This window comes from Triturus cristatus, chromosome 6, assembly GCF_964204655.1.
Source record: "Triturus cristatus chromosome 6, aTriCri1.1, whole genome shotgun sequence".
Taxonomy (NCBI): Eukaryota; Metazoa; Chordata; class Amphibia; order Caudata; family Salamandridae; genus Triturus; species Triturus cristatus.
The window spans coordinates 309,937,060-310,081,238 of NC_140589.1; the positions used below are offsets into that span (position 1 = coordinate 309,937,060).

A 144,179-nucleotide genomic window follows, 5' to 3' on the forward strand; every position below is an offset into this window, starting at 1 on the left:
TAAAGTACCCTGGAGTGTCCCTAGGTGGGATGGGAACAGCTTCTTCGAGTACACCTTTTCTAGTTTTGATCTGTCTTAGTTTCGAAAAGAGCGGCATTTTTTAGACCTTATTACTAGAACACACTTTATACAAGGAACACAATAATGAACAGTCATTCACACCACAATGTATAGAACGTATTTAAAACATTTAACACTTAACAGTTTTACGAACAATGATAACTAATAGAAAACTAGTTACTGACATAATACTGACACTAGATAATACTTATTTATACTTATTTATATGCAAAACATACTATATATACTGCTAAACAGTACAGATACACTGCTAAAACAGTGCAGACCGGATTTGTGTACCCAAACCCGTCTTGACCGGCACAGACTATGTGCACGTTAAATGCCTCCCCGGTAATGGTACTCACCGGGTAGCTCGGAACGGAAGGCCTCGGAACGGAACTGAAACTGGACCGGACTGGACTCGACTCGACTGGACTCGGAACTTCGGAACCTGGTGGGACTCTGTATACCTCGGATCTTGCTCTCTCAGCTAGGCTCTGGTCGGGATACTTCGCACTTCTCACCGCCTCGTCTGGGTGTTGATCGCAGCCTCAGTCGTCCCCGCTTGGCCGGAGGGAGATACAGGAAATCCTGCAGGTACGCGTTTTTGTCCGTTCAGCTGTGGCAGGAGACCGGGCCTGCAACGCACCGCCGGCGCGTGAGATGAGAAAGTGTCCCTGTTCGGGTGCCAATTTATGTGGTAAATATTTCGTTACCGGTACTATTTTTTATGCGGTAAAGTCTATTAAGAATAACTCAGTAAATATAAGAGGCAGAATCCGTGGTATTAGAGGTTTTAAAAGGCTTTATTCCTATACAAAGGAATACAATTCGAATTGTAGGCATTCTATTCCATCACCACGAAAGTTCAGGAAGGAAGGGCATACATTATTGACAGATAGGCAGTTTTATAGAAAATACATTACAGTGAAACAGATGCAAGAGGCGTAACAGCTGATAGTATAGATAAAAGGTGCATACGTAACTAATAGAGGCGGTGTATGGGCGTGATTTAATAAACGTCATCATACATGATGTCACAAGTGGGTGGATCCATAAGAGAATCCTGCAATGTCAGCAGAAATAGTTGGCAGAGATGCGCGCGCAGCCGCATGACGTGTGATTGACGTGCAACTAGAGGGTGAAGGGGACTTGACATTTAGCTCTACATGTGGAGACAGAAGTCTGGGGGTCATGTCAACCTAATCCCAAATCATATCTAATATCCTATGTTTAAAGAACTGTGTTATCCAAAAGGAGAGGTCTCTAGGATAGAATCTATTCTATACTGACTGTTAGTGCGTGTACAAGCGTCTAAGTGTCTACACTAGATGCGAGGGGGTAGGAATATTCCATGGTAACGGGGCTATGAATTACTTGCATGAGGACAGCGAGGCCTGGCCCTTTGCACGGTAGCTGGAGGAATGTTTACCTAAACTGCTAGACAGGAATGCATCGGATGAGGAGCGGAGGAGATAATCTTGAAGGTGAAATACAGTTTTTGGCAGGCGACGGGCTGGATCAGGCACCGTTAGCCGCGCAGGGAGTAGGACAAAGTTCATGGATACAGATGCAGGCTCAGACTGGAGCTTTCAGAGGCAGAAGGCAGGAAAAGGCTTGATGACAGAATTCGGGCCTACTCGCCTGAGTCTGTAAAATGTGGAAAGTGAATCACATAAAGTCGGTGGCCTTTCATACTTAGGAAAGGAATATCTGACCCATTCATGGCGGATCTGAAAGAGGACATGTTGACGGTGGACGCACATATATTTGTGTCTTCAAAACTGGAGCAGGAGGGAACTTACATGTACTTATAGCATGCACATGGAGCCGTTGGGGTCTACGATAGGGGACATAACTGATCACAAAATTCCGATTTCCTCACCAGTCCTGTATTATTGGTTTGTTGCCCCTGCCCCCCTTTCCACTGCCCTCCATAGTCTGTTGTGCTGCCACTGCCCTTCCTGCCTGCCTAGTGTGGTCAAATTGTTGCCTCTGCATTCTCCTACCTGCCTTCAATTTTCAGAGTCCGTGCCCCTGGCCTCTGCCTCTCAACAGTATCCCAATGAACAACTAGATTGCTAACATTCTATATGTATTTCAAAAGTGTGGAATGCCTGACGTCATCTTGATGTAATCAAAACTGTAATGCCTAGAGCATTTCCTTTAGAAATTACATATATGAGAGGGTCTTATTTGCATCAAAATTATGGTTAGTGCTCTAAAAAACTAAAATGAGGACATATTTTCTGAGTTTTCAAATAGCGACAAAGAACTTTTAAATTATTTGTAATCTTAGTTTTTTTATCCAGTTGACCACTTGATTAAATGTTGCATCCAAGGGGAGAGGGTGTGGTGTTACTTCCAGAGCTGCAGACTTTGCAACTGGGGAACGAGGTTGGAGTTTCTGCTTCAGCTCAACATTCTGTGATTCTGGTCAAATCACTTAATCTCCCCATGTCTACAACCAAAATGAATTTGATCTTGTGTGATGTAACCAATGTTCATGTAAAGCACTCCAATACCTGACAAGTCTGTACTATATAAAACTGCAAATACACAAAAAATAAGTGTTTTGTACACTTCTGTCATTGGGCTACATTTGGGCTACATCTGTGTGATATTTGGGCTACATTTGGGCTCTTTTGTCTCTGGTGGCCATTTTAGGAGATTTATTTGTTATGAAGTTTCCTAATTTCCTCATTTACTGCAGTCTCCTCAGTAGGAAATGCTTTCAGTTTTTTACTTTGATTCCATCAAGAAGGCATTCAGATGTGTCACACATTATCCATAAATTCTGAATGTTAGCACTCTAGTTGCTCATTAGATCACTGTAGTAAAGCTACTGCTCACCAGGCAAGTCTGCTGCTGGTATTCAAAGTGCATGTTTCAGTCTGCATGTCAGAATGTTTTTATAAAATAAAAGAGGATTTCAGAAGTCAAAATGTGCCCTAGTTTTTCTTTCTGCAGCACTAATCATAATTTATATGGCAAAATGAACCCCCTCATTTTGTTCCTTTGTAAATTAAATGTTTTAAGTGTTACCACTTTATTCCAATCAAGATGGCTTCAGGTGTGCCATACTTTTGTCATAAGTAAGACTGTTAGCGCTCTAGTTGTTCTTTAGAGCACTCTGGGAAGCTGCAGTAGAACACAAAAGAATCAACTGGCAGTCTCTGCCCTTGTTGGATGTACAAGTTTTACTGAGAATGGCAAACTTCATTCTTACATGACTGAGAAAGATAATGTGAATTTACAGAAAATATGCTCTCGGTTTAGCTTATAGATCACCTTCCAAACCTCTGTGGGAAAAGTATGAGAAAATAGTTTTCTCTCAAACATGGTTTGTGATATCACAGCAGAAGGCTTTTTCACATGGTAAAATCACCTTAGAACACACCACAATTCCTAAAATGAGTATGGTACCATCAACAAATGATTTATAATGTAACTAAAGTCTTAAAACCTTCTTTTAACTGCAATGCTTTTTAATGAGGTGCTATCATGTATATTGGTCCCAAGATGGCTGCCAACACTTCTTGGATGAAGTACTGACAGCCAATCAGATCTCACGATGAGATGTGTGGCTAGGATCCGCCCAGATATTAATTTTGATTTTCTCAGGAACTACTGAACAGATTGACACCATATATGCAAAAGGCACATGCCTGACCTGAGGACTACCTCTTTGCCAAATTTCAAGTAATTCTGTTCAGCCGTTCGGGCTGTACCTTGGACCAAAGGTCCCTATGGAAAATTGCATTGGAAAAATGCATTTTGGTACACCCCTTTTTTCTCAGCCCCCGCTTGACGAATCCCCCCGAGACTTTCAGAGTAGGAGCGGAGCGTAGCGCTCCACCTATTTTGAAAATTTCGGGAGGATTCGTCAACCGGCGCCAAAGATATTCCAAATAGAATGTTGCGGATTTCCTATGGAAACACGGTCCTAACTATAACTATCTACTGGCGACCGCCAGTAGATAATACATATATATATATATATATATATATATATATCCAAATCACAAAAAGCACCCCATTTTAAAGAGCCAACTTGCAGGTAGAAAATCTTCGTATTTATTATGCAGAAAACAGCACAATGCCATGAAACAAAGTCCAAATTAAATTCTGTGCCTGACGCGTTTCATGCTCCACGAGCATTTCTTCAGAGGCTTCATTACACACTGCATGGAGCACCGACTTCTTTTAAATCAATAATTCCTGCCCCAGTGGGCGTTGGCTCACCAAGAGCCTGCTGGTATTAGTAGTGCCAAATAACGCTGAGTGCGCAGCTCCTGTGCAATGTCAGTTTAGAAAAATAAAATACCACAGTGGGTCTGGAAACTGTCACAAAGCCTTTGCGCTGCATGATTCAAACCCGCATTACGATCTTCCTGCCCATTTTGCTGCTTCTCCAGTGACAACAGCTCGGTCCACTTTTCTGTGGCAGCACTCTTCAACGACCGGGATTCAGCCGTTTTAATTTCCAAATCACAAAAAGCACCCCATTTTAAAGAGCCAACTTGCAGGTAGAAAATCTTCGTATTTATTATGCAGAAAACAGCACAATGCCATGAAACAAAGTCCAAATTAAATTCTGTGCCTGACGCGTTTCATGCTCCACGAGCATTTCTTCAGAGGCTTCATTACACACTGCATGGAGCACCGACTTCTTTTAAATCAATAACACCTGCCCCAGTGGGCGTTGGCTCACCAAGAGCCTGCTGGTATTAGTAGTGCCAAATAACGCTGAGTGCGCAGCTCCTGTGCAATGTCAGTTTAGAAAAATAAAATACCACAGTGGGTCTGGAAACTGTCACAAAGCCTTTGCGCTGCATGATTCAAACCTGCATTACGATCTTCCTGCCCATTTTGCTGCTTCTCCAGTGACAACAGCTCGGTCCACTTTTCTGTGGCAGGGCTCTTCAACGACCGGGATTCAGCCGTTTTAATTTCCAAATCACAAAAAGCACCCCATTTTAAAGAGCCAACTTGCAGGTAGAAAATCTTCGTATTTATTATGCAGAAAACAGCACAATGCCATGAAACAAAGTCCAAATTAAATTCTGTGCCTGACGCGTTTCATGCTCCACGAGCATTTCTTCAGAGGCTTCATTACACACTGCATGGAGCACCGACTTCTTTTAAATCAATAACACCTGCCCCAGTGGGCGTTGGCTCACCAAGAGCCTGCTGGTATTAGTAGTGCCAAATACCGCTGAGTGCGCAGCTCCTGTGCAATGTCAGTTTAGAAAAATAAAATACCACTGTGGGTCTGGAAACTGTCACAAAGCCTTTGCGCTGCATGATTCAAACCTGCATTACGATCTTCCTGCCCATTTTGCTGCTTCTCAAGTGACAACAGCTCGGTCCACTGAATCCCGGTCGTTGAAGAGCCCTGCCACAGAAAAGTGGACCGAGCTGTTGTCACTGGAGAAGCAGCAAAATGGGCAGGAAGATCGTAATGCAGGTTTGAATCATGCAGCGCAAAGGCTTTGTGACAGTTTCCAGACCCACTGTGGTATTTTATTTTTCTAAACTGACATTGCACAGGAGCTGCGCACTCAGCGTTATTTGGCACTACTAATACCAGCAGGCTCTTGGTGAGCCAACGCCCACTGGGGCAGGTGTTATTGATTTAAAAGAAGTCGGTGCTCCATGCAGTGTGTAATGAAGCCTCTGAAGAAATGCTCGTGGAGCATGAAACGCGTCAGGCACAGAATTCAATTTGGACTTTGTTTCATGGCATTGTGCTGTTTTCTGCATAATAAATACGAAGATTTTCTACCTGCAAGTTGGCTCTTTAAAATGGGGTGCTTTTTGTGACTTGGATATATATATATATATATATATATATATATATATATATATATATATACACACTAGAAAACTCGTCCAGTATTCCTTTTTTGAAGAAAAACCTAGAGTAGACCCAGTTCTGTGCTGATGCAGTGTTTAATTAGTACAACACCATGCCGCCATGGCGCGTTTCGGTCAACCAACGGCCTTGATCACATCATAAATATTCACTAGAAAAAACAAAGTTTACAGGGATGGTACAGTAAGGTTCACATTTCACTCGTACATAACCAGAGAATTTCAGCAGTTATAGTTAAGTGAGCTAACTATAACTTACGCCCCGCAATGCACTGCTTATCACCTCACATAATACATCACTCATGACATGGTCCCACAAAGCATAGCCCCTGCCAAGCCTGCTGCCAACAGGTAGGGGAGGTGGCATTGCACCCACAAAAAGAGTACAGCCACGTCGGCCTCTCCAATGATAGGGTGGGCTACTCCCCCGTCCCTTGCCCACCCTGGGTGCAGGCAGTAAGCAAGTGGGACACTAGCAGCAGCAGTAGCACTGGTGTTGCCTGCTTAATCCATAGCAGCGAGGGACTGGGATGGGAAGAGAATTAGGGAAAAAAGAAAGTAACTAAAAACCTACAAACAAACGTAAAATATTAAACACAAAGGGAAAGTCAGAAAGTAATAAGTAAACAAGAGGTGGGATTGGGAGGGATCAGGACAGGAAATATTTGGTTGAATTAAGGACTAGGAGGATCCAGAGAAACAGGAAGGACAACTAGGCAGGAGCAGGATGGATAAAATATAATGATATCGTGCTCATGAGCCCCGTGATGACTCTGCACTGAGGGCCTCATTTATAAGAAAGTGCTGCCACACGGCATTGCAAGCCCTTTGGCACTGCCACGCTGTTGCAATTTCAAAGCACAGGGATGCCTGCATCACAGGGATGATTGTTAATGTGCAGGAAGGTGTTTATTCCTGCACATAAACAATCTGAAATGGCGTTTGCCAGCTTCTATGTGTGCTGCATTAGCACACATTTAATTTACAAAACAGCATTTTTTTCAATGATTGTTTATGGGAAAGAAGGGACACATTTCTGCACATAAACAATCACAAGTGGTGATTTCCTCATGCTATGTCTACTGCAGAATGCAGCACGCAAAGAAAGATGAAAAACACCAAGTAGAAATGAATTCGTTTCTCCTCATTCTGCCTTCCTACGCCTCCACTGGGGTGTAGCATTTCCAGGTTAGCGATTTCTCGTAAATCTGGAAATGTGTCACGTTCCATGAGTGTTGCGTGGGAACACCCACAGCAACACCCAAGCAAAGTGCTGTGTCTAGAGGCACCTTATTTTCATGAACAGGAAAAGCCCTGCTGGGTGGCTTTTCCTGTCCTAGTATATATAGAGAAGGAAAATGCGCTGCTGATGTGTCACAACAAGTGACGCACCGGCAGTGCAATGGGCTTGTAAATATACCCCTAAGTTTTCAGTGCAGAATATGCTACTGGTGCTAAATTGCAGTGCAAACAAGCATTTACCCTCAATTGGCAGAACTCTGCAGAATCTAAATGAGTTTTATGCAACTTCATGAAGTTCTGAAAGGTCCATCAAGGCCTACACATAATGCCCTGAAAGGGCTTTTTACTGATAACCTTTGAAACCTGTTGGTGCCCTTAGACATAGGGAGTTGCACCACCAACCATTTTTTAATGTTCAAGTGCTGCTGGGTGTACAGCAGCTGTAGGTTTTCTGGGTCATTGAAACCATGACCCTAGGAGAGTTTGCCATCTTTTTTTAAGGCCTCCTAGCTGCAGCTGTATGCTCTTTCTTGAGCTGAAGTGCAGGGACACCTTGTGGTGGGTTCTCTGGCTGAACATTTTTATAAATAATCTATGAGAATCTTGGCATGTGTGAATTTCTAAAATATACATTTGATTCCAATTATTAGTGACTTTTTGACAAAAACAATAGGTCTCCTTTATATATGTTGATGTACTGACCAATAAGCTCACCTTACACATTTTGGTCTTATGACCCTTAGATAAAGTCAGTAGGTCTACCTTAATTGAAATTACACCTTTTGTATTGTTACATCACATAGTCAGCCATGCAGAACACATGCCAGGCCCTCCACCCAACCCCATGCAGAGCATAGCCAAAGGTTGTGCACAGCAGGAGTTTGAGGACCAGTGGAGGATTGGGTGCCGTGCCTGACCACAGGGCAGGCCCTGTGCCCAGCCTAATGCAACACACAGTGATGTACATCTTACTTTATGTTTAAAAAAACATAGACATTCACTGAAAATATAAGGATTAAAGTGACGATATAGATAGGTGAAAATGTCAGTTAAAACATATCATTTGAGATTAACAAAACTACTGAATTTCAACAGGTATAATTATCTCAAGTAAGTATAACTCATGTCCTCAAGAAACTATAATGTGGGCCCTTGCCATGCTCTGCTAATTACCTCACATAATGCATCACTCATTACATGTTCTATGACATCATTGATAGCATCACTGCAACATCTGAAATAACATTTTCTTCTTGTTCCCTCCACCAACAAACACCTGCTGCGTTGCAGAGATAAGATTTCTTATATAAATAACCTGTGTCTGGACCCATCAATAAGCCTTTACAACACCAGTAAAGCAGTAAAGTAAAACCTCAACCAAGGTAAAAGATAATACCAGTATAGTAACATGGAAACTGATACAAATTGTTCAATATATGCTTTAGAAAGTCTCAAACGCAAACATCCGTAGGCGACAATTATCCCAGTAAAAGGTAAGGAAATGCACGTTTATCACAGAGACATAAAATGGTGGGCAGCCACATGTGGAAAAGGGTGGCTGAGAATGAGGGAAAAGGTCCGGCTATATGGGTCTGACTTCCTCGTGCCATCCCACTACTCCAGCTTGCAATGGGTATGAATAGTTAAGAATTGCCTAAAGTGGCATCAATTCAAAGGCATCTGTGAGTCCCTAAAATACTAAATAATATATTTCTAGCACAGCAGCATTGTGAACGTGAGAAATGTAGTTTGGAAAACATCACCAATGTCCTACAGCAGATTAGTCTCCAAACAGTATAATTACATAGTATGATCACAAAACTATACAAATACACATGGAAAAAGAGGAAAAAATAAATATATATATACACTCACATAACGTGTATTAGAAAAGTGTGTGTTCACCCAGGAGTATCTTGGTGCTGAATAACAGTTGTTTAATGTTACCAAAGTATGGTACTCATTCTTTTGACCTCAGTAGGATAAAAGGCTGAGTGGACCCACCAGGATTTGAACCTGCAACCTTGAGCACAAACACAGGTTCCCACAGTAGACGAAGTAGTCCACTATGCCACCAGACAGACAGACATACACACACACACAGAGACACAAATGCACATACACTAATCATTCATTATCATCACATCACTATCAACTAATAAGACATGAGTTTGATCTGCACCCTGTAGTATAAATACCAGGCCATCCAACAACAAATATATATAATTATGATATAGCGTTATTTTTCTTCCCTAAGACATCACACATTTTGCAAAGTACTGCAATAAACCTACTTGATTTACCCAAAATAATCCAAAACCTTTAAATTTGGATTGTGATTATTTTGCTACAGAATCCAAATTCAAAATGACCAAGGGTTTCCCAAAGAGGAAGGAGTCTTCAGGACCTCAAGTTAAAGCTAATACTGTATGTTTAGTACTCTCACTTTCTATTGCATTTGTCTCTTGTTTTGTGGCTCTTACTCTGGACTTCTAATAGAAAAAATGTGCTAGCAAAACAAACCATTTCTTGATGAGAGATTTTATCAGCTGAAAAAAACTATTTAATCTCTATCTATTTACAGGTCTCTCTACCATGATAATAAAATTGAGAGTGGAAGCCAGAAGAACACCATTCATAAATTGCACTTATTTTGGTGTACAGTACATTAAATGAGTGGTGAGAGTATTGCTTGCTTTTAAAAATTAAATCAATTCTAGCATGGCAACTATGAAGAGGGAGAAAGTAATAGTCTCAGCAATAAGAATCTAAAGTTTGACAGGATTTTATGGCAGATATTGGACCCCTGATAGCTTTATGGATTATTTTAGGCTTATATTTGTATTAAAGAACTTCTTGCCAATTAAGGGATCCATTTTCTGGCTGCAGCCACCAACTGCAATCAAACTAAAATCATAGAGGATGGAAAAAAGTAAACAAATATAGGTGTACTGCAATAGTAAGTCACACCTACTCATATGTACCTTTATATAAAACCTACAGAATTATAGATGAATAACAGTGAATAGCAGGATTTTTTTCACCAAGAGGGTTCGGTATGAAATCAATTAGACAATGAGAGCAAAGCTTGAGTTGGTGCCACTCAAAATTCCAAGGTGAAGACATCCCTTTTGTGAGAAATTCATTCTCTTTGCCCTTATCACCCCCAGTTTTTTTACTGATCCTGGTGGCAACTGACTGACCATGCACCTTGGGCTCTGCTAACCAGGCACCAGGCTAATGCTCTGATTAAAAAGGTACATGGTAATTAGGTGAAATTACCATTGGCACTGACAACCTATATGTAAGACCCACAGACCCTGCACTTCATTCTTCACTACCATTGCTGACCTCACCGTGCCCCACGCCATCGTCTTCATGGACTACATACTCATCGGAGGCCTGAACTTCCACATCGACTACCTCAGCGACCCCAACTCCACTGCCCTCCTGGACAACCTCACCAACATCAGACTGAAACAGCTCAGCACCACCCCTACCCACAAGGCAGGACATACCCTCGACCTCATCTTCACAGGTGGGAACAACATCCGCTTCAGCCACACCACACAGCCCCTCTGGACAGACCACCACTGTGTACACTTCTCTTTCAACACTGCCAAAGCTCTCAAACCCACTCCTCACCCTCCACAGAGGAACTGGAGCAAGGTTACAGATTGTGGAAATGTAGCTCGTAACTGAACATTATCTGCGCCATCTTGTCTCTCCCCAGCACCACACACAGAAAAACGTATGGCAGCCATTTTAGGCACCCTGGTCTCTCTCCCCGCTCATTGCCGACCGCCAGCGTGTCCCTCTGGCGCTGCGAACATCCCCCCGCGCGCCGGCCACCCCCGCTCTCTCATACATGGGCCATAAACCCTCTCCTTCTGCGCGACCCTGCCATGGAACCACATCCCACACCTGACCGACACCTTCTTTTCATCCCATACATGATCATACATCCCTTTGATAACCCCCTTCCTCTGCGCCCGATTGTCCGAACCGATCCCAGGCCATCACCTAGCCCTGCGGATGCAGTTTATTGCCCCTACTGTAAGGGAAACACCCCACATCAAAGGGATTACAGTAGATCAAGGCCCCCCCACCCCTGAGACCCTGACATTGGCGGAATGTCCAGCTGTGTGATAGCCATCTCCTACTGTGGGTGGGGTGGGGACTTCCACTGTAGATATGTGTGGGAACGAGCTTGAAGTGGGGATTCCAAGGATGTCTTTTCATACACCAAAGGCTCAACAAGAATGTGTAACATGTAATAAAGCAATAAACCTGTGTATAAGAGGCCAGGCCTCAGAGATGTGGTTAGAGCACCTCGTGACGATACCTTGCTGTATGATCTGATGTGTTCTGCTCCGACGGAATAAAACTTTGTTTCCTGCCTTCCAGTCTCCGGCGCCTGCCTCTTTTGTTGGTTAAATTATCGAATGGTATAAGAGGCGATTACCGCCGGGCAATACTTGAAGGTTATCAACTGTAGGTGCCGCTACCATTTAACAATTGGCGTCCCAAACGTGGGGCCCATCAGCGACACGTGGATCCAATGAGAGAGGTCCCAACGACAGAGTGAACGACTGCAACGATCGGGAAGAGCTCCTGCCCGATAGACCCTCGTCTGGCAGCCGATCATCCGAACTTCACTGGTTCCGAGCAGACCTCTCTCGAGTGATCTACGGTCCTGACTGGGAACCATCAGGAGTGCCGCGGCAAATACGGAGAGTAGAGGATGATCGGGCGCTGGAGGCGGAAGACGAGAAACTGTCCATGCGGTCCGGGTAAGGTCGTGTAACACGACAAATTGCGAAACGATTGATTGATTGATTGAAAATACTAGTATTGCTTATTGGTTGTTCTTTTTGAGGTATTCGCTGCCTACAAACGGGGAAGAGTAGAAATACTCTCTCTCCCTTTGCAGATAGTGAAGGGTAGGTAACGCGGACTTTTGTCCCCCATTGTAATCTGTCGTGCCTATTTTCCTCCCCACTGATTGATTGTCCGAATATTGATTGTTTTGAAGAATAGTACTTCTTGAGATATTCTCTGTTTGCAAATAACGTAGAATAGAGATATTCTGTCTAATCTTTGCAGATAGTGAAGGATAGGTAATGCGGACTTTTGTCCCCCGTTGTAACCCGTCGTGCCTATCTCTTTCTCACCATTGATTGATTGATTGTCCGAACACTAGTTGTTCGATATTGGTTCTTTGGAGGTATTCTCTGCTTGCAAATAACGTGGAATAGAGATATTCTGTCTAGTCTTTGCAAGCAGTGAAAAGATAGGCAGTGCAGACTTTTGTCCGCGTTGTAACCCGTCATGCCTATCTTCTCCCCACTGATTGGTAGTTGGTTCTGCCCGGACCGCTTATTAGAGGTGAACCATCCGGCTCCACTGGAAGGCACCCCTAATAAGGACATGTTCACTAAATATGGACTAGTCGCGGTAGCTTATAGCAAGCTATGGCATAAATATACAAAGAAGGACCCCGAGAGTCAGTGGCCACTGATGGGATCCTTTGATGATCATAAAATAGAAACGCTAGAAATAGCTCTACGTAGTAATAAAACAACGCCTACTATGCTCGACAGTTTCAGCATGTGGCGCAAAGAAACAACACAACGAAAAAAGAGAGAAGAAGTAAAAGCAGAAAAGGAGTTACGAAAGGCAGCTCACCTTGCCGCTAGAAAGTTAGAGGAAGAGATAAAGGAGAGAAAGGAAGCTAAACTAAAACCAGAGTCTGAAACATCAGGCCAGTGCCCTGTTAGGACCCCCTCTACGCTCTACCCTGAGTTACCTTCCAAGCAACGAGCAAATGACGAATTGCTATTAGGTCCCCCGATCATCTACATGACCCCTCCATATGCTCCCTCCCAACCTATAGTACAGCACCCACAACCCCCAAACGCAAGTGAAAGCAGTACCAGGGCCTCGGTCCTCACGGCCTCCGTGCCGACCGAGCCTCTTGTACTGAACACAACGTTAGCAATAACGTTAGATGACCCTGAGATGAGAAAGAAAGATTCTGCCAGAATGAATCGACTAACAAAGGATGAACGAGCCGGAATCGATAAGGTAGTAAGGACACTAGTAGAACGAAAAGAAAGTGAGGAATACGTAACAGACCTGTATAACTCGCATGCCGACAACCACAGACGACACTTTATCGTACGACTTTGTTACCACACCCTGAATGCCTATGAGGATAGGTACCAAGATAGAGGTCCCGAAGGCTTAACGACCTTGTATAGGAAGGTAGACATTGGGGAGGGAGGAGAGGGCGATGTGACGAACCTCTTCACTCGTACACTCGAAGTCTTCCGGCATCTTAAAGAACACCGACAGACAACCAAAACAGAGACCCCCATAGCGACTGAACCCCAGGCAGGAAAGGCTGATACCATGATGCCCATCAAGGAGGCCGCCCCCTACTGGGTCCCCCCACGAGGTCAGGGAACACACGATGACATCAACCACCAAGATGCGAAGGGAAGGGTTGTATATAACTGGGTCTATCAGCCATGGGACCGACAAGACATCTTGACCTTTAGAAAAACCCTACCCGGCTTACGAAAGAACCCGACTGCCTTCTACACCGAACTAGGTACGGCCTTGGGTTCAACTATAATGACCTTGGCGGATATCGACTTGTTCTTCGGGCTATGTCTGCCGGCTGATGTGTGGAAGCAAATCCGGAAAGTCGGCCACGCTGAGCCGTTCGGATATACCTGGGTACAACTCGATACCATAGATAAGCAGCGAGAGCCTGGACAAAAAACCCTAAAAGCCATATTGGAACTCCCAGACAAAATTGTACAGAAATTGAAGACTCTAATCCCAGAAAGAAAGGTAGACTGGTCGATAGTGACGGCTTGCCGCCAGAAGCCCCGGGAGGATGTGTCCGAATACTTCTCCCGATTCGAGACAGTGTTTTCCGATTATAGTGGCCAGGACATGACCACTGCAACCGGACATCACCTCTTTGTCCAGAATTATGTGAAGGGTCTGTCCCAGGAAGTCTCCCAGAAGCTGCAGACCAGCGAGAGTAGTTGGGCAGCCTCCAAACCCGCGGCTATCCTCCAGATGGCCCAATACTACGAACACCAAAAGAATGAGAATGATAGGGCGTCCGAGAGAAAGAAAAAGGAACTGAAGGAAAGGGTAATGATCGCACAGTTGCAGGGGGTGACCATAGGAAGGGAACCTCCCAAGGGAAATTATCAACCTGCTGTCCCTAGAAAACCACCCCCTAGAGACCATGCACCCTCACCCTACGCTGGACGCAGGGACTTAGACGAGAATCAGTGTGCGTTCTGTAGAGGGTTCGGACACTGGAAATCCCAGTGCCCGGTCCTTCTGGAAATGAACAAAAATAGAGACACGAGGGACGTAGCATATGGCCCCAGAAGTAGAGGACAGGGACGAGGGTACACGAACGACGCCACCAACGACAGGCCAAGCAGACCAAACGCCTTTGACCGCCCCCGACAGAACCAGTGCCAGCAGTCCGACTATGAAGATACCCATAACTTTGCATAGGACCGCCAGGGGCAAGGGAGGGATCCAGTCGAACTCCGTGTTGACCAGCAAGGTCCTTACGTCACGGCTAAGGGCTTGGGCACAAAGTCTCCATTTTTGGTAGATACTGGGGCGACACGTAGTGCGCTATCTAACGACTGATTCCAAGGGCACCCTTGTCTGGCTCACACGTAACCTCAATAGGCTTTGATGGAACGCCCTCCACTAACCCCTTGTCCGCACCAATCTCCTTTGACCTAGAAGATAACACCACTGACACGACCTTTTTGCTCTCCTCCAACACCCCTGATGCCATTATGGGTCTCGATTTGCTAAAACATTTCCGAGCCACCATCAGATGTTCCCCAAACGGTGTTCGAGTCATATTGCACGATAATCCAGATCTGTTCAAGCCTTGTCTCACACGACGTATGTTCTCTATAACCGATGCTGACTTGTCTCTACTCGACACGTTGCCCTCACACCTATGGGCTAAAACCGACTCAGACGTAGGACGCATGGTGATCGACCCTGTACACATAACTGTCCGACCAGACGCGCTGCTCCCAAAGCTTCCACAGTATCGGATATCGCCCGAAGGCGAGAAGGCATTGGTGGAAATCATCCAGTCCCTAGTCGATGCAGGAGTGGTAGAAGAAGTAGTTAGTAATGTTTGCAACAGCCCTATCCTACCCATTGTAAAGAAGCAAGGCGAGGGAGATGAGAAAGCATACCGCTTCATTGTTGACTTACGAGAGGTTAACAAGGTAGTCGTACCTCAGTACCCCGTGGTCTCAGACATCACCACCATCCTCACCCTGATTCCGTCCACTGCCACTACCTTCACTGTTATTGATCTAAAGAACGCATTCTTTTCTATCCCCATCCACCCATTAGCCGCTACCTCTTTGGCTTCACCTTAAAAGCCCGTTCGTATAGATTTTGCAGGGCACCCCAAGGCTACACTGAGAGCCCCAGCATTTATAGCCAAGCCCTCAAAAGACAACTGGATGCGGTCCAACTGCCAGATGGAGTGGTGTTAATACAGTACGTCGACGACATTCTTTTGGCGGCCAACACCACTCCACTTGCAGTCACGGCCACCATCCACCTCCTCCACTTCCTCGCGGAGAACGGTCACAAGGTCTACAGGAAGAAGTTGCAATTCTGCCAACCCCAAGTGACATATCTAGGCCACCTGCTATCCAAAGATGGGAGGAAGCTTACACCTGACCGAATTCAGACCATCCTAGAAACCCCTGTTCCCAAAACTCAGAAGCAAGTGCGGTCTCTGGTAGGCCTCACCTCCTTCTGTCGACAGTGGTTGCCAAACTTCAGTCTTATTATAAAACCTCTACTTTCCCTGCTAGCTAAAGACGTCACCATCCCCCTCCCCTGGACACCCGAATGCCAGTCCTCCTTCAAAGAATTGCGAGATGCCCTTTGCTCAGCACCAGTTCTAGGAACCCCAGACTACACCAAACCTTTCTCCCTCTTCACCCACGAAAGGGAGGGATGTGCGTTGTCTGTTCTAACCCAGCCCATAGGTCCCAAACAACGCCCTTGTGCCTACTTCTCTGCCACTCTTGACCCTGTAGCCAGAGCTTTGCCCGCCTGCCTTCGAGCAGTAGCTGCCGCTGCTGTCTCTATCCGACAAAGCGAGGGGATCGTGCTCTCGAACCCCCTCACTGTGCTAGTGCCCCATTCCGTTGACACTCTCCTGAACCAGACCAAGACTCAACACCTGACTAGTGCACGACTGACGGGTTATGAACTGACTCTGCTTGCGCCCCATATCACGTTGAAACGATGCACCACTCTGAATCCAGCCACACTGCTACCTCTCCCTGACACAGACCCCAATGCGTCCCCTATACATGACTGTGTGACCCTCACTGACGAACAAACCAAGAGTAGGGTCGACCTCCGAGATACTGCCTTTCCTGACCCTGACGGAGAACTGTGGGTAGATGGCTCATGCATCAAGCTTCCCGATGGCACCACTTCAGCTGCCTATGCAGTCACCACGGCCCGAACAGTTGTTGAAACAGCCCGCATCACACAGCGATCCGCACAGGCGGCTGAGCTGATCGCCCTTACACGAGCATGCATCCTAGCAGCAGGGACAACCGCAAACATTTACACAGACAGCCAGTACGCCTTCGGGGTAGTCCACCACTTTGGACTCCTATGGAAGGAGAGGGGATTTCTGACTTCCCATGGCACACCCATCCTACATGGAGATCTAGTCTCCGCTCTGACCGAAGCAGTCCTCCTCCCCACACGGCTGGCTGTGATCAAATGCCAGGCACACAAGAAGGTGACAGACATTATAGGACAGGGAAATGCACTGGCTGACATCACAGCCCGAACCACGGCCGAAAATAGGTCCACGACACGCATGTACGTGACCAGGTCACAAACCGAGAAATGGAGGGATGCTAGGGAAACGGTTAGGGACATCCAGTTAGCCAGCTCACCACACGAATTGACTGAATGGGCACGGGTGGGATTGAAAGACGATGAAGGCTGCTGGCGAACTAAAGACACGAACAAATGGTTGCTACCTGACTCATACCTGATCCCCATGCTGACCACGACACACTCCCCCGCACACATAGGGTCTGCCCCCATGATCGAGCTCATCTCCAAAGTCTGGCACAACGACAAGATCCCAGACTCGGCTAGACGCCTAGTCCAACAATGCCTGGTATGCCTTCAACACAACCCTGGGAAAGGAACTGCTGTACCCCTGGGAGGATTTGGGGTTCCTAATCATCCCTTTGAGGTCCTACAAATGGACTACATCCAATTAGAAAGGTGCCAAGGCCTGAAATACGTACTTGTCGTTGTGTGTGCCTTCAGCAAGTGGGTGGAAGCCTACCCAACCCGCGACAACACTGCTATGACTACCGCCAAGGTACTACTAAAGGAATTCTTTCCCCGTTACGGCCTTTGTCGAATTCTGTGGAGCGACAACGGCCCCCACTTCGTAGCCGAAGTTATCCAACTCATCTTGAAGGGGTTGGGTGTAAAACAAAAATTCCACGCAGTCTTCCACCCCCAATCCGCAGGCTTGGTTGAGCGACATAATGCCACATTGAAGCTCAAAATAGCCAAAATAGTTGCCACCACAGGACTAAAATGGCCAGACGCCCTCCCGCTAGCATTGCTATCAATGCGTTCCACTCCCACCAAACACCACTTAACCCCCTACGAGGTCGTCTTCGGACGACCCATGAACCTCTGGACTGCACCGAAACCGACGTCCATCCACGACGTCCCGGACGTCCTCATGTCTGATTATTTGTACAACCTAACTAAAACGTTGTCTGTTATCCATCAGCAGGTGCTGCAAGCCATTCCCGATGCTTCCAGGGGCCCCGGACACGATATCCAACCCGGAGATTACGTCCTAGTGCGCAATTTCCAGCGTGCAAGGAGTCTGGAGCCCCGGTGGACGGGCCCCCTGCAAGTCCTGATCACCACCCGAACAGCTCTTCGAGTGGAGGGGAAGCACAACTGGCTGCATGCACATCACTGCAAAAAGGTATCACTGACCCTGACGACAACCGACAACATCACCGGCCAAGAAGAACTCCCGGACAAAAGCCGACCACCCCTGAACTGCTACCCGAATACAGAGACACTTGAGTTAACGAAATATCCGGATCCCACTGTGCCATCCAAAGAAGGGTATAATCTGCGATGAAAGGAGGGAACTTCGGCTAAGCAGACCACGAACTGAGTTGAAATCTCAGATCGGTAGCCTAATCACCTCAAGGCCTCCAGGAGAGAAACTAAACAAAGTCTGTGGTTCTGCCCGCTACCGAGTCCCTTGAAGGTGATGGAAGCAACCGGACGTCCGAAGATCCACTATCAAAACCCAAAGACTGACAAGATGCACAGCTCAAAGACTATCGCACTTTTTATTACCCTTCTCTTTTGCCTTCTCCTCATGATCACCTTCTGGATCGTGGAAGAGAGTGCACCCGCTCATGAGACATTGTTGACCACTGTCCAACCTACCACCATGAAAGAACACCATCTGATCTCACTTTCACCCCAACTCCGAGAAAGGCGTAAGGAGTTCTGGAATAACTCTTTTGTGCAGTTGCTCCACCAACACAATCTTGCCGCCAATGCCACTAACTGCTGGATCTGTGGATTGCTGCCACATGCCACTGGACATTCTATCCCTTTCATCCCTTCGCCCTTCTCTGTCCATGGCTCCTGCCTCGCTTGGCTAATCCTCCTGCAAGAAAGCTACAAGGACAATGCCACTTCCGGCAAAACTGTGTCACACTTCTACCATGGGTTCTGGCTGAACAAAACTGGAAAAACTTCTGCTCCCTTCTCTCCTCTGAGATCAAACACTTCCTTTCATATGGACATCCCTGCCAAAGAGCGAGTTGAAATGCAGGTGTTCAACAACCCAGCCAGACCCACCTTCTCTTACCTCTGGAAACGAACGGCCGCCACCCTAACAGTGGCCCTATCCGTCATCAACATCACAGGTCTTGTGTGCCTCGAAGGTCTGGGAACGCAGCTGGTGGGCCACAGTTCCTGTCTCATCACCCGAACATTGGACTCAGTTAACCCACCCTCCTTTGTTACCTCCCCAAATATGTACTTCGTCTGTGGTACTAAGGCCTACACCTGGCTTCCAAAAGGCTGGGGAGGCACCTGTTACATCGCTTTTATCCTTCCTCCAACATATGTGGCTCCAGCAAACCATCCCCGGCAGAAACGTGCCAAGGACATTGTGCAAGCCGACTCCACCGGAGCACAGTTCATGGACGCAGTTAAAGGACTTGTTCCACTTTGGGGTCCGATGGCAAACAGCCGTGCCATCCGGCACTTAACCCAGGCAGTCGAAACAACAATGAACATTACGGCTGGCATCCTCACCAACAACACCGCCGAGCTTCAGGCCGTCCGCCTGGTAGCTCTTCAGAACCGCCTCGTTCTAGATGTGGTTCTGGCTGATCGTGGAGGAGCATGCCGCATCATTGGGTCCAGCTGTTGTACCTACGTACCGGACAACTCACCCTCAGTCTACAAGGCGATCGAACACCTCCACAGACTTTCCTCAGAGGTTCATCAGGAACAAGAAGGGTGGTCGCTTGGGAATTGGTTCTGGGACTCGATAAAGAACTGGGGGTGGAGGTTGTTTACGTTTATCCTAATACCGATTGTGATCCTATGTGGATGTTGCCTGGGGATTCAGTGTTTGCCACCCTTATGTTCACTTTTCATAAACTGCATCTGCCCTAAGACTCTGAACTTCGAAGCAGAAAGAATGAAAGCTCTGTACGAGGTAGAGGTACGTGGCATTATGGGGATAGATCCGAACTAAACAAGCTGGCGAGATATGTTAAAAGGGAGGACTGTGGGAATGTAGCTCGTAACTGAACATTATCTGCGCCATCTTGTCTCTCCCCAGCGCCACACACAGAAAAACGCATGGCAGCCATTTTAGGCACCCTGGTCTCTCTCCCCGTTCATTGCCGACCGCCAGCGCGTCCCTCTGGCACTGCGAACATCCCCCCCGCGCGCCGGCCACCACCCGCTCTCTCATACATGGGCCATAAACCCTCTCCTTCTGCGCGACCCTGCCATGGAACCACATCCCACGCCTGACCGACACCTTCTTTTCATCCCATACATGGTCATACATCCCTTTGATAACCCCCTTCCTCTGCGCCCGATTGTCCGAACCGATCCCAGGCCATCACCTAGCCCTGCGGATGCAGTTTATTGCCCCTACTGTAAGGGAAACACCCCACATCAAAGGGATTACAGTAGATCAAGGCCCCCCCACCCCCTGAGACCCTGCCAGTCGCACACACCCCCGGGAATTGGCGGAATGCCCAGCTGTGTGATAGCCATCTCCTACTGTGGGTGGGGTGGGGACTTCCACTGTAGATATGTGTGGGAATGAGCTTGAAGTGGGGATTCCAAGGATGTCTTTCCGTACACCAAAGGCTCAACAAGAATGTGTAACATGTAATAAAGCCATAAACCTGTGTATAAGAGGCCAGGCCTCAGAGATGTGGTTAGAGCACCTCGTGACGATACCTTGCTGTCTGATCTGATGTGTTCTGCTCCGACGGAATAAAACTTTGTTTCCTGCCTTCCAGTCTCCGGCGCCTGCCTCTTTTGTTGGTTAAATTATTGAATGGTGTAAGAGGCGATTACCGCCGGGTAATACTTGAAGGTTATCAACTGAAGGTGCCGCTACCATTTAACAAGATGAGCATCTCAACTCCACCCGCATTCTCAATCCCCCCGCCTAGACTGACGCCAACTCTGCAGCCAAGGAACTACACTGCTGGATCACCAACAGACAATGCCCCCTGAAGGTCACCTGGTTCACCCCCGACCTCCAAGAAGCCATACATTCCTGCAGATATCTTGAAAATGATGGAGAAACAGCAAAACCACGGAAGACCTGACCACCTACAAAAACACCATGACAGAGTAACACCAATGCATAAGATCCACAAAAAAGACCTTCATCCGGAATAAAATCCTCACCAACTCCAGAAACTCAAAGGATCTCTTCAACATCATCCAGCAACTCACCAAACCCCCCAGCAAAGCCACGGACATCACTCCCTCCCAAGACCTCTGCAACAAGCTCGGCTCTTACTTCCACCTGATAATCAAGGCCCTTTATGGCAACTTCAGGGCGCAGACTCCAGAAACCACCCTTCCCTCCAGCGACGACAGCCAGACCACCATCAACACCTGGACCCCGGTCTCCACTGAAGTTAATACCACGACCATAAAGAGCTCTCACTCTGGAGCCCCCACAGACCCCTGCCCTCTGCACATCTTCCACAGAGCCGTCGCCAAAGCACCCCTGCTACGAAGCACCATCAACACCACCTTCAAATCTGGCACTTTCCCCAACGACTGGAAATGTGCAGAAGTCGAGCCCCTCCTCAAGAAACCATCAGCAGACCCTAAGGACCTGAAGAACTACCAACCCATCTCTCTCTTTCCTTTCGCAGCCAAAGTCTCCAAAAAGATCGTTAACTCCCAGCTGACAAACTTCTTTGAAGGGAACTCAATCCTCGACCCCTCCCAATCTGGATTCTGCAGCAACCACAGCACGAAGACCGCCCACCTCGCCGCCACAGATGAGATCCACATGCTCCTTGCCTAAGGCCACACCAGGGTGCTCATCTTACTCGACCTCTCTGCAACCTTCAACACCATCTCCCACCACACCCTCGCAGCCAGGCTCCACTATGCTGGAATACAGGGAACCGCCCTCACCTGGCTCCGCTCCATCCTTGCAAGAAGATCCCAAAGGATCAGACTCCGGCCTTTCCTCACAGAACCCACAGAGATCAACCGCAGAGTACCGCAAGGATCATAACTCAGTCCCACACTCTTCAACATCTACATGGCCCCTCTTGCCACCATCGTCAGACAACATGGACTCAGCATTGTATCCTATGCAGACGACACCCAGCTCATCCTCTCCATCACAAAGGACCCCGAAACCACCAGACTCAGCTTCCAAGAAGGAATGAAAGATGTTGCAGCTTGGATGAGCAGCAGCTGTCTGAAACTCAAATCGGAGAAGACAGATGTCCTAGTCCTTGGACCCTCCCCCTCTGCATGGGACAACTCAACACCCCACCCACCCCCATGGACCACGGCCAGAACCTCGGCATCATACTCGACTCTTCCCTCACCATGACCCGACAGATCATTGCCGTCACCTCCACCTGCTTCAACACCCTTTGCATCCTCTGCAAGACCTTCAAGTGTATCCCCCTGGAAGCCAGAAAGACTGTCATCCACGCACTCATAACTAGCAGACTGGACTATGGAAACACCCTCTACGCTAAAATAATATGTGAAAGACTTTAAAGATTGGTAACGATAAATTCAACAACGTACCACTGTTGAATTTATCATTCCTAAAACAGAAAATAAGTTATAGAGCTTTCTTTTCTGTGAGCCCAAATACAGCCTTCTAGCAGCCTCTCCTGATTGGTCAGCCCTTAAAAGGCTTAGTCAAAATCCTTTGATGAGGTGATAAGTGTCAGTACTCTACGTCGTCTCTTACCTTGGGTGTTTTCAGAGACGCAGTAAGATTTCGCAGGGACGCAAGGGACCAACTTCCCTAATAACTAATTCTGAACTTGTACGACTTATACATACTACAAGGTTTAGAATAGAAATTTAGGAGGAGGGCCGGATACTGGACGTGATGACGTGTTCAGTTGTCGAACTGCAAAAACAATTAAAAGAGATTCTAAATCTAACATGTGAGTTTCTTATTCCTGAATTGTCATCTAATTTTTGGGGCAGGAGCAGATTTATATATATATATATAACTACCTGCGAACAACTCTTGCCGGGCCTACGTCCTAGTATTTTCTTTTGGAGTAGTAGATAGGGTTGGGCTTTTTCTTTTGATGTTATCCAACTTTAGCGCCTTGATTGCGTCTTGCTGGCACTAGAAGAAACAAGCATCTTATTAACTTTAAATCACAATAATTAGGCCTGGGATTCAGGTTTACTCTTCTCTGTCTATGTACTCACTGTTGTTATCTGGCGTTGTTAGGTGTATTGTTCTCTAATCACTTATACGCCTGAATGTTCCCCTTTTGTTGAAATCGCCAAATTATTCTCTCTCCTTTTGTAAAACAGTTATAGTCTCATACATTTATATTCTCATAACATTATAATCACCTATTCCTTGGTAGAATTCTCCTTTAACACAAACTATATAACATATTTATAATGTCTATCAAGAACTATGAATTTGTCCACATTTGTATTTCTTTTCTTGAATAGAAAAGACTCCAAAAATGTTTTTTAGCAGTCTATTTCAAAAGGCCTTTCTTGTGTAGGGCGCCTTAAAAATATGAAAGTTCACTTATCTCCTTTTCATGTTTTTTCTTGCAGATCCTGTCGTCGAGAAGAAAGAAGATTCTTCAACAGAGGACCAGAGCTGTAAATCCGCATGGGGAGAAGTCCAGGTAAGTGTTCGTTGCAAGCAGAGGATTCTCCGACGCGATCCTTCGCGGGAGACGGCGGAAGGCAAAGCGCCTTCCAGCATGCTGGGTTTGGTTTAAATAGACAACCTCACCCAAGCGCTCCTACGCATCACGAGCTCAGCATGCTCCGTTACGTTTTACCGGAGATGCGAGCTCACAGAACCGGAGATGCGAGCTCACACATCTCTCGTTCTGTGAACAGGACATATATGTATATGTATAGGTATTTATATAGCGCCAATCACCATTACGGGTATCTCAGTGCTGTACTCATACCGCTGAAGGAACCCTTCCTGGCTTTCCGTGTGGAGTGTCCACTCCTGGGCACCCCCATGGTGAAGCCAGGCATCCCAGCGCTGTTAGGGGCCGTTGTGGAGATTAAGCAAGCTATTGCCCAGAGTTGCAGCGTGGGACCCATGATTAGAATAGGCACTGAGGCGAGAATATCCAGTCCGAGGAATTCATAGCCCGAGACCCTGCCGCGGCGGAAATCGAACCCTGGTCCCGGACCAGTGCTCTGCATCGAGGTCTGCCGCTCTAACCATTGAGCCACACTTCTCCACATGACCTGAGCCTTAATCAACAAGGGTTACAAAATACTGTAAACCATGTACTTGAATACCTTACCTCCTACAAATAGCAAGAAAATATATAAAGAATGAATCGGCATGATTATCGGTATAAATCATAAGTCATAAATCAGATACACCTCATTAGTAACATACACTATACACTATAACAAGGTGCTGGAGCATGGGTAAGGGGTGGGTTTTTTATAGATGAAAAATTAAGTGGCATAAGCTCCCTGGGAGTACATATGAGGAGTTGTGAGAACTGCGTTACTACTTCAGTTGACTTTCTTGACAATAAGTGACCTGCACAGAGACAGAGATTATCTGATGGGGTGGAGCTCTTCACCTTCAGAGACCAGATGGAGGCTGGGTAAATCAAACTGAGATTTAAAGAGTGGAGGACAGTAAGGAAAGCCAGTCAGGCCTACCCCCTCTTCCTGTACCCCCAAGCCTGATGGCATCCCCAGGAATGGAATGTGTAGAAGGTGTGGAAAGGAAGTGTTAAGGGAAATGAGCCACACCAGAGGGTTGGGTTATCCAGCTCTTACTCCCAAGGAAAAAAAATCTCAATGTTGAATTTTAAAGTTCAGTAGATTGTGGGACAGGAATATTCCACTTTTTTGAGGAAGCAGTCATGCTTTTGGCAGGCACCCTGCAACCCACTGGTTAGGGGTGCCCCCTGCTTGTCACCATAGGAAACTAAATAAGGAGAGCTGCATAGCAACTCAGATGTGCTGCAAATCTGGTCTGCTGGAGAGGCCTGCTTGACGTTGAGAGAAAATCCTCCAGAAAAGTGCGGAGGTAAAAATTTGACCCAGGCCTCCCAATTAGTGTGTAAGACCAGGGCTCCTTTGCAGTAACCTTCAAACCTTGATTTGATCCCAGTCACGTGTGATCAGATGTTCCAAGACGGCGTTATATGTTTTTAGGGTCTAGAAAGTGTTTATTCTTTAAAAATTCACAACTCTGGCTCCCTATATTGGTTGTGTGTCATTTTAACCATAAAAAGATTTCCTATATTTATAAAGTGTTTGCTGATTTTTATTGTGTGTTGTTTCTTACTCAGTTAATGTATTTGTGTTTATTAGACCTAACAGCCTTAGGGTGGTCTCCTCTGAGCTTTTTGACTGCCTCCCTCCATGTTTCTGTACTCCCTTTTGCTTGCTTTAGGACTCTGAACACGTTAATATTGTTAATCATTGCTAAAACGAGTGTGCTCTCTCCCCTAAACATGGTAACATTGGATCATACCCAACTGGCATATTCAATTTGCATATAATACCCTAATAAAGTGCGCTACATGTGTCCACAGCCTGTAAATTAAATGCTACTAGAGGGCCTACAGCACATATGTAGCCCTTTTACCATGTCTCAGGTCTGCCACTGCAGTGCCTGTGTGAGTGCATGTTACTGCCACTTTATATTGGCTTTTCCAAGCCTTAAACTCCACAATTATAACATATAAATAATCTCCAAGAAAGGCCCATGGTAATCCAAAGGGTAGGGCCCTATGTAACTAAAAGGCAGGACATGTACTTCTGTGTTTTACCTGTTCTGGTAGTGACAAACAGCTGAATTTGTTTTTCACTGCTATGAGGCCTATTCCTCTCATAAGCTAGAATTGGGAATTCCTTCAAATATCTTTACGTGTAATTCCTGATCAGAAAGTGTTAGCCTTTTCATGTTTCCTATCTTTCAAATGGTAATGCTAAATCCTCTTTACTGCTAAGGTCAGATTTAACATTACTATTTCAGAAATACAATACTGCTCTCTATGCCTTACAGCCTCTCTCTTATACACATCTGGGCTAGGTGACAGATCCCTTTGTGCAGTCCTTATACACAGGTAGAGACAAAGACAAGGGCTGGGTGTGATTTAGCACCCATCTACATTCCAATTTCTGGGCAGATGGGAGGGTTGTGTTGTGACCTGACTCCCATTAAAAAGGCTAATAACCCCCCCCCACTGGTAGTCTGGATAGAAGGCTGGGATTGTAAGGGATACTGGTGCACTTCAAAACACTTTGAAGTTCCCTCACATCAAAGGCACATTTGGGTATAACTACTGGTTCTCTGGCCCCAATAATTCAGACACTTCTGGACCTACACAGAATCTCTGTCAGAAGAACTGTGGAGCTGTGCAAAGGACTGAACTGGATGTTTTTTCTGGAAGAACTGTGTTTCTGCTTGCTGCCCTGTGGCCTGCAGCTCTCTGACTCTGCTGGCAGGAGAGTTGGACTCTGCCTTCCCTTCAAAGGGATCTCCTAGGACTTGCTTGCTTGCCTTCTTTTTCCAAAGTCTCAGGGAAACAAAATACTTTCTGCAGTTCTGCTGGACTCTGCCTTCTGCCAGTCTGCAGCTGAGCTTCTGCTAAATCTCATACCAAGCAAAGTGAAGCCCTGAAAAGCCTTGCTGCAGAGCTAACAGCTCTGGGAACCAACGTAGGATGCCGCAAAGCCTCGCCTCACAGCCTCTCAGAACTGATGACGGAAGTAGCAAAGCATCACTGTGCAGACTGCACCCCAGGGTTCAGCAGGTCTAAGTGGGTTCCTGTAGACAGTCTATACTCTATTGCAGTTGGCCTGAACTTTGAATTTTCACCGGTCACCCCAAACTGAAGTTTTTCAGCACTACCTGCTTCTTAGCGCTTTATTATATTAATTTCTTCAACATTCGATAACCCAACTTCTACTTGATGGATTTTGATAGTTTTGGACTTGTTTTACTCAGATAAATATTCTCAATTTTCCAAACTGTTGTGGAGTCTTTTTGTGGTGTATTTACTGTGTTGTTGTATATGGTATTGCGCAAATAGTTTACACATTGCCTCTAAGTTATGCCTGCCGGCTCTGTGCCAAGCTACCAAGAGCACAGGTTATTTAGGATTGTGTTGTGACCAACCCTGTGGTCATTACTTGGACAGGGTGCATACATCTGCCACTGGAGACCTGATTTTTAAGAGTGTTTTTAAATGCTTCACACACCTATCTTTTAAGTTAAGCCTGCCTGCTTGTCACTAGCTGCCAAGGGTTGAGCAGGGGAATAATTTATTGACCCCTTGTCTGGACCTTACATTGTGTCGGGGGCCTTGCTGTTAGTGGAAGGTGCATACTTACCCCTACTAATAATCCACCTTCCAACAACTGTTCATTATTTCTTATCCATCTACCATTTTATGTAATGTATTGCCTCCCAAATAAAATATCACTGCTTTCAACATTTACACAGAGGCAGGGGAGTAAGGGGGAGACATAGATTTCACAGCTTCTCCTCTACCTCTCGAATATGGAAAAAGTTGCTTCTTACCCCTTCCTCCACTACTTCTGGTATTGCCCTTCCCTGCTCAAATATAAAACAAATACCTGGCCTCCTGCCATCCACCATCCCCCACTGCTCCAACCTTTCCTTGCCCTACCCAAAGCAACACTCTCCACTCTCACATTAGGAACAGAGAGCCAGAACAGCACTAACAGTGCTTCTCTAGGAGACACTAGTCTGCACACATTTTTCCCTGTAATCATGAATCTGCAGAGACCCAGAGAAGTTCAGAACACGTCAGAAATGCATGATTCCCTGATTACATCACAACAGTCGGAAATAACGTTGGTTTCCAACTTTTATTATTTCACAGCAGTGAACCATCAGATTTAAAACCGGCTATTCTTAATAATGCCACCAAAGACAGCCATTTAAAATAGTAGCCTTTTAACCCCAATGATGCATTCTTTTGAGTCTCTAATGCTTTCAAGGCCAAGAACAGGAATGTGGTTCCAGTATTTTCTTGACATCTTGTTACTGACCCGATGGAAGACTTTACAACCTTAAATGAGTTCAACAGTTTCTGCATCAGTCTCCCTGTTTGCATTTTTAGCAGGGATACATCAGTTTAATTACAATCCATCAGTTGTCATACAGAATATAGCAGATGGGATAATATGCATTGTTAATATTGTTGTCAAAATATCGAGGACACAAATATCGAAAGGTTAGTGTGCTGAGGCAGATATAGATTTGTTATTGTGAACAAAGAATGGCAGCTAGGCACACACAACTGCACCACCCAGTATAGTCACATACAAATCACCACAAAATATATATTTCTCACCTCAAATGGCCAGCTGCCACAAGGCCAAAAATTAAATACAAAGTTAACAACAGTATGAGAGGCAATACAGTACATTCAAATTTAAGGAATTTCAAATTTCAAAAATTCCAATTTCCAAGGGTCCTAATTTAAGCAGAAAATTATTCATTCATTTTCTTCTTGATTAGATAAACAGGTTCAGCCAACATGTTTCGCCCATCAGAAAGGGCTTCTTCAGGGCTTCAAATACATATAAAAATACATATAATATATACATAATTTTAAGACTGTTTTAAAAATACCACATATAGCCACAGAACAAGTCCCTGATTTTCATTTAGGAAGCATGAAATGATGTGTACAGTACAATTTAACACCAAGAGTCATTCCATACCCAACAGTGAGAAACATCTCAGAGTACAATAAAAAACCTTAATTGGTATATATTTCCAATGGGATAGGCTCCCACCCTTTTGTGATTTACATCGTTGTTATTAGTCATCACAAAAATAGGAAAAGATTTTTCTCTTTCAGTTTCTTCTTGCATTCCTGTGCTATAAGAATATATCATCCAGATGCCCTACTCATGCTCAGAAAATCAATGTGAATAAAGAACAGAAAAAGCTCCCAGCCCATAATGTGGTTATTGGTGAAGTGTAACAATACATCATATACCCTGAGTAGTGACCTAAATCCAAGCCAACTACACATGCATCAATAGACTTACAACTTTAAATGGTGTCTAATGAAAACTATTAAAAATGAAACATGCCATGTTCCTGGTACCAATTCAAAGATCCTTTTAGTGTCTTCACCTCAATCATGTATCAAAAGCTAAAATAGTAAGGATGTAATGTATATATACCCATACAAAATACATTGTATCCACCAGTCCAACATGTCACAGACACCAGAGATGGTAAATTAACTACACGCATATAAAATAATCTGTAATGTTCAAATAATGTGCCAAACAGCTTATCACATGACCCCTTTATATGAGGATCTATTATTTACTGTTCAAATATGTAACCTGTGACCAGGCAACTCCCTGAGGTGACTTGATCATGTCTCGTTGCACTTAATTGGGGCCCATAAGCTCATATATTGTCATCTACAAATTCCACGTTTCAAACCTTGTGTTTTTTCAAAAGTACTTAGGTGTCCATTGAGTAATAATGCCTGCAGATGCATTTGTGAAATCATCACAATTTATTTCCATTTGATATTGAAAGTTAATCAGGAGGCCTCCAACTACCGGAAGTTAACAGCCAAAAAGCACGTAACGTCCGTAGTGCTAGACCACTAACCTCCAAGTTCTTGCACCGTTCACTGCTCTTGAGTAATTACATTTTGGATAGTGTTAAGGCCATGAAAGCGGCCTGATCCTATTGGAAAGAAAAACACCCAGACTTAAGCCTCCCCATTACCAATTGGATGGCCATTTTCAAATATACTTCCTGAGCAACTTCGAAATCGCAGTGCCGCAGCACATCAATGTTTTGATGTAATGCTTGACAAATAAGTTCTTGAAATAAAGTCACAGATGTAACAGACTACAATCACATGCTGATATTTGAATTCCATTTTAAATCATATTAAGGCATTGCATACCATTTGCGTGAAATCCCAAATGTCCTGGCCACACAAAATGGTCATCAGACCTAGCACTCAGTGAAGCTAACCAAATGTGCGAAATCCAATATATCTAATAGTACAACTATCTCATTATCCTCCGAATATAAGGAGCCTATTGCAAATAGTTTCCAAATCATCCATGAGTGTATTCAGGATGTAAACAAGATGAAAAATTCCCCAATGACAAGTGAAGTGTACATAAAATTTATAAAAGACCAAGATTTGTGCTCCCTATTGCAGTGTGTACCCATACGTGAAAATATTGCAGGGTGTGAAGAGAGTAATTTAAAACTAAAGTCCATACCAATTTCAGAAAAGCAACACATATAGGTAACACATTCCCAAATAATTCAAACGTTGGAAGATAGTCTGGTGGACAACAAATAGTCAAGATTGGTATTCCTCCATTATAGTGGGTAATAATAAATATTAACATCACAAAATATAGGAGGAATTGCCTTTAAGTCAAGAATCATATCAATTTAAGAATAGTAACACATGTAGATAGCGCATCTTCAAATAGTCCAACTGTTTTTGATACAGCAAGCAAGAGGAAGAAAGAAAAAAAATCCCTAATGTAGGAGAAACATCAGGCAAGAGAAAGAGAGAGAATATCTCCTAGTGAAGGAGAAACAAATCTAAGTTGCTCCATTTGGAACCCAGCTGATGTAACCCTGGTTAGCGTTATTTTTGTAATAGATAGATATAGATATTATCATTGTGAGGACACAATCAAATACAATTAAACAGTTCGATACAAACAGCAATGCAATCAGAAATCTTGTATCAGACAAATATAGATATTATCATTTTGATGACTCAATCAAATCCAGTTATACAGTTCGATATAAACACCACTGGAATCAGAAATCTTGAATCAGACAATACTGACCCTAAAGGGCAATGTCCTCCTATAGAAAATGGTGCAGCTCATCATCTGTATTCAATCTCAAATTTATAGATCCCAGATAACAAATCCACCTAGCCTCCAAATGTCTAAGACACAATTTTCTATCACCACCCCTTTGTTTGGCAGAACCACATCAACACCATGAAACTTGAATTTCGATCTATCACGTCCACTGTGCACTCATGGGACACCAAAGCATATGTGATGTCATTGTTTAAACAAAACCTCCTGTGTTCATGAATTCGCACCTTAAATTGACATGTGGTGCTACCCACATGGATCTTATTACATGTATATGTCAATACATATACAACAAATCTGGTCAGGCAATTAATGAAGTGTTGAATCGTGTGTTTTTTAGTTGTGTTATAACTGAAGGTCTGCGTCTTATTGTGTCCCAGGTGGCAAATGTTGCAATCCACACAAGTATAGTAACCCTTTGGTCTTCTCAGCCACATCTGTGTGTTGGGAGTTTTGGATTGTGTATAGCTCGGGTGCAGGGTTTCCTTGATGGTCTTAGTTCTCTTATAAGTTATGGAAGGCTTGACGGAAATAAATCCTCTGACTCCTGGTACTGTTGCAGGGATTCTGCTCATGCACAGAACTATACACAGAAAACCAGGACCTCAGTGAATTGTGGTGTACCACAAACTCACCACAGTACCCAGAACCCCTATTCGACCAGCATCAGTGTCCCATTCGTTATACGTATTTTCTTGGAGGTCCCAATGTATAGACAACCCAGAACAAGCGACTTAGAGTACTCTCAGGAATGGTGGGAATCAGCATTGTTACAATACCATATAAAATGAAGGGAGAAATCAGATTACAAATGACAGTGGAATACAGCCACCTTCCCTTAGCTAGTAGGCTAGTATTATCATACTAATAGAAGGTCTCTAGGCTTGAATGGGGAACCCCATACCGTAAAGATCAGCTTAGGTGAATCACATCACAGGATCAGCTTTGCTCTGCGCCTGGAAATGTTCTTCTCCGGAATGTGTTTCTAACGCATGAAAACAGTAATATTAAAGGCTCTCGACATTCAGGTATTTGCAGCTGTGTGCGTATTATGGCTAGAGAGTGGGACGATCAACCTAAACTCAAAAACATACATTGTCTGGCAGCTCAGAGTGTTTTGCACACAATGTTCAGACCAAGGTCGCAGTGCACGTCTTGGGATGTGAACAACAGACAGTTCTCATGTGAAGAAAAGGCAAGCAAGCAGTTTTCAATTAATAACATGTCTCTGCAGTGTCGTGTGCAATAGCAGCAAAAGAGTCAAGATGGCTTTTCTAACATCTAACGCGCTTATGCTAACATAGCAATGTATGTATCTAAATCGCTGCCTTCACTACACCCCCCCTTGATCGGACCACAAACAAATAGGGATACAAAAAGGAAAGCATAGTTCAAGTTCGACAGAGCGGAACCAAGTGCATGTATTGGAAATCCAAATAAAGAGGAGTGAAAGTTCGAAAAAAACATTAAAAAAAACCAAAATGAAGGGAAAAAAAGAAAATGGTAAGTCAACACATCATGCAAAGGCTCAACGAGCCCAGATGTAGGAACACACACAAACAATGTGTGGTTTGTGCAAGGGAAGCTGGACGATAATCAAGGTAATCCATCAATGTGTAAGCACAGTACGTAGCAACAGCTTCCAAAAAGAAGTCATTGGAACGAGTTGCAAAAGTGTCCACCATCCAGTCTAATAAGGTAAATGAACATACATGTTCTTCGACCACTGGAGCCTCTAGCACTTGCAGAGGAAAACTTGCATGTTCTTCCAGATAACTACTTGCCAAGAAGTCATACGCTGCCGTTCCGATGTCCCAATTCCCTAGGACTCCATGTGCCGCACCACAGGCCATAATACTAACACCAGAACAGTCCAACTCATGAGCCACTAGTGGACTCATCAGACGATCATAATCCGGGGCAGGAGACACCGAGTTTGACAAGCACAAATCCAGAGCCTATTCGAAAGGACAATCTAGGCAATGAAAAACAGGTTGTACGCATGTAAAGTAGGCAAACCAGAAGGATAATCCATAGGCTATGCTCAGGATAGCCCGTGGTAAACTTCCATAGTATTACGGTATCCGGTTACGAATATGGAGCAGCCGGGACAGGCTGTCGCGTGACACAAAGTGTGCAGCCATTGCGTAGTACGCAGACCAACAGCAGCACGCCAGCCGTGAGGGCGAGAATCAACGGGAGCCCTCCAAAGATGCTCGAAAAAATAGAATGAAAAAAGGCCGGTATCACACCAAAAAGAGTATGGAAGGAGGTCATGAGGCCGGAGCCCACAATTTTGAAAAAATGCACCAAGCCAGTCGTTGACGAGGCGTTAAATATAGTTTGAATCAGGGCACCAAAATGAAGTGGGAGATCAGTATTTAAAAGCGCCTGCACCTCGGTACGGGTGTTGGCTACGTGAAGGACAAATGTTTCACGGGACGAAGTCAGAGCGACTTCCTTTTGAGACAATAGAGCCCTTATTCTGCTCATCTTGTTGAGCTCTGCTTTCAAGGTTGGAATGGAAGGCCAGATGGATACATCCAGCCGCCCATGCGGGGGTGGGAAAAGGAAATTTTGTACAGCAGACTACTCTCTGCGATACAGTCACAATGTAAGGAATTCCCACTAGCATCCCACTGCAAGCCTCATTATTTAAAAGCAAATAACTACCATTAGCTAATAGCGTGAAAGAGGGTGTAATAGCTGGCACTGGAGTCCCTTTCAGGACGCATGCTAAATTAGGCGCAATTGGATGTGCCTACAGACTACAGTGTGATCAGGTGTGGAAGAGCATTCCTCACCCTTCAAATAAACGTCTTTACCTTCTCTCATGCACCTGTATGTAAATGGGAGTGACCATACTTCATGCAGGAAAGCAGTACCCAACGGTTCATATCTGCCTAGGGCATACTTTTTAATGCACAAACTGAATTTAAACAAAGGAAATGGCAATGTGATTAACCCATGGATAAGCCACACAGCTGAGTTTAATTCGGCCACTGAGAAGGGCAAATGTTCTAACTTTTCAATATGCAGTAATGAGTATGTTGCATCTTTCATGGACATGAATTGTTGTTTCACAGTTAGATTAAAACGAACGAATAATGATGAAGTATTCATGTAGTCCCAGGGGACTTTCCCAGCTTTTAACATTTGAAAAGTCCATGCAAACTGCATTTTAGAACGCAATTGATTCTGACCATGATACAAAACAGACACATCATCCTGCACAATATCAACAACAAATGAACCAATATTATCTAATGTGTAAATTCTGGAAGAAAGGGTGTAAATGCTATTATCTATAACCGCTAGCACTTTTTCCATATTAGCTTGATCAATAGCTCTCAATCTGGAAGCAGCTTCAATTTGTGATAACTTCCAAACTTCGTTATAAATAGCATACACCCATCTTTTGAACCTGCCACCCACAGGACCATTAAAAAAATCATTCAAATCTATTTTGTCATGTAATTTAACAGATGCCAAGGTGGAATGTTGCAGCCAAAACTGGCATAACTTCCCAACTGAGTAGGTAGTAACAGAATGAGAAGATTCAAAGCAGGGTCTAAATGAACCTGCGTATCCCCAGGTTGTAGACCCAAAAAACGATGTTGACAGGAATCTGAGCTCGTCTGCCAAGTCAACCATCCTTCCGAATTTAATTTGGCAATATTGAATGATGTGTTAGTAATGTATGACTGCAATGCATCAAGTGACAGATCTGTATGATTATCCCAATGTGGATAAGCACCCAGATCTGGAATAGAGGGGGAATTCAGCGTTTTAGAAGTAGCCAATCCAAAACAGGTGGTCTGAAAAATAGTCAAATTCAAAAACAATATAGGGTTCGGGATGAGGCAGGCACGATGCAAAGCTTCTGTTCCTTGTACCTGACATGGTTTAGAACCTCAAACAGATTTAAGATCAATAGTAGCTTTCCACAGATCATAACCCCTGACCGCTAAATCATCCATAAAGGATTTGGAATACAATAATTTAGTGTGTGTCAGCCTAACCTTCGAGGCAGACTCCACTGCTATTTTAAAATAAAAGGTGGCAGGTTTTTAAACACTGAAATCAGTAAAATAGGCAAATTTGTTCACCAATGTACTGGAGCTGCCTAACATTGGCGTTGGACAATGTTCCCATTTTGTATAATTCACAAAATTAAGACACGTATTGGCTTTATGTAGGAAATGATTGCCATAATGTTGATAGCAAAACAACTCTCCGTATTTAGCAGTGTCTAAATACAAATCTTCGGCATCAAAAGCGGCATAATATTTCAAATCAGAAAACAGTTCTTCTATGGCCTGAACGTCCCAATCATCAGAGCGGAAGTTTTGTTTAACCACATCACCCATAGAAACACAAAATACATTCGGAACATTAATATGCTCAGTGGGTCCATGAATTTGAAATTTAACAGCATCCCACGCAATCCCATCTAACACAGGCCAGGCAGTAATATTCACAAAAGTCTGGTCTCTCTTCTTGATGTGTGATGAGGAGTGGGGGGCCAAAGTTGCATCAATTAATCTAATTGTTGACCTTTCTTTTAGGTAGTGTCCGTTCACAAGACGAAAAAAAAACACCACAAATTCTACGGACATAAATAAAAAAATACATATGAGCATTAGCCAAATGTAAGTCCAAGGGGGAATCAAAAAATGTCTTTTAAACCAAACAGCAAAAATAGAAACTTTTGATGGGGCCCTGGAAGTCATAGAGTTAGAATCAAAGGAGAAACGTGACTGGGTAACTGTGGTTGATTGGAAAACAGGCAATGTTACATCTGCAGGATAAGCATACTCAGTATCTTCAGGTAGACTACCAGCCGGTGGTAGCAACAAAGGAGCAGTAACTGTATGCATTTCAATGGCAACATCAGGCATGGTGGTAGGAGCCGGAGCCAAAACAGAATTTCTCAGCATCGCAGGGCAAGAGACTGCTGGAGTCATACTAAGAAAAATCGGCCACTCGCTGTAGTTTGACATTGTCAATGGAGATGTACCTGTTATTCTTGCGACCAGGAAGTGGACGTAAAATGACTGTTCTTGTACCCTGCATGCCAAGCACTGGAACCGGGGCACGATAAGAGGGGCCAAACTCCTTCTTGTTCTCCACCTTCTCATGGACCAGGTCACCAACTCGAGGTAGCCAGCCGACTACCGGAATCTGAAGTGCAGCATCAGATGTGGAGGGCATGTGTTCCTTCGCAAGACTATCTCTGGTCTCTTGTAGACTCTGTAACACAGCACAGTAATCATCTACGTCAATGGGTGAGGCAGACGCCGCCAAGTCTAGACCATCAAGGTCCGGGACAAACATTTTTATGCCAAAGAGCATCATGTATGGGGTCCGCCCACCCAGAGACCTTCTAGGGAGATTATTAAGTGCACGTTGAACGTTATACAGATGGGCAAACCAGTTCCAGCCAGTGCCTAAAACCCTAGCTGTCAAGGATTGCTTTAAGTCACGGTTCATTTGCTCCACTACACTATTACCCTCGGTCGGTATGGAGACGAAAATTTGACTTGGACCCCCAAGGATTTCATGGCTTCTTTGTACGCCTTAGAGGCGAACGCAGGGCCCTGATCAGAATGAAAGGTACCACACGCACAACTTCCCACAAAGACACGCAAATCCCTTATGACAGTGCGAGCATCAGCACTCCTTTGTGGCCATACCCAAAGAAAACGTGTGCACGAATCCACTGCAACTAAGATATACTTTTAGAAGAAGGGACGGTGCACCAGAGAATAAATGTCTCTCCCAACGATCCAAATTTCGTCTTTTATTCTTTATTTAAGTTCTAAGATTCAGACTCAGCCAACGCGTTTCGTTCTTTACGAACTTCGTCAGGGCTGAAATGAATACAGATACAAACATATATATAAAATCCATATATATATCACAAAATGCAAACATGACAAAACTTAAAATTGATAAAACATAAACAATTACAACACATTTATATATAAATGACTAAAAACTCCATGTAAGACAATATACATATCCACATACATTCCTAACAACATTAAAAAATTATTATAGTACATAGATCGAGACAACAAGAGTTAAGTAATTTAGAACCATGCCTTAAATATCTGACTTGAGTGTGCGTCAATCCTGACACGTAATCCTCATCACATTCATTCATAACGATATGGACATAATATCCTTATGTATGTAAGGTGACACAAGACCGATCTAAGAAAGTAAGAGCAAGGTATGCCCATATTAAATGCTGAAGGGGTCCCAGTAAGACCAAAACCCCAGAGATTACAAGTAAAAAAGAGAAGAGAAAGAAAGAAGACAATGACCGGAGGAAACGAAGAAAAAGAAAAAGAAAAAAGAAAGGAGACCAAAAGACTAGAAAACAAAAAAGAGGGGGGGGGGGGAAACAATAAGATGGAAGGAAAAAAGGGGGGCAATAAGAAAAAGGGGAAACCTGACAATAATCATCTCCAGTATTGTTAGTTAAAATTGTAACTATAATGGCGCATCCGATAATCATCAAAACAGTTATTGAAAAGTACAATATAAGCATGGGCCATAAATAACAATATTTACCCAAAGTATCACATATGAACACGCTCCAAAACGTCACCAAGTAATCAATTCCAGATTGGTATTTATTTCGAAGTCGAAAAGAATGAGTGGCCTAATTAAAGCAATATAACACAATTAAAAACTAGGCAAGTTATCACAGAACCCTATCCTTAATATGAAGCGAAGGGGAGAAGAAAAGTGTTTTTGAAAGGAAAAAAAAACAATCTTACCTTTTCAATAATCAACACGGTATAAGTACCCCTGAGTCATATATACGTCACAAAACAATCAAACTGTAGTAGGGATTCCAGACCACCTCAAAAGGAAACTTTGCAAATATTTAATCAACAATGTTGTTGTATATTTTGATGCCAATCTGTAGGCTCCAATCACTAAAAGAAAAACGGAAATCACCATAAGCGCGCGTTCATCAAAATCACGCCTAAACAAACTTTCAACAATAGATTGATGATTATTACAAGTGGATAATCCCGTATCCATAATCCGCTCCTAAAATCTCATTATAATCCTTGAAGCGACTACCAAAGGGGTTGTGCGCCAAGTCCTTAGATAAGCAGACAACCAGTGAAACCTGCTAGCTTGCAATCCTGCGCCTTATAGATCATAACGATACTATTCCTTCAACAAGATCCACTAATTATGGTCCAGAACTCCCCTTGAAGTTCAAAATAGACAGTACTAATAGAAGACAAACGTTTATTCTGTTGAGAGCTTGACAGAAACATCAGCGTTCTCGTCTTACCTGACTCCAAGTCTGCTTCTTCTGAATCAACGACGAAACCGTGTATGGGATAGACGGCGTCTTAAATGAGATCTGCCAATCATGTCACGTGTTCAAGTAAACACCTGATCACCCGAGCCCTCCTCATAGTGTGTAGTCAGTGATCTCTGCTTTTTTAGCGCCATATTAGAATGGTATACGGTCCCTAAGGTTAATTAGATCTGTGAGACTGCATCTGCACTGCAGTCAAAACTTTCTCGACTGAGGAAAAGCGCAGTTCAGCCGAAGTGTACAAGTGTGATTTGTAAACAATGGGGACTGTGTCGCCCTGAAATGAATGAAATGAAATGAAATGAAAAGACAATTTATGGAGCGCGATAGCTACCCTGAGGCGTCCTAGCGCTACGGACAGAGCAGGTAGGTGTGGAACTGGGTACTATGCTGGTCTATTAAAAAGCAGGGTTTTCAGTTTCTTACGGAACCGAAGAAGGTTGGGCTCAGAACGAAGGGAGAGGGGAATGGAGTTCCAAATGATGGCCGCATTGCAGGAGAAAGAGTGGCCTTCACTCCTGGTTCTTTTTATCGTAGGTACTGGTGCGAGGAAGGAGGAGGATGATCTGAGCGGTCTGGAGGGTTTGTAGGGGTTGATCAGAGAGTGGTTGATGGACACACCGGTTTTCCAGAAGGCTCGATGGGCAATACATAGGGCCTTGAAATCGATCCTTTCCTTGACTGGGAGCCAATGGAGGTTCCTTAGGCCGGGTTTAGCGGAAGTCCGCCGGGGTATCATGAGTAGGGTTTGGGCGGCGCAATTTTGAAGAGCCCTAATTGAACCATAAGTATGTGAAACCCACTGCGCCTGGCACAATTCTTATCACCAGGTTAGTGTGGTTATCACGTGTCAGTAAGTATTTTGAAGCAAGAAGATCAGCCTGCAAAGATTGCAAACTAGCTGAATGCTCTGGCAGCCAGCTGGATTTGGAAAAAGTAGGTTGTACCAAGGCATATAGTGGCTTGATACGCTGGGCATAATCGGGAATGTACATACGACCGAAGTTCAGAAAGTCCAGCAAAGACTGTAATTTTTTCAATGTTGTAGGAGCACGCAGACATACGCACTTCTCCAGAAAGTGAGGAGCTAATCCTCGACCTTCATTGTTGAGCTCGTAGCCCAAAAACAACACTGTATACTCTGCAATGTGAGACTTTAATTTGTAACCGAAGTCTGCAAACATAACAATAATGCGATCAACGCGACACAGATGCGGCCACAACTCGTCGTCCGTGAGATAGATATCATCAACATACGAGTACGCATCTGGGTCAATGCTCTCTAACAGAGAGACTACACGTGCGGCAAAGACGCCAGGGCTGTTTTTATAGCCCATGGCCAATCTTTTAAATTGTTTTTGCTTGCCGCCAGAAGTAAACGCTGTCCACTGACTACTAATAGGGGACAGGCTATGGCTGTAAAAGCCATTGGATATGTCAAGTGTGGTTTTAAACCTTTTACGCACAAGACTATCAACGAGGGCAGAACTGTGGGTATTCTGTACCGTGCATGTCCGGCAATGAGAGTTTAAATGCCGGTAATCCAAAAAAGGCGGTACGACCCATCAGGCTTCATTACAGTGAATAATGGATTATTCATTGGTGACACACATGTTTCAATAACTCCCTGATATTCCAATTGCTCAAGGATGTCCGCGACGTGAGATCTAGCTTTGTGACGCATGGGATATTGGGGTTGTGGTTGAGGCATAGACCGCAAGGGAATCTCATGGCTGGGAGACAATTTATCCCAGCCCACCTGAGTACGATACAAAGCCGGTGAAAGCACCTGAGCCCACTCTTCAGCAAACATTTCAGCGTGCTCCCTTGGGACTGTGTGCGCAAAGGACGGGAGGATTACCTCCTCCCCTCTAGGAGCATCTAAAATGAAAGCCGGGGCCAGTCTGCCTCTGCCAAGAGAATGTCATAGGAAGAGGTCAGATTATCCCCAAAAATCCCTTGTATTGTGCTTTGTATGTCACCTTTAATTAAGAGCACTATGTCATATAGTCTGTCAGGGGGAGCCACTCTAGTGTCAGCAGTTTCTACAGTAATGAACGTGTCAGTTGCTGTCGCCTCCAGAAATAGACGCAGTGCTTGCCGCACTACTGTAACCTCCGCTGCGCTGTTGAGCAGCGTTAGTGCCCATGTCAGGTTCCGAAGCTGCATCCGCACTATCTGTGGCAAACCTCGCTGTTAGCGCAGCAACCTTCTTCTTCTGAAACGGGGGACGTTGACGTGTAATTTTAGGCAACTCTTTGGGTTTATCGAGCTCATCGACGCGGGCTAAGCCATTAGCCACTTGGAACTGTACCGCATCTCCCTTGAGGTTACCAAGGACGAGAGAGGCAACTACGTTGAACACCCCAACAAGCTGCATTCCCAACTCAACAGCCGCCTCCGGACCGTGGTTATCTTGAACACGTTTAATGACGGAGGGAAGCACAGACATAGACGGAGTGCCAAAGCACTTTGAGTAGACCGCGGCAAAAACCTTACCCTAGTTGTCACAATCGGACACTTCTGGGATCAAATCTTTTGGCAAACTAATGGTGAGGATCCTGTGTTTCTCAAGAGGAGTAGAGTGCGGAAATACTGCTTCCAGTTGGTCAAATTTCTCGGCAAGCCAATAAGGCAAATCGTCCTTATTCTGGGGGCGCTTGCCCATCACCGAATTAACAATGACGGGGCTAATATCAACCGCGGGATGACCAGCCAGTAGCCCCGCAACAGCAGGTGCCCCCACCTGCACGTTGCGTGAAACGTATTGCACTAAAGCCCTATATACTGCAATAAGGACTGTATGGAGTGTACGCAATTCATCCACCGCAACAGTCAAATAGCGGGGGTGAGGCGTAAATCCGGCCAGCACCGGCCATGTGGCCCCTGGAGGCCCATTCTAGCCGGTGCAACCGCATGGGGAAGGGCGCCATTAAACCAAATGCTATGCTGCCAGGCTGAAAGGGGAATCTCTTGCGTCCTATATGGGTTATAATTTGCTGGGACCCGCGTGTGAGTATACGAGTGAAAAGATTTATCATCCGCATTCACAGCCCGGCAGTGTCACCTAAGATGCAGTACTTTGGCTAACAAAGCAGACAAATGATTATAATTAAAACTATCAGCATTGTTACAATACCATAGAAAATGAAGGGAGAAATCATACTACAAATGACAGTGGAATACAGCCACCTTCCCTTAGCTAGTAGGCTAGTATTATTATACTAATAGAAGGTCTCTAGGCTTGAATGGGGAACCCCGTACCGTAAAGATCAGCTTAGGTGAATCACATCACAGGATCAGCTTTGCTCTGTGCCTGGAAATGTTCTTCTCCAGAATGTGTTTCTAACACATGCAAACAGTAATATTAAAGGCACTGGATATTCAGGTATTTGCAGCTGTGTGCGTATCATGGCTAGAGAGTGGGCCGATCAACCTGAACTCAAAAACATACATTGTCTGGCAGCTCAGAGTGTTTTGCACACAATGTTCAGACCAAGGTCGCAGTGCACATCTAGGGATGTGAACAACAGACAGTTCTCATGTGAAGAAAAGGCAAGCAAGCAGTTTTCAAATAATAACATGTCTCTGCAGTGTTGTGTGCAAAAGCAGCAAAAGTGGCAAGATGGCTTTTCTAACATCTAACGCGCTTATGCTAACATAGCAATGTATGCATCTAAATCGCTGCCTTCACTACAGTACCCCTTTTAACCCCTTTGATGCACATGACGGAGCGGTTCCGTCATGCCTTCGGTTGCGCTGTGTGGATGACGGAACCGCTCCGTCATGGCCCCACCCGCGCACGATACCTTCAGCACAGCGCGGTAATCCGCGCCGCACTGAAGGGGTTAAGATGGCACAGTCATTATTCAAAACCCTGTAAATATCCCCATTGGAGGATGAGTAGGTGGTACTGAATGACAATCTTTCTGCCACTGCTTCTTTTTTAGCCTTGTTAGTCATAATTTCCTTACGACACCCCCCTCTAGCTCGCAATTCAGCCTGTCGTTTGTATCCCCTCTTACTCAGCCTAGCAGTCATCAGTTTTGCATGGACGTTGAAGCTAGAATCCTCACTACAATTTCTGCAAATTCTTAGTAGTTCACCAAATTGAATAGATCTTTTGGTACAGTGTGGTTGGGAACTGTCATGCGTGCTACTCAAGATTCTAATCATTTCAAGAAGCAGCTCAAAACTCTCCTGTTTTAATTCCCTTTTGCTCTGCTGACCTCAAAGCCCGCGCCGGGACACTCCTAGGAGTAGCTGTGCGCGCTATAAAATACAATAACATAACATAACATAACATGTAATATGCTATTGACGGCTGTTTCCTTCCTGTACAATGTACTGTGTATATTTTGATTGATAACAAAGAACTCTACATCTAGAAACTATATTCTGGTTTGGGACATATCTAACATGAAGTTGACATTCAGTTCATTATTATCAAGGAAGCCAAAATATTCACTCATCTGGACATCTGTTCCAGTCCAGATGATGATAATATCATCTATATATCTGCCCAAGAACTGTATATGCTTGGTCCATTCAGCAGCCGCCGTTGGCCACGCATGGATGTGTTCCACCCCATGAAGAGGTTGGCATATGATGGCACAAATTTCAAACCCTTCCTCCTTCTACAAATCTGCCCTCCGAGTGGATAAAAGGAAATCCACTGCCATCTTCTCCAAATCCTCCTGATGCAGGTGTAGAGGGATTCAAAATCCAATGTGACAAACCACATTGAGTCCTCTCATGGGAGATCTTAAAATTTACTGAGTATGTTCATAGTATCCCTAATATAAGAAGGGAGATTTCTAACCAATGGCTGCAGCGATGAGTCCACGAACTGTGAGAGGTGTTGATTCATGGACCCAATTCCAGAGATGATAGGGCGGCCTGGCGGGAAACGTCCCTTCTTATGTATTTTTGGAAGTAAATATAATCATGGAAATCTAGGGTTACTGATTGGGAGAAAGTTAAACTCATTGTCTGAAAAAAGACATATCTTTCCAGTGCAACAATTCCTGATTTATACGAACCGTGGCCAATGTACAGGGGTTAACATGTAACTTTGTGTAGTGTGTTATATTGTTCAACTGTCAATACACCTCATAATCCCTTCTGTTCATTAGAACCACATTTCCACCTTAATTTACCTCCCTTATCCCTAAAGAGCCATTCACTTGAAGGTCATGTAAGGCTATCCTCTCTTCTATTGATAGATTATCCTTATGATATGTTCTATGTGATTTGAGCTTTTTATTCTCCAAACGATATAAATCATTTGTCACCAGATTATAAAAGACCTCTATGCTGTTAAGATGTGACCCCTTAGGTGAGAATTTACTACGGGTATGTAGGCCACTATCACAGGTATGATCTTGAGTTACATTCAAACTCTCAAGTATATGATCCAATGAAGACTCATTGTCAGTGTCTAAAGTAAGAAGGGTGGAGATGTCCTTGATGTGTGCCACTGTAAATTCTGACCCTTATATTCATTGATCGCAAAATGGCATTTTAGTTTTAGCTTCCTAATTAATTTGTATAGGTACGCATGTAACTCTGAAAAGATACCATGGGATACCGGACAGAATCCAAGGCCTTTATTAAGCACCGCATTCTCATATATAGTCAACTGATGGTCTGTAAGATTTACTACAAGATCCTCTTTTATAAAGCCTCCAAAGTGCATATCTGTTCCATCAATCTGGGTTGCTTCCGTTATTTGCTCAACTGTTTCTTTAGATTCCTGGTTAGGACTCTGTTTTTGTCTTCTATCTTTCCTCCTCTCCCCTAACCTTGCTTTACAACTTGTCTTTGCTTTTTGTTCCCAATACCGAATCTTAGTACATCCTCTAAAAAAGCAGGCCCCTTGTACTTCAATATCATTATTTCTACCCAAGCCTTGTTCTTCCAAGGACAATGCATCCGAACTGCTGTTAATGCTCAACACACTGCCTGAATCAGACAAGGGTGGTAGGTTGCCTTTCTGGACCTTTACATCATCAAAGCATTGAGCAATTGTAAAGACATGTCCCTTCTCATAGTCCCTATCGTCCCTCATTATTTTGCTTATCTTCCTTTTATTTACCATCGCTTGATGAGCAATAATTTGCTCTTTCAAAATGGAGTAATTCTTATCGGTTGCTTCTTTTATATTTAAAGACTTGATCTCTTCCTTCAAGTTCTTAATTTCATCTCTGAGTGTGGCGCATTTCCTTTCTGCATGCTGAAGTACTATTTTCATCAGCGTAAACTCTTGGTGTTAAATTATAATGTATATATTGTTTCATGCTTCCTAAATGAAAATCAAGGACTTATTCTGTGGATATATGTGGTGTTTTTAGTATAGACTTAAATTATTTTTATTCTATATGTATTTGCAGCCCTAAAGTAGCCCTTTGTGATGGGCGAAATGCTTTCGTGGCTCCTGCTTATCTAATAAAGAAGAAAATGAATAAATAATTTTCTACTGACATTGGGTACCTTGGAAATTAGAATTTTTGAATTTTGAAATTCCTTAAATTTTAGTGTTACTGTATTGCCTCTCATCCTATTGTTAACATAGGTTTATTATTCTTAACTTGGTAATCTTCTCCATTTCAGTCAACCTATTCACTAGGGCAACACTTCTGCAATCTCTATTTTGCTAATTCTTATTAGTGGTATTCATAAAATATTGCAAAACCATTACGTCATTTAATATTTTGTTCATATTGTGTTTCTTAAAGATCCAATGGGGAATGGAGGACCATTCTTTTGAGTTTGCCCTACTATAATTAGTAATGTGTTCAGAGATATGGTTACTGTCTGCTAGAAAACTAGGGTTACTTTTCCCTCCCTTCGGTGACTTCTGATAAGTCTTCCATAAGTGGAGTATTAGTTAGGCTACTTGCTTGCAGTTAAGAGGAAGGTTCTGTAACGCCCTGAACATCTCAGGATCGTTTAACAGACACGATAATGAGAACGCAACCACTTGTGAAGGTTTAGTTATTTTAATGAAGGCAAAAATAATACAAGGAATAAACAAAGGTTATAGGCACTGGAATCCTCCAGGCTAAGTACGTTACCAGCCCACAGCACGGATGGTCCTAACCGTCCTCTGCATATACGCCGATCCCGGCGTATGCCAACAGAGGGCAGAAATGAAATGGCCGACAATGCCAATCGGTAGGCTGTGAGGGGCACGAAGAGTGTTGGGGAGAATCGAGGAGTCAGGGAAACACCCAGCCGGGGTCTCTACCTGAAGGGAGCAGCCGCTCAACCTCTTCCTCAGACTGCACCGGGACGCGGAGTCACCTCCTGGTGATGCGTCACCGATACCCCAATCACAAGCAAAGAAGACTGAACCGAGAGCAGCCGCTCGATCGATAGATCCCGTGGACTTCCGAGTCTGTAACGCGGCAAACACCTCCTGGTGTGCGTTACAGCTGGCAGTCCCTGTATCTCTGGTCGGGCTGGGAGTTACGACTCCAACCAGCAAAAGCGCCACTGCGCTTTGACTCAGCCGAGTCAAAAAGCGAAGCTCAATGGTTATCCGGTAGAGCTTCCGGGTCCTTCACAGGTGACGATGGGGCAAGACACGGCCCAGGGAGTAACGACTCGACCTACCTCCGTTCTTGCCTTACTGGAGCACCACTCCGGAACACTGCTCTTCACTAAGCAGGTACGTCGGTGTAAACACAATATCCGACAGCGTTGTACCTCCCGGTTCCTCCCTTTATAGGGCATGTTTTCCTTGAGTTATGTAACAGCTCTCCTGTTTACATAAGGGCGTGTTTTCCTTGAGTTATGTAACAGCTCTCCTGTTTACATAAGGGCGTGTTTTCCTTGAGTTATGTAACAGCTCTCCTGTTTACATAAGGGCGTGTTTTCCTTGAGTTATGTAACAGCTCTCCTGTTTACATAACCTCTCAACCGCTAAGCATCCTGGGAGATGTAGTCCGTTTTCGCTGGTTACCGTTTTCCTCCCCTCGCATGACAGGAATTCTTGACAGGTTCTCATACATTTGAGGCTGATGATGATCAGTGGCTGCTCCTCCACTAAGGCGGAGGAGTGTCACTCCACTGCTTTTAGCAGTGGAAATTAATGAAAAATCAAATACTAAAACCTTGATGGTATCATCATTTCATTTGTTTCTGCTGTGGCTTCTTTGTGGGGCAGGGAGAGGCTGCTCTGCTCTCAGAACAGGGAGGAGGAGTGGTGGGCACACTGTAAGTGTACAATGACTGATTGACCAGCACTTTCAGGATCGGCCAGTCATGTGTACTTTGCATGTTCTCCTCTCAGGTTGCAATACAGCCTGGGTAGAGAACATGCCCAGTCCCCCATTCCCTGGCTGGGAGACGAACCACAGTGCTCAGGCCAATCACAATGCTGCATGCATTGCAGTGTTGTGATTGGTCAGGGAAGCCTGGATGTGCTTCCAGTTCCTGGCTGTTAAGATGAGGCAAGAAGATGGAGGAGAGACGCGGCAGTTACGGAGGAGAGACGCAGCAAAGAGGTATGTTTTTTTGTTTTTGTTACAACCCCTCCCTCCACCCCGATCATTGCCGGCCACCACTGATGATGATAATGGTAAGAGCCTTTAGCCAATAATGGAAAAAAATGAATCCACATAAAAAAAACCTAAGGAAATGCTAAGACATGAGTGCCTAAAAGCTGGCTTTTAATTATTTGATAGAAGTAATGTTAACTTAGCAGTGTGTGTGATAGGTCAACCAGGAGTATGACAGGGTTTAATGCCTAATAACATTGGTAGAAATATATGCCAAGTAAAGATCAAACCAAAACATAGAGTTTTTTTTAATGCAGGTGAGTCACTACTAATATGCAGCAACCCCAAAAGTGAAAGTATAAAAGTAAAGATTAATAAAAGCAAAAGGGAGTTAAACAGAATCTGTCTTGCATAGCAAGCATTCATTTGCTGATGAAGGGAGTCTCAAATATCTGTAGAATATGTAAATCATAAAAGATCTCTAATGTGACCATAGGAGGAGTCATATGTTGCTGAGTGAGTTCATAAACCACTAGTACAGTGTTTCTACCCCAAATTGAGATAAAGTTTTAATTACGACAGAAAATACAACTGAAGTGAGACATGAAAAAAAACAAAGGTGCAGCAGCAGAAATTCATGCAAAGTTAAACATGTAACTCATAAAAACAACTGGCTAATAGTTATGTTCATCATAACAACATTATGAAGTGGGCTCAGTGGTAGCGTAATGAAACTTGAGGGGGCCCTCCTGCAAAGTACATGGAGGGGGATCCCCTCCCTGGCCAACCGCCAAGCTCTTTTGCTGAGGGGCCCCCGTGAAACTTGCCCCCTATACTGCAGGGGCTGCGGGGCTTATGTTACACCAGTGGGGCTCAGAAAAAACAGAAACGCTGGACCAAATCACTAATACATCCGATAATCTTGAGGCAAAAAAACACATGATGGCTACTACATTGAGAAAAAGACCCACTGTAATTGGAAAAACCCTTAAAGCAGGGTTGGTGCTAGACATGGGCAGTGTGGGCAGCTGCACAGGCCTTGCTCTCAGGTCAAATATATGGGTCCCTGCTTCTGAATGAAAGGCCACACTATCAATCAGTCCACCTGTTCCTCCAATTCCCCCTCTCCCATCTGTTCACATTTAGAAATTTATTTTTTAAGTGAGGTATCTTGACCTCACTGGTCCTAGGGAATTGTAAAAATGCTTTGGGTGCAGGCGTTCGGGAAAGGAAACAGTGGTGGAGAAGTGAGCAGCAGCAAAGCCAGCAATTGCGTTGGCTCACAAAGTCAGGAGCAGGACAGTGCCTCTCCTAAAAATCTTTTCCTTAAGTCTTGTCTGCTCTTTCTGTTTTTGGTTGCCAGGCAACAGAAGGCCCCTTTGTTTCAGGGACCAGCTGGATATTATCAGGTGAGGAGAAGTGAGGGGAAGGGCGAGGGAGAAGCCAGATCAAACTGGCATGGCAGTAGCATTTAGCACAGCACACTTCCTCGGGCCTTGAAGCCCTGGATCAGTCTGCAAGGGCCTTACATGAGGCCCTCTTCCCTAGGACCGGCAGCCATTATCCAGTGCTGTGAGCCCCGTGGAAGGGGGCCCTATCTTCTGGGACTCGCAACGCTATACTATGGCTGTGACGCCCAGGGGATGAAATTCCCTCCCCTGGGCCTCGCATCACATTGAGTAGTTTAATGGAATTGGGAAACCAGATACAAGACTTGGTGTCAGCTCTAAATCCTATGATTCTGAGCAAATCACTTAAATCTTCTCATCCCTTAATTTAAAAAAATGGACCTTTTATAATGTAATTTGTACTTTTGTACTTGTCTAAAGCACTTCAAAGACCTGGAGCCAAGTTAGCATTATATAATACTGCAAACAAAGGAAACAGATCATGTTACAGTCACCTCACGTCCTGGCACTGTGCATCATGCATGACTTTCAGGTTTTCAGATGGCCTATGTGCAGGGGCATCGAGCGAGGCTGAAGTTCTTAATGGGCCTCTTCTTTCTGCAAGTTCACAGACAAAGACTCATAATTAACCTGGATGGATGGGTGGGTGAGTGAGTGCATGAATGGATCAATGGATGAGTGAGTGAGTGGAAACATGGATGGATGAGTAAGGGTGGATGACAGATGAGGGAAAAGGATGGATGCGTAAATGGATTGAATAAAAGGGTGGATGGATGGACAGAGTGAAAGGCTGCATGGATGGGTGAAATGATGGATACGGGAATGGATGGATGAATGGATGAGTGAAAGGAAGAATGAATGGCTGAGTGAAAAGGTAGGTGCGCATTATCAAATCAATTAACATAATATGTAAGGATGGATGAGTGAAACGGAGTATGGATGGACGTGAGGATGATTGGATGAGTGAAAGGGTGGATGTATTAATGATGAGAAAAGGGATGAATGAGTGAAAGGGTCAATGGATGCATGAGAGGATGAATGGGTGGGTGGAAGGGTAAATGGGTTAGTGAAAGGATGCATGGCTGAGTGAAATGGTGGACAGATACGTGAAAAGGAAGACATATGGATTAATGATTGACAGGATGGATGAGTGGATGGATGAATAAAAGGATGGATGTAAGGTTGGGTGAGCAAAAGAATGGATAGATGAATAAAAGGGAGGGTAGAGAGAGGGAGGAAAGGGTGATGGCTAAGTGAATGGGTAGACAGATGAGTGAATGGGTGGATGGATGGATGGATGAGTAAGTGAAAGGATAGCTAAATGATGCAAGGGTAAATGGGTGGATGGATGAGTGAAAGGAAGGATGGATGATGGAGTGAAAAACTGGATCGATGGATGAGCAAAAGGATGGATGATTGAAAGGATGGATGGCTGATTGGATGAGCGAAATGGTGGATGAAGGGATGGATAAGTGAGATGATGGAAAGGTTTGGAGATGAATGGATAGGTTTGGAGATGTATGGGAAAACGGATGAACAGTCAGACTGAATAGTGGAAGATTACATGATGGATGAAAGAATGAATGGTTGACAAAATGGAAAGGTGAAATGGAGATATCATTAAGGATGGGAAGGATGAATGGCTAGATACTTGGATGGAAAAGACAAGGGAGCTCTTCTGGGGAGGGTCACGATTAATTGCCTCACTTGCTTAGTGCCATGTGAGCTTTGGTTCAAAGAGGGGGTATTTTAACTTTCTGGCTACTCCCTTGTTTATGTGTGACATTTCTGCATTTGCTGTGTTTCTCGCCCTAAGTGTGTTTATGTGTGGCATCTCTAAATCATAGATATGGCAAAGTGCTACTTTAATGTTTAATGTTACCCTACAAATTGTACATTTTAGCATGTTTTGCTTTAAGTGTAGGGTTCCAGAGCGAGCCTAAAAGTGCCATGAGCTCTGCTTGAGATGTATATTGTGTTTGTTGCAATAGGCCGGGTGTCTAAAATAAACTGTTATATTCCTGGGTTAGGCCCATGTGGCAACGCAGCTTATTCTTACATTGTCCCCACAATAAAATTTTGGCTATGAACTTTTGCACCCATTTGCATGCACAACAATGTTGGATTTGTTTCTCTGAAACTACTTTGTCTACACATCTAGCTTTGCACAATATTATCACAATGCCTCGAACATCATGTACTAGGCCTCTTTACGCACTATATACAAATGTCATCCTTTCTTCATTCACAGGGCGACAGGAGTATCTGTATGTCCATAACATAGCTAATAAATGAGTACATCGCAAGTCTGCTTTCTATTATAAATAATGAGCATCCAATAGATGAGGAGAGGAGGCCCTTCAGCTGAGAGTGTCCCTGCATGCTGAGATTTAACTACGCGGCAAACCAACATCTCCATGAGGGGTGTCCAGTTTGTGACCAAGATGGGCTCCTACATTCTCTTCCACCAGTTAATGGAGCTTGATCATAAGTAGGGGAAATTCTTGCCTCTACACCTACACACACTCTAGGTACACTCAGAGTAGGGTTTGCATAGTAGGAGTAGGCTTGATTACTACCTTGTTTTATATGCCTGCATATATACACTGTTTTAGCACCATGATAGAACTTATATCTACTATTCCCGCTTTTGGTGCTTGTAATCACTTTCATCTGCTTCTGTCTAATAATCATTGCAGACCATGTATTTTATGCAAGAATAACCTTGGTTCAATGAACATATTGAAAATATCCCACAGTAAATTATTTGTATACTTCCCAAACAATAAGTAAGTAAGAGTGACTGAGGGAAAGGTTCTGTACTGTTTCCTCAATCCCTGAGGGGTCAGGGTTGTCATGTTCAGTGGTTGCCAGAAACCATTCGCTCCCTGGTAAGGTTAGGGGGGCTTACGGTGGCACTGTGAGTTATTGGCCAACATATCCTGCAGAGGTGTCCGGAATCAGTCTAGGCACCAAACCCCTAGTTTATGTTGTTCAAACAAATGAGCTGATCCTATGGATTAGTAGGAACTACACAACAACACTGTGTACAAGTGCATCCTCATTGCCTTTTTATGGAAGCTGCAAGGAAAAGCACCTTCGTGACATCTGTTAGACATTTCTAGCATCATGGTATAGGAAACTTATTGCAGCTCTCTGCAAAGCCCTGCTAAACAAAGTCTGCCTCCCTATTTTAAGTCCCACTTGCTGACTCACCCATAATAAGTTCCCTATCGTGAGTCTTTCACAGTAATCCTACCCTGAGTTTACCACCAAAGAAAAACCTCTTTAGTAACCTCTCACAGCATTATGACGCAGGAACTTCTTAATGACTCCAAAAGCTCAAAATCAATTCTCTGGAGATGAGTGAGGGGTCAGCTTCCAGTTTCTAACTAAGAAACTGAGCTGTTCCCCAGTAGTCTTGAGGCAAGACCTAATTGCTGATATTGTTCCTCTGTCCAGATGATACAAGGACATACACTCTCATCTCAAAGCAGCAACAGGAATAAACAGCACTGGTATACTACTACAACAAACACACACACACGCGTGAACACACTCACACCAAGGATTTCAACTGTCTTATTCTCACATCTGGCTCCACTAATGTTTCCAAAACAAGTTCCTCATCAAACTTTGTCTTCCGTCACAGTAAATGCGATTTATCTGAAAACTGTAACTTTTACCAGCACAGACTTCCACCATAGGAGATCTAAAATTGCTTCTTCATACTGCATGTAAGTAGTTAATCCTGCTGTTATTTCCTTGTATTCTGGAGTGTGCCTTTTCATTTTTTAATCATAAATGCAGAACGATCCAAATGAAAGAATTAGGTCATTTCAGTGATGCCAAAGAAGCGCTATTTCACTTTATTTCACTTCACTTCTTGTGATGTCCTATGCACTTTAGAGGGGCCTCAGATTTTCCCTTTCACCCAGGGCCCCAAAAGTCCTAGGACCGTCCCTGACTTAAAGCATATTTCTTCAAATACATAAGTTTCTGTTGCTAAAGTAGAAGGAGGGCATAAATGCCTTAAAGTCAGCACAATATCAGCAGCTGCCAGCCATTTTTCTTTGGCGCCATGCATGCCAAGCCTCTCAACTCCCTTTCTCCCCATCAAATATTCCTCTAAATAAGCATTTTCAAGTGATACACTAGGGGCACAGACCAAGAGACCACGTTGCTTCGTTTGTATTTAAACCCTTCCTCTGTGATCCAAGAAAGTTGGGGGCAGATTTACAATAAACTAACGTTAGTTGCGAAGCACAGGGATGCGACATATTGACAAAAATATCACATCTCTGCACTTCCTTCTGCACTGCCGCACGCACTGCTGCCATGTGCAGGATGCCTGTGTTGTGGGGAAATTGTTTTTGTGCAATTTCCTCCTCCAATGCGTGCAGCACACATTGAAAGAGGAAAAAAACGAGCAGAAATGAAAAATTTCTCCTTGTTGCATCTTGATACGCCACCCCTAGGGTGGTGTAGCATTCTGACGCATTTGCATAAGTTGAAATGGGCATTAAGTGGGAACACCCACAGCAACACCCATCTCTTGCCCCTAACCCGTTGCGTGAAAAGGGGTGATATTTACAAGCACAGGTAAAGTCATGCAGGGTGGCTTTGCCTATGCTTGTAAATATCACTCAGCATGTTGCGCCTGTGCATCACCCGGCGCAAGGGGCTTGTAAATCTGCCCCTTGGTGTTTGTAAATGCATGGGATAGCTCTCAGATTTCTCCAGTCTGCTTCTCAGTTTCCACTTAATGTTCCAGCTCTGCTTAACCGCCCATAGAGCCTTCTCTTCTGTCTTTTTTTTATACTGATGAATAGCTCAACAAACCCTTAAGACTACCTGCCTCTGATCTATGCAACGCAGGGTCTGGCGGTCTTTCCACTGTCTTTATTGAAAGCCTTCGTTGTTCGTATTTCCACTATCTTTATTTAGTGTATTCGGGCACTCAGGTGTCTTTAACTCTAGAGCTTTATTGGTAATGTATTTTTTCAGTTGTAGATTTATAATTAATTTGTAAATTAGTTATGTTATTAGCTCATGGTCTGCCTTTCCTTCCGTAGAACTTTGGAGCAAATTTTCCAAGTTGATATTTTCATAATTATAGTGGTAACCGGAGTTGAGGAAGAGACACAACTTTTAGGAATACCTGCTAATACCCTAAGAAAAAATACACCCAATTCATATCTCATTAAAGTTAAGCTCTATTTACAGAAGACAGGACATGGCTTTTGTTCAAGCACACGTACCATCTCTAAAATGCATTACATGCACGCATTTCTATCAGCAATTATAATGAAAACATACATTGCTAAATTTTTCATCATTAATTATTTAATACTATGAATAATGCATTGTCTACAATATCGCCAGTTGAGCATGTTGTTGTTAATTGAGTAATTTTGTAAATGTTGGATAATTTCAAAGCAGTTGATGGAATTTTAAGTGTTGCTGTAATGCATAAATTAATGTTTAACAACAAAGACTATTCTCTAAATTTAATAAACAGCGTTGCAGCCATAGAAATTTCTTTTATCTCTGCATTTGAGAGCTGCTTTTAATGTCTGGTTCCCTGTGAATTTGCATATATTATCCAGCACGCATATGAGCTGAATCAACTGGGGAAATGCCAGGATTTACTTTATAATAGCTAATTGGCTCTGTCAAACTTCAAAACGCGAAAGTCCGTTTTCTCATCAAATAAAATCCATGGTTTTAATGCAGTTTAGGTTTTAGACCGCATTCTGTAAACTTAAAAAAAACACGGACTGCCCACAATGGTCAAACATACATTTGCTCATTATCACCTAAAAAATGTGCTCAACAGATTAGTGTTCTACTCATCTGGTGTGTAAATTTATTAGGTAAAATGCCATGCAAACATTTTTGATCACCTCATACAATTTACAGTTTTATGCTAATGTATATTTATTTTTCACAGGCGTATGCTGGCTTTGCCTGTGACGCAGACGAAGATTTTATCAGCAGGATTCAGAAAATAAAAATGCCCCAGTTACTTACCAGTATTTTTCATTACCCTCAGTCCATCTTGTCCTCATCAAAGTCATTACAAATGAGGTAGCTGTAACCTCACGACAGGAATCAGGGTAGGAGGATCCAAAAGAAGTTATCCTCGCCCACCGACCTGGGTGCAATAATGGGGGCTGGCCCTCTTAGCTCTTCCTGTATCTATGAAAAGGATGGTGGGTGCATTTTCAATTAATCTGGATTGATATAGTGATGCTAATCACCTATAGGGTATCCAGGAGCTTTCAGGTCCCAGGAGGATCATTTGAAAAGCCAGGTCATGAGTGTTCTTTGGAAATCTGAGTGAGACGAGATAGTCTAGAGCTGCGAGGGAGGCTAATCCAATTCTTTACTGCAACGTACGAGGAAGAGCGTCCTTCGCTTCTGCTTTGATGGATGCAAGGAGTGTGGGCAAGTGCAAGGGAGTCGGATCATACATTTCTTGATGGCTGGTTGAAGTTCAGGCACTGGTTGATGTAGGTGGGTCCTTGGTTGTCTAGAGCCTTGTGTGTGTGTGGGCAGCATCTTGAAGTGGCATCTCTTCTGTACATGGAGCCAGTGGAGTTGCCTGAGATGGGGTGTGATGTGGGTTTGTAGTGGGAGCCATAGCCATAGTCCAGTCGGCTGGTGATGAGGGCCTGTGTCATGGTGTGTCTGGTGTGCAGGGGTAGCCACTTGAAGATCTTACGTAGAATGAGCAGAGTGAGGAAACAGGCGGAGGAGATTGCTTTAATCTATGATTTAATTGTGAGCTTGTTATCTATGATGATTCTGAAGTTTCTGGCATGGACTGTGGGTGTATGTGTGAGAACCATGTCTGAGGGCCACTAGGTGCCACTCCATGGGCTCTTGTTGTTGCCAAAGAACAGCACTTCCATCTTGTCTTCATTCAGCTGCAGGCAGTTGTTCCTCAACTAGTTGGTGACTGTTATGCATCTGTGGAAGTTGGTCCTGGTGGTAGTAGAGTCTTCAGACAGTGAGAGGATGAGTTGGGTTTCACCTGCATTGAACCTTATGTTGAGTCCCTGAGATCTGAAGATGTTGGCGAGTGAGGCAATACAGGCATTGCAGAGCGTGGGTCTGAGGGATGAGCCCTGTAGGGCACCACTGATGATATCCTTGGGTTCCGAGGTGAAGTGTGGTAGGTGGACACCTCTAAGTTCTTCCAGTGAGGAAAAAGGTGATCCATTTGAGTGTGTCTCCTTGGATGCCGATGTGGTAGAGTCTTTTGATCAAAGTGTGGCGTGATACGGTTGAAGGCAGCTGAGAGATTAAGGAGTTTTAGAGCTGCTGCATCTCATTGTTTGAGGAGGGTTCGGATGCTGTCGTTGCTGCTATCACTTCAATCTTAGTGCTGTGATTGCTGTGGTAGCCGGATTGGGAAGTGTTGAGTAGCTGGTTCTGCTTGAGGTGTGACATGAGTTGCATATTGATTGCTTTCTCCAGTAACTTGGCCGGGAATTAGAGCAGGGAGATTGGCTGGTACTTTTTTAGTTCACTGTTGTTGGCAGGAGGGTTTTTTGAGAAGTTGTCTGACTTTGACATGTTTCCAGCTGTCTGGAAATGTTGCAGTGGTCATTGAGGTATTGAGCAGCATGGTGAGTTCTTAGCCTATCCTTTGGCTTCCGAGGTTGAAGATGTGGTGTGGGCAAGGATTTGTGGGAGCTCCTGAGTCGATGAACTTCATGATGGAGGTGGTGTTCTGGGTGGAGAGGTGGTTCCAGGTGGTCAGTGTGTGGTGTGTGTCAGTTGCAATGGGTGCAAATCAGTCAAGGAAGTGCATGTGTGAGGGCTGGTGTTCAAAGTTTCTGCAACTGGTTGCGATCATGTCATGGGCGATCATGTCATGGAAGAAGTCAGTGAGGTTGTTGCACAGCTCTTGTGAGGGTGTGATGTTGTTTTCATTGGCAGCTGGGTTGGAGAATTCCTTAATGATGTTGAAAAGCTCCCTGCTCTTGTTGGTGCTGGTTTTGATGTATGCAGATAGGACTGTCCTCAGCTGGTGGTGGTAGAAGTTGAGGGAGGTTTTGAAGGCTGCTATGTCAGAGGTGGTGTTGCTGGCATACCATCTCCTCCCCAGCTTTTACCCGTTATGCTTCACTGTTCTGAGTTCTTGGGTGTACCAGTTGGCTATTTTGGTGGATCTTCTCTGCTTGTTTCTGTTGATGGGGCGATGCAGTCGGCTCAGTTGGTGATCCAGGCATTTAAATTATTAATTACCTGTTCCAGATTGTTGGTGATGGCTGGTTTGGAGGTGTTGAGGGTGTCCATCCAGCTGGTCTCAGAATGTTGTCCCCCACTGCTGTGGGGCCCTGGCCATTTTGGGGCTGGCAGTGTGGTGACTGGAGATATTAAAGCGTAAAATGCAGTGATCAGTCCATCTGAGTTCTGTGACATGGCTGTATATGATGCGAGGACTGCAGTGATGATGTCAGGGTTGGAGGCTGATCAAGGTGGGGATGAGGTCCCATAATTCAGTGGAGTGTGTGCCCATAGAGGGTGTGTTGAATGGCAGGCCATGTAGTCGATGGCTTGCTTCTTGAGTGGGGTCTCTGGGGGGTGGTGTGGTGCTTTGGGGTACAATGGTGGTCGTGCTGATGCAGGAGAAGGCGCATCTGGGGCAGGGAACTGGTCCTAGATTAAAGATCATGGTGGTGTTGCAGAAGTGTTTGCTGGGGTGACCGTTGTTCAGTGCACATAGGAAGGCAGTGCTATAGGTCTGGGAGGGCTGGGGACCTGGGGACCTGGACAGGTGCAGATAGGTTTCCCTTTGGCATACCTAAAGCACGTCAGCGGCATCACTGTGCTGCAGCCTCCATTAAATAGGTCCTGGGAGGAGCGCGGTGTGCTGGGATTTGGCAGGCAGGGCTTAGCGGAAGGCAAAAAATAGGAGGCGAGAAACAGGCAGTGAAGGCAAACAGATGAATAGGATACTAAGAAGGAAAAACAAGGCAATCATAAGTAAAAGGCAATAGAACAAGGAAGACAGTGGCAAAACAGATATTAAGAAGGAAACAATGAAGGCAATCAGCAGCAAAAAGGCAATAGAATGAGACAGACAGTGGCAAAACAGATAAAAGGCAAGGAAAGGGAATGAGGCAATGGAGCAATAATGCATCGGGAGCTGGAGCGCACTGCAGCAGCAGCACAAGCAAGAGCAGGGTCTGATCTCGTAATGACTGTGACGAGGATGAGATGGACTGAGGGTCATGAAAATTACTGGTAAGTAATTGGGGCATTACCCTAACCAATTTCATCCTTTTCCCATCTGCTACTAATGAGGTATACCAAAACTGAAATTGTTTGACTCATTCATTAAACATCCTCAACCAAATTTACACATCACAATGAATCAAATTTGCTACAGCCAAATGTAATTGTTCAAATTAGAGAAAAAAGACACAACCCCAGACTACAACCACTGACACATTCGCACATACACTGATTACACAACTCATGCACCTAGTCACTCATCCATTCAGTCACTCACTAACCCACTAACTCATTGACACAGTTAGTAATCCACCGTCTCACTTACAAATAGATCTAGTACTACATAATCTTACTTACCCATACAGATATTCACACACTTAGTTATCTACTAATACAGGCACAAAAATGTGCACTCAGTCACGTACACCGTACCTTATACAACCAGTCAACCATACATACAATCATTAACATCCCTTTCCCATATACGTACTGAGACACCCATTAACTTACCCATACAGCTAGAAACACATTCACTAACTCATTTAAACAGTGACATACTCACTTATGAAAACAGCTACTAACTCAGTCAGTCAGTTACTTATGCAGCTATTACTAATCATATTCAATATTACATACAGACATTGACTAAGTCAGTTCTTCACCTGTACAGGCACTTACACAGCCAGTTCATCATTGATTCATATACACACATGTGTATTCATCTATAGAGATGCTCACACACCCATTTACACACTGATTCAGACTGTAACACACCTAGTCACACAACAGGGTATACAGTACTATGCATGGACAGACAATGATGCAGACACTAACACACCCAGGCACACTTATGCATCGAGTGACACACCCTGGGACATAGTGATTCATACACTAATACATCCATGTACGCATGATACATAGAGTAACATACCAAGGTATTCACTGACACACCCAGACACACTGTTGTGTATACACTGATATACCCAGGAGCACACTTTTCTATACACTATTATACCCATACACACAATAATACGGCCACTGACACAACCAGACACACACTGATGCAAAGACTGCCACTGACTCACTCATAGAGGTACTTCCACACATATTCACCACCAATATAGCTACTCAGACAGTTAGTTATTCACTCACACAACTGCTCACACTATCAGTCACCGGATCATACAGTCTCTTACACCCCCCAGTCAGTAAAATCTACTGCTGTTTACATATCCAGTGACTAACCTATACACACCCACCTACCCACTCATCCCTACAGACAGTAACACACCCAATCACTCACTTATACACACACTCACACACCAAATCACAACCTAATGCAGGCACTAACACACAGTGTCTCACCCATGCAGCCAGTCACACAACTACTCACTCAATCATACAGGCATTCCCAGAAGCATTCAAACAGCCATACGGCCACTCACACAGCCTGTTACACACTCATACTGGTACTCAGTCACCCATATAGACACTCGCACACCCAGTTACTCACCCATATAGCCACTCAGACAATCACACACTCAATTACAAAACCACTGACAAACCCATTCATTCAAATATATAGCCACTCAGACAATCACTCACTCTATTACACAACCACTGACACACCTACTCACTCTCCCATATAGACACTCACACACACAGTCACTCAGTCATACAGGCAATCATGCACCTAGTCACTTACAGATACAGCCACCCACACAGAAAGTAGTTTGCTCATACAGACACTCACATACCTACTATTTCACTCTTACAGTAGGTCACCACCCACTTGTTGACTCAAATAGCAACTGAGACAGTCACTCAATCATGCAGCCACTCCCACATATGGACAGTCACTCATACCCAGTCACTCAGTCCTAGAACCACAAACATACCCAGTCACTCACTTATACAGACACTGACCCACCTAATCACTCACTCATGCAAACACTCAGATACATATATGCATTCATGAAAAAAACAAAGGTTAAAGTGAAGTTTTAGTTAGGTGAATTTGTGAGTGACAACATTATTAATGTTTTGAATTATAAAATGTTTGCTTTATAGTTTACATAGTGGCTGGTAACTACCATATTACTTTTCTACTTAATTTTGTTCTTATGGGTGTAAGTGTTAACAAAATGTATGTGCTCCTAATGCATCAAAAGTGTGTAGAGGTATTGAACATTGTTGGAAATGTGGCTTCTGGTTGTCAGAGTATGCACCCTGTACAAGCAGGAACCACCACTCTTAACTAGGTTAGCTAGATACACACTAAAAGAAAACCTATGTTCACCTTCCGGTAGCTTGGCACAGGGTAGTCAGGCTTATCTAAAGAGGAAATATGAGAAGTGTTGTGCAACTTACAAAACAACAGTAACACAAAGAAAATGCCCCAGAAACACACCACACAGTGTTAGACAAATAGGTTATATTTTTATGAGTAAAACAAGACCAAAATGACAACAATCCAATTACTAGAACCAGAGTTATGGATTTTTAAAGAATAAAAAAAAGTAGTGCTTAGAAGCAAACAGTGCTTTGCCAATGGTGGAGCCTCGCCAATTGTTTAGGGAACTGTAATTGCTACTTCAAGAACTGTTTGGGGAACAAGTTGGCATAGAGCAGTACTAACAAAACTCCAGCACCCTGTAACAGAGGGAGGGTTACATGCTCAGGATCCGAATCCTAGTATTTAAGCCTGAGCAGTGCACTCTGCTCCGTTCACAGAGTTTGTTAAGTTTTCCGCACTCCGTGCTCTGCAAAGCACGCAGAGTTCCGAAAAACCCAGCTCCGTATAGCAGAGCGGATATCTTTACCTGACTTGCTCTCCCCAACATCAAGTTGGCTAACAAGAGTGAGGAAAATCCACCTCCTAGCGAGACTTGTCCTTGCTCACCCTCCCCAACACTAAGTTGGTGAGTGCTAGTGAGAAAAATCCACCCCCCGGGGAGATTCTTATATGCGGGCAGTCGATTTCTCAGTGTGGGCGGTCGTGGGTGGCAGCGACCGCTCGCATTGAGAAACCATCTGTTTGCATTGAAAAAGTTGCAGCTTGAGTACAAAATCTACTCAAGTGGCAGAAAAGAAGGCCTCTTGCCCTGGCTTGGTGCCCTTAGAGTTGATTTTCGAGTACAGGACAAACACCGGGCACTGAAAATCAATGCGAACAGGCATGACCATGCGCACTCCACCGCTTAGAGAACTCTGCATTGCGCAGAAGAATTTTTTGGTCACTTTCCAGAGTTCCGTGCAGCTGAACTTCATGAACTCCTCCCAGGCTGGTGGCTCCAATACAATGGTTCAACAAGTGGGTTTACTGTCAAATGAACCCTGAAGAGAGTGTTATTGGCTCGCTGCCTGATTTGCAGGATGTATTGAAAGTCTTCTTGCTTCCTCGGTGTAGACTGCCTGCAATTTCTCAGGAGCTCCTAGTAATAAAGCAGTGCTGGTGACATTGCCTGCAGCGAACCCAGATTCAGGTACCTTATTTGCCTGATATGCCATTAAAATGGATGAAAATAGTGTCTCAGATAAGAGCGTTAGCATGGATTGAAAGGTGAACTACCTTTTGGGTTAACCGTGTTGGGAATTTATATTGGGATGGATTATTGCTTAGGTTTCAAGACCTGACTGAAGAATTTGATATGCCTAGAGGCAATGTGTAGTACCCATGGGATTGTTTGCAACAATAAGGACTTATTGGAGAAATGTACATGCTTAGCCTGCCATGTATCAGGTGTATCAACCGGTCTGTACAACAACAGGGTGTATAACAGCGGTCACATATCTATATTGTGTAATTCATGCAAATATTCTTTCTCCTCTTGCTGAGTTGAAAATAAAATGGGAGAGAGACTTAGAGCTCCAAGTTAATGAGGTGGACTGGTATAAGATTGTAGCACATACACCAGCTGTCTCTAATAATGCTAGGTTCAAATTAATCAATTTCTATATCATGCATAGAGCTTATCTAACACCTGGCAGGGTTAACAAGTTCCATGTGACTACTGCCGCAAAATGCCCTAGACGTGGAAAGTTTGGGGCAGAAATGTTCCACATGGTATTGTCCTGTCCTTCATTAGCAGTGTTCTAGAAGGAAGTAATAGAATATATTAATGAAATAACCTTATGTGATATCCCTTGTACACCCTTGGCCTGCCTCCTAGGGGGGTATCCTCACCCCAAAAATAAGAAAACAACTACTAGATTTACTGACTTAGGTTTGATTCTAGCAAAACGAGAATTGACAATGCACTGGAAATGGGTGCTTGATTCTGATCTGCAGAGTGGACAGGACTTATTCTGCACAGCTTCAACAAAATATTTTTCAAATGCTACTGACCTGTAATCTGGTACTGTAAGGTACACAAATTGCTCTGAATTAATGTTTGTTCTGCCTAAATAGGACCAATAAATACACTTGTGAGTCTATGAATAGTTTTCTAAATACATCATTAATTGCAATTCCCCCATTTTTTAGTACTTGATCCCTGCTATTAGAAATTCCTGCGCATCAAGTTGCACAATCAAAGCAAATTGAGAACCACCATTACAGTGATCAACAATGCAGTTGAAGAGCACACCTGCTTTTCAGTCTGCACTAAACTGAAACGAGTTGTGAAAACTTGGCTTAAAGGTTTGTCTTGGTTTTGCTGAATGTTTTTAACCATCAATTCTAGGAGGAATAAAAAATTCCCTAATACATAACAGTAACTGTCCTTTGCAACCTCTATGGCAATTGTTTCATCTTATTGAATTTCATAATTTAGCATTTTAGATACAAGGGAAGTACTGCATATTGAATATTATCTTTACATGCATTAAAATTATCTTTATAGCAGTCATAATCACCTAGCAAACTAGCATTCTCAGACACCAAAGATTAAAAAGTTGTAAACGAGCCAAGTAAAAGAATTCTCCTTTCTCAACTGTTTGACAGTTCAGTTTACAATTATTAATCACCTTTGGGTTTCTGGCTAAGCATCCATTACAGCCAGACACTCCAATTAGGATCATACTGGTTTTAAGTATGTCAGTGTTCTATGGACAAAAATGAGTAGGTACTAAATTTCAGGAAAAAATGTCAACACATTTTCGTGTTGATGCCAGACCTAAACTTACTCAAATGATTGATTTGGATTTTCAGTACACGCTACTAGAACTGAGCTTGTCGCAGGCTCCATAAAATCCAATTACCTGTGTGAGAAAGCATATTTAAATTAAAATTGTAAAGATTTTAACTTAAAGACTTCTCTGCTTCTAACTCTTCTCATACGTCCTTCATTTCTGTCTTTTCTGACTTTTTTATATATAAAGTGATGTATCGAGCAACGGCAATAGAATTGTCTGTGACAAACTGAATATCCATGTTAGCATTCCACACGGACAAAATTACAGGATTGTAATCATTGATAGTTTTGATGCCTCACTTCTCTTCATGTTATATGTGTTTTGGGCGATTTTTCAGTAACAGTGTATCTGACTGCCGACATAAAATTGTTCACTCTTCCTTTGAATATTACAGGCCTAGGCAATCCAAAACAAAGTATAGGGGCCATTTAGGATGTCGGTCAGAGTTGCTGACCGACATCTCTGCGGTTTCAGAAGTGAGCGACGTCGGGTCGGTGGCAATTACGATGTGACCGCACATGGTGTGGTCGCAAACACCCATTTCCCTATCATAGCTTGTGGTGCAGGATTAAACCGCCCGCAGCACAAACTCCCACATAGAAATTAGAATTTTTGTAAATCCCTGCACCGCGTGGCAGGCACCAGGCCATCAACCAGAGGCCGCAGAGGGAAGGAGGCCCAGCTAGGGGCCCTCACAGTCGCTTTCCGACAGGCTTTCCATGTCGGAAAGCTCGCAATGGAAAGCCTGTCTGAAACCGGCATCATAATCCCGATGGCGGAAAAGCCATCCATTAGGGATTATGTGCGGTTTACGACTGGTCGACTGAAGGCAGTTGGTTTGATCGGCCGTTTTAAACTCCAACTGCCTTATTTGTAATAAGGCGGTGGGAGTTTAAAGCAAGGATGTCGGTCGGAAAGCCTCTGATCTGTGGTTGGAGGCTTTTCGAGCGACATCCTAATCGTCCCCTTAGTGCAGTATTTCCCTTTTGCTCTGTCAACAATATATTCAAAATTTATGGGACTGGATCCGTAAGACTTTTTGCCTAAGAATCTGTTGTAAGAATCCTCTGGATTCTCAAAAGTTCCATACTGCTTAATGAATGATAACACTAATTTATCAGTATCTTGTCCTTGGTGTATTTATCCCCCCTAAATAACATAAGTATATGTGGTACACTTCTAGCTTAATATTCTTTTCTCCTGAAAAAGTTCACAACCTCAACTAGTGGTGGATTCATTTTGTTTCAGATAAAATAGAGCATGGCTTCAAATCTGTGCTTAAAATATCCACAGACATTTTCAGTGGAACACAATTGACATGGCGTTTTTAAATTAATGCCCGCAAAGTTTGCATTATCTTGCCAGAGAAAGTTATGATGATTATCTTAACCATACCCTGCACAGCTCAAAGTGAAAACCAGATAGGGGCACGTAGATTGTGTTATATACACTTTAGCTCAGTATGGCGAATGAACTAATATTTATTGGTAGCGCATTGGCAAGCCATGATTTTCATCAGATTACTCTAGAACATCATCTTTTCTTTGAAATCTTCCCACAAAGCATCTGGAAGTGATATCATTGAACCACATCCCTGTTATCATAACATGGCATACAGCATAAGAGAGCACTTACAGATCACTTTCAAAGAAAAGGTGGAAAATGGATGGAATGTTTTGCCTAAACTGGGGATCTTCAGAATGTAATCTACTTGATCTATATTCTGATGAGCGCGGTGTACAAAGGCCTTTGATTGATGGATTTATGCAGCAATCTGTAGTGGATATTCATCATAACGACCACCTTCTCCTGTTCAGAACAATATTGCAAAACACTGTGCTTCTAAGATTTTTTCTCAGACACTTACTGGTTCTTCTTTTGCTTACTTCAGTATGTACAACTCTAAAGCATCACCCATCGAGTCTCTTGAATGTAGAGAATGAATGCTGTACTGTACATATATTTCTTCAGCTTTAGCTAAGTCAACTTTTTCAAACTGACCTAAGGAGCTGAGGAGGAAGGGCCTGTTCTGACACAGCCTACATGTCTCTCTGCATCAACATTTTTGTAAATCACATAACTCTGTCAATGTTTATGAGTTCTTGCAAAATGTGTTATCATTCATAGGCACTCCATTTACTAGAACCATTTTTGGTTCTTCTTCTCGATCTACACCTATGGTTTCAATATTCTCCATCATTTTCAAATTCAAACACACAACTGTACCTTTCAGACCATTTAATAAATCAGAAGGAGGTAGTATCTTATTTTTAGTATACATTCTCACAATTGTTTTGCATACTCTCATACACATTGAGGTATTGAAGCTCAGGAGGAATTAAAAAAGCTTACAATTTATTATGAACATGTCTTGCAGGCATTTTATTATCAACCAGTTTGACAATACAATATTTACAGACAATCTGGCTCATGCACAAGTCAAACTGATCTTTAGCTATTAACTGAAGAACCAGTTTAAACCACTGATCGCTCTTTATTTTTTCACAAAAACCTTGTTTTTTGCTTTGTGATCTATTGTTTGTTCGCCTACAATTACCACATACTTTGTCAGACATGTCTTCAATTGTTTTAAATGTTCTTTTTAATATTTTCTCAAACTATATTTGAATTAAAAATGTCACTGTTCGTCTCCATAATCATCTTGTTCTTTTCAGTATGTCATCTTAATTTCATATGTAACAGAAGAACTCGACTTTTGACAAAATAGAATCTTTTTACTACATTTTGCATTTCAGTGTGGTGCACAGACAGCATCCGTATGTGGTGGAAAGTACTGCCACAAATCTGATTTGATCAGCAAGCCAACAAATGTCGTTGAAAGTTTGTCTTTCTCCTCGACAAGAATCAAGGCATTACAGTAGTTAGATATTTTTTTCACAGTTCCTCTGCTATACTTGTCTAAGATTAGTCTAAGTTTTTCAATAGGCTGTTGTCTTATGTTGCACATTTTTCTACACTTCCCCTCAAAAACTTGTTGTCAGGTAAGTTGACCTAACAGTTCATTGGTTAGTTTTTATTCTACGTTTCCTTATTACTACTTACACCTGCACAAAAAAATGCACATATTTGTTTTTTAATAAAATCTGGGTGTGCTCACTTCATTTCAATTTGTTTTACTATATTTACTTCCTGTGGCTGTGCTCCACGTTTGGAGACTTGTTTGTAGTACGTTTGGTTTTTCATCTTTTTCTGCAATTTTGTTGGCATCAGTAATTGACTCCAACCCTACACAGAAAATAAATGACACATGATATTCACTTCTGCTTCTCACAGAGTTATCAGAAAAAATCAGATAATTCCACGGTTTGGTTTACTAAGAACAGCCTTTTAATGGAACCTATAAACACAGTGAAGGGTTTGTGTAGAATGATCATGGCAAACATTGGGCCCTGTTCCACCATAATTTAAAAGGGAGCAGATTAATTATGTTAAACCTTGCTATAGAAGTGACCTTTCTAATACCATTCTATACAGAGTGAATGACTCACATTTATAACAACATACTCTCTCGACTGACACCTCTGTACAGGATACAGGTTAGTTGTAAAAGACTTTAGTGGGTATTTCACCCCTCTACAAAGGCGTTTTCTCTAGTAGTTGCTACTAGTTTTTTCACATAGTACATCAATGGGTTTACAGACAGCAAGCACCCTACTGATTCCTCTGAACATAGTAAAAGGTTAGTGTATAAGATTTTAGCGAAGCACTAGACCCTCTACTAATACATTTAAACTCACACAAGTCCATACAGAGTAAATGGTTCAGATTTATGACAACATCCCATCTCAGTTGTCACCTCTCTACAGGGTAAAATGTGGGTGTGAAAGGCTTTAGTAATGAACCCAACTCTCTCTGCAAACCATTTCTGAGAGTGAACAGGGTGTTTGACTCAGGTTACATAGAGCTAGCTCTCCAGTGACACCTCTGAAAAAGGTAAATGATCTATGTAGAAGGGTCCGTGGAAACACTAGGCCTTCTATTATCACATTTTAGGGAGGTGAAGGTTCTGTATGGTACAATTTGATGAAAGTGGGGCTTCTTTTCTAATATCAGTATGCAGTGAAAATGCTTAATTTATATGACAACATGGCCACGCTGGTGAGGCCTGTCTTCAAGTTGAAGACTGGGTGTGAATGGCTTTTTTTAACAAGGTACACTCCTCTGTTAAGATCTTTTCAATTGTGTCAATAGCATGTATGGTTCCATTTATGAAGAACACTCTTTTTAGTGACAGTGCTGAACAGAGTGAAGGGTGTGTGTAGCATATTTCAGAGAAGCACTACGCTCTGCACTTCCACTTTTTTACAGAGTGCAGATTGAGTATTGTAATGTTTGATGTAACAATAAACTTTTGTAATACAATTTTATGCAGAGTGAACTCTTCAGTTTCATAGTGGCATATCCTCGCAACTGACTACTCTGTACAGAGTAAAAACTGGGTATAAAGGTTTCAGACAGTAACTCACCCCTCTATAATGACCTTTTCTCTCAGTGAACAAGGTGTATCAATGGGTTTACAAATAGTAGGCTTCTAGACCTTGTCCTAACACATTTTAACTAAGTCCGGATTATATAAGGTACAATTTGATCAAAGACTGAGTGCATCTCAAACAATTCCATACATCATGAATGCTTTGGTTTAATGCCAACATGCTCTCTCTACCAACACCTCGCTACAGGGTAACACTTGAGTGTTAAAGAGTTTAGTGAGGAATTCATTCCTGTGCAAATGTATTTTTGTTCAATGAACTGCATTTATAATTGGATTCATTAAGAGCAGCCTCTCTAGTGTCAAAAGACTCATGGACGGGTGTAGAAAGCTCTTAGTGAGGATGTAAGCTCTCTGTAGACACCTTTCTTTCAGTTAACAGGGTTAATACAGTACACTTCACTAGTAAAGAATCTATAGTGATGGTATAACAGGCTCACTTTGCCTTCCTCTTTCACATAATAACAGGGACTACATTCTATACAGTACACTTTCATATATTGGCTCTTTTTCTTAGTACTTAGAATATCTTTTATATTTGTGAGCAGGCTTTATGACTGTGTTTGCTACATCCACTCTCCAATATCATACGAAAATATCTCAGTAGCCACCTTTGAATTCAACAATATATCATAGATAGTATCAGCTAAGGTAGAAGAGGAAGCACTGTTTATTTAATATGGCAGTTAATTTCATAAAAGTATGACATTTCAACAGCAACAAACACTTTAAAATAAATTAAAAAAACAAAGACAAAAGTTGGATTACCACAAATCATCAACATTTCTCTATGCTTTTAAATATTAATTTCTTATCATTTGAAAAATAATCATTACTAAAGACTTAGAAAATCACAGTTTAACTATTCAAATTATCAGTACTCTCATAATAGGCAAACATTTTCATACTGTATTAAAAAGAACTATTAGATTATTTAAACATTTGGCTGCTCCTCAAAGTAATTCTTTTACTCTAGAAGATTTTTTACTCAAGAAGCAGCTAAATCAACTTGAAAATACCTTTTTGAATGAATATTCTTCGTGAATGGATGGTTTAAATAGTTTTTTAGTGTGATTTCTTTTTAATATTTTTACTTTTTTCAACAGTAAGGAAGGGCCACAGAGACTCCAACTTTCTCTTCCTGTCCAGAAGGCTCCTACCAATGCTTTGCCCATCTCCTGGTCACTTTTTACTTGGATTGTGTGGTGAAAGGATCACTCGCTTTGCCCGTATTCCTGCTGCATGTACCATTGGATTTTAAGGTCTTTATTTTTGTGACATCTCTACAAGTTTGTTAAAAACATTTGGATAAAGGAGTTGTTCGATAGAGGGCATGCACCATGTTATACGTTTGTACCTTTTATTACATTTTTTAATTTGATTGTGATTGTGGTGGGTGCCCTGGAGTTGCGGTAGGGGCCTATTTTTTCGCATTAACTTATTTAGCTAAGAAAAAGGTTGTCCAATTAAGTAACTTTTCTCCATGTTTCTGGAATGTGCACTATTAATTTATTTTACCATGTGGCCTAGTCTGCCCATAGGCTATCTAGCCAGTACCAGAAGCCACTGGATAATGAAACATCCAGTGGTATATGCTATTTTACAACTAAGCCTGGGCAAAGCACAACGCTACGCTCGCGTAGTTTGCGAAGTTCGCGCTACTTCGCACTACGCGAACTGGACGTAGCACAGTGCGAACACGCGTAGCGTAGTGTTGCGTAGTGCTGCGGTCATTTTTTGCTTGCTCGCGGTCCTCAACGTCAAGTTGGCAACCGCGAGCAAGCAAAATGACATCCCGGCGAGACTTTTTCCTTGTTCGCGATCAGCAACATCAAGTTGGCGATCACGAGCATGGAAAATAAACCTCCCGGCGAGATTCCCAACGCGAGGAGGTCAGGTTTCTCATTGCGAGTGGTCGCGTATGCTCGCGACCGCTCGCGATGAGAAACTACCAGTTCGCTTTGAGAAAGCTGCCGCTCGTAAAAATCTACTCGAGCAGCAGAAAACTACAGCTCGCACTGTGCAAGATGCCATTTTCAATGATTGCACAGTGCCGGTTGCTTGTCCGCACTGTGCAATCATTGAAACGCCATGGGTTATTTACAACATCTATGTTTTATAGATAGCATTGAAATGTAAAATCAGTTTTTTGGGTATCAGTTTTTTTTCTGCAAAAACGTATTTTGGTGGGATAATATATTTACGCCTTTGGAGGATGTTTCTTGTTGAATTTATTTGATAGCTGACCTAATTTTCGTTTATGGCATTGATGAACTAATGGTAGTGATTTTTTTTGTTTACCGCGCCTCATTTGTTTGCTGGTCAAGTGGCCATTTTTTGTCTGCTCAGTGTGTGTGTTTGCAAAAGACCACAATTTTGTCTTTGTTTTCTATGCCGTGTGGCTGGTGGTCATTTTGTGTAGTTAGTGTCCATAGACCTACATGCTTTCTTCTTTGTTGTCTATGTCTTCTTGCTTATTTTATGAACATGTGGCCGGAGGCCAATTTGTGTAGCCAGGCAGTGTGCCTTTGCCAATGGCCTGCATGTGTTCTTTGTTATCTATGCCTTCCTGCTTCTAATTGTTTAAACATGTGTCCGGTGGCACTTTTGTCGAGCCAGCCACTGTGCTTTTGCCATAGGTCTGCATGGGTTCTTTGTTGTCCATGCCTACTTCTTATTGTTGTTTGAACTTGTGGCCAGCAGCCATTTTGTGTAGCCAGCCAGTCCGCTTTTGCCATAGACCTGCATGTGTTCTTTTTGCCCATGCCTTCTTGCTTGTTGTAGTTTGAACATGTGGCAGGCTGCCATTTTGTGTAGCAAGCCAGTGTGTTAAATCCTTTTTTTCCAGTTTTTCAAAGACATGTTCTGGGAACATTGATAGAGGAAGGCTATGCATGTTTTCTTGTTTCACTTTGTTCCCTGATATTAGTTTAACATGCTTGAGGATGATTGTAGTATGCATGTACAGTGTGTAAGTATTATTATGTGCATGTTTTCCATTTTCCCCTGCACCTCCTTACCTCTCAAAGGATTTCTCGTTGTCACCAATTTTTTTAAATTATTTTATTTTTCACTTCACCCCCTGCCAGCCACAGCCTTTTAGCCTATATATTCACATCAGCATTATTTTTTTAAGGATTATACCATTTTCTTCTGCAGACCCTGACTGCCATAGGCGCACATCAGCATGCATTTTGAGGATTATTCTATTTTTTCCTGCAACCGCTGACTGCCATTGGTCTCTTAGGCCATAGGTGCATACCAGCATTATTTTTTTAAGGATTATTCCATTTTCCCTGGCATCCCATGCCTGCCACAGGCACACAACATCAGCATTTATTTTTTTAAGGATTATAATATTGCCCCTGCACCCCCTGCCTGCCACAGGCACACACCAGCAATATTTATTTTTAGGATGATTTAATTTTTCTCTGCAGCACTGCCTGCCATAGGTCTCTTAGGCAATGTGCGCAAACCAACATTCTTTTTATAAGGATTATTCAATTTTCCTCTACATCCTCTGCCTGTCACACGTGTCTCTCAGGTTTTATAGGAACATAAAGTAAACATTTAAATCTGTATGTTGTTATTGAAATATTGTGTTATGGTTTGGTTTGGAATGGATACGGTATTATTCATTAGTTGTGATAACCTCACTAAATTATATTGTCTGTATGAATAATTCAAACTGCAAACATTCCACGCTTCAGTGAATGTTTTTCTTGTTTGTTTGCTTTTAGATGCACAAGCGACATCAACCACACTACTGCCAGACAGAAGGCCGGCTCAAAGCAACACCCCACCACACCACACCACACCATCTGAGTCCTCCTCTGCTTCCGCAACAAAGTGCTAACTGACAGAGCTTGAAGATGGCCCGAATGAAAGGTGATTCTGCCAAGAAAGTGGCCAGTGATGAGGAAAAGAAGCAGATTGCCACCAGTGGTTGCCGCCCTCCACCTTTTTCAGGAAATGTGTTGCGCTTGCCACACTGTCCTCAGGGCATCAAGCTGGGGGCAGCACTCCCTCCTCAACAACGGCAAAAGCCCAAACCCATGTCTCTCAGCGAGGCATCTACTGCAGTCATGGTGATGAACACTGAGTCTGATTTGGATTTGTCTCAGCCACAAAGTACCCACTTGTCACAGGAAACTGATCAAAGGGGACAACATGAGCCGCCGCCAGCCATAGTTCTTCCAGAAGTTGGTGAAAAACAGGAGGTTGAGCTTCCTGCTTGAGCTCTTCAACCATTGGCTTCACAAACTCCAGCAAGAAAAAAAGGTTATACTACCATCTTTTCCAACACCCCTTCAAATGATATGGACATGGATTGGACCCCAGTTGGGTCTCAGACCCACTATGAGAGAGAAGCAAAAAGGAAAGCTCCTGAAATCCTTAAAATCATGGAAAGTGATGAGGACAAGCCAGTGATTGCCAGTATGGAGGGAAGTTCAGAGGACACCGAGATGACCCATCCACCACCAGCTTCCATATTTGTAAGCTCCCGTTGAGATCTGCTGCCACCACTACCCCATTCAATGTATGCCCTGCAGTGAGGCAAGCAACACATCCACCTACCTCAAGGTCTGCAGGCTTTGGCAGAGGCACACTAAAAAAGTTCTCCTCCCAGCTTGGGACTTCTTTACAATTAGGAAGCAGGAGGGTAGCACTACAATATACTACATTTGAGATGAGAGTATTCATTAAGGTAAGGCAGGTCTACACTATGGTTTTGGAGGCCAAGTGTCCCAAATGGAGAAAAAAAACATCACACAATCCAGTGGCAGTAGTACCTTAAACGGTTGGCTGGTGTAGGTGATGAGAGAGGAGAAGCAGTGATAAAAGGATATGAAGAGGAAGAAGAGAATGATAGCTTTATACAAAGTAGCCCTGTCCCCTGCAGTATGTAAGCCTCACCCGTATCAGCAAACTCCATATGGCACAAGACTTAGATGCAGACACCAACGCATACAGTGATTCACCCCAGATGCACATTGATTCTACCACCTCTTGGTTCTTTCCGGATTCCGTCTGTGTCAGTGGCACTGCAAAAGACATAAATCCAAGCTACTATCAAGGACATGTTTAGGAAGGAGGGGCCCTATGAATGCAACCACCCAATGGCATGTTTATACAATGGGAAGCTGGCTAAAATGTTAGAGCTGGACCTCCTTCCTTTTTCTGTTGTAGAAGTAGTGGGATTTTCAGAATGTGTGGAGGCCATCCCCCCAAAAGGGAAGTTTCCCAGCCGGTCCCATTTTCCCAGGGCTCCATCATGATGTTCTGCATTTGGTTGGCCAAGCTATGCAGCAATATGGTGTTTAGACTATCCACCTGATGACAGACATGTGGACCAGTTGTAACACAACAGATTACATGTCTATCACTGCACATTGGATTGCTTTTGTGGGGGTTTGGCACTAGCTATCTGCAGGTCTTAACACTGAAGAAAGTTTGAAGGGTGTTCTGCGATACAACGGTACTAATGTTCGCCATGGAGAAATCCCATGCAGCTGCAGACATCTTGAAAACACTTTAACAGCAAGGCGTTTGAATGGCTTTGACCCAGAGGTCTCAGGATTGGATTTGTTGCCACTGACAATGGCAGTAATATAGTCAAGGCCATGGCAGATCACACACATTTCAGGATCTTGTGTTTGGCACATTGCATCGACCTGATTGTGCAGATCTTTCTCAAAAAGGAAGACATATTCATCAACATACTGGCCATGAGAATCTGCTCTCATTTCAGTCATCCTTTTAAAGTCCAGAAGCAGTTGAGGATCATTCAGCGTACTAATAGTGTACTTGTTAAAGCCCTCATGCATGAGGTACCAACTCATTAGAACATTACCTACTAAATGTTGCTGCATCCCTTTGAGCAGTACAGACCAGTCACTAACTATGTCCTTCAAAAAGGAGGGGATGCAACTGGGAAAATCATGACCATGGAGATGGACAATTGGGGGCTAGTCAAATGCCTGATACAAACACTCCTTCCTTTTGGGATTTGCACACAGAAAGTCAGCAAGAAGGACAGTATTATGAGCCAATCAATCCTGTTGTTGCATCTGCTATCAGACAGTTAAGAAAGGTATTGCTGAGGTTCGCTGGTGGTAATGAAGAAGCATATGAGTTGGTTAAGAGCTTAATCCTTCACTTGGCTATTATTACAAGGCTGCAAAGATAGATTGTGTCCTCCAATCAGTACATCTGTGCCCCAATGCTTGATCCACAGTACAAATAAATACTTGCCACTTTAATTTCTTTTTCAGAAAGGGAAATTTTATAGTACAAGACTTGAATTGTTGACCAAGCGATTGCAGGAAAAATAACATCTGGAATTTAGAGGCCCGGCAAAAGTTCTGGCGTGCAGCCTTCAACCTCCAGAGAGGGTAATGCTGTTGTAAATTGGCAGCGATTGGATTAGCATTAGCAGAATCCATCTTGTATTTAGAGGCTATCTTATCCATTTTGTGGAATCCATTTTGTATTTCTGGCAGCCATTTTGTTTGCCATGTGCTGCCACGTGCTCACCATGTGCTCTGTCCTCCCTCAGTGTTGACTGCTCTTGTAATCTGCCTAGAAACAAACTTTATTTAGCATCTTCCACCTTCGCACATGCCCAGTTGAGTTTTCAGCTGTCCTTGCAGCTGTTAGTAGTATGTAACTGTCAGGATGTGTTTACCAGCATTGGCAAACTGTTAACTCCTCCTACTTGTTGACTGTGCATTTCTTTATGACCTTATATGGGCAGAAAACCTTCTTCTGAACTTGCACTGCCTTCTTTTTGAGCCACTGTGTGGGTATAAAAGGACCATGCTCCTTCTGTTCGGTGTGCTACTTCATTCAATACCGAAGGGTGCTGTGTGAATGTAGTTCCACCTCATGAGGTTTATTAAACTTTGTATTTTCTATTCCAGTTTCTGTGCCAACTTCTTCCTATTGGTCTGAGGACTCTGTGCAGAGAAGGGCGAACCCCTTGCACTGGTAGGCCTAGCTGAGGTCCACTTCTACAAATTGGTGCCCGACACGTGGGGCTCATCGGCAACTCAGATGCCCGAAGGATTGGTCGCGACGAAGGATTGGAATCTCGCTCTGGACGCGATCACTGCCCGATGAGACCCGAGTCTTGGCAATCACGGCGTGTTTCCTTTCTATCTGATCTGACCATCCAGGTTTGCCGCGCAGTGCAGTGCAGTGACCATTTGGTTGATTTTTATAACTTGTCAGTTGGAACCTGGACAACAAGTGATTGGTAAGAGGCGTTCTGCGGCGTAGGTAGTTTAGTAACACTTACTGCAGCTTTTGTATTTTGGAACTTGTGTTGGCCAACTTGGATTTCTATGAGATTCATATATAAATTGCAATTTATATAGGCAGGTAATGAGTAGAATTTTCTCTATCTGAATTGATTTGAACGGCACATCGTACTAAAGGTACCTTAAGTGCTACTTTGATTATAATACTGCATATTCTGCACTATTTTTGGCATGCCTGTTTTTAGCACACTTCGTAGGATGGTTTGCTTTTGTAGTGGTACCAATTTGAAACTCGATGAAGCACAACCGGCCCCCCCGGAGGGGATGCCTAATAGGGATATGTATATTAAGTATGGTCTTTCTTCTATAATGTACAGCACACTATGGAATAAATACACTCGTAAGGATTCTGAGTTGCGTTGGCCTATGCATGGGTCATTTGATTTACAAAAGATTGAGTATGTGGAACAATGTATGTTTAAGCGAAAGACTAGGCAAGATATGTTTGACTGTGTACAAATGTGGGAGAAAGAAGTGCGTGAACGAATGAAGCGTGAGCAAGCCTTGATTGAAAAAGAAAAGCGAAAGAACATTTATGCGAAAGCATTAGAGTTGAAAAACAAAGAAATATAGGAGTTAAAAGAGAGAGAAGATAGGGAGCGCAATTTACAGGTTACTGGCCAATATGCTGTTCGGCGGCCCCTTTATCCTATACTTAATAAAGCACAAGATGATTTCTTATTATTAGATCGTCCTCCACCTCTGTATACTGTTCCTTCTGCCCCTCATGAGTCAGATGAGGACTCTGGTTCGGAGGAGCACAAGGCACAAGTAACTCGTTCTATGTTGACCGCTGAGCTTGCGTCCCAGCTTAGATCTGCTGCTCGTAAAGCAGTTCGTAGCACTGCCCCCGCCTCTGAACTTCTAGATAGTATGAAAGGGTGGCAGGAAAGGGAGCAGCTGTATTTTACTGAGGTATTTGCCACAGAGGTCCTTGAGCTGTTTAGGAAATATTCTGAGGAGTTAGAGCCCGACGATGTAGCAGATAATTGTAAGCAAATGCGTGATGGACTTTTTGTTTTCTCCTAGGTGACGGATACAATCAGGCATTTGGTTAAACTGCGTGTTGATGCAGTCCGTTTGCGAGAGGAGAAAAAGGCTGCAGACGTAGCTGCACAGACATCTCAGACCGGCATGGCACAAGCTTCTATCTTCGGAACAGATAGGACTATGAAAGTTCATGCGAAACCTATGCGGGAGGCCGGGCCTTTGTATGTTCCTCCTAAAGGAATGGGTACAAGTGATGATAAGGACTCTATCGATGCAAAGGGTTATTTTATTTATAATTGGGTTTACACTCCTTGGAATAGAACGGGTGTCATGGCACTTAAAACTACATTGCCTGATCCGCGGAAAAATCTACCCGCTTTTTATGAGGAAGTTGAGGGTGCTATTAGCTCTTGTACTATGACTTTGCCTGATATTGATTTATTTTTCCGATTGATATTACCGCCTGATATGTGGAGAACTGTTCGTAAAATTGATGATCGTGCAGCTTTTGGGGCGTTATGGAAAGACTTAGAACAATTGGATGTAGAAAGGGAACCCGCACAGAAGCCATGTCAGTTAATTTTAGATCTTCCCGCAGCTATATTAGTTAAGTTAAAAACGATTATTCCCCCTAAAAAGATAGATTGGACTGTTTTAGCGTCTTGTAAGCAAAAGGCAGATGAATCGGTCTCTGATTTCTTTACACGCTTTGAAGAAGCATTCCACGATTTTAGTGGCCAGTCATTGACAGATGACACAGGCAGACATCTGTTTGTCGATAAATATGTCGGAAACCTGTTGCCAGGAAGAGCTAGTCACCTAAAAGCCAGTGAGAGTTCATGGACTACCTCTTCTCCGGTTTCTCTCTTGACTATGGCTCAGTATTATGAACGCCAGGAATTAGAAGCAAAGGGTAATGAGGATTAGAAGACGAAAGAATTAAAAACGAAGGTTCTGTTGGCTCAGGCTTATGGCCCGCCTTTTAGAGGTAGTGATAGAGGTGGACGTGGATCTTATGGTTTGTCTTTCCCTTCTTATACTCGTTCAAATTTGTCTGTTGCCCAGTGCGCGTACTGTAAGAAATTTGGGCATTGGGCTTACGATTGTCCAGCACTGAGTGCTCAGCAGTGTCCACGTGGTCGGGGACAAATGAGAAATCGTTCAGGACATTCAGGGCCTAGAGGAAGCACAGGTGATCGTGCTAGGTTTGATGCTAATATACGTGGGCAGGATGGGTTTAACACTTTTGATAGAAGGAACCAATTTCAAATGTCCGACTATGTGCCGTCTGATTTACAAGATTCTGCTTATGCATAGGATTGCCTAGGATGGAGTAAGGAATCAGTTGAAGTTCCAGTAGATCAGAGGGGTCCCTATGTTACACCACATGTTTTGGGTTCTACGGATCAGTTTCTGGTTGATACAGGAGCTACTCGTAGCGACTTCTCTAAACAATTGGTTCCAAGGGCTCCTCTGTCTGGCTTAACCATTACATCGATAAGTTTCGATGGAACCCCTTCCCTTAGCCCACTGTCACAACCACTTGCATTCCATGTGGATAAATTTACTGCTCCATGTCCATTTTTGCTTTCCCCGAATACACCAGACAATATTGTGGGTCTTGATATGCTCAAGTATTTGAGGGCTACGATACGATGTTCTCCAGAAGGTGTAAACGTGTTATCTTGAATGACAACCATCCTGTGACGGAGAGAGCTTGTCTTGTTAAAGAGGATATTGCATTAGCTTCACTCCCTAGTACTTTGTGGGCTACTTCAGACACTGATGTAGGGCAAATGGTTATTCCACCAGTACATATTAGTGTCAAGGAGGGCGCTGTGCTGCCACGTTTGCCTCAATACAAAATTTCTCAGGAAGGCGAAGAAGCACTCATACGTATAGTCCATGATCTCATTGAAGTGGGGGTTGTTGAGGAAGTTCCTTACAATGTTTGTAACAGTCCGATTCTTCCTATTCTGAAAAAAGATACTGACACTAGGATTTACCGATTCATTATTGATTTGCGAGAAGTTAACAAGATTGTAGTACCACAATACCCTGTGGTTTCTGACATAACGACAATTCTTACTTTGGTTCCTCCGACAGCAACTACATTCTCTGTGATAGACTTGAAGAATGCTTTTTTTTCGATCCCTATTCATCCTGATAGCCGATATTTGTTCGGTTTCACTTTGAATAATCGATCGTATAGATTTTGTAGAGTTCCTCAAGGCTATACTGAGAGTCCTAGTATTTACAGTCAAGCATTAAAAAGACAACTTGATTCTTTCATTTTGTCTGAAGGTGTGGCTCTCATACAATATGTCGATGACATCTTGTTGGCAGCTGATACCCCTGAACAGTGTGAAAAATGTACTTTGTCCTTGCTTTCTTTTCTTGCTTCCCATCCTCACAAAGTGTCACAAAAGAAATTGCAATATTGTAGACCAAAGGTAACCTACTTAGGTCACCTTCTGTCTTATGAGGGATGTGCACTCACACCAGATCGCATTCAAGCTATTTTAGACACACCAGTGCCCCGTACTCAGAAAGATGTCCGTGCATTCATTGGTCTTACTTCTTTTTGTAGGCAATGGATATTAGGGTTTTCACACATTGTTAAACCCTTGCTAGCACTTTTGACTAAAGATACTCCAATGCCCCTCCCATGGACAGATGAATGTGAGACTGCTTTCCGACAGTTACAACAAGCTCTTTGTTCAGCACCAGTGTTAGGTACTCCAGATTATACGAAGCCTTTTACACTCTATGTACATGAGAAAGATGGATGCGCATTGTCAGTTTTAGTGCAGACACACGGTGCGTCCCTGTGCATATTTTTCAGCAGTACTTGATCCTGTTGCTCGTGCGTTACCTGGATGCTTCCGTTCAGTTGCAGCAACAGCTGTTCCAATACGTCAGAGTGAAGGGATAGTTTTGTCACATAAGCTGTTGGTGCTAGTACCCCATGAGGTTGATGCCCTTTTAAATCAGACAAAGACGCAGCATTTAACTAGTGCTCGTCTGACAGGATATGAATTGACATTGGTGGCCCCTCACATTACACTGAAGAGATGCGCGACACTAAACCCAGCCACTTTATTGGCATACCCAGTGACTCAGTCTCAGTCACAGGAGTCTCATCATTGTATATTCCTTACTGAGGAACAGACAAAGGGTCGTGTCGATTTGCAAGACACGCCCCTTTCAAGTGTTGATGGGGAACTATGGGTTGATGGATCCTGTTTGAAGTTACCAGATGGTACAACGTCAGCTGCATATGCAATTACAACACTTCAGATGGTAGTTGAGACAGCTCGTATTCCACAGAAGTCAGCTCAGGCAGCTGAGCTAATAGCTTTGACACAAGCGTGTGAACTTAGTACTGACTTATCTGTGAATATTTACACAGATAGCTGTTATACTTTTGGAGTGGCTCATGATTTTGGGCTACTCTGGAAGGAGAGGGGCTTTCATACATCCCACGGGATGCAAATAATGCATGGAGAATTAGTACATTATAATGCATGGAGAATTAGTACATAATCTCTTGACTGCTTTAAAATACCCGAAGAGAATAGCAATTGTTAAATGTAGCGCACATAAGAAAGTCATTGATAAGATAAGGCAAGGCAATGCTTTTGCAGACCAAACAGCCCGTGAAACTGCCATGCAGCGAAGCACCACGTCTATGTACAAAGTGAAGTCACAGGCTGAACGCTGGCATGATACCAGACAGGAAGTGCTAGATATGCAGAGATCTGCTTCTGCAGAAGAAATTGAGCAATGGTCTAAGGAGGGAACATTGGTAGATGAGGGCTTTTGGAGGAATAAAGAGATGAGCAAGTGGAGATTGCCTACAACCTATGATTCATATGGCACATGGGCTGGCACATGTTGGAACCTCCTCGATAATGAAATTGCTCATGCAAGTTTGGGAGCATCCATTAAATTAACAGCACAGCTAAAAAGATGGTGCAGTCTTGTCTGATTTGTCTTCAGCATAACCCTGGTAAAGGGACACGAACTCCAACAGGAGGATTTGCTACGCCAACTGCACCTTTTGAAGTTTTGCAAATGGATTACATCCAGCTTGAGCGCTGTAACAACTTAAAGTATGTTTTGGTAGTGGTATTTGCCTTCAGTAAATGGATAGAGGCATACCCTATGAAGGACAATATATCTCTCACTACAGCAAAGGTACTTTTGAAGGAATTCTTCCCTATATTTGATGTTTGTAAACGTTTATGGAGTGATAACGGACCCCATTTTATTGGGCAAGTTGTCGAATATGTCCTGAAGGGATTAGGGATCAAGCAGAAATTTCATGCTGCTTTCCATCCACAATCAGCAGGTCTAGTGGAAAGGTATAACGCCACACTTAAATTGAAACTGGCTAAAATACTGGCTTCCACATCCTTGAATTGGCCGGACGCATTACCTTTGGCACTGTTGTCCATTAGATCAGTGCCACATCCGCGATCTGGTCTTACACCATATGAGGTGGTGTTTGGAAGGCCTATGAACATTTGGGGATTTCCTAAACCATGTCCCATACATGATGTACCATGTGTATTGATGAGTGACTACCAATCACAATTGACTGACAGTTTGATTTCTATTCATCAACAGGTTCGAGAAGCTCTTCCTGATAGGTCTGCAGGTGAAGGCCATGGACTTCGACCTGGAGACCAGGTGATGATCCGATCATTCCAGAGGTCAAGCAGCTTGGAACCGAGGTGGGGCGGCCCGGAGCAGGTGCTCCTTTCAGCGAGAACTGCGGTCCGAGTGATGAACAGGAGGAACTGGGTGCACTCCACCCACTGGAAGAAAGTGCCATCTACCTTGGTGGATCCAGCTGCTTTGATCGACCATCGGGACATTCTGGATACAGAGAAAGGCCAAGCCATATCACCTGACGAACCTGAGGAAGTCTTCCCGGACCACACGATTCCTGGAGTATCCCTATACCAACTGAGACAACAGAAAGAGCTTGCATCGTCGAAATAGACTGGTTGAGCAACCGCCCTGGGTTAGTGAAATGGAATGCCGATGTGGTAAGGGGGGGGATCAGTCCTGAATAGTGTAGCGACACCCGTCTTGAACCTCGGTGAAGAAACCAACAGCTGCCCAGGGATAAGAGCTCCAACGATTGTTTTCAACGACAAGCTGATCATGTCCACAATGAGCTCAACTGTTGCTAAGAGAAAGATCATTTGTGCTATAGGGTTTGTTGTTGCTATGGTGGCTATAACAGTAATAACCTGGTTCGTTGAGAAAGTGGCTCCTGCTCGAGAGCTTTTGATCGCCACTACTCCAGTATCAGTTGAACACCACTACTATACGCTTCCCTACCACGAGCAGAAGCATCGACAATCCTACTTAAATAATACCTTTATCCAGATGTTGCATCATACTCATAATGCCACAAATACTACCAACTGTTGGGTGTGTGGGATGATACCTGCACATCAAAAGACAGGAGGAACACCTTTTATTCCTCTTCCCTTTTCTCATAATGGTTCTTGTCAAGCTTGGTATGCGCTTTTGTTTGCATCTGGAAGACGTAACCTAAGGCGGGCTTCTTTTTCGCCTTAATAAAGTATGCTACCAAGATAAAGATGGTTATCCTCAAGCCAAAGGGGCCAAATGGGAATGGGAAGAGTATCAACCGGACAATATTTCAACACCATATGTCTTCACAAATATGAGAACTTTTACCAGTAATGAACAATTTGTGATTTCTGTTACTAGAGCTAAAGCAGATCTATGTATAAGCAGTATTGGGAGAATTCCAGTGGGGAAAAGCGAATGTACTGTAATTCTGACTATTGAAGGTGTAAACAACAGTAGTTTTATAGCCTCACATAATACTTACTTTATATGTGGTAGCCAAGGATATTAACAACTACCTGCTGGGTGGTCAGGTGTGTGCTATGTGTCCTTTCTATTGCCCCCTGTGTTTCTGGCACCTGCATCATACCACCGGGACCTTAAATTATTCGACGATATCTCTAGAAATAGATACAAAAGGACAATAAGTGCTGACGAAGTAGACCAAACTGATACCACTCTGCAACAATATGTCGATTTTAATTTAGGTTTGTTCTTCTTTGTGGGTGCTACATTAAACAGTAGGAAAATAAGACGATTGACTAGAGTTGTGGAAGCTGTTACCAATCGAGAGAGCGGAGTTTCAGGAGTTCAGCTTAAATGGCTGGAATCCTTCCTAAGAGATAGGTCGTTTCAAGTTTTTGAGAATGACTCTGTCTCGGAGAAAATGCCGTTGCACTGTGGGGTTCCTCAGGGATCTTCCCTTAGCCCCACGCTTTTTAAATTATATATGCGTCCTCTGGGTGATTTGGTCAGGCCATTCGGGGGTTAAGATCGTCTCATATGGAGACGACACACAACTGATTGTGTCCCTAAATCATCTGGACAAGAAGCAGTTCTGTTTGTTTAAATGATTATTTTTCATCTTACTTTTTGTCTCTAGTGCTGGGAGGCCTCTGGTAGCCATGTGCTCTATAAATATATATTCATTCATTCATTCATTCATCAGACAGCTATGGCACTTGGGAACATTACGGAGGAGCTGCAAATTGCAAGGATTGTAGCTCTCCAGAACCGAATTGTTCTAGATGTGGTTCTGGCTGATCGAGGTGGTGCATGTCGCATCATCGGTAGCAGCTGTTGCGTATTCATACCGGATCACTCACCTTCAGTATATGACGCAATATCAAAACTGCATAAAATTGCTTCAGAAATTCATCCAGAGACTGGTACTTGGACTTTTGCTGGATGGTTTTGGACTCTTGTTTCTGCTTGGGGCTGGAAGCTACTGACTATCCTGTGTGTAATGATTACGATACTTTTTACATGCTGTGTATGTATCCAATGTGGTCCAATGCTTTGCTCCATTTGCATCTCTGTCTGTATACCTGTCAAATGGAATGTTGCAGGAACAAAGGCCCAACAAATGTTGAATAAAGAGGTGGCCGAAATAATGCTAATAGATGTACGGGATGCATATTTAGATTACCCCAGAGGAACGAATGTCTTCAGCTAATGCTGAAAGGGTCGTCTGTTGTAAATTGGCAGCGATTGGATTAGCATTAGCGGAATCCATCTCTTATTTAGAGACTATCTTGTCCATTTTGTGGAATCCATTTTGTATTTCTGGCAGCCATTTTGTTTGCCATGTGCTGCCACGTGCTCACCATGTGCTCTGTCCTCCCTCAGTATTGACTGCTCTTGTAATCTGCCTAGAAACGAACTATATTTAGCATCCTCCACCTTCGCACATGCCCAGTTGAGTTTTCAGCTGTCCTTGCAGCTGTTAGTAGTATGTAACTGTCAGGATGTGTTTACTAGCATTGGTAAACTGTTAACTCCTCCTACTTGTCAACTGTGCATTTCTATATGACCTAATATGTGCATAAAACCTTCTTCTGTACTTGCACCGCCTTCTTTTTGAGCCCCTGTGTGGGTAGAAAAGGACCATGCTCCTTCTGTTCGGTGTGCTACTTCATTCAGTACCGAAGGGTGCTGTGTGAAAGTAGTTCCACCTCATGAGGTTTATTAAACTTTGTATTTTCTAATCCAGTTTCTGTGCCAACTTCTTCCTATTGGTCTGAGGACTCTGTGCAGAGAAGGGTGACCCCCTTGCACTGGTAGGCCTAGCTGAGGTCCACTTCTACAATGCTGTTGTCTCAAACCACCCAACACCAGCAACAACATCAGAAACAGAGGAATAAAAGCCAACCTCTGCAATGGCTTGGTTCAAGTAGTAGGGCTAATGTCAAGTGCCGAGCCGAAGGCAACAGAGGTGGAGCAAGTGTCAGCACCAATGACCATGCAGAGAATTGTCCAACTCTATCCGGATGACTAAAAAGAGGTCTACCTGGATCAAAACTCATTGGTCTATTAGTATAGGAAGACGAACCAATGACCTGAGCTCAGCAGGATGGCAAAAAATAATCTGGCTTAATGAGTAGACAGGGTGCCTTCTGAGTGTGTGTTCAGTGCAGCTGAGGCAGTTGCCACAGACAGAAGAACCAGTCTCTCGCCTCAAAACCTGGAGAGATTGACCATAATTAAAATGAACAAACACTTCATACCACACAACAAGATTACACTATCCCTGAAACAGCACAGGAGGAGGAAGAGGGCGATTAATCAGTCTCCAGTGTGTTAGCTAATGAACTTCTGGACCAGCTCCCTGAGTCTGAGGACAAACCATACTTTCCTAACTGAGTAAGCCACAATAGAACTTTCATCATCAAACTGCTTTGCAAAAAACAAAAAAGGATATAGGAGAATAACTAGATAGTCAACGTTTGACCTATGCTGGCCTGCATATGATCACATGTATGAATTGAATTGGAGTTGGATCAGTGTGCACAGAAGAAGCCTCCCCAGTTGCTTAAAGGACACGGAGATAACACTCCCATCCTTAACCTCCTTTTCTTCATTCCCCAGCTGGACTACGAGAAAAGATTATTAATTTACAAGCCTGCTAGTGTCTATATTGCTTCCATGGAAAAAGAGGAGATACAATAGACAAATGTGCACCACCTTGCTTTTTGGAACAGGTAACTAAGTATTGCACATCAATGAGTGATATATTTGAGTGAGTAATGATGTTTTGTGTTGTGGCAGTAAGGGTGTTGTTCAACTAACTTTTAAACTTGATTTGCAATGTTTGTGGCCTAATGGTCCATTCTGCTAGAATGATTTCCCCTTTCACACTACGCTAGAATTACTTACATGGTCCACTACTTGCTGTACTTCTTTTTTGTGGGTTCTGTAGAGACCACACCAGTCATTTTAGTAACAAAACTATACAAAAAATGGTCAAATTCTACATTTATTTTGCCCTTCTTGTTCTTCAATACCCCTACAGGCCTTTCTGTCTCAACCTCATTCAGGGCTCAGAGTCAGTCAAAGGACTACCCCAACAGATAGAAGAAGGAAGGTATGAACAATGTCTATCCACTTCAATGGGAAGCCTCATGGCTATAAGAGGGCTGCTATGCCCTGTGGACTGGAGAGAGGCGCATTGATTTGGGAAATGGCAAGTAATGTGCTGGCTAAAACATCAAACTCCTCTAATTAAGTGGTTCTGGTCCTAGGGGGCTGTAACTCTAGACATGCCACATGATGGACGCACTAAACTGTTATGACAGTTGACAGTTGTGAGATTGATCAGTGAGGTACATGAAGCTACTTGTCTGGCATTGGTTGTAAAATTGTTCTCAGTTAATCACACAAAACTGCACCAACCTAAGGTCTTGCTCTGCCCTCTTGGTCCTCATCCACCATGAAGTTTATTTTCTCCATGACACTACAATAACAACAACATTTACTTTTTTGCAATCCACCGGGTGTCTCTTCTTCTGCATGAAAGCTACTGTTTAATTACCAGACTGGTTTAAGTCCTGCACCCAAGACGGACATTTCGAGAAGATTTGCATATGGCTGGGTATTAACTATGGTGGCATGGTGAGCAAAAGAACGATGGATTTAACCCAGATCTCTTGACTGGGGGTAAATGTATGATTTATTCTGCATTCCGTCCATTATTTGTTTGCGTAGCACTTTTCACCCTAAATGTGATGGGTATGCCCAGACATGGGTCCCTTGCTCACTGTGCCACTGGATTCAAGCTAGCATGGCTGATGAAGAGTAATACCCAGAAACCGGTCCCAGGATGCTTGTTTCTGGTCCAGGGAGGACCTGGCTTGGCAGTTTAGTCTGGACTGTTCCCATGAGACACAGGATCAAGACTGATTTGCATATGGCTGGGTCTTAACCCCTTCGCTGCGGCGCGAATTCCGCCGCAACGCTTAGGGGGTTTGGGGGGGTTGACGGCGCCGCTGTGCTCATGACGGAACCACGCCGTCATGAGTCACGGGTGAGCTGTGCTCATGACGGCGTGGTTCCGTCATGACTCCACCCACTGCGCTAATCGCCTGCACAGGCGGGGAATTAGCGCCACGTGGGAGGAGCGGCCGCCAATGGCTGCAGCATGACGGAACCACTCCGTCATGAGCACAGCGCACCCGTGGCTCATGACGGAGTGGTTCCGTCATGAGCGGGGAAGGGGTTAACTGGGGTGGCATGGTGAGCAAAACAACAATAGATTTAACCCAGATCTCTTGACTGGGGGTGAATGTATGATTTATTCAGCATTCCGTCCATTATTTGTTTGCGTAGCACTGCATACAATTCAAGTCCTTCAAAATGCTGCAGCCCGCCTTCTCTTAGGCAGAACTAAATCTCAATCAGTATGTATATCTCTAAATCGCATACACTGTTGGCACTTTAATAAAGAAGTGGATAGACTTCAAGGCACTGTGCATTGCCTTAACCCCTTCCATGCGCATGACGGTCAGGGGGCCGTCATGCACAACGGTGCTCGTGTGTGCACATCGGCTCCCGGCCGTCATGGCACATGGCACATGGCACCAGAAATCCCTCTGGTGCAGGCACCAGAGGGATTTCTATTTCTCCTCTGTAGCCTCGAGAGCTGTGGAAGAGCTTCCCCAGCTCCTGAGCCCTCCACCTCGTTTCAGTGAAATGACGATCAGCGCGCACGTCGCGCTGAGGTAATTTCCATGAAACCGAAACGTGCTCAGGGGACTATTTCAGCCCCCTGAGCATGTAGAAAGACGGGAGAGGTATCATTGGAAAGGGGAGATCCCTGCTTTTTTTTGCGCATTTCTTTTTAGGGTGGGGGCGGCCCAAAATGGGCACGCCAATGCGCCCACCCTCCCGCCACCATTACAGCCCTTCTGCCCCGCGGGGAAGCAGAAAGCCCACTTGACATCAGGGATTTTTCATTGCCATATGTAATTAGGGTGGGTCTGCCCAAAACGGGCATGCTAATGCCCCCGCCACAATTGCAGACTTTGTGCCCCCCCCGGGGGGCATATGAGGGCAGTAGCCCTCAATCTGCCATATGTAATTAGGGTGGGGGCTGCCCAAAACGGGCATGCCAATGCCACCACCCCGCCACCATTACAGCCTTTCTGCCTCCCGGGGGGCAGATGGGGTCAGTAGCCCCCAAATCTGCCCCTCTGGGGGGCAGAAAACCCACTTTACGCCAGGGATTTTTGTATTGGCATATGTAATTAGGGTGGAGGCTGCACAAAATGGGCACACCAATGCCCCCACCCCTGCCACCATTTCAGTCTTTCTGCCCCCCCTGGGGGGAAGATGGGACAGTAGCCCCCAATCTGCCCCAGCGGGGGGGGCGGAAAGCCCACTTGATGCCAGGGATTTTTTGTTGCCATATGTAATTAGGGTGGGGCTGCCCAAAACGGGCATGCTAATGCCCCCACACCCCTGCCACAATTGCAGACTTACTGACTCCCCTAAGTGGCATATGAGGGCAGTAGCCCTCAATCTGCCCCCCAGGGGGGCAGAAAACCCACTAGATGCCAGGGATTTTTTGTGGTGCAATTTTAATTAGGGTAGGTTATTGGCCACCCAAAACAGGCATGCCAATGCCCCCTGCTAAAATTACAACCGATGGGGCAATAGCCTCCAATCTGCCCCCCGGGGGGCAGAAAGACCACTAGAAACCAGGGATTTTTTTTTTATTCGTTTAGGGGTAGGGGCTGCCCAAAATGGACATGACAATACCACCACCCCCCCGCCCCAGAGAAATTCCAGTCTTTCTGCCCCCCTGGAGGGCAGATGGGGCAGTGGCCCCTGATCTGCTCCCCGGGGGGCAGAAAGCCCACTAGGCACCAGCTATTCGCTGGCTTTTTTTATGTGTTAGTGTGGGGGCTGCCCAAAATGGGCATAACAATGCCCCCACCCCCACAAAAAATAGCCACAGTCTTTCTGCCCCCCTTGGGGGCATATCGGGGTGAAGACCCCCTCCCTCGATTCCCTTCAGGGCGGCAGAAAGCCCACTAGGCACTGACTTTTTTTTAGCAATGTGTCTACCTGTGGATTTTGGGCCCTAGCGCAGCTGGCACATAGGGAAACCTAGCAAACCTGTATATTTTTTAAAGCTAGACACCAAGGGAATCCAGGATTGGGTGACTTGTCTGGCTCTCACCAGGTTCTGTTACCCAGAATCCCTTGCAAACCTCAAACTTTGTTAAAAAAAAACAACAGATTTTCCTCACAATTTTGTTGTGGGAAAGTTCTGGACTCTGCGTGGATCCACTAATTTCCTTCTACACAGCATTCCCCCAGGTCTCCCGATAAAAATGGTACCTCCTTCGCATGGGTGGGTCAAGTATCCGCGACAGGCAAGGGCCCAAAACCTAGTGAGGCGTCATCAAATCACCTGTCACAAACCAACCTGGTTTTCAAGGGGGAGTCCCATGAGTTTTTGGCCCCGGGCTCGGCAGCCATCTAAGGAAACCTACCAAACCCACACATTTCTGAAAACTATATACCTGGGGGATTCCAGGGAGGTATGGCTTGTGTGGATCCCTCAACATTTTCTTACCAAGAATCCCTGCAAGCCTCAGATTTAGCTGAAAAAAACACATTTTCCACACATTTATTTGTGGGAAAGTTGTGGCATCACAGGGCTGACACAAATTTCCTAACACCCGGCGTTCCCCCAGGTCTCCCAATAAAAATGGTGCCTCAATTTTGAGGGAGACCCAAGTAGCCGCGATAGGTAAGGGCCCAAAACAGATTGAGGCGACATCCAAAAATGCCTATCACAAACCAACCTGGTTTTTAAGGGGGGTCCCATGAATTTTTGGCCCCTGGCTCGTCGGCAATCTATGGAAACCTACCAAACCCACACATTTCTGAAAACTAGACACCCAGGGGATTCCAGGTAGGTATGGCTTGCATGGATCCCCCAACGTTTTCTTAGCCAGAATCCCCTGCAAACCTCAAATTTAGCTAAAAAAACACTTTTCCCACACATTTATTTGTGGGAAAGTTGTGGCATCACTGGGCTGACACAAATTTCCAACCATCCAGCGTTCCCCCAGGTCTCTCGATAAAAATGGTGCCTCACACGTGTGGGAGGCCCAAGTACCCGCAACAGGCAAGGGCCCAAAACATATTGAGGAGACATCAAAAGTGCCTATCAAAAAACAACCTGGATTTGCAAGGGGGGTCACTTGGGTTTTTGGCCCCGTGCTCGGCAGCCAGCTAGGGAAACCTACCAAACCCACACATTTCTGAAAACTAAACACCCGGGGGATTCCAGGGAGGTATGGCTTGTGTGGATCCCCCAACGATTTCTTTGCCAGAATCCCCTGCACACCTCAAATTTAGCTGAAAAAATCTCTTTTTACACACATTTTTGAGTGGGAAACTTGTGGCCTCACCGGGCTGACACAAATTTCCTACCACCCAGCTTTCCCCAGGTCTCCCGATAAAAATGGTGCCTCACTCATGTGGGAGGCCAAAAAATGTATAGGTTTGCTAGGTTTACCTAGGTGCCGGCAGAGCTAGGGTTCAAAATCAACAGCTAGGCACTTTGCAAAAAAGGGTCAGTTTTCACTGTGAAAATGTGCTGTGTCCACGTTGCATTTTGGGCTGTTTTCTTTCGCTGGCACTAGACCTACCCACACAAGTGAGGTACTGTTTTTCTCTGAAGACTTTAGGGAATGTGGGGTCGGTGAAAGTTTGTGGATCCACGCAGATTCCAGAACATTCCACCACAGAAATATGAGGAATTTAGTTTTTATTGACAAATTTCAAAGTTTGCAAGGGAGTCTGGGTAACAGAACCTGGTGAGAGCCAGTCAAGTCACCTTATCCTGGATTCCCCTGGGTGTGTAGTTTTCAAAAATGCATAGGTTTGCTAGGTTTCCCTTGGTGCCGGCAGAGCTAGGGTTAAATATCTACAGCAAGGCACTTTGCAAAAAAGGATACATTTTCACTGTGAAAATATGGTGTGTCCATGTTGCATTTTGGGCCGTTTCCTGCTGCGGGCACTAGGCCTACCCACACAAGTGAGGTACCATTTTTATTGGGAGACTTAGGGTAACAAAGGATTGTAGAGCAACTGTTATTACCTATTGACTTTCGATGCATTTCTGCCTTCCAAATGAAAGACAATGTGTAAAAAAGAAGTCATTTTGAAAAATGACCTATAAGTCTCATGCTAGTATGGGTACTCACAATTTCAGAAATGTGCAAATATCTACTGTTTCTAAACTCTATATTTTGTTCCAATTTCAGAAATACATAGGTGTCTTTCATACCGATTTTTCCATGTATATATTTTCCAAAATGAATTGCTATATACCCGGAACATAATGAAAAAACATTGCAAGACGCTGCTCAGTTATTGGCTCTGGGTTTGTCGAGTTTTTGGTGAGCCTACAAGTCCTATATATCTCCACAACCAGAAAGGTCTAGCTGATGAAATGGTATATTGCTTTCAAACAGCTGTCACAATTAGAAGAAGTTACAGGTGAAAACGTTGGCACAAATGGCTGTTTTTTTCAACTAATGTTTCCTATATTCAACTGTTAGTTTCTGTAAAGAAACCTTGAAGGATCTACACAGATGACCCCTTGCTGAATTTAGAATTTTGTCTACCTTTCTAAAATGTATAGCTTTCCAGGATCCATTATTTCTTTCATACCCATTTCTACCATTAACTGGAAGGAGGTTGAAAGCACAAAAAATAGCAAAAATATGCTATGTCCCAGAAAAATGCCAAAACTGTGTAAAACATTTTTTTTTACTGACAAAAGTATGCTTGTCCCTGAAAGCTGTGAATATGGTGATTTTAGCACCACAACCCCTTTTTTGATACCATTTGCAGGGAAAAAAACAGACACTTTAGCCCTTTTTTCCCATTTTTCAAGAAAAAAAAAGAATTTGCTGTATTTTAGCTAATTTCTGGGTCCCTCCAGGGGAATCCACAAACCCTGGCTACCCTTAGAATCCCCATCATGTTTGAAAAATAAAACGCAAATTTGGCGTTGATACCTTATGTAGTCAAAAAACATACCTAAGCGCGAACTACTCCAAATAGCCAAAAAAAAGGCTCAGCATAGGGGGGGGGAAAGGCCTAGCAGCGAAGGGGTTAAAGGCTCCTCATGGCACCGGACCGCAATTCATTAGGAAAAGCTTTCAGTAGAACAGCCCTTTCAGACACCTCACATCTGCCTCAGCACACAATCTTATTTTCCCTAAATTTAGCCAATTGGATGGGGGTAGAAGCTTCATTGTCGGGACTACCAGACTTTGAAACTCCCTCATCTTGGAACTGAAAATAGAAACAGAAATGTGCAGTCTTCATGAAATCACTTAAAACCTTGCTATTTAACTGTTAAATGGACTCACTTCCCTTGCTGGTTATTACCTACCTACTATAAATCCTATTTTTTCATTTCATTTCATTTTCATTAGGGTGTGTCTTGCATATTTACACCAAAAATTGTGGTGCGGATGTGGTGGTATGTGACACCAACTCACTGGGGGATCTTCTCACCTGGCCAGTCCCCTTTACCCACTGAGACATGATTCACAAAGGTAAATTTGATACTTTTGGTGTAAGTTCTCTCTTGCAGCTTAACTGAACTACCAGAACTTTATGACTCCATATGAAGTGCTCACAAAGTTACTACTTGTACAGTTACTAGTGGAAAAGTTACTATTTGTAAACGTACACTGCAAGAACCAGTAAACTAACACTAAAGGTGCAATTTTACCTATGTGAATCAGGCCCTCCCAGTGTTGCATAAAAAATCTATGTAACATGGAGTAACCAAACCTTTTTTTTTTTTTAATTAGATAGTTACTAGCTCCCCACATTGCTTAGAAGTTTTTTGTAATGTGAGTTTTTAGTCATGGTGTTCTGGTCTCAGTATTTTCTAATCCAATACATCTGTGCGTTCTTTCAATCTAGTTGCTTGTGATGGATAATCTTTCTGAATAATCCTACAGTTGGAGTTCACATCATTTGGAATAGGTGGGTGTGGGACCTCGCTTTGTCATGCCTTCCCTGTTATCACTAGAACACTAATACCATTGGCATTATGAAGGCCCTTTAGGGAAACCCTGTAATGAGGTTTGGGAAGATTATGAGAGGCAGGAACTGAATAACTAGTTAATAACTTAGAATGAAGTTGTCCTTTGTAAGGAGAGACAGTATTATTTTTTTGTGTATGTTGTTGGCAGACCCCATTAGTGGTCAATCGTAGCTACAAAGGGTATGACAAGGGTAGTAACAACATTAACTAGTATACTACACAGTACAATTGATATGTGTCTGGGTACTGTAATATCTCATCAAACATTAAAGTTAAGCAAAATTAACTGGTTATCTTTTCCCAGACAGTGCCACTGTGGTAGTCGGGTATAATTAATTTATAGACTGAATGAAGAGGAAAGTAACCTACTGAAGAATACATTCATGGCAAGAGACTTCAGATAGGGAAGAGTTGATGTATAATGGGGACTATTTCAGAGGGCAGCTTCTCATTGCGCTCTTGTTTCAAAACCACAATGCTATACTATGCCAACTACCAATGGAAAGACAGATAATAACAGAATAAAGTAGAACTCATTTATTTTTTTAAATTTCAAACTCTCCCTCTCCACCTACAACAGGCCAGGTTTTTATAGCTTTGCGGAAGGCCAAGTGCTTCTGAATTACTCTGGTAGAAACAGGCAGTGAGTTCCAGAGTTTGGCCGCCAAATTCCGAAAGGAACGGACGCCTGCTCTAGCTTTAAAGACACGGGGGTACAGACCTGGGCACAGCCAGCCGATCTCAATAGGCGTTGTGGAACATACAACTTGAGTAAGTTGGACAAGCCCACAGGGGCCTGACAGGACAAGATTTTATGCGCCACACAAAGTGCCTTAAACTGAATATGTTTTTTAACTGGCAGCCAGTGCAGCTTAGGGAGCAGAGAGGCAACTGAGCTGGACTTTGGGAGTGCTACTAGCAGCCGGGCTGCAGCATTCTGGACCCTCTGCAGACGCTTAATACTGGCCTTATTAGCGCCCAAGTAAAGGACGTTTCCATAGTCCAGCCTGGACAAGATTAAAGCCTGGACTATGGTTTGGCGCACTTTAGGGGGAAAAAAACCTAACAGGGGTCTTAAACCCTGTAAGAGCCCAAAACACGCCCCTGCCACTGCTTTAGATTGAACTTCAAACGTCAGACCCTGATCAAACCATACCCCTAAGTTCTTCACAACCTCCTTGGGAAAGGGAGCGGGTTTAAGACGCTCTGGCCAGCACTGTTCGGACCATAGTTCATGGTCCTTCCCAAACAGTAGGATCTCTTATTTGCAGGTGTTAAGCTGCAAGTAGTTGGCCACCATCCAGTCAGCCACTGCTAGAAGATACTCCTTGAATTTCTCCAGATTGTCACCACAATTCTTAGAGAAGGAGATCATCAATTGGGTGTCATCAACGTATGACACCAGCGTCAGCCCTCTATTTTTTGCTACCGCAGCCAGGGGGCGAACATAGATGTTAAACAAAAGTGGTCTCAAAACTGAGCCCTGCGTTACCCCCTGATGCAGAGCAAACTCCTGAGAATGGAACGGAGGCACAGACACTTGAAAGTACCTTCCCTCTAAGAAGGAGTGAAACCAGCCCAAAGCCTCACCCTTAACACCAATTTCCTGCAAACGAGTTAGTAAAATTGCATGTGAAATGGTGTCGAAGGCAGCACTTAGATCTAAAAGGACCAAAGCCACTGAGTCACCCCTGTCCAAACTATCCCTAATAGCTTCCGTTACTGCCAACAGTGCAGACTCTGTCCCATGATGCGCTCGGAAGCCATGTTGAGAGGGATCCAGAATGGCATTCTGTTCGATGTACTCAGAAAGGACAGAGTTAATATGAGATTTAGCCACCTTTGCCAAAAAAGGCAGCTGAGAAATTGGCCGAGAATTGCCTGGTTCCCCGGGATCCAAGGAGGGTTTCTTAAGCAGTGGAATGACTTTGGCATGTTTCCATACCTTAGGAACCACTGCAGAAGACATAGACAGGTTCACCAAACCCAAATCCCAGGGGGAGATCACAGGGCGAAGCTGACGAAACAAGGCAGGGGTCAAAGGATCTGCCGGAGTTCCTGACTTGATTTTCATCCAGAGTTCGTCAAATTTGTTGGATGATAGGGATGGAAAGGATACCAGACTGTTACCCACCATTGGGCCAGGGATTTTCGGAACCTCCCTCCCAGCATGCAGATCTGCGAGCGGCAAGTTAGAATAAATCTGCTCAACCTTGTTCATAAAGTAATTGGCCAACTCACTACACTGTTGGTTAGAGATGATCGGGGAGGTTACCATTGAACCTGCGCTTTTCAAACCTTTGAGCAAGGCGAATATCGACTGAGCCGGATTAGTACTTGCCAAGATTGTTTTAGCCACGTACTCAGCTCGAGTCTTCCGGATAAGTCGATGATACTGCTTAATAGCGGCCTGGTATTCTAACTTAGCTGTGACGTCTTGGGAGCGTCTCCAGACACGTTCAAGCTGCTTACACCCCTTTTTGGCTGACATTAGTAACGTGTCAAACCACAGGTTAGAAGACCCTCTACTCCTCAATCCCAGTCGGGCCGGGGTACAAGTATCCAGACCCAATACCACCCAATCATGGAAACAAGAAATTGCTGAATCCATGTCTGGAGGCAACAAAGGCCTATGGTTGGCCAAACAAGCAGATAGTTGACACAGGTCCAATTTGTGCCAGCACAGGGGCAGAAAGTAAAGGAACAGCTTTTCCCTGCAATCGCAGCACAAAAGAAACCAGGAAATGATCCGTCCAGGCCTGGGGGACTGGTGGAAAGACCTGTAAATGGCATAGATTGGAGAATATAGGGTCCAATAAATGCCCTGCCACATGTGTGCTCTCAAGGACATATTGCACTAACTGAAAGGCCTCCAAATCACCCAGCATGTTTGAAATCTCAGCTTTCTCATGCAACTCAAAATGAAGGTTAAGATCCCCCAAAATAGTAAAGTTCGCAGTCCTACCTGCATATAGCGCGACTTTACTCAGGAAATCCTCCCTAAAATGAATGGCGGGTCCCTGGGGCCGATAAACTAAAAGACCGGACATAGTGAAGTTTGGGTTCAACATAATTTTGAACACTACACTTTCACATTCCGCAATGTTCTCTTTAATAAAGCTGCAATTATAAGCATCTTTAATAATCATTGCAATGCCACCACCCCGCCCCCCCTCTCTATTGACTGTCTTCAACACATATCCCTGGGGAAGGGCCAACCAGGGCACAGCCACCGAGTCCTGTGTGAGCCAAGTCTCTGTTAAAAATAAGGCATCTGGGGCCTCATCTATTAACAAGTCGAACACCTCTGCGTGATGTTTCCCGAGGGACCGACAGTTCAAACTAAAGAACTTGTACTCCGCAGCATCTGGGGGAAAAGGTACCCTATCCACCCCTGGCAGCTGAAATGAGCAAGACTTACACTTGAAGGAGTCAGCCTGGTGCACCCAGCAAGAACTTTCCTCCCTTCCTGTAGAAATTATGGGCATCTCCTCTGCCATGTTCTATTGCCTGCAATGAAGAAGTGCAGTTTTGCGTCCTCGCTGGGCCGTCTCATGTCTGAGATGCGTCAGCTGTCGTAGGGAGTGGTAGAGAAGGAAGTCGGATGTTGATGATGAGAAGGGGAGGCTGGTGGCACAGGCGGCAGTGGACCCTGGCTGTAGGTGGTTTTGGCAGTGGCAAGGAGGGGTTGGAGGTGAGCCTGGCTAGCGGCCCAAGGAACTGGAGGCCTATGCATCCTCCTCTTCTCCCTCCAAGGCCACCAGATGGTGAAATCCAAGTTTTGCTGTGCCAGCTGGGTGGCTATCTCCTGCCATGATGGCTATTGCTGCTTGCCAGCTCCAGCAGCAGGAGTGGCTATATCAAGAAAGTAAGAAAAACAAAAACATGAATTGTGGTGCTTAGTGCAAACACTTGGGTCTATGGCTATAGTGGTAAAGTTGCATTGCAGCCACTCAGACACCCACTCACACACTAATACAGTCACAAAGCCACTCAGGTGACATTTGATAGAAACAGTATCTCTCATTAGTAGTTCAGAAAGAATAGTAATTGAACTTATGCTGTAGCTTAGTAAATATCTTTAAGTCTCAGAAACATTTACGAAAGTCACTCACTGGATGATGTCATCAGTGATGTCATCAATTATGTCACAGACCATGTCATGAGTGATGTAAAGTGCAAGACCATAAGCAGTGCATTGCGGAGACGTAAGTTATAGTTAGCTGGGGTAACTAGAACTGCTTAATGACTAGGGTTTTGTGTGAGGCTTTTTTCAATATATATATATATATATATATATATATATATATATATTACCTACTGGCGGTCGCCAGTAGGTAGATATAGCTAGGACCTATTTTCCATAGGAAATCCGCAACATTCTATTTGGAATAACGTTGGCGCCGATCTTCGCGAAATTTTCTAAACTTTTGGCCAGCTCCGGTCCGCTCCTATCCTGAAAATTTCATGGTGATTCATCAAGCGGGGGCCGAGAAAAAAGGGGGTTCCCAAAACTCATTTTCCCCATGCATTTTCCCATAGGACCTTTAGCCGCAGCTACAGCACGAACTGCTCAACGGAATTACACCAAATTTGGCAAAGAGGTAGTCCTCAGTTCAGACTCGTGCCTTTTGCTTAAATGGTGTAAATCCGTTCAGTAGTTCCTGAGAAAATTAGAGTTAAATGTACATATATATCTATGGCCTCGGGGGATCCGCACATCCTATGCGCACTCAGCATGCACCCTGCCGTGCACAAAGCTGTATTCTAATTGGCTATCAACACTCCAGATCAGAAAGTGTTGGCAGCCATCTTGTGCCCCGGTAGAACAGAGGCACAAGAAACCTAAAAAACAAATGCGAATAATGCAAACAGGGGGCAGGGTAGAAACACCCTGACCACCTAGGCGAGATATGCGCACTCAGCGCGAATTTCGGCCCCAAAAAAAAAAAAAATCAGCGCGGGCTTCCGGGCTGAATATGCAAATTTGCCCCCAGAGGCCAAATCCCGGGGGCATAATTAAAAAAAGTGTGGGGGAGTCCCAATCCACCCCACACTGCCCCAGGGACCGCCACCCCCCGGGGCTCGAAGATAGTATATGCGGGGGGGCTCACAGCCCTCCGCAGCCCTGGGGACTGCCACCCCCCGGGGCTTGAAATAATTTGGGGTGGGGGGATCTCAGGCCCCCCCAGCCCTGGGGACCGCCACCCCCAGCGGCAACTTGTCAATGTGCGAGGGGGGCCGCATCCTGGAGCCATGTATAGGCCCTGGGGACCGCCACCCCCAGGGACCGCTCCTGCAGTGTCCCGGGGTGCCCACCCCCGGGACACTGTAGTTTGCAATGACAGGGCAGGAGCCTCGCGGCTCATGCCCTGTCATTGCAAACTGCTTTGCTTCATTGAAGCGAGAGCAGGGAAAAGCTGATTGCTTTTCCACATGGGGAGCAGCATGTTAGCTGCTCCCCATGTGGAAAAGCAATACGGCTCCCGCAGGACGCGGGGAGCCGGCTGGGACCGGGGGGGATTGGGGACCTCCCCACGGCCCCCAATGGAGGCCAGGCCCCGGGGATGGGGTCCCCGGGGCCATAAGTGGCCTGGGAGGGGAGCCACGCGGCCCCCCTCCACCATTAAAAAAAAAAACAATGGTCGGCCCCGGGGGATGGGGTCCCCGGGGCCTTAAAGTGGCCAGAGGATAAAAATGTAATTTTTTTTTAAAAAGGCCCATGCCCCGGGGGATGGGGTCCCGGGGCAAATTATGGCCTCGGGAGGGGGGCCCACGTGGCCCCTTTCCCATTTTTTTTTTTTTTATAAATAAAAATTGGGGGCAGGCCCTGGGGGATGGGGTCCCCAGTGCCCCAAAAATTGAAAAAGAAGGGGGGCTACATAGCCCCCCTTCCAAAAAAAAGAAGAAAAAAAAATGGGATCGGGCCAGAACCACGCCCCCTCCTTATACCACTCTGCAAACGCACCGAGGGGGAACTTATTCCCCTTGAATACTGGGGGTCCCTGGGGGCCTTCTAGCCCACCAGGAACCTCCAGTATGCACCAGGGGGCTGCGTTGCAGAGAGGTGTAATGAGGCCACGCCCCTTTTTACACCTCTCTGCAAAGCAGCTCAGTGGCGCTTACTGGAGGCACCTGGTGGCCTAGTTGGCCACCAGGGGACCTCAGGATTCAAGGGGACTTAATCCCCCAACTTAAAATGCACCACGGGGCGCGTTTGCACAGTGGTGAAGGTAGGGAGCAGGGCCTGAGGTGATACTGTGCAAACACGCCCTGTGGCGCTTTTTAAGTGTGGGAATTAATTCCTCTTCAATCCAGAGGTCCCCTAGGGGCCAACTAGCCCACCAGGTACCTCCAGTAAGCGCCTCTCTGCAACGCAGCTCCTTGGTGCATACTGGAGGTATCTGGTGGGCTAGTTGGCCCTCAGGGGACCGCAGGATTGAAGAGGAATTAATTCCCCAACTTAAAATGCGCCACAGGGCGTGTTTACACACGTCACCTCAGGCCCCGCCCCCTTCCTTCACCCTTGTACAAATATTCCTCTAAAATCAGCCGAACTACGAATTCCGATTTACTCACCTGTTATCAGGAGAGAACCCAGTGCTGCATCTTTTAGAGCAGCACTAACCCTGAAAAGTAATTCTAAGCGCACTTACCAGTAACTTGTATTTCCTTCCATGGGAATCCATTGTGTGGGTTTCACCAGAAAAGTTTCTAAGTGTCCATTTTTGAAACGTACAAATATTCATCTAAAATCAGCCGAACTACGAATTCGGATTTACTCACCTGTTATCAGGAGAGAACCCAGTTCTGCATCTTTTAGCCCAGCACTGACCCTGAACAGTAATTCTAAGCGTACTTACCAGTAACTTGTATTTCCTTCCATAGGAATCCAGTGTGTGGTTTTCACCAGAAAAGTTTCTAAGTGTCCATTTTTTAAACTTAGGTTTCAGGCCTGATATAGTTAGGAATTAGCATTTAAAAAACCTTAGAAATTCACTGAAAAAACAATAGGTTTAAGGGGTGTTATAGTTAGCTGGACATTTCACTCAAACAAAACCATTGAAATTCCTCCAATATATTTAGTTGTACTAACTACAACTTGCGCACCCGCAATCCACTGCTGATGATGTCACATATTACATCATTCATGACATGGTCAGTGACATCACTGATGACATCTCAAATGACATCACTGAATATATATATATATATATATATATATTCACTGAAAAAAACATGTCATTTGAGATGTCATCAGTAATGTCATGAGTGATGTCACTGACCATGTCATGAGTGATGTAATATGTGACATCATCAGCAGTGCATTGCGGACGCGCGAGTTATAGTTAGCTGAACTAACTATAACGGGGGAATTTCAATGGTTTTGTACGAGTGAAAAGTCCAGCTAACTATAACCCCCCTGAAACCTATGTTTTTTCAGTGAATTTTTAAGGTTTTTTAAATGCTAATTCCTAACTATAACGTGCCTGAAACCTATGGTTTTTTCAGTGAATTTCAAAGGTTTTTGAAATGCTAATTTCTAACTATGCCTACAGAGATAGGACATGTGAAGAAAGAAGAAAAAACGCACAGAAAGAAAAAACACAAATGCAGAAAGAAGAAACAGAAGTCCTCAAAGACGAAGAAAAGTGCAGGAAGAAGGATAACGTGCAGAAAGAACACACAGAAGAGCAGAAAGAAGCCTTGTTGCAAAATCATCCTGTACCCTCAACTTTTTCAGATGGATACTGGTGGTAACTGAGTCTGACTAAGCAGTCCTCGAGCCAGTGCTATGTTAAAAGGACACTCAGAATACAGTGACAACACCTACATACACTAGGGAACACTGTGCGTTTGGGTCCCCCTGTGATTAGCATGACCTCCTCTGTAAGCCCCTAGTATATAATAGGGCAGGGGATTACAACTACCTCTTAAAACGTGCCACAGGGCGTGTTTGCACACGTCACCTCAGGCCCCGTCCCCTCCCTTCCCCACTGTGTAAACACGCCCTGTGGCTGTTTTAAGTTGGGAGATTAAGTCCCCTTGAATCCTGAGGGTCCCTAGGGTCCAACTAGACCACTAGGTACCTCCAGTAAGCGCCTCAGAGCTGCGTTGCAGAGAAATGTAAAAAGGGGCACGGACTAGACCACCTCTCTGCAACGCAGCGCAGTGGCGCTTACTGGAAGCACCTGGTGGGCTAGTTTGCCCCCAGGGTCCCTCAGAATTGAAGGGGAATTATTTCCCCAACTTAAAACGCGCCACAGGGCGTGTTTGCACACTTTAACTCAGGCCCCGTCCCCTCCCTTCACCACTTTGTAAACACGTCCTGTGGCCGTTTTTAGTTGGGAGATTAAGTTCATTTGAATCCTGAGGGTCCCTAGGGTCCAACTAGCCCACTAGGTGCCCCCAGTAAGCGCCACAGAGCTGCGTTGCATAGAGGTGTAAAAAGGGGCGTGGCCTCAGAACACCTGTCTGCAACACAGCTCCCTGGCGCATACTGGAGATACCTGTTGGGCTAGTTGGCCCTCAGGGACCCTCAGTATTGAAGGGGAATTAATTCCCCAACTTACAACTGGCCAGGGGGCGCGTTTGCAGAGTGCTGCAAGGAAGGGGCGTGGCCTCCAACGCGATGCCGTTCTTTTATTTATTTAATTTTTTTAAGAAGGAGGGCTGTGTGGCCCCCCTTCTTTTTCTAATTTATTGGCCCTGGGGACCCCATCCCCCAGGGCCTTCACCCTAATATTTTTTGTTGAAAAAAATAAATTTGGAAGGGGGCCGAGGCCTTAATCGGCCCCGGGGACCCAAACCCCCGGGTCATGGCCTTCTTTTAAAAAAATTCTATAGGAGGGGGGCTGCATTGCCCCACTCCACAGGCCACTTATGGCCCCAGGGACCCCATCCCCTGGGGCCGGCCATTGTTTTTTATTATTTAAAAAAAATATATATTTATAGAAACACCTAGGACATTCTGGACATGTCTGATGCCCTACCGTACCTAATCCCGACGCCCCCGCCGGTGGGTACTCTCCAAGTAGACACCCTTGTCGTTTATTTATACAAACATGGGTAGCTATTGACGGGCACATTTAATACACATGCACACCAAGCCATTCAAAGGGGTTTCGACAAAAATTCGACCAAGCTATGCAAGAAACCCCCCTCATGGTTAATAAAACACACATCCACCGCCGGATGTGTAATACTTTTTATTTTACTCTCTGGAAAGGAGACGAACCTCACTTGAGAGTCACAGCGTGCTCCTGGCTGAGCCCAATGCTGTGCAACACCCACCAGTGCCCACCAAGTGCCACACACCTTTGTGTTGTATTCCACCAGTTAGTGCGTATGCTATGACACTCTCTAGCCCAGGTGCACTGTAACACCACCCCGTGAATATGTCATGCCACACTTGCCTTCGCACGGGTTATATTGCCCCATCTAACGTGCCTTCCTCGATGCCTATGTTATAACGCACAGCGCTATGCCATACATATTACAATCTGGGATCCATATCTTTGTCACAGTGCATATGCAACGTTACACTCCCCAGCACATATTTTATATTACAACTTTAGAGACTAGTTAACAACACTGCCCTGTGTATATTACACTACAAGGCGCATATCGCATAGCACGCGCTAGTGCCTGTGCTATCTTGCGCTCTCCAATGAATCTGTCATTGCACACAATGTATTGCATTTTATATGTCACACCCTGGTTCATCTTATATCACACTTTTTGGTGCATAGTTTATACCATATACTATATCTAGTTTTCATTTTCAATCGTGCTCTCAGGACTATGTTCTATATAATACTGTGTTCACCTACCCTTTTCACGGGCATTACATTTTGAGATGGGGGTGGAGTGTCAGGGGGTGTTTCTGCCAAATGAGCCCGGAGTCACAGTCACAAACGTCCTCTTCTTCCTGAATAAAAGTGAGATTATGCTGTATACTTGTTCATATTTCAAGTAGTTCGCACAGACACACATTTTAAAAACAATAAAGTTCCTAATACCCACCTTCTCTGAACAGTTAGCTTGCTGCCCCATCCACCTCCTCCCTATCCTCTGTTGTCTGAATCCATGGACTAGCCTCCTCCCTCCTGCCATGCATGGTCTGATGTGCAGCCACTGCCCTCCATTTAGCATGATGTACCAGTCCTCGCCTCCGGCCCTCCATTGCCCAATTCTATGGCCCATCATTGACCTCCTGCTTAGCCTCTGTGCTTAGCTTGCTGCCCCTATTCTCCTTTCCCCTGCTCTCTGATGTCTTTGTGCATGCCCCTGCTCCATCCTTTTTGCCCACCATGTTCCATGGACCTGCCACTCCTATCTATTCTGAGTGTTCTGTTGAGTTGCCAGTCCCCTCCCACCTGCCTGGCATTGTTAGATGACTGTAACCTGTCCCTGCCACCTCCATCCAGCCTGTCCACATGCCATGCCCCTATCCCCTTCCTCCTGTCCTCCATGGTCCATTTTACTGCCACACCCTTCTGCCCTCCCTGGTCTGTTGTGCTGCAACTGCTCCTCCTGTCTGCCCGCGCAGTCAGTTGTGAGGCCCCTTCCCCTGAACTCTCTTGTCTGAGCCCAGGTCCTGACCCTCCCTTCTATCCTCCATGGTCCTTTGTGCATGCTCCTGCACCCTCCTTCTTGCCCATCATAGCCATTGTGCTGCCACAAACCCTGCTGCTTGCCATGCATGGTCTTCTGTGCTGCCATGGCCCCTCCCACCTTCCCTGTGTGGCCAGCTAGCTGCCCCTGACCCCCTCGCACCTTCCCTCCATGGTCTGTGTGTATGCCATCATAGTCTCATTGTTGCTCTCCATGGTGTGTCTCTTTTCTAATGCCCATCCTGCCAGACCTCCAAGGTCATCTTGCTGCTCCTGCCCTGCCCTCTTGCCCCCAGCCCTCTGTTTCCATGTGCAGACCCCTATTCCCTGCCTCCTGGCTTGTCTGTTGCATTGTAATACCCCTGATCCGCCCCTCCTGCCCTTTATGGTCTGTTATGCTGCAACTTTCTCTCCTGTCCGTCCATTATGGTCAGCTAGCTACCATTGCCTCTTTCCCTCTGTTCTCTGTTGTCCATGTGCATGGTCCTTTCCCCTCCCTATTGCTTTCTAAGGATTGTTGTGCTGCACTCCCGTCCCGCATGCCCTGTGTGGTGTATTGTGCTGCTGCAAACCCTGATGCCTGCCCTGTAGGGTCAGTTTGGTGCACCTCTCCATGTCCCTCCTGTCATCTGTTATCCGAGTCCATGTCCTTACCCCAATTCCTCCTGCCTACCATGATCCAATGTACCATACTTGCGAACATTTTGAACTTGGTAAGAGGGAGATTTTGAAAAAAAACTGGGGTAGTGATTTTCCCCTTTGAGTTACATTGAAAAAGAGGAGATTGTAGACAGGAGACAGATCAAATAAAGCCCATTTGAGCTTATAAACCTTGGTCGTTTCCTGGCTGAAACTGGTCTGTTGGCATGTATGGTTGTACTACCACTGCCTCTTCCTTCTGCCCGCAATGGTCTATTATATTGCCACAGCCTCTCTTGCCAGTCCTGTATTGATGGTTTGTTGCCCCTGCCCCCCGTTCCACTGCCCTCCATAGTCTGTTGTGCTGCCACTGCCCTTCCTGCCTGCCTAGTGTGGTCAAATTGCTGCCTCTGAACTCTCCTACCTGCCTTCAATTTTCAGAGTCCGTGCCCCTGACCTCTGCCTCTCAACAGTATCCCAATGAACAACTAGATTGCTAAAATTCTATATTTATTACAGAAGTGTGCAATGCCTGACGTCATCTTGATGTAATCAAAACTGTAATACCTAGAGCATTTCCTTTAGAAATGACATATATGAGAGTGTCTTATTTGCATCAAAATTATGGTTAGTGCTCTAAAAAACTAAAATGAGGACATATTTTCTGAGTTTTCAAATAGCGACAAAGAACTTTTAAATTATTTGTAACCTTTATGTTTTCTTATCCAGTTGACCACTTGATTAAATGTTGCATCCAAGGGGAGAGGGTGTGGTGTTACTTCCAGAGCTGCAGACTTTGCAACTGGGGAACCAGGTTGGTGTTTCTGCTTCAGCTCAACATTCTGTGATTCTGGTCAAATCACTTAATCTCCCTATGTATACAACGAAAATGAATTTGATCTTGTGTGATGTAACTAGGCCTGGGCGGTAAATTCCGTTCGCGGAATTTGCGAAATTTGGGTAATTTCGCGTTTCGCGGAGAACGCGAAATTGCCCAAAAAGCTGCGTTCCGCGACTTCGCGAAATTTTTTGCTTGTTCGCGTTCTCAATATGCGTGTTCGCGAGATATTTCACCCCGAGCACGCAAACAGCGATCGCGAACAGGAAAAAAGTATCGCGAACAAGCAATTCCGCGTGTTCGCGGAATTTCCGCGTGATCGCGGAGATTTTTTACCGTTTCGCGGAGATTTGCGTAACGCGATTACGCGAATTCCGCCCACCCCTAGATGTAACCAATGCTCATATAAAGCACTCCAATACCTGACAAGTTTGCACTATATAAAACTGCAAATACACAAACAAAAAATAAGTGTTTTGCACACTTCTGTCATTGGGCTACATGTGAGCTACATCTGGGTGATATTTGTGCTGCATTTGGGCTCTTTTGTCTCCGGTGGCCATCTTGGGAGGTTTATTTGTTATGAAGTTTCCTAATTTCCTCATTTACTGCAGTCTCCTCAGTAGGAAATGCTTTCAGTTTTTTACTTTGATTCCATCAAGAAGGTATTCAAATGTGTCACACATTTGCCATAAATTCTGAATGTTAGCACTCTAGTTGCTCATTAGATCACTGTAGTAAATCTACTGCTCACCACGGAAGTCTGCTGCTGGTATTAAAAGTGCATGTTTCAGTCTGCATATCAGAATTTTTTACTGAAATAGAAGAGGATTTGAGAAGTCACTCAAAATGTGCCCTAATTTTTCTTTCTTCAGCACTAATCATACTTTTTCTGGCAAAATGAACGCCCTCATTGTGTTCCTTTTTAAATTAAATGTTTTAAGTGTTACCAGTTTATTCCAATCAAGATGGCTTCAGGTGTGCCATACTTTTTTCATAAGTAAGACAGTAAGCGCTCTAGTTGTTCTTAAGAACACTCTGGGACATTCTGTCATTGGGCTATACTTGGGCTACATCTGGGTGATATTTGGGCTACATTTGGGCTCTTTTGTCTCTGGTGGCCATCTTGGGAGATTTATTTGTTATGAAGTTTCCTCATTTTCTCATTTACTGCAGTCTCCTCAGTAGGAAATACTTTTAGTTTTTTATTTTGGTTCCATCAAGAAGGCATTCAGATGTGTCACACATTTGCCATAAATTCTGAATGTTAGCACTCTAGTTGCTCATTAGATCACTGTAGTAAAGCTACTGCTCACCAGGAAAGTCTGCTGCTGGTATTCAAAGTGCATGTTTCAGTCTGCATGTCAGAATTTTTTATGAAATAGAAGAGGATTTGAGAAGTCCAAATGTGCCCTAATTTTCTAAAGAACAACTAGAGTGCTAACAGTCCTACTTATGACAACCGCATTGCACACCTGAAGCCATCTTGATTGGAATAAAGTGGTAACTCTTAAAACATTTAATTTAAAAAGGAACAAAATGAGGGGGTTCATTTTGCCATAGAAATTATGATTAGTGCTGCAGAAAGAAAAATTAGGGCACATTTGGACTTCTCAAATCCTCTTCTATTTCATAAAAAATTCTGACATGCAGACTGAAACATGCACTTTGAATACCAGAAGCAGACTTTCCTGGTGAGCAGTAGCTTTACTACAGTGATCTAATGAGCAACTAGAGTGCTAACATTCAGAATTTATGGCAAATGTGTGACACATCTGAATGTCTTGATGGAACCAAAGTAAAAACCTGAAAGTATTTCCTACTGAGGAGACTGCAGTAAATGAGGAAATTAGGAAACTTCATAACAAATAAATCTCCCAAGATGGCCACCAGAGACAAAAGAGCCCAAATGTAGCCCAAATATCACCCAGATGTAGCCCAAGTATAGCCCAATGACAGAATGTCCAAGAGTGTTGTAACAAACAACTAGAGCGCTAACAGTCTTACTTATGACAAAAGTAAGGCACACCTGAAGCCGTCTTGATTGGAATAAACTGGTAACACTTAAAGCATTTAATTTACAAAGGAACAAAATGAGGGGGTTGATTTTGCCATAGAAATTATGATTAGTGCTGCTGAAAGAAAAATGAGGGCACATTTTGACTTCTCAAATACTCTTCTATTTCATAGAAGAAATCTGACATGCAGACTGAAAAATGGACTTTGAATACCAGCAGCAGACTTCCGTGGTGAGCAGTAGCTATACTACAGTGATCTAATGAGCAACTAGAGTGCTAACATTCAGAATGTATGGCAAATGTGTGACACATCTGAATGCCTTCTTGATGGAACCAAAGTAAAAAACTGAAAGTATTTCCTACTGAGGAGACTGCAGTAAATGAGGAAATTAGGAAACGTCATAACAAATAAATCTCCCTAGATGGCCACCAGAGACAAAAGAGCCCAAATGTAGCCCAAATATCACCCAGATGTAGCCCAAGTATAGCCCAATGACAGAATGTCCCAGAGTGTTCTTAAGAACAACTAGAGCGCTTACTGTCTTACTTATGACAAAAGTATGGCACACCTGAAGCAGTCTTGATTGGAATAAACTGGTAACACTTAAAACATTTAATTTAAAAAGGAACACAATGAGGGGGTTCCTTTTGCCATAGAAATTATGATTAGTGCTGAAGAAAAACAAATTAGGGCACATTTTGAGTGACTTCTCAAATACAGTTCTATTTCATTAAAAAATTCTGATATGCAGACTGAAACATGCACTTTTAATACCAGCAGCAGACTTCCGTGGTGAGCAGTAGCTTTACTACAGTGATCTAATGAGCAACTAGAGTGCTAACATTCAGAATTTATGGCAAATGTGTGACATATCTGAATGCCTTCTTGATGGAACCAAAGTAAAAAACTGAAAGTATTTCCTACTGAGGAGACTGCAGTAAATGAGGAAATTAGGAAACTTCATAACAAATAAATCTCCCTAGATGGCCACCAGAGACAAAAGAGCCCAAATGTAGCCCAAATATCACCCAGATGTAGCCCAAGTATAGCCCAATGACAGAATGTCCCAGAGTGTTCTTAAGAACAACTAGAGCGCTAACAGTCTTACTTATGACAAAAGTATGGCACACCTTTAGCCATCTTGATTGGAATAAAGTGGTAACACTTAAGACATTTAATTTACAAAGGAACAAAATGAGGGGGTTCATTTTGCCATAGAAATTATGATTAGTGCTGCAGAAAGAAAAATTAGGGCACATTTTGACTTCTCAAATCCTCTTCTATTTCATAAAAAAAGTCTGACATGCAGACTGAAACATGCACTTTGAATACCAGCAGCAGACTTCCCTGGTGAGCAGTAGCTCTACTACAGGGATCTAATGAGCAACTAGAGTGCTAACATTCAGAATTTATGGAAAATGTGTGACACATCTGAATGCCTTCTTGATGGAACCAAAATAAAAAACTGAAAGTATTTCCTACTCTGGAGACTGCAGTAAATGAGGAAATTAGGAAACTTCATAACAAATAAATCTCCCAAGATGGCCACCAGAGATAAAAGAGCCCAAATGTAGCCCAAATATCACCCAGATGTAGCCCAAGTATAGCCCAATGACAGAGTATCCCAGAGTGTTCTTAAGGACAACTAGAGTGCTTACTGTCTTACTTATGACAAAAGTATGGCACACCTGAAGCCATCTTGATTGGAATAAACTGGTAACACTTAAAAAAATTAATTTAAAAAGGAACACAATGAGGGGGTTCATTTTGCCATAGAAATTATGATTAGTGCTGAAGAAAGAAGAATTAGGGCACATTTTGAGTGACTTCTCAAATCCTCTTCTATTTCATTAAAAAATTCTGATATGCAGACTGAAACATGCAATTTTAATACCAGCAGCAGACTTCCATGGTGAGCAGTAGCTTTACTACAGTGATATAATGATCAACTAGAGTGCTAACATTCAGAATTCATGGCAAATGTGTGACATATCTGAATACCTTCTTGATGGAATCAAAGTGAAAAACTGAAAGCATTTCCTACTGAGGAGACTGCAGTAAATGAGGAAATTAGGAAACTTCATAACAAATAAATCTCCCAAGATGGCCACCAGAGACAAAAGAGCCCAAATGCAGCACAAATATCACCCAGATGTAGTCCACAAGTAGCCCAATGACAGGAGTGTGCAAAACACTTAGAGAACAGAGGGGAAAGAGACAATGGTAGCTAGCTGACCATGATGGACAGACAGGAGAGAAAGCTGCAGCATAACAGACCATAAAGGGCAGGAGGGACGGATCAGGGATATTACAATGGAACAGACAAGCCAGGAGGGAGGGAATAGGGGTCTGCACATGGAAACAGAGGGCTGGGGGCAAGGGGGCAGGGCAGGAGCAGCAAGATGACCATGGAGGTCAGGCAGGATGGGCACTAGAAACAAGACACCATGGAGAGCAACAATGAGACTATGATGGCATACACACAGACCATGGAGGGAATATGGGAGGGGGCCAAGGGCAGCTAGCTGACCACACAGGGAAGGTGAGAGGGGCCATGGCAGCACAGAAGACCATGCATGGCAAGCGGAGGGTTAGTGGCAGCACAATGGCTATGATGGGCAAGAAGGCGGGTGCAGGGGCATGCACAAAGGACCATGGAGGATAGAAGGGAGGGTCAGGACCTTGGCACAGACAAGAGAGTTCAGGGGAAGGGGCCTCACAACAGAACACGCGGGGCAGGCAGGAGGAGCAGTTGCAGCACAACAGACCAGGGAGGGCAGAAGGGTGTGGCAGTAAAATGGACCATGGAGGACAGGAGGAAGGGGATAGGGGCATGGCATGTGGACTGGCAGGGTGGAGGTGGCAGGGACAGGTTACAGTCATCTGACAATGCTAGGCAGGTGGGAGGGGAGTGGCAGCTCAACAGAACACTCATAGTAGATAGGAGTGGCAGGTCCATGGAACATGGTGGGCAAAAAGGATGGAGCAGCGGCATGCCCAAAGACATCGCAGGGTAGGGGGAAGGGGAATAGGGGCAGCAAGCTAAGCACAGAGGCTAAGCAGGAGGTCGATGATGGGCCATAGAATTGGGCAATGGAGGGCAGGAGGAGTGGACTGGTACATCATGCAAAATGGAGGGCAGTGGCAGCACATCAGACCATGCATGGCAGGAGGGAGGAGGCAAGTCCATGGATTCAGACAACAGAGGATAGGGAGGAGGTGGATGGGGTAGCAAGCTAACTGTTCAGAGAATGTGGGTATTAGGAACTTTATTGTTTTTAAAATATGTGTCTGTGCGAACTACTTAAAATATGAAAAAGTATGCAGCATAATCTCACTTTTATTCAGGAAGAAGAGGATGTTTGTGACTGTGACTCTGGGCTCACTTGGCAGAAACACCCCCAGACCCTCCACCCCCCATCGCAAAATGTAATGCCTGTGAAAAGGGTAGGTGGACGCAGTGTTATATAGAATATAGTCCTGAGAGCACGATTGAAAATGAAAACTAGATATAGTATATGGTATAAACTATGCACCAAAAAGTGTGATATAAGATGAACCGGGTCGTGAAATATAATATGCAATACATTGTGAGCAATGACAGATTCATTGGAGAGCGCGAGATAGCACAGGCACTAGCGTGTGCTATGCGATATGCGCCTTGGAGTGTAATATGCACAGGGCAGTGTTGTGTAACCTTACTAGTCTCTAAAGTTGTAATATAAAATATGTGCTGGGGAGTGTAACGTTGCATATGCACTGTGACAAAGATATGGATCCCAGATTGTAATATGTATGGCATAGCGCTATGCGTTATAACATAGGCATCGAGGAAGGCACGTTAGATGGGGCAATATAATCCGTGCGATGGCAAGTGTGGCATGACATATTCACGGGGTGGTGTTACAGTGCACGTGGACTAGAGAGTGTCATAGCATATGCACTAGCTGGTGGAATACAACACAGAGGTGTGTGGCACTCGGAGGGCACTGGTGGGTGTAACACAGCATTGGGCTCAGGCAGGAGCACGCTGTGACTCTCAAGTGAGGTTCGTCTCCTTTCCAGAGAGTAAAATAAAAAGTATTACACATCCGGCGGTGGATTTGTGTTTTATTAACCGTGAGAGGGGTTTCTTGCATAGTTTGGTCGAATTTTTGTTGAATCCCCTTTGAATGGCTTGGTGTGCGTGTGTATTAATTGTGCCCGTCAATAGCTACCCATGTTTGTATAAATAAACGACAAGGGTGTCTACTTGGAGAGTACCCACTGGCGGGGGCGCCGGGATTAGGCACGGTAGGGCGTCAGACACGTCAGAGCTTCACTAGCGGTGTAAATACATTCCACGTGGATTCATTGTATGCATAGTCGCCTTTTAATAAATATCACACAAATCGTCATGGTGATAGGTACATACGGTTTGTCCAGCATGTCCTAGGTGTTTCTATAAATATATATATATTTTTTTTAAATAATAAAAAACAAAGGCCGGCCCCGGGGGATTGGGTCCCCGGGGCCATAAGTGGCCTCAGGAGGGGGGCAACACAGCCCCCCTCCTAAAGAAGTAAAAAAAGAAAAAAAAGGCAATGACCCGTGTGTTGGGGTCCCCGGGGCCGATTAAGGCCTTGGGAGGGCCAAATTTATTTTTTTCAACAAAAAAAATTAGGGTGCTGGCCCTGGTGGATGGGGTCCCCAGGGCCAATAAATTAGAAAAAGAAGGGGGGCCACACAGTTCTCCTTCTTTAAAAAGATAAATAAATAAAAGACCGGCATCGCGCCGGAGGCCACGCCCCCTCCTTGCAGCACTCTGCAAACGCGCCCCCTGGCCAGTTGTAAGTTGGGGAATTAATTCCCCTTCAATACTGAGGGTCCCTAAGGGCCAACTAGCCCAACCGGTATCTCCAGTATGCACCAGGAAGCTGCGCTGCAGACAGGTGTTCTGAGGCCACGCCCCTTTTTACACCTCTATGCAACGCAGCTCTGTGGTGCTTACTGGAGGTACCTAGTGGGCTAGTTTGACCCTAGGGACCCTTAGGAATCAAGGGGACTTAATCTCTCAACTTAGAACGGCCACAGGGTGCGTTTACACAGTGGTGAAGGGAGGGGACGGGGCCTGAGGTGACATGTGCAAACACGCCCAGTGGCGCGATTTAAGTTGGGGAAATAATTCCCTTTCAATCCTGAGGGACCCTGGGACCAACTAGCCCACCAGATGCTTCCAGTAAGCGCTACTGCTCTGCGTTGCAGAGAGGTGGTGCAGGCCGTGCCCCTTTTTACACCTCTCTGCAATGGCGCTTACTAGACATACCTAGTGGGCTATTTTGCCCCTATGGACCCTCAGGATTCAAGGGGACTTAATCTCTGAAGTTAAAAAACGGCCACAGAGCGTGTTTACACAGTGTGGAAGGGAGGGGACTGGGCCTGAGTGAGGTGATGTGTGCAGACACGCCCTATGGCGCGTTTAAAGTTGAGGAAATACTTCCCCTTCAATACTGAGGGCCCCTGGGAGCTAACTAGCCCACCAGGTGCTTCCAGTAAGCGCCACCGAGCTGCGTTGCAGAGAGGTGGTCCAGGCCGTGCCACTTTTTGAACCTCTCTGCAACGCAGCTCTGTGGCGCTTACTGGAGGTACCTAGTGGGCTAGTTGGACCCTAGGGACCCTGAGGATTCAAATGAACTTAATCTCCCAACTAAAAACGGCCACAGGGCGTGTTTACACAGTGGTGAAGGGAGGGGACGGGGCCTGAGTTAACGTGTGCAAACAAGCCCTGTGGCGTGTTTTAAGATTTGGAAATAATTCCCCTTCAATCCTGAGGGACTCTGGGGGCCAACTAGCCCACCAGGTGCTTCCAGTAAGCGCCACTGCGCTGCATTGCAGAGAGGTGGTCTAGGCCATGCCCCTTTTTACATCTCTCTGCAACGCAGCCCTGTGGCGCTTACTGGAGGTACCTAGTGGTCTATTTGGACCCTAGGGACCCTCAGGATTCAAGAGGACTTAATCTCCCAACTTAAAACGGTCACAGGGCATGTTAACACAGTGGGGAAGGGAGGGGAAGGGGCCTGAGGTGACGTGCATAAATACGCCCTGTGGTACGTTTTAAGAGGTAGTTTTAATCCCCTGCTCTATTAAATACTAGGGGCTTACAGAGGAGGTCATGATAATCACAGGGGTACCCCAACGCATAGTGTTCCCTAGTGTATGTAGGTGTTTTCACTGTATTCTGAGTGTCCTTTAACATAGCACTGGCTCTAGGACTGGTTAGTCAGACTCAGTTACTACCAGTATCCGTCTGAAAAAGTTGAGGGTGCAGGATGATTTTGCAACAAGGCTTCTTTCTGCTCTTCTGTTTGTTCTTTCTGCACGTTATCCTTCTTCCTGCACTTTTCTTCATCTTTGAGGACTTCTGTTGCTTCTTTCTGCATTTCTTTTTTTCTTTCTGTGCGTTTTTTCTTCTTTCTTCACATGTCCTATCTCTGTAGGCATAGTTAGAAATTAGCATTTCAAAAACCTTTGAAATTGACTGAAAAAACCATAGGTTTCAGGCACGTTATAGTTAGGAATTAGCATTTAAAAAACCTTAGAAATTCACTGAAAAAACCATAGGTTTCAGGGGCTTTATAGTTAGCTGGACTTTTTACTCGTACAAAACCATTGAATTTCCCCCGTTATAGTTAGTTCAGCTAATTATAACTCACGCGCCCGCAATGCACTGCTGATGACGTCACATATTATATCACTCATGACATGGTCAGTGACATCACTCATGACATCACAGATGACATCTCAAATGACATCACTGATGACATCACTCATGACATCATCCAGTGAATGTGTGTTTTTCTGAAAATTACATATGTTTTATATATGTATATCTCAAGGTCGATGGAAGTATAAATGGGTATATAAGTGTCAAAATGGATGATTTGTTTTTGAAAAATTGATTGTATAACTGACTAATTAAGTGTATCTTAGTGAATACATGGCTTAGTGAGTAATGTTTAAATATGAAAATATCTGTATCAGTCTCTCACATTGTGTATAAGTGGCTGCATGGGTTGGTGAGTAGCTGCGTGAGTGTCTATATAGGTTATTAGAATGATTATCCCCAGCACACGTAAACACTTTTAAAAAATAATATCATAGCATTTTGTTAGCAATGTTCGAGACAATCAAATAAAAATTAATGTCTTTTTTTCTTTTTTCTTTCCTTTATTGTCACGTTCTTCTGCCAGCCTGACAGCCACAGCCAACACGTGTTTCGTCGCTAATGGGCAATCTCCCGCGACTTTATCAAGGCTGTATAAAATAAACAAAACAAGCAATGTACCACCTTACACAATTAAAGGTGTACATAACGCTTAAACCATAGTAATGTTAGAACGTGCTCAAAAACAACCACAAGCAAGATGGCGGAAAATGCGTGGTAGGCCAGGAAAAACACCAAATTAACAATTTGGTCTAAATGACCCAAAAGAAGATTAAAGCGATGGAAGAGAGAATCCCAGAGTTAATAGCGTAATTTTGTGATTTCACCGTGACACGATCGCACTGGCGCGCGCAGGGCGGAAAAAAAATCATAAAAAAAATAGAATAAAAAGTCATATTTAAGTGTTTAGATGTTAGGTGGCTCTAAAAAGAGCCGTTGTGTTAATAGAGGGACAGAGGAACAGAAAAATGGCAAAAATGATAGGGTGCCGCACGTGTGCTGCTGTATCTTGCTCTCTATTAGGGGAATGCTGGTGTCCCCATAAGAGAGAAGAGCATTGCACGCATTGCACCCTATATGCACCCTCTTTAACAGAGGGTGTATATCCAAAGGAACAGAAGCAGGTGAAGCTGCGGCCGCAGATGAAGTGCTCGGCTGAGCTGCCGATGATGTGCTCGGCTGAGCTGCTGTGGATGTGGTCGGCTGAGCTGCTGGAGGGTTTTCTCTAGCAGCTGGTGTGGTGTTGGAAGTTTCTGGAACTGAAACTACTATAAACCAATGAAAAGTGTTGTTTCTTAATCACATGACCTTAAACTAATATAAACCAATGAAAAGTGTTGTTTCTAAATCACTTGACTTGCCGTGCGCGCACGGAGCACGCTCGCATGCGCGTACACAAACAGAGCACGCGCGCATGCGCGTACGCGCACGGAGCACGCACGCATGCGCGTACGGAGCACGTGCGCTTGCGCGTACGGAGCACGCGCGTACAGAGCACGCGCGCATGCGTGTATGGAACACGCACGACGTGCGCATGCGCACATGGAGCACGTACGCATGCGCACACGGAGCACGTACGCATGCTTGCACCTTGCACACACCGTCCGCGCACGGACAAAAACCCTTTAAAAAAAACATTTTTTTTTAAACGTTTATAAGTCTATAGAAGATATTAACTATGCTGTTCAACTCTATCCAAATAAAAAGAAAAAAAAAATAACCATTCCATATTACAGGATAAACTTAATCTATAACTATATATTTAGGTAGCTTATTGTAAAGTAAATATTTAAAAAATATAATAATACATTCATAAATTAGCATTGAAAAAACCTTGCAAATTCACTTAAAAAACCATAGGTTTCACACACGTTATAGTTAGGAATTAGCATTTAAAAAACATTTGAAATTCACAAAAAAAATATAGGTTTCACACACGTTATAGTTAGGAATTAGCATTTAAAAAACCTTGCAAATTCACTGAAAAAACCATAGGTTTCACACACGTTATAGTTAGGAATTAGCATTTAAAAAACCTTGCAAATACACTGAAAAAACCATAGGTTTCACACATGTTATAGTTAGCTGGACATTTCACTCGTAAAAAAACAATGAAATTCCCCCGTTATAGTTAGTTCAGCTAACTATAACTTGCGCGCCCGCAATCCACTGCTGATGACGTCAAATATTACATCACTCATGCCATGGTCAGTGACATCACTGATGACATCACTGATGACATCACTGATGACGTCATCTATGTGATAAATTACCACATCTTCTCACACCCTAATATAACCTTTAATACACTGACACAAAATTTCAGAGTTCCATTCTCAAAACCATACATACTCCAATACCAATAACTACATACCCACTTATTAACTGTTAGGTCTACATACACCTCCACTCATTCACCTGTACAGTCACTCATAATTACAGTCACTCCATACAAGACTATCATATGCATTTATGCACCTATATAGACACTCACACACCACCAATCATCCATAGAGGTACTCTCACACCTAGTCAGTCATGCTAATAATTACACTCCCATTTACTCACCTATGCGGTTCTACACACTCAAGTTCACTTAATCATATAAATAGTACCACATTCTTACGCTCTTATAGAATCATTGATACAAGCACACACTCATCCATACAGTCACTCTCACAATCACACACTCTCACATCTACCCACTTAGATACTCTTACACGCATATATACTGCCTTTCACATATGTAGTTAGTCACAAATGTACCACTGAGATATACATTCAATCCCTAACACACCCATACATACACTCACTCAACCATACAGTCCATCACAGATGCACTCATAAAACCATGCACCCATAGAATCACCCACTCACACACACCCTACTCACACAAAAACTCAGGAACCCATACAGATACTGAGACAAGCAATCAATAACTCATATAGACACTCATAGAGGTATTCACAAAACTATGCAGACACTTATACACCAACATACAGACACATACAGACATTTACACAGTTTAGTCACTAGTCTGCAGTAAGATACATTTAATGACTCACTTATAGAGTTAGTTACGCACCACAGAAAATCATCCATTTACACACTTGTACACCCACTCATTCTTCAACAGGCCTTTCCCTATATATATTAAACATATTAAAATTGTTCAGAAACACATACTCAATGGATGATGTCATCAGTGATGTCATTTGAGATGTCATCAGTGATGTCATGAGTGATGTCACTGACCATGTCATGAGTGATGTAATATGTGACATCATCAGCAGTGGATTGCGGGCGCGCGAGTTATAGTTAGCTGAACTAACTATAACGGGGGAATTTCATTGGTTTTTTACGAGTGAAATGTCCTGCTAACTATAACATGTGTGAAAACTATGGTTTTTTCAGTGTATTTGCAAGGTTTTTTAAATACTATTTCCTAACTATAACGTGTGTGAAACCTATGGTTTTTTTCAGTGAATATATATATACATATATCAATCATAAGCTGCACAAATAAAACTTGACTATGCAACATTAAAGGAGCAATGCTGGTGGGTCTACTTAGTCTCCCTGCATGTTTTTGGGGCAGCGCAGCTGCAGCATGTTATGTAATTAACTTATAATTCCAATGACCCTGCTCCTCTCTAACTTCCTCTTCAATTCTACTACCCTGAGTCCAAACTTAGGTTTATAGTCTTAGGCCGATATAGTCTGGCAGATGGGACATACTTGGCAGATAACAGATACCCCATCAGACATATTACAGTGGACAGTGCATTGAATTTAAATGATGAACTGTAGTACAGTAAAAATGATATTTTATTTGTCACAGAGTATGACATGTGACAAATTCTAAATCAGGCCTTTAGCCCAACATTACACTCAGGCCTCCAACACAGATTATTCTCACTTGCAAGTGGAGTAAATAAGTCCACAGGGAGGTAAGTTATTGGGCAAGGTAGAGGTTTAGTTCTGTAATGGTAGGGTGTCACTGATCATATACTACTGTTTTGCTTAGCCACATTAATTGGAGGAAAACAATTGGAATCATAAATCCGTAATGGAAGCCATGAAATATAACTTCACTTGGGCTGAGAAATGTGGCACAGACATCACATGGCGAGATAGAATTAACTTTTTTAGGTAAGCTGGGACCGAAAGATAATGATTAGGTCAAGTACTAGAAGACAACTGAGTGGGCCCTGGGAAACACATCTTGACCTCGGTTTATGCATTGCAGACTTCGGTTGTGCCGCTACAGTAGACACACATGATTTCACTGCCTGCACTGCTGCTTTAAATGAAACAGTGCATCAGTTTTTGGAAGCGAAATGCTGAGGCAGGGACTGGACTTTGGAGGTGATGGGCAGAATATCTGCCTTGCTTAACAAATACAGTACTGTAAATAAGAAAGCAAAGTAACTTACCACTTGTCTTTGCCATCACTGCAACTTCTCCCCTTCACCTCCCTCGACCAGCTGGGCTCTTCCGACATCCTCGAGCTTGTGACTGCATTGCTGTTAGTTTGTGCACCTTGAGAAAGACATAATGCACCCACATTATATATACCAGAACCCCACCTAAGTTTTTATTTTGCACCAGGTACAAAAGCAATAACTCACTATCAGTTAAGCTAGCTTTCTATAATAATCTTCTTCTATCAAAATTACTCACATTGGGAGGTTTGTGTTACCATGTTGCATGACAACATCTTTAAAACCAGATAGTCATTGAGTCAACCAAAAATATGTTTCTCCTAAAGGAGGGTTAATAAAGTCAGGGCATAAGGTAAGTCTATAAAAGAATAAGGGGTAGAAGGGAATGCAAATGATATATGGTACTGGTTGCGGTATCCCATTCCTGTCATGCTGCATTGTCATGGAAGCTACTAGTATAAGAAAACATTGGGGGTCCATGACCATGATGATCACTCTATCATTGCCCCTTTCTTTTGACAGTTCGATTAAGAAAACCACCATGTTTGGTGACTAGCATACCTGGGCCTAGCTGTGCGATCCTCTTTACGTAACTAAAAAGCTTTTCCCATCTTAGTACTATACAACAAGACGTGCAACCGACTGCATGGGAAAGCTTATAAAAAAATGTAAAGAAAAAACTACAGACAGGATGAAGTCAGCTTGGAAACAGGAAATATAGTAAACACAGGGAAATGCAGGGATAACAAACAACATCATATTGAGGTGAAAAAAAACTAATAGGTATACAGGTCATACTTTTAGTAGTGGGGAATAGAAATCATGTACAGAGAGCAGCAAAACCTGTGTTGTGGTTGCTGGTGGTGGTCGTTGCCACAGTCACAGCTGCCGCAGAGCTGGTAGTGTAGGCAGCTGGCCCAGGTGCCCTTTTGCCTTTGGGTGCTTAAGAAAGAGGATAAAAACCAATCATTTAAGTTCTCTGTACAAACAAAACCTTTTGAAAGCCACTGCATTGTTCTTTTCAAATCAGATAGCCTTTCCTTGTTTCATTTCATAATCCTAATCCTCCAAAAATAACATTTTGAACTATTCATGCACTCCAAAGAATGATCTATGCTTCTCCACCCCTTTTTGATAACTCAAGTCAGTCCACTTTTGGGTACTGCACATCTGGGAGATTGGGACTATAGCTACATAAAGCCACTGAGAAGAGCTCAATTTACACAACACCCCTGATATATTACCATTGTAAGAGTGAGTGACATGATGACAAATTGATAATCATGTCTTAAATCAGTCCAAGTAATTCAAGCAAGCATCTGCCTAGCTGACACTGAAACATAATCCTGGAAATCTCAATTACTTGACTCCCACTCCGCTCCTATGTTCCTATCTTCGTATATCCTCCCCGTCAGGCCGGCACCATGCATCCCACTACTTTATCAAGGATTTGTGCTGCCCTTGCATCTAAGGATTGTTTTGTACAGGAAGGAGTTCCTTCCTGCACAAAACAATCCAGGGTGCTGTGCCATGTAACGTGGGCACCCTTGCACCATCATGGCGCAAGGGACCCTTTATTTGCGTGCTAGGCAGCACTTGATGTGGCAGCGCAGGGAGAGAGCAGGAATGAGACATCTTAATAAATTAATGTCATATTTGTGCCCTCTCCCTTTGACACAGGATAGCTATTAGTCTTGCTGTCCTGCATGAAATTTTGATAACTCTGTGCCATGACCACTGATGCACACAGCAATGTATTGCTAAACCCTGGCGTATTATCATTATATCATGTCAACAGTCCTTTTGGAACAAAGAAAGTGGATGCAACTTCAAGCTCTCTCTTATGCTAAATGTTACTTTTTTTAGGAAAGTGGCACACGCCAACATTTAAAAAAATCCCACATGAAAATGGTACCAGGCTCTTAAATAAAATGTCCTTTTTGCATCAGAGGGCACATGTAGCTACTGGCCGCAATCATTGCTGCAGAGATATATATCTATATTTTAGTATCTATATTTACATCTATAACTATATATGTTGCCAGTAGGTAGTTATAGTTAGGACCTAGTTTCTGTAGAAAAATAGATTTTTGACTTGTCTATATCTTTGGCACCATTAGGCGATCCTTCACAAAAGTTTCAAAAACGTGTGCCCTGGTGATTCTTCTTGTGCATAAAACATTTCGGGGGAATCCGTCAAGTGGGGGTTGAGAAAAGGGTGAGTAAAAAAAGTGTGATGCCTACGGTAATTCTTATAGAAATTTTAGACACTACTACAGCCTGACCCGATGAACAAAATTACACCAAATTTGGCAGAAACTTAGCTGTTAGTCCAGAAAGCAACCGTTTTGTAAATTGGTGCAAAGTCGTCAAGTAGTTTGGGAGATATTAAAAGAAATACAAATGTGTATCTATGTGGACGCTGTCCCTATGCTCAAACCTGATTGGCTGCCAAAACGTCAACCACGAAGAGTTGACAGCCATTTTGGGACTCAACTTTAGCTGATTCCCATAACTCAACCACCAATGCAGATGGTAAAGCTGGGGAGTTCATGGTCATGATGAGTTGACAATGCCCTGGGAACTAATGAGTATAATAGTAATTTTCAATAAGCAATTAATTATGTAACTCACCAGTGCCTGTTCCAGTCGCTGCTCCTACCCCTCCAACTGACTCTCCTCCAGCAGGAGCACTACTTGAACTGGCATCACTGGTAATCTGTATGGCGAATAAAACATTATACATAATATTTTAGATGCCAGATACTCCTCCCCTTAATTTTTTACATCAAAACAATACAACCGCAACACATCATTAATTTAGTTAACACTGCCACATCTGGGCATTTGATTTGTTGACACTCTTAGACATGCAAGGTAGTAAAGCCAACCACAAAATAGGGGGGCATAGCTGTAACCTATGATGATGATGAATCATGATGACTCAGTCATTGAACTACAATTAAGGGGTGGAATAATTGGCAATGAAAGACAAATGGGGTTGGTAGGGAAATGCAATGGAAGGACCTCATAGTTGTTTTCCAGCCATGCTGAACTGTCATGAAAACTGTGGAATTCTGTTTAAATGAATTACACAGCACACAACATTGGCGGAGCGGTGGTCCATGACCATGACTACTCTCTCATGCACTCGACTGTTAGAGCATGAGCAGGAAAATTAAAGCCTTCTCAACAAACAGATTGTGAATAATATTTAAAATACTAGCTTATTTGGGCCGGCAATCTTCACAGTAGACAGTAGAGTACCAAAAATGTGTTCTTAGTCTTACTCTTACAGTACCACAAAATATGTAGGAGAGAGGGAATGATTAGTAACAAACCATTAGATAAGTGAATTAGAGACTAGAGACCAGAGAAAATCAGCTGTCAAAAATGAAAAACATGTACTATAGGGGAAAAAAATAAAATACAGGGATAACAGGAAGGAAACAAAAATGTAATCCATTGTGATCTGCATGAGTGGGTTTTTATCCGGCCCTCATCGCCACGTGAAAAAAAGATGGCAGATAAGGGTGTCAGAACAACTTTATTTCTCACCACAAACCCAGCCTCCAGGCAGCAGCTCCCATTTTTGAACCCAGCGCGGACATTCCAGTACCCTAGATTCTACCCTAAGTCCACAATAAACCCAACATTAGGGAAATAATAATAATAAATATTAGGATTTACTGGGCCTGTTGGCCAGTGCCTCCTAATGAGCAGCTATTCCTAGACCCTCTGCATCGTCCCTCTTCTTGCCCTTGAGAGGCGATGTAAGAAATGAAAAAGGTAAAAAAAAAACAGATTAGTGATTTAGTTAATCTCCACAATATTATAATGATAGGCAAATGCAGTCACACAATTGTACTTCTCTAAAACAGATAATGTCTAGTACTACTTTTGAATCTATCAACTATTGTTGAGTTGCCCATACTAATCCTAAACTTCCAATGCCAAATGTCCTTAACAAAAACTACATTTGGAACTAAAGCATTGCAGAGGATGATCTTTGATTTTATTATCATTTTTCAACCGACTTGATGGACCAACTCAGTCTTCCTTTTTTGCAATACATAGATGCCTACTTCACATTGCTGTGAAATAGCTTGGAACTGTATGAGCTACATAAACAAAGTCACAGAGAGAACGCTAACTCAATGCTATCGCTGATTCACTATGATGACAGTACTTGGAGGACAATGTGCAATGGCTACTTAATTAATCAGCCAACGCTAGGGCTAATGATGAGCACGATTACGTAGCATTGATCCCCTGCCATTAAGAAGAAACTTGAAACTAGATCACGTGATTATATCCTTAACATAAACTATACGCAACTTACCTCTTAGTGTGAGCTGCTGTTCGGAAACTAATGTTAGCTGTGTAGAAAAACACAAATAAGGAAATGTTAGATTTGGGGGTCTCTAGTTGGCATAGGTAGGTACCTGTGACAAATAGGGACCCTTGCGTCTACTCAGGGTAAGGGGCTACACTGCTAAAATAACCCCTGCTCACCCCTGTGGTAGTTTGGCACGAGCAGGCAGGCTTATCTCAGAGGCAGTGTGTAAAGCATTTGTGAACACATACAGTAATACAGTGACAACACTACAAATGAACACCACACAGGTTGCATTATAAAAATAGGTATTATTATATAGACTTAACACAAGACCAGACAACAAAAATCCACAATACTGTACTCAAAAATAGTCTCTTAAATGTTATAGAAGAGCTCAGTTCTCTCAAGCTATAAATGCGACACTTTACTCTCAATGTACCTTAGATGGGTAGCGCAAAGAAAACAAAAGGGTTGCAGGGAAGGTGATGCATCGGTTCCTTACACGCAGGGGAGAGGATGCATCGGTTCCTTACTGCTGCGCAGGGGAGTTGATGCCCGCTTCCTTACTGTGTCGGGAGTTGATGTGTTGGTTTCTTACTGCTCTCCGGTGCGATGCAACACGCTGGCACCTCGATGCGATACTCTTCTCCGGTGCGATGTGACAAAATGGCGTCTTGGTTGCGATGCAACAACGTTGGTGTGATGCGACACGCCTGACGGCCGTGCGGCGCCTCAATGATCTTTGGAGTCGCGACAGGCCCTGCGAAGCGTTTCTCCGGTGATACGACGATGACCTCTGTGGCAGCGTCCCGCTTCTCTAGCGATACACCACGCTTCGGCGATGCGATGATGACATGCCTTTTAGGGTTCGGTTAAACCTTTCAATCAACCCATTTCCTTGGGGGTGGTAAGGAGTGGTGAACTTGTAGGTTACACCACACTCCTGCCACAGGAACTTCATATACTTAGAAATGAAGTTGGTACCTCGGTCAGACACCACCTCTCTAGGGAATCCTACTCGTGAGAAAATTCCCATCAGTGCCCGTCCCACCACGGGGGGCGTCACTGTTCTCAGAGGTATGGCTTCCGGGTACCGGGTGGCATGGTCCACCAAGACCAGGATGAATCTGTTGCCCATGGCTGTCTTGGAGTCCCGTGGCCCCACAATGTCAATACACACGCGTTCAAAGGGGGTGCTGACCACAGGGAATGGCTGGAGAGGAGCCTTGCACTTCCTCTCGCTCTTTCCACTTGCCTGGCAAGTCTGACAGGTCCTGCAATGAGTGTCTGAATTCTTGCACATTTGGGGCCAATAAAAATGGGTGAAAAGCCTTTCAAAGGTCTTGTCCCGCCCCAAAAGTCCTACCAAAGGCATATCATGAGCCAGCCCGAGTAGGAAGGCTCTGAAGCGCTGGGGTACCACCAGCACACGGGCTGACCCAGGCTCAGCAACCTTAGGCTCACTGTACAGGAGACCTTTCTCCCAGTAGATCCAATGTGATCCAGACTGATCACCTGCTGCCTGGTTTGCAGCCTGCTGCCGCAAACCCACAAGAGAAGGGCACTTGTTCTGCTCCTCACAGAACTCCTCCCTGGAGGGACCTCCTTCCTGCTGCAATGGGTCAGCTGAGGCAGGTCTGCCTGTTCAGCATTCTCTTCCCCGGTAGGCTCCAGGGCATCCCCCTCAGGGTCCGCCTCCTCCTGGGCCGTGGGAATCTCAGGGACCGGTTTCCCATGCCCCTTACCTCTTCTCTTAAAGGCAGGCATCATTTTCTCAGGCTCCAGGTCCTCTTGAACACCCTTACTGGCTGCCATAGACCGAGTGGTCATGCAGGCCCACTCAGGCAAAACCAACATCTCCAAATGAGCTCTCCGCTCCACCTTAGCCCAAGGGGAGCTCTCCAGATCGTTACCTAACAGACATTCAACAGGCATGGGTGGCCTGACAAGTACTTGAAGAGTCCTTGAGACCCCCCCACTCAAAGGGAACTTGTGCCACCTTGCAGTGGCTCTCTGTGTTGTCAGCGGCCACAAACGGGTAGAATGCATTTGGGACTACCTGCTCCTCAGACACCAGCCTACAACTGACAGATGTCACACTGGCTCTGGTGTCTCTAAGAGCTTCCACCCTCTTTCCATTTATGGTCACCCACTGCCTGTATTTCTTAGTGTTATCAGGCAGCTGGATCCTGGGGACCACTTCACAGTCTCCTAAAGAGACTAGGGACATCTCTGCGGGACCCCACCCATCTTGGGCACCCATCTCTTCCCCCAGGGCTACACTAGCCAACTGCTGGGGTGGAGCACCAATGGGTGCTGTCTTCCCATACAAGGGACATCTAGCATCATAAGAACAGTGGCCTACCTGACCACACTTAAAACAGGTCTTGGGCCCCTCGTGAACGGGCTTATCTGTCGGGGCCACTGCCTTCTTCTCAGGGGAAGGCTGGGAACCTTTCCCTTGGTTCCCTTGGGGATTACTTTGGGGCCCTTTCTGGAACTCACTCTGTTTACCCTTGCCCCCCCACTCTTCTGCTGGGGACCCTGCGCACCTTTGGCGAAGTCTCCCAAATGACACTTCTGGACCCGGGTGCTCACCCAGCGGTCCGCCTCCTCAGCAAGCTTCCTAGGGTTAGTTAGCTTGCTATCAATGAGATGCTGGCGTAGCTCTGGAAAACAGTTATTAGACAAGTGCTCCCATGCTAACAAATCATAGAGCGCTTCAAACTTATCCAATGTGTTACCCTTCACCCAAACATCCAATGCTCTGCAAAAGAAAGACACATATTCCACCCAAGTGGTAGACTCCAGTTTGATGCAATTTCTAAATCTTTGCCTGTATAACTCTGGGGTCAAACCAAATCTGGACATTAGGGCTCCCTTCATGTGGTTATAGGACATCTGCTCCTCTGTAGGCAAATCCAACAAAGTGTCCCTCCCATAACTAACAAAGCGGCCCTACAACCCCGCACCCAATCCTTCTCAGGGACCCGGTGGGCCAACATTGTAGCTTCATAAGCCCTAAACCATTGACCAATATGCTCCTTCTTATGGAACTCTTTCACTACATCTTTGGGGATGTAAGCTCTTGCTTCTACCTGCACTGCTGGAATGCTGCCACCAGAGGGAGGAACCTCTAAACTTTTGGCTTTGAGTTCCAATTCCCTCAATCCTCTCTCATGCTCAAAATGCATCCTCTTTTCCTCTAAGGCTAACTTCTTCATCTATAATTTCATATATAAATGCGACACTTTACTCTCAATGTACCTTAGATGCGTAGCGCAAAGAAAACAAAAGGGTTGCAGGGAAGGTGATGCGTCGGTTCCTTACACGCAGGGGAGTGGATGCGTCGGTTCCTTACTGCTGCGCATGGGAGTTGATGCTCACTTCCTTACTGTGTGGGGAGTTGACGCGTCGGTTTCTTACTGCTCTCTTGTGCGATGTGACGCGCTGGCACCTCGATGCGATACTCTTCTCCGGTGCGATGCGACAAAATGGCGTCTTGGTTGCGATGCGACAACGTTGGTTTGATGTGACACGCCCGATGGCCGTGCGGCGACTCGATGATCTTTGGAGTCGCGACAGGCCCTGTGACACGCTTCTCTGGTGATGCGACGATGACCTCAGTGGCAGCGTCCCGCTTCTCCGGCGATGCGCCACGCTTCGGCGATGCGATGATGACAGCAGCAGCTCGCTTCCTCAGCGATGCGATGACAGCGGCAGCGGCGGCGACACGCTTCTCGTTGTTGCATCGCGCTTCCAGCTCCCAACAGTCTCTCAGAAGGCCAAGCCCAACAGCAGGCACTTCAGTTCCCAGCAAGGGAATTCAGGGGGGAGCTGGTTGGTGAAGTCTTGTATCCCTGAGACTTCAGGCAGGAGGCAAGCTCTAGTTCAAGCCCTTGGAGATTCTTCTTCAAGTTGATAGAGAGCACATTCAGTCCTTTTCTCCTCTCTCTGGCAATGAAGCAACCACTGCAGGCCAACCCCCAAATACACAGCACAGGGGTAGTCTCCTCCTTCAGCTTCCTGGTTCTTCTCCTCAGCAAAGGTTCGTCTTGATTACCAGAAGTGATCTAAAGTTCTTGGGTCTGGGTCTGAGGAACCTTTATTTTCGATCACGATCGAATCGACCTGCCATTTTATGACCCGCCGCCATTTTGCGTTGCCATCACTCAGGCAGCACGGCGAACGAAGTCTATTCTGCTTTTTCTGTAGCCTGGTGTCAAAATACGTCCTCGGCCTTTATTTGCGAAGCTGGTGTTAGAACTAGCCGAGTACACTAATCCCTGTCTGGCTTTCCTAATCCCTGTTTCAACTATCTGTTGGCTCACACTATTCTTTCCTGACCATATCTTATCGACTGGCCTTCACTGTCTCCTGCTAGCATTCTCTCGTGTCACGACTGTCCTCCAATACACACAAACATATCTCGCCACCTGCAAGTTAGTTATAATCTGTTAATGAATTAGTTTGAGGGTGGGGTGACAAACACAGTTGGAGGAGAGGTCTCTTCGAGTCATCTGATATTTCTGTTTTTGAACCTTTCCTATTGGTTCCGCTTTGTTTTCCAACTTTCCTTATTGGCTCTTTCTTATGTGCTTTTGGGAGTGTATTCCGTCAATTATTATATCATTGTATAGTATTTAACCTGATGCGCCACAGAGTGAAGCGGCAGTCTCCTGAGAACCTACTTTGTTTTACTTCTAGGATAACTGTACTAGCTGCAGCTAAATAAATCCAATCTTCTAACGCCGACAGAGTGTCCCGTGTCTCTGTGTAGCGAAGCAGGTGAACTCCGGAGACATAGGGCGTACCCTGCGCCGCCAGGTCCAAAATATACTGGTTCTTCAATTGGCGCCCAACGGGGTGCGGCTTCAGTGGTACCGGTTCTGCTCGAAGGTCGTGAGGAACCCCGCAAGAAAATTCCGGAGGGTTCGCGAGCAATGTATGTCGAAAGTGGTCCAAAGGTCTTTTGCAGCGAGGTTACTCCTTCCTGATGGCTACTGACGACCGCTGCCCTGACTGCCGCCCTGCTTTGGCCCATTCCTTTGATGATGTATGGTAAGGCGAGACGATAGACGGGCCTCTGTTGGTGGAACAAGGCGTCCTTAGTTAAGTATTTTCGTGGGTCGCGTCCACAATATGGTTCTTTGTTTGATGTCCTTAGGTTTCTTAGATTTAGCCTTTGCAAAGGCTAAAGCCGAGGGTAAGTGCATTTGTGCTGCGTAAACTGAGTTTTACTCCCTTGAAGTTTGTGAACAGTCCGGAGACATCTCGAGATGGCTGGTCTGACTAAGTTTGGAAGAATTTGTTGTCTTGGTTGTAATAGGGATTCCCGACTTGAGGACTCTTGTCCGATTCCTTCGGTTGGAACTCCCACATATGAGCTCTATTCGAAACATGGTATCGGCCCCATTGCCTTTAACGAGACATGGACTCGATACACGAAGAAAGATGGTGTTCTCAAATGGCCAGAAAATGGTAGTTTTGATCCTGATGTGCTAGATAATTTGGAAGCAGTTTTGTTCAAAAGAAAAGCCCGGCCGGCAATGTTTGACTCTTTCCGCCTTTGGCGTAAGGAAGCCAAACAGAAAGAAATTAAACAAGCAAAACGAGATAGGAAAGCACAGGGTATGACAATTATACAGGCTGCCCAACGATTCAAAGACGATGAAATTGATAATGCGACTGAAATTTCAGAAAGACAACATCGTATGGCGATAGATAAATGCTATCCGGTGTTGCCTGTTTCTCCTGATAATAAGAAAGATATAGAAGAAGATCCCCTAATGTCTCATTTATTAAGGTTGCCTCCGCCCTATGCGCCAAATGCCAATGTACCTCAGTTGTTACAGCCTGCTCAGCTGCCAGTGGTACCTCCGCCGGTTCCGGCTCTTCAGCATTTGCCTCCTCCTGTATTACCGCCCTTGCCGGTTTTACCATTAGTCTCAACTTCTTTGCCTTCATCTCCTGATCTTAGCTCTCCTTTGCCTTCTGCTCTTCCTGCAATTATCAGTTCTTCTCCTGTCAGTTCTCCTAATACTCTGTCTCCAGTTCTAATGTCTAATTCACCGTCTGTGCGTAAGCGTCTCACAGATTCTGTCACTAGTATTCTATCTCCTTTCTTTGGAGCTTTTAATGTGTCTCCGGCTTTTGCTCGAAGACAATCTCGTAGTCAGTTCCCAGATTTTGAAGAACGAGATAAGCTAGAGTCTCTTGCACGAAGATGGATCAAGAAGGGTCCACAATATAGTGTGCTTGATATGATGCCTACCTTTTTGCAATGGAATGCGCCTACGCAGAGATATGTTTTTAATGTAATGTGCGACATTCTCATTAAAGAATGGGAAGATGTGAGTTCGAGTCCGATCTCACAAGATCTGTTAAATGTTCAAGCTGATTTTGAAAAAGGACTTATTGTAGGTTCCAAAGTTGAGGAAGCTGTAAGGACACTTATCTCTTATAGATCCTTATTGTTTTCTCAGATTATTCTTGATTCCGATCCGTCGGTTAAACTGATGTCGAAAAATTACCCTATGAGAGAGGTTCCTCCAGTTTGGAAGAAGGCAGTTGCGGGAGTAGGTGGTAATGCGCCTATTCCTGCTCATTTTCAACGTATATGGGTACATGTCCTTTGGAAGAGGTCTGAAGTTTTGGCTCTTAAACAGACTCTACCAGATCCTCGTAAGAACCCTGCAGGTTATTACAAAGAATTATCGCAGACAATCGATGCTTGCATTATGAATCTAGCAGATATTGATATGTTGATGGGTAATGTAGTCCCACAGACAATATGGGCTAAAATTCGTAGAGAGGACCACGCACAAGAACTAGGAGCTACTTGGGATGTTATAGCTAATACAGATAGAGACTTGGGTGCCGATCACGATCCGGTAAAAACCGGGTACGAACCGTCGGACGGAGCAAAATCTCCGTCCGACGCGTACCCGGTCGTCAAAATTTACAAACAAAGAATTACGATTCGCACGGAACACCATTTCCGTACGATTCGTAAAAAAGCCCGACCGAACAAAATAAACCTACCAATGCGATCCGGGAAAGGGCCGACCTGACGTCGGGACGCTCGCAGCCTGCCATTCACGAACCAGGAATCACGATTCGCACCGACGTCATCCCGCACGGTGAATATTTTCCGGCTGCCAAAAACTGCCGGGAAATCAGGACGACGCGAACAAGGACCACCAGTACGCGACGGACAGTCAGGACGACGCGAACAAGGAGGACCAGTACGCGACAGGAAGACGCGAACAAGGACCACCAGTACGCGACGGACAGACAGGACCCCGCGATCAAGGAGGACACGTATGCGACGGACAGACATGGACCCGAACCTACGTGTCATCCCGGCCCTCATAGCAGTCCACCTCCTCTACAGGTTCCGACGCAGACGCCGCAGAACGTCAGAACAACTAAGGGAGGGAGGAAAGGGGGGGGGGTGGGGGTGGCAGGACCAGGGCAGGCCACAAAACCCCCACCAAAGTCACACACCACACATGCCCAGGACATACCTGACACCCATGCCCTGGTCACTACGAGGGGGTGGGGGCGTGTCCAGCTAAGCCAGCGACCGCCACAACGGAAGTCCGTCACCACGCGAACCGGCAACACAACCAGACCGGTACGTCCCGTACCCACGCCTCAAGAGCGTGGGTACGAGACGTACCACGCCCACACCCACGTCACCCCAACAATGGCGGGACGGATCGTACCCACGTGGCAAAGGCCTGGGTACGGCCCGCACAAGCATCACATAGTGTGGGGATAGAGATGTACAGACCCTACCCCCACCCCCCCTATGCATGGAACGTACACCCACCCCACCAGTGTAAGTACGACCCGTACCCTCACCCTCGTATGCATGGAGCGTACCCCCACCCCAACAGTGTAAGTACGACCCGTACCCTCACCCGCGTATGCATGGAGCGTACCCCCACCCCAACTGCGTATGTACGTACCGTACCCCCACCCCAACAGTGTAAGTACGACCCGTACCCTCACCCTTGTATGCATGGAGCGTACCCCCACCCCAACAGTGTAAGTACGACCCATACCCTCACCCGCGTATGCATGGAGCGTACCCCCACCCCAACCGCGTATGTACGTACCGTACCCCCACCCCAACAGTGTAAGTACGACCCGTACCCTCACCCTCGTATGCATGGAGCGTACCCCCACCCCAACAGTGTAAGTACGACCCGTACCCTCACCCGCGTATGCATGGAGCGTACCCCCACCCCGACCGCGTATGTACATACCGTACCCCCACCCCAACAGTGTAAGTACGACCCGTACCCTCACCCGCGTATGCATGGAGCGTACCCCCACCCCAACAGTGTAAGTACGACTCGTACCCTCACCCGCGCATGCAAGGAGCGTACCCCCACCCCAACAGTGTAAGTACGACCCGTACCCTCACCCGCGTATGCATGGAGCGTACCCCCACCCCAACCGCGTATGTACGTACCGTACCCCCACCCCAACAGTGTAAGTACGAACCGTACCCTCACCCGCTTATGCATGGAGCGTACCCCCACCCCAACAGTGTAAGTACGACCCGTATCCTCACCCGCGCATGCATGGAGCGTACCCCCACCCCAACAGTGTAAGTACGACCCGTACCCTCACCCGCGTATGCATGGAGCGTACCCCCACCCCAACAGTGTAAGTACGACCCGTACCCTCACCCTCGTATGCATGGAGCGTACCCCCACCGTGTATGTTCCAAGCGTACATATCCAGAAATAGGAGGTGTGTGTGCAGAGTCCTCCCAGCAGTGCCCTGAGACAGGAGGGGTGGGTGTGGAGTCCTCCCAGCAGTGCCCTGAGACAGAAGGGGTGTGTGCCCATCACTCCCTGCAGTGCCCTGAGACAGGAGGGGTGGGTGCAGAGTCCTCCCAGCAGTGCCCTGAGACAGGAGGGGTGGGTGCCTAACACTCCCAGCAGTGCCCTGAGACAGGAGGGGTGTGTGCCTAACACTCCCAGCAGTGCCCTGAGACAGGAGGGGTGTGTGCCTAACACTCCCAGCAGTGCCCTGAGACAGGAGGGGTGGGTGCCTAACACTCCCAGCAGTGCCCTGAGACAGGAGGGGTGTGTGCCTAACACTCCCAGCAGTGCCCTGAGACAGGAGGGGTGTGTGCCTAACACTCCCAGCAGTGCCCTGAGACAGGAGGGGTGGGTGCCTATCACTCCCAGCAGTGCCCTGAGACAGGAGGGGTGGGTGCCTAACACTCCCAGCAGTGCCCTGAGACAGGAGGGGTGTGTGCCTAACACTCCCAGCAGTGCCCTGAGACAGGAGGGGTGTGTGCTGAGTCCTCCCAGCAGTGCCCTGAGACAGGAGGGGTGGGTGCAGAGTCCTCCCAGCAGTGCCCAGAGACAGGAGGGGTGGGTGCAGAGTCCTCCCAGCAGTGCCCTGAGACAGGAGGGGTGGGTGCCTAACACTCCCAGCAGTGCCCTGAGACAGGAGGGGTGTGTGCCTAACACTCCCAGCAGTGCCCTGAGACAGGAGGGGTGTGTGCTGAGTCCTCCCAGCAGTGCCCTGAGACAGGAGGGGTGGGTGCAGAGTCCTCCCAGCAGTGCCCTGAGACAGGAGGGATGGGTGCCTAACACTCCCAGCAGTGCCCTGAGACAGGAGGGGTGGGTGCCTAACACTCCCAGCAGTGCCCTGAGACAGGAGGGGTGGGTGCCTATCACTCCCAGCAGTGCCCTGAGACAGGAGGGGTGGGTGCCTAACACTCCCAGCAGTGCCCTGAGACAGGAGGGGTGTGTGCCCAACACTCCCAGCAGTGCCCTGAGACAGGAGGGGTGGGTGCCTAACACTCCCAGCAGTGCCCTGAGACAGGAGGGGTGTGTGCCTAACACTCCCAGCAGTGCCCTGAGACAGGAGGGGTGTGTGCCTAACACTCCCAGCAGTGCCCTGAGACAGGAGGGGTGGGTGCCTATCACTCCCAGCAGTGCCCTGAGACAGGAGGGGTGGGTGCCTAACACTCCCAGCAGTGCCCTTAGACAGGAGGGGTGTGTGCCTAACACTCCCAGCAGTGCCCTGAGACAGGAGGGGTGTGTGCTGAGTCCTCCCAGCAGTGCCCTGAGACAGGAGGGGTAGGTGCAGAGTCCTCCCAGCAGTGCCCAGAGACAGGAGGGGTGGGTGCAGAGTCCTCCCAGCAGTGCCCTGAGACAGGAGGGGTGGGTGCCTAACACTCCCAGCAGTGCCCTGAGACAGGAGGGGTGTGTGCCTAACACTCCCAGCAGTGCCCTGAGACAGGAGGGGTGTGTGCTGAGTCCTCCCAGCAGTGCCCTGAGACAGGAGGGGTGGGTGCAGATTCCTCCCAGCAGTGCCCTGAGACAGGAGGGGTGGGTGCCTAACACTCCCAGCAGTGCCCTGAGACAGGAGGGGTGGGTGCCTAACACTCCCAGCAGTGCCCTGAGACAGGAGGGGTGTGTGCCTATCACTCCCAGCAGTGCCCTGAGACAGGAGGGGTGGGTGCCTAACACTCCCAGCAGTGCCCTGAGACAGGAGGGGTGTGTGCTTAACACTCCCAGCAGTGCCCTGAGACAGGAGGGGTGTGTGCTGAGTCCTCCCAGCAGTGCCCTGAGACAGGAGGGGTGGGTGCAGAGTCCTCCCAGCAGTGCCCAGAGACAGGAGGGGTGGGTGCAGAGTCCTCCCAGCAGTGCCCTGAGACAGGAGGGGTGGGTGCCTAACACTCCCAGCAGTGCCCTGAGACAGGAGGGGTGTGTGCCTAACACTCCCAGCAGTGCCCTGAGACAGGAGGGGTGTGTGCTGAGTCCTCTCAGCAGTGCCCTGAGACAGGAGGGATGGGTGCAGAGTCCTCCCAGCAGTGCCCAGAGACAGGAGGGGTGGGTGCAGAGTCCTCCCAGCAGTGCCCTGAGACAGGAGGGGTGGGTGCCTAACACTCCCAGCAGTGCCCTGAGACAGGAGGGGTGCAACACATGTGTGTGAGGCTGGAAGTACCCACATGCATACTGCCTACAATTGAACATGTCCCCATGAACTCATGTCAACAGACTCCACACACAAGTACAGTGATCACCAAGGATGCCACGAATGTTGCAGGTGGAGACATGGCCCTGCATGCATGGCCAAAGTAGAAGGGCTCCGTCACACACACAGCTCATGTAGACACAGCTCTGCGCTGAAGATTGGGAACACCCTGCAGGGAAGAGATCAGGGTACACAGAGGGAGGAATTCACCCTGGGACAATAGCACCATGCAGTAACTGCTTACATGAACAAAGAAAGTTAGCTAACACCTTGTGATGGCACACAGATCCCAGGGTCCCCCCAATGAGCAGCCCACTACTACATTTCCAACACACCCAACACATAAACACCACCCAAAACCATGTAGCAGCGCAACCAACACCAATACCAGCATAGCAGTAGTGTCAGAATGAAAAAAAAAAAAAGCTTTATTCAGCATGATCACAGTGTCCGTGGATTGCAGGCAGTTAAATATTCACAAAGCCCATAGGGCAGTCAATAAGTCTCAGCTGGATGGGGGACACAGTGGGATGCGTGTCCCCTAGCTTGCCTGCACAGTTACATGCCGTCGCCTTCCACAGGGGTGAGGCCATCAAGGGGGGGGGAAGCACCAGGCACCGCAGGGACATCAGGGCAAAGGGGAGGCGTTGTGGGTGCAGGGATGGAGGACTCCACCACAGGGGGTGGGGCAGGGCCAAAGGCGGAGGCCAGGATGGCACTACACACCTTTGCAAGGTCCTCCAGGGAGTCCCCTGCACCCGAAGGATCCACAGGCCCCAAGGAGGGGGGGGGGGTCAGAGGGATGGGTCGCAGCACCACCGGGGGAGGGCGTAGACAGGGGGGAGAATCAACCACCCTGACCGAGGACTTCCTTGACCGCTTGCGGGGTGGTGTCACTGTGGGGCTCAGGGACAGAGCGGCCATGAAGGAGTCCTTGGGGGAGATGTGGCCAGGAGAGCTGAGGGGAGGGGATTTGGAGGGAGTGGACTGGGTGGAATGCGGACTCCCACTATGGCTGCGTGTCACACGTTTGCCCACCCAGTGGGGGTGCCTACCTCACCCTGTGTGTGCGTGTCAGGAGGAGTGCGGTGGACCTTCCCTGCTGGTGTGGTGCCTGTGTCTGTTGATGTGGGTGCATGCCGACGTCTGGGTGTACGTGGGACAGGCATGGGAGTGGGAAGTGTGGATGGGGCAGGGGTAGGTGGGGGTAGGTCGCGCTGCAGGAGACCCACTGCTGCAGTCAGTGTGGAGTCTATGGACCTCAGCAAGTTGCGTTGGTCAGCCTGCGATGAATGAATGCCCTCCAAGTATGCCTCGATGTTGTTGAGGGTTTGCCCGTGGGCATGGAGGACATTAAGGATCGCAGCCTGACCAACCTGCAGTTGCCGCTGGATGTCCACAGACTCAGCATTGGCGGCAGCAGTGGAGACAGGGGCAGGGGGTGCGGTGCCTGGCATGAAGGAGACATGCGGTGACCGGGCACGCTGGGAAGGGACACGAGCAAGTGGGAGGCGGCTGATGGGAACGGAGGGGGCGGTGCGAGGTGTTGTTCCGCTGTCAGCTGCTGGTGCAGCCTCCGCCCACTCGGAGACATCCTCCTCGGACCTGTCAGCTTCGTATTCTGATGTGCCAGTCGACAGGTCCTCGGCCACACTCTCCTCCGCCTCTGTCCCACTCGATGTGCCAGCCCCGATGTCACGGCTGGCACTGGTGCTCGGTCCCTCCGCCTGGTCTGTGTCCATGTCTCCCTCTGTGTCCCCCGACTATGCTGTGGGCAGGGTGGAGAGACAGAAATTAATCAGACACCTGTACACATCTGTCACATGAGTCCAATCTACATAGGTAACATTGCATAGCCTGAAAAGGAAGATCCCTAACATCTACTAAACAAGGTACCGATGTAGGGCATGAAACACACAGTTGGTTGAGCCACCATGCCACTGAAATACCATGGAGATCATGAGACAATAGCTAAAGACAGGAAACGGAGTCTGACATAGCACCCAGGCCCTGGGGACAATCCAGCACTGCATCTGCACCACACAGCGTTGGCGAAAATACCGATGACCAGGGACCACATCCATGAACTTGAGACACATGCTGCATAGGTAATGCTGAAAACATGCACAACATGACTCGGTCACTGCACCTTGCGTGTGTGTCCAGACAAACATCACACACTGCCCAGACCCAGCAAGTAGAAATCTGGATTTGACATATAGGCTTTGCCCGCCCCAACCACCCCCTACACGAGGCAAATAGTTGAGACACAGGAGGCACCAACATCTTATAGTCTGGGTGTTAAACACAGGAGCAGGCAAAATGCAAGATTGGACGCCAAACAGCCAAGGTGCGCCTGTACAAATAATGAGGTACCAGTGCCCATCCTCAGATGAGTATAACAAGACACACAGGCACTAGCAACTGTGAGTATGAAGAAGGACATTCAGGTCAGGCTGCACAGTGGACACCTGTACAAAATAGCACGTCTATATACATGGTGCCAGGGGACAATGGCACAGAGCACAACCTACGCTGTAGACACTGAGAGTGTCCACGTTTATGATGACACATACAACACCGATGAAAAGGTGCCCCAGGGGACAGTAGTGGCCACGCAACTCCATGCTCCTGAATGGTAATGACTGCAACCCACGCCACCATCCCTGCACTATGCGTATCGCACACTCATGCACATCATGTCACAGGCCACTACATAGGACATGCGCGCTGTAAGGCATGACACATGAGAGACCAACTCCCATGTCTGGAGTCAGCATCAGTGCCAACTGACATGGAACCCACATGCAGTGAACTTGACAGGGCACAGCCAAGGTCCCAAAATATGTTACACACCACCCCCACACATGATGCTACAGGCATAGTTCTCGTGGACAAAGCGCCAGCCTACATTACCTTGTGAAGGAGTGACTACACACAGACCAGGGAACACATTGCAAGGAGGGGAAGGGTGGCAGGGGCGCAGCGCTATACTGGGGCAAAATGGATCTGCACAGCACCTTTAAACCCTGGCAGTGAATTCATGCTACTGTGCCCTTACAAATGCCGGTGACACACAACACACACATGTACCTACCCCCTTCCGGCTGCTGCTTCGCCTGTAAGCGCCTATCCAAGTCTGGAAAGACCACCGGCAGCACACGCCTGTGGAGGTGGCTCAGACGGCGGCGCCCGCGGTTCTTGTGGCTCTCAGGTGAGTCCTCCAGCAGGACCCGTGCAATCCTCCGCGTCCAGCACCGGATATCCTGCCAGCGTTTCCTCACCTGGGACAGGCTCCGCCTCCGACCATCCACACCCCTCACGGCACTGACGGCGGTCAGCCAGATCTGCTCCTTGGCAGTGGCGCCTACCTGTGAGGAAGAACAAGTGACACCACATCAATACACCAGCCACATGTCACAGAGAGACATTTGATAACAAATTAGCTGGTAACAACAAGGCATGTCATGCAGCCAACGCATTGCACCTTTGTCATAGGGACATGATCCTCTGGTGAGGGAAAAAGCAGTACGTGCCATAGTGGGTACACAGGTGGAATGATGGCAATGTCACAATCAATGATCAAGGCTCACACTGTGCATCACACCCACCCCTCCTGTCTCAGGGCACTGCTGTTAGTGATAGGCACACACCCCTCCTGTCTCAGGGCACTGCTGTTAGTGATGGGCACACACCCCTCCTGTCTCAGGGCACTGCTGTTAGTGATAGGCACACACCCCTCCTGTCTTAGGGCACTGCTTGGAGCACACTGTACCCACCCCTCCTGTCTCAGGGCACTGCTGTTAGTGATAGGCGCACACCCCTCCTGTCTCAGGGCACTGCTGTTAGTGATAGGCACACACCCCTCCTGTCTCAGGGCACTGCTGTTAGTGATAGGCACACACCCCTCCTGTCTCAGGGCACTGCTGGGAGCACTCTGTACCCACCCCTCCTGTCTCAGGGCACTGCTGGGAGCACTCTGTACCCACCCCTCCTGTCTCAGGGCACTGCTGTTAGTGATAGGCACACACCCCTCCTGTCTCAGGGCACTGCTGTTAGTGATGGGCACACACCCCTCCTGTCTCAGGGCACTGCTGTTAGTGATAGGCACACACCCCTCCTGTCTCAGGGCACTGCTTGGAGCACACTGCGCCCACCCCTCCTGTCTCAGGGCACTGCTGGGAGCACTCTGTACCCACCCCTCCTGTCTCAGGGCACTGCTGTTAGTGATAGGCACACACCCCTCCTGTCTCAGGGCACTGCTGTTAGTGATGGGCACACACCCCTCCTGTCTCAGGGCACTGCTGTTAGTGATAGGCACACACCCCTCCTGTCTCAGGGCACTGCTTGGAGCACACTGTACCCACCCCTCCTGTCTCAGGGCACTGCTGTTAGTGATAGGCACACACCCCTCCTGTCTCAGGGCACTGCTGTTAGTGATAGGCACACACCCCTCCTGTCTCAGGGCACTGCTGGGAGCACTCTGTACCCACCCCTCCTGTCTCAGGGCACTGCTGGGAGCACTCTGTACCCACCCCTCCTGTCTCAGGGCACTGCTGTTAGTGATAGGCACACACCCCTCCTGTCTCAGGGCACTGCTGGGAGCACTCTGTACCCACCCCTCCTGTCTCAGGGCACTGCTGGGAGCACTCTGTACCCACCCCTCCTGTCTCAGGGCACTGCTGGGAGCACTCTGTACCCACCCCTCCTGTCTCAGGGCACTGCTGTTAGTGATAGGCACACACCCCTCCTGTCTCAGGGCACTGCTGTTAGTGATAGGCACACACCCCTCCTGTCTCAGGGCACTGCTGGGAGAAATCAGGCATCCCCCCCCCCCGGGACCCCCCCAACAGTACATGGCATGTGTGTCACACCAGGACACAATGGCAGAAGTCACAGTCACAACATAGGGACAGTCTGTGCCAGTGGCCTATGCACTCACCTGATACCCTGGTCGCCCATACAGCATGGGGTACTGTGGGAGGATCACATCCAGCAATGCCATGTTCTCCTCCAGGGTGAATGGCTGTGACCTCTCCACAGCCCTTGACATGGTTCCAGGGAATCAGTAGCAGCAGCTGGGTCGACGAATTCAAAGATGTGCAGGCAAGTACTCCCTCATGGGACCTGGCTGCCTTATATGTGCCTTTCTGCCCAGTCTCATGCACAGGAGTACAGAGTGATTGGTCACTCACATTTGCATCCTATGTTTCCACCAATCCCTTCAAACCTAGCAGTCTGTGTGTACTCTATCGGTTTCATTCTCCTGCATGATGTCAGCTCCACAAACACATTGCAACAAAGTATTTTTATTCCAACTGACTTCTGCTGTTCACCTTCCAGAAGAAATTCGAATTTTGAACTTGGTCTCCATGACAACCAGCATGCATGTAGGCCTTAATACTTGTCCCTCATGTGTCCCCTATGTAATTTTGAGCTCCACACACAGGTACGGTGCGTTCCGGGGCCCTAGGGCACCCCAAATGCATTGCAACGGCCCGTACACGCGTGACTACGTTCACTATCAGTATGTGTGGCCTCGCGTATGCGTACTCGTAGTGGTACGGGCCGTACACACGGCTGTATGCTCCCTATCACTACGAGTAGGCATATGCGAGGCCACACATACTGATAGGGAGCGTACAGGTGTGTGTACGGCCCGTACCACTACGAGTACGCATACGCGAGGCCACACATACTGATAGGGAGCGTACACACGCCTGTACGCTCCCTATCAGTATGTGTGGTTCGCGTATGCGTACTCGTAGTGATAGGGAGCGTACAGGCGTGTGTACGGCCCGTACCACTACGAGTACGCATACGCGAGGCCACACATACTGATAGGGAGCGTACAGGCACCTGTACGCTCCCTATCACTACGAGTACGCATACGCGAGGCCACACATACTGATAGGGAGCGTACAGGCGTGTGTACGGCCCGTACCACTACGAGTACGCATACGCGAGGCCACACATACTGATAGGGAGCGTACACACGCCTGTACGCTCCCTATCAGTATGTGTGGTTCGCGTATGCGTACACGTAGTGATAGGGAGCGTACAGGCGTGTGTACGGCCCGTACCACTACGAGTACGCATACGCGAGGCCACACATACTGATAGGGAGCGTACAGGCGCCTGTACTCTCCCTATCACTACGAGTACGCATACGCGAGGCCACACATACTGATAGGGAGCGTACAGGCGTGTGTACGGCCCGTACCACTACGAGTACGCATACGCGAGGCCACACATACTGATAGGGAGCGTACAGGCGTGTGTACGGCCCGTACCACTACGAGTACGCATACGCGAGGCCACACATACTGATAGGGAGCGTACACACGCCTGTACGCTCCCTATCAGTATGTGTGGTTCGCGTATGCGTACTCGTAGTGATATGGAGCGTACAGGCGTGTGTACGGCCCGTACCACTACGAGTACGCATATGCGAGGCCACACATACTGATAGGGAGCGTACAGGCATGTGTACGGCCCGTACCACTACGAGTACGCATACGCGAGGCCACACATACTGATAGGGAGCGTACAGGCGTGTGTACGGCCCGTACCACTACGAGTACGCATACGCGAGGCCACACATACTGATAGGGAGCATACAGGCGCCTGTACGCTCCCTATCACTACGAGTACGCATACGCGAGGCCACACATACTGATAGGGAGCGTACAGGCGTGTGTACGGCCCGTACCACTACGAGTACGCATACGTGAGGCCACACATACTGATAGGGAGCGTACAGGCATGTGTACGGCCCGTACCACTACGAGTACGCATACGCGAGGCCACACATACTGATAGGGAGCGTACAGGCGTGTGTACGGCCCGTACCACTACGAGTACGCATACGCGAGGCCACACATACTGATAGGGAGCGTACACACGCCTGTACGCTCCCTATCAGTATGTGTGGCCTCGCGTATGCGTACTCGTAGTGGTACGGGCCGTACACATGCCTGTACGCTCGCCATCACGATGGGTACACATACGGCAGCACTCCCATAGTGATATGGGAACGTACACAGGCCCTCTTTGCAGCAGTACAGCGGTATTCACACATCACAGTGGTGACAGGCGGCACACAGGTAGGGATAGGGCGGACATACTTCTCCATGGATGGACATACTTGTCCATTAATTGACATCGAGGCATCGTCTGTGCATCACTACATGTGTGGGGCACAGGTGTGAAAGGCCTGTGATGTGGAACATTACTCCTGAGTCGAGAAGGCACCAGATGTATGATGAGATGTGTACAGATGTACTGTGTGATGGTGCGATGTGTGCCAGGCATGCCCTTGACTCCTTTGACATGTGTGCATGTCGTACTGCGCACTTGGGGTGAGCGTCACTGGCATGGCACGGACACCAACACACGGAAGTGTCCCCTGATGCCCGGTACAGGGGTCATGACACCTGACTTGTCACTACCCACGGTGCACAATGGGACTATGTCATGTATGTGTGGGGGCTTCCCATCTGGTTGATGTTGGAGCACCCTCAAAAGCTGCAGCCGTTGCAGCAACCAACATGTGTCTGTGTGTAGATTGTCATTGCACACTGTTCCGCACACCATGCCACATGTGGTATCGGATGTGAGGTGCACATGTATGCATGGGACACGGAGTAGTGTGACAAGGACATGTCAGCATCCTCACAAGGTATGTGTGGTGAGTCATGACATGTGCACCTTCATGGCAAGGTGTGTGGGCTGGCCTAGTGTAATGTCATGTGACCTGTGGCTCCAGTGTTCCGCTACCAATCTCTGCAATCGGCATCCTACGGCTGCTGATGTGTGGGCGTATGTCACTCCTGTCTTGCGTCTGGCTGTTCACTTGCACTGGGACACAGCTATTCCCATGGCGTGGCATGGGGAGGTTCTCAATCTCCGTGTGTAGCTGGGTCTTTGAAGGAGTGTCACCTTGCATCCATACGTGTCCTGGCCATGTAGCACATACCTGACTCCCTATGTAGCATGTGTGTATTGCCAGATTAACATGTGCTCAGTACACATGAGTTGTTGTCGTAGTGCACTCACTCTTCGTTGTCACTTCCAAATTACTGCAGAGCGCCGCCTCTTGCCCGAAGAATTCCAGACTTGGCTGCCATGCAGGATAATGACAGCATCCGGCTCTACCGCTTCACCCAACCGTTGATTCTGGAGTTGACGGCGAGACTGGCACCACACCTGCAACCGCAGCACAGGTATCCCACGGCACTGACACCCCAGCTGAAGGTAATGGCTGCCCTACATTTTCTTGCCACGGGTACCTTTCAAAATACCATAGCTCATGTTGGTGGCATGTCCCAGAGCACGTTCAGTGGTGTGCTGCATGATTTCTTAGAGGCCATGTTGATTCACCTGGATGACTTCATCAAGTTCCCAACCCCTGAACAGATGACTCAGGTCAAGCGTGCATTCTATGCCCTGGGAGGGATGCCCCATGTCATTGGGTCCATAGATGGGACACATGTAGCTTTGGTACCACCACACGTACGGGAGGTGGCGTACCGCAATCGGAAGCACTACCACTCCATCAATGCCCTTGTGGTGTGTCTGTCCAACATGGTGATTTCACATGTCTGTGCTCGTTTTCCAGGATCAGCACACGATGCCTACATCATGAGGCGTAGCGGGATGCCTGATATGATGATGCAGCTGCGCAACGAACGGGCATGTGTTGTTGGTGGGTACAGTCTGTCTGTCCTGTATTCTGTATAGCCTACCAGCACGACCGCTTCACCACTTCTAACGATGACCATGTGCTTTCCATGTAGGGGACGCTGGCTATCCCAACATGCCTTGGCTGCTCACACCTCTCCGCAACCCCATCACGCTGGCCCAGCTCCGCTACAACACCGCCCATGGCCGGACAAGGCGAGTGATAGAGAGGACGTTTGGCATGCTGAAGAGCCGATTCAGGTGCCTCCACAAGACCGGCGGCGCACTCCCATATGCCCCTGCGAAGGTCTGCAAGATCTTCATGGTCTGCTGCATGCTGCACAACATGGCAGTTGAAAGATCAGTGCCACTCATCCTGAATCAACATGACGAGGACCATCCACCCGTGGAGGACGAAGGGCTTGGCAATGGGGCTAGTGATGTGGAGGATGTGGAGCCGCAAGAGGACATCCGGACTCGGCTCATACGCGACTTCTTTGCATAGTGGTGAGTACCAGTGTCTGAGTGTGCACGCATTGGTCCCCGTGTGGCATGCGTTGTGATGTGTGTCTCCACCTGCATGTATGGCACGTGAGTCAGAAGTGTGTGTGGGTGTGTCACTGGAGTGATGGTGCCAGTGATGGGTGTACTTCCTCAGTCATAATTGTGACCTAGCATGTTGTCATCCATACTTGTGTCGAGTAAATGCACATGCAAGTGGCTGTGCTTTTTGTGGCTGACTTCTTGTGTGTTTCTCTTCCCCAGGTACCTGCGCATGCCGTCTGCTGGTTGCATTGTTGTGGCACTGCTATTCCTCATGGACATGACATCGTGGTCTGACTCAGCGTTACAGGCACGGAAACGTTTGGAAGTCTCCATGGGGTAAGGGATGCATCTGGGGTGTATTGGGTGTGGCAGTTGTTCACGATGTGTGCACACTGCCCCTGTCGGTGTTTGGTTCCTCTGCAGCCATGTTGCATCCCCATGGGACACGACATGCAGCTGTGTACACCTGAATAGATGGTCTGCCTGGTTGACAGTCATCAGTGATGGGATAGGGGATTGTGATGATGGCATCAATGTGTGTGACACTGCCCTCGGACACATTCGGTTAGCATTGGCTTGACATGGTGTGGGACTTCGACATCCGTGGATCTTTGGTGTATGGCAGGCTCTCCGTGTGCAGCTGTGGGTATTTAGCTGTTAGCCGACGCTTGTGTGCCAGTTCCATGGCGAACACGCATGTGTGCTGCTGAAGGGGGGTGCCAGTGTTGGACCCACATGTTACTCCACATGATGTGTTCATGTGTACTTCGAGTTGCCTCTGCAATCCCGAATACATGACTAATAAAGGTGTCCCTATGCCTCCAAGGTGCCTCTTCTCAGTCAATGCTGATGTGTTGCCACGGTGCCTCCTGCTTGTCTGGCATGGTATTCCCTGATTGTGGCTATGTGTCAATGTGTCGAGTGGCAAGATGCAAGCTGTGTGTGTGGGCTGAGACTGTGTATTGGGCATGATGTCCATGACTGTGTGGGTAGTGTGACATGTGCCATCCCCATGCATCCAACGTTGGCCAGGCCCCCATTCTCTGCATCCACCGGACTCAAGCTTGCAGGACATGTTTCTGCCACCTGTCTACACATACCTGGGTGCCCCCCAGGACACTGGACTGGATCCCTGACCTCTGCGCATGACTGTTGCTGTACTCAATGTGTGTGTCAGCACGGATGTTCGGTAACCCCCTCAGCTTGTTGGGCCCATCACGGGTGTGTATGGTGCTCCATGTCTGTCTTGCCTAATACACTGTGACCCATGTGTCCTGTGCCAGACTCAGGCCCCAGGGTGTGGGTGGTTGAAGACAAAAGATGACTCAGGCATGTTTTGACTTTACAAGACACATGTTAGGTAATAATGCTACCAGCAGGCATCTACTCTTCATAGTGTGATTTATTATTGGGGGGGGGGGAAACAAAGTGAGTGTCTTTCCGGGAATATTGAATCCAAAGTTCAGTAGGGGAGTTGGTGTCCTTGCCATTGGATGTCCTCAGAGTCCATGCCACAGTCTTTGTCAACATTGGTCAGCCAGTGACCAGCAGGGCCATGTGGCAGAGAATGTCTCTTGATGCTGTGATGCTGTTGCTCCAGTGGGCCAGGTGCCAGGCCAGGTGTCCTGGGAGATGGTGATGTAGCGCCGACCCTCACGGTCCTTTCCGTGGACGACCCGGCCTCCTGCGGGGAACCTCACCAGCAGGCCGTGACGACATCTGGGATGCTCCGTCGGATGGTTCCTCCTCCTCCTCCTCCTGATCCCTCCCTGTGGGTGGTGATGTTCTCCGCCTTCTGGCACAGGGAGGGTCGGCCATGTTGTCGGCCATCCGACGGAGTGTAGCGTGAATCCCCTGGAATGCCGTCACTTGCTCAGCCTGTCTGTCCTCCATCCTCCGTTGGTGTACCAGTAGACAGGCATGTAGCTCTGCATGTTGCTGGGCCTGCTGGGTCTTTATCTCATCGAGGCTCCCCTTGATCTCATTGAGGGTGGACACAACCTGGGCCATGCCCGTGGTGTCCTGCCGGTATGAGTCCAGGATGTTACGGACATGGGAAAATACCGGATCCCCAGCCAACTGGTCAGGCTCATGCCTCCGCCGTCCTCCACTCCCACCACCCCTGCCCACTTGCGCCTGGCCTGCCCTTGTGGGCACATCAGGTCTCCGGGACCCCTGAGGGGTGGCATTGGCGTTGTCGCCTGCCTCCTCCTGGGTGCCCGGGACACCGTGTCCCTCCTGGCCAGCCTGGCTGCATTGTGGTGTTGGGGCAGGGATCCTGGGTGTCTCCTGGGATGTGGCGGGAGTGGGGGTGGTGGTTGGCACAGTTGTACCTGACGCAGGTGCTGCAGGCGGTAGGACACCAGAGGGGCCAGGTCGGTCGGGGTCGTCCACAGAGTGGTGAGAGTGGTCGCTGCCGGTGGGATCGGGCTCCTGCAGATCCGGGTCCTGTGAGTGTTCCCCCCCAGTGTTGGGGGGTGCACCACGACGTTGACCTGTGTGTGAGAGAGACAATGTTAATTTTGGTCCATGCAACATCCATGTTTCATCATTTCCTAAGTTGGCACATTTCCTCTTGGAATTAGGATCTGTCTTGCATTCCACTCACAGTGCACTTGTGCATGGGTGTGTCCCTTGGGCACCACTTTGGCACCTTTCACTATGTGTGGCACAGTCTTACTTGCTGCGTCAAGTGTGACTGCAGTCAGCCGTGGAGTGGGCAGGTGTTGCGAGCCATGCATTGGCGCCTTCCGTGTAGCACTGTACATGTGCACATGGATTTGTTCCACACACTTATGTGATGCAGGTAGCTGTCATTGTGCTCGTGCACAGGTTGTGACATGGCCCTGTGTTTTGCCATGGAGAAGAGGGGGGGTTCTGGCACGGGCCACCCTTGGCTACATGCACGCAGTCTACCTGC

General features: G+C 45.6%; 1 protein-coding gene across 1 annotated transcript; it reads right to left on the reverse strand.

Moving 5' to 3' along the window:
* Positions 1-35,408: 35,408 nt before the first annotated feature.
* On the reverse strand, positions 35,409-119,809 carry LOC146816790 (uncharacterized). The gene is made up of 8 exons (XM_085609571.1): positions 119,771-119,809; positions 119,311-119,395; positions 117,520-117,618; positions 116,668-116,773; positions 94,838-95,271; positions 37,752-37,913; positions 36,657-36,833; positions 35,409-36,213 (listed from the first exon to the last, which is right to left on the reverse strand). The coding sequence occupies exons 1-5, from the start codon at positions 119,807-119,809 to the stop codon at positions 95,145-95,147; spliced, it is 456 nt and encodes a 151-aa protein (XP_085465697.1). The 3' UTR covers positions 35,409-36,213; positions 36,657-36,833; positions 37,752-37,913; positions 94,838-95,144.
* Positions 119,810-144,179: the final 24,370 nt, after the last annotated feature.

Bases quoted from the DNA above. Each gene is read 5' to 3' on its own strand.
- LOC146816790 (XM_085609571.1), bottom strand. From the start codon at position 119,809: ATGGTCATGGACCACCGCTCCGCCAATGTTGTGTGCTGT. The intron at 119,396-119,770 runs GTAATTCATTTA...TTCGCCATACAG, and splicing joins CCGCCAATGTTGTGTGCTGT to ATTACCAGTGATGCCAGTTC. The intron at 117,619-119,310 runs GTGAGTTACATA...CTCTTTCTTAAG, and splicing joins AGCGACTGGAACAGGCACTG to CACCCAAAGGCAAAAGGGCA.